This window comes from Eleutherodactylus coqui, chromosome 13, assembly GCF_035609145.1.
Source record: "Eleutherodactylus coqui strain aEleCoq1 chromosome 13, aEleCoq1.hap1, whole genome shotgun sequence".
NCBI classification, from domain to species: Eukaryota; Metazoa; Chordata; class Amphibia; order Anura; family Eleutherodactylidae; genus Eleutherodactylus; species Eleutherodactylus coqui.
Genome location: NC_089849.1, coordinates 19673429 through 19817607, shown reverse-complemented (window position 1 = coordinate 19817607; position 144179 = coordinate 19673429). Strand labels below are relative to the sequence as shown.

Sequence of the window (144179 nt, the reverse complement as noted above, 5' to 3'; positions counted from 1 at the left end):
ACCCGATTCCTGTTGAAGAGGGTCACCTTGGGCCGCCGCTCCCGGCATCAGCCTCTCTGGCGTGGAAGGTCCTGCCGCCTGCTCCTTCTCCGTGTTTCCATGGTCTCGCGCAGCAAAGAAGTCTGTTAGCCTTTTTCTACTCCGACTTCACCTGCTGCTTCCTGGTCATCTCGCTCCCTTTTGGCAGGTAGTCAGTTTGTCTCCTAACGTGCAGTGGTATGTCGTGAATGTGTCGCTTTGAGGTACGGAGCACAGAGCTTTACTGGCGTGCGACTGCTGCCGGACCCCCAGCTCCAGGCTATGTCCAAACTGCAGACTTGCTGCAGTGGAGTTGCCTACGGAAAATTTTCAGTTTTACAGTACAAGAAATGTGGATGGGCTTTCAGGATTTGTCGTCCACACACCGTCACAAGTCCGCAGCATAAATTTTAAATCCACATCATGCAAATTTATGCTGCAGTTATTCACAGTGGATTTAACCCTTACAAATGAGGAGGTGATTTTTACTGCAAATTTCCACACCAAAATGAACTCTGGATATTACATCCCAGGTAGATATTACATCCCAGGTAGACGTCCCCTTGATGCACATTTTCTTTGCATTTGAGCCCTCCATCAGAGTATTACTTTGGGAAGATTTAATGGCGGATTCCTACTAGAGAGGACTTCAGCATGTGCCACAGAATAGGCATGCAGTGTCATATGTCTCCATAAGCTCCAATGTTGCAAAAATATGTACAGTCTACATCGCTTTTCTCCACAACAGCAGAAAAATATGTAACAACCTGACAAATGATGAAAGGACACTCTAGGCCAGTGTTGGCGAACCTATGGCACGTGTGCCAGAGGTGTCACGCAGGGCCCTCCCTACTGGCACACGCCGCCATTGGCCACTCACCACTTGTGAATACCGGTAGGGGCCGCGGCTCCCCTGCCGGCATTCATTCAGCTGCAGTGCTAGCAGTGCAGATCCTGGCGCATACTGTGACGTCAGTGTGGAGCTGGGATCCTCCTCCCCTCCCCCGACGTCTCCTACTACTTGGTTCGGCAAGAGCAGAGGGAGGAGACGTCCGGCAGCACACTGACATCACAGTGTGCACCGCGATCAGTGCCAGCACCAACGCCGTGCAGAGAAGGAGCGGCGCTTCCACGAGGAGGAGGGGATAAGTATATGGGTCTCAGTGAAGGGGGGTGTCACTATTACTACTGGGGGCCGCTGTGGGGTGTCGCTATTACTTCTGGGGGGCGCTGTTAAGGGGGGCTATTACTACTGGGGGCCGCTGTGTGGGTGGGGTCACTATTACCGCTGGGGTATGTTTACATCTGGCAGAAATGGGCAGGGCTGTTTCAAAATAGACCGGGTGTACATTTTGACTGCTTTTTGGATGCGGAAATGCTGCAGAATTTGCCACAGAAATTTCCGCTGAGGACATACTGCAGCATTTCTGCATTCAAAAAGTAGTCAAAATCTGCACGCTGTCTATTTTGAAGCGGCCCTGTCCCTTTTAGAACGACAGGGGTAAAATCATACATCGTGATGAGCTCCGTCCTGTAAGGGCCCTGACATTTTTGCACTTTGCCATAAATATGTGGGTTTTGGGTTGCAGTTTGGGCACTCGGTCTCTAAAAGGTTTGCCATCACTGCTCTAGGCATTCCTTGGGTGAATGGGGGTTTGTGAATATATATGATATACTTCCCCAGCACATATGTTGAATTTACACTGCAAATACAATGTAAACATGGCCTAAATATTCCTCTTTTTACTTTTCTCGGGGTTCCTTCAAATGAGCACATTTGGCTATATGCTCCCCCCAACGCATTTTTTTTGCGCAGCAAATGAGTGTATGTTCTGTGCGTGCCCGCACAAATGCAATGCGTATTTGCGCAGGCACCAATCATTCACACAGGCGGAGGAATCACCCCGCCCTGATTTAAATGGCTAATTAGCCTAAGTAGGTGTCAGTGATCTTGGGCAATTACAGCATTTAGCACATACCCGCGCGTACTGATGTGCATGGTTTACACCTCCAATCAACCTCTACGAGGCGCACAAAATAGAGCAAGTTGTATTTTTTTTTTGCACCCATAAAACACAGGGTGCAAAAATAAGGAGTGCGAATTAACCCATTGAAATCAATGGGTTCTATTCTCCATGTTATGCAAAAACGTGAGCAAACAAGCTCCTCTGAAGAAGCCCTCGGTCTGGGGCGTTGTATATAGCATTATTGCTAATTTCTCTTTGTTACATTAATTTGCTTTTCATGCAGATGAAAGAACTATTGTTCATTACATCAAAGTTTGTTCTGCTTTCCAATTTAGGGTTCTTTTTTTTTTTTTGCAGGCTTCACGTAGAAAACAGCTTGATTGCAGTTTCCTATTGAAGAAATTCTTGGATTTCAGAGCAAGTACTTGTGATTCAGACAAGTGAAATGAAATAATAAATGCTGTGGAAAAAAGTCACCAGCCCCACAGATGTGCACACAAGGTGGTTTTCTAGTTTTAGTAATTTTACCTTTTAGAAACACTATCTGTTTATGTCAGCTGTTAAGCAATTGCATACAAATCTTTAGCAGTCATATATATATAGCTCTTAAAAATTGACGACCTAGCTGATCAGCGAGGGGTTTAATCACTAAAGGCCCAGTTAGACACAACAATTATCGCTCAAAAGATGTCTTTTGAGCGATAATCGTTGTGTCATTTACAGCGCAAGATGATCGCTTAAACGTTGAGCGATTACCTTGCGCTCCAGCTGTTCCCCGCTTCGAGCGCCCAGCTGTTATACAGCCGAGCATTCTGAGCGGAGGAAGCAGAAGACAAGCGGGGTGTCCCTGCTTGTCTTTTGCATCCAGCGCTGTTATACAGCCGAGCGTTCAGTGCCGGGTATGGAGAACAGAGCTGGACTTCTCTGTTCTTCCTACCCAGCCTGTAATCAGGGAACAGGATACAGCTGAAACAATAGTGTCAGCTGTATCCTGATGTGAATCCCTGATAAGGCTCATCGTTTTCTTTCAGCATGCTTAAAGTGTCATGGGGTGCATCAAAAGAGGTCTAGGGGCACATGATGAGAACATTGTTCTTCCTCTTTAAAGTCACTGGTCAGACCACACAAGGAATATGGTGGACAGTTTTGGGCACTGTTCCTCAAGAAGGACATATCAGAGCTTGAGTGGGTACAAAGGCGGGCAACTAAAGTAATAAATGGAATGTGCAGACTACAATACCTGGAAAGGCTATCACAATTGAGATTATTTAGTTTAGAAAAAAGACATCTGAGGGATGACCTAATAACTATGTATAATTATATCAGGGTACAATACAGAGATCTCTCCGATCATCTAGTTATACCCAGGACTGTAACAAGAGGGCGCTCTAATAACTATGTATAGATATATCAGGGGACAATACAGAGATCTCTACCAGGATCTATTCATACCCATGACTGTAACAAAGGGGCACCATCTACTTCTAGAGGAAAGAAGGTTTCTACACAGACATAGAAGGGGATTCTTTACTGTAAGAGCAGTGAGACTGTGGAAGTCTCTGAGGACGTGATGATTACATATTTGATATAAGAGGGGCCTGGACAACTTTCTTGAGCGGCACAATATTATATTTTATAATCATTAATAACTTCAGAAGGGTTGTTGATCCGGGGATTATTCCAATTGCTAGATTAGAGTCAGGAAGGAATTTTTTTCCCCTTAAATGGGGAAAATTGGCTTCTATTTCATTGGATTTTTTTGCATGGGGGACTAATAGGCTGAACTGGATGAACATATGTCTCTTTTTGGCCTTACATACTATGTTACAAACTAGGTATACATGCCTTTACAAAAAAAAGTATTTTTTTAATTTTTAGAAATTCTTACTTTTATTGATGTACGCGCAGTATGCAAATGATTTGCCTTGCCTCAAAGAGGCAGTGCCAAAAGCTCTCCAAGTCAGTGAGTCACTGCTAAACCACTGCTTCTCCTTCCACTATCTGATCCATCTCCCCGTGTCTATATGCCATCACTGGTAGAGCTGAGGCATGCGCCACTCCTGCCGCGACCTATGGCACATGCACCGTGCAATGATGAGGCCGCGATGTATGCACTTTACCGACGCACTGCACATGCACTAGAAGATGCAGAAGGAGTGGAAAATGGCATATGTGCAAGACTTGACTGCTGCGATTTGTTGTATGAACGAATCAACGACTTTTGTGCATACAAATGGTGAGCATTTACACGTAAAGATAATAGTTTGAAATCCTTGTCATTTCCCTCATTAGCTGAAGTAAACACTCTATATGCTGTTTGCTGAGCTGGGAGTGTGTTTATGCGAGGAATCTCTGGCCAGGAGGTTTTTAATTAGTGAGAAGAAAAGCCGTTGTCTTCTGTTGCATGGGTAAACAACTAGTCATCCTGTTTTATCCCCCAACCCCTCAAGTCCTTTGAAAGACTAAACAAATGTCATTTAAACCAAACTAAAAGCGAACAAACTAACAACAATGTTTATGGAGGTGGAAAGTCAGCGATAAACGACAAGTGAACGAATAGTGCGCGATGGTCATGTGTTTACAAGTAACAATTATCACTCGTTTGAACGAATTTTGAGCAATAGTCTTTGCGGGTTTATGGCCTTTATGCTGGGCTCACATGGGCAGATTTATATTGCGGATTCCTCGATCGGCGTATGCGCAGACAATCCACAGTAAAACGCAGGCATTGAAAGGCATGCGTTATTTTGCTGCAGAATCCACGCGGATAGCCTCCATTGATGTCAGTGGAGGCCGTCAGACCCGCAGCCCATACACAATTAACATTGCGTATGGGCTGCGTGTATGAGCATCTTCACTAAGCGACACGGCAGGAAATACAAATAAACACAAAAAAGTACTGCGCAAGACTACCTGCGAGCCTCTGCGGTCATCCGCAGTACAGATTTTTGTTGAGCTCAATGCTTTTATGTACTGATGTAGAACTGCTTACCTGGATCACCTGCACTAGTGTCACATGGTGGTGCGATCGGGGTGGTAAATGCCATATCTATATCTAGACAGAAATGAGGACATTTCTCCAGAATGTCTCAGTATTGCAGCAAAGAGCCTCAAGTATTCCCAACTAAACTTTATCTAAGTATTCTACAAAATTAACCCCCTATTGACCAAATCTGTTTGGGCCTTAATGGGATAAATGTCTGATCTCTGGGGATCCAACCACTGGGATCCCCAACAATCCTGAGAACAGTGCATCCACATGCCCCATGTGAATAATGCGATGGTGTCCTCCACTTCATTCACTTCTATGAGATAGATGGAGATCAACATGCTCAGCAATCTCCTTCTATTCAATAGAAGTAAATGGACGGTGATCATGCATGCGCAACACTTCTCCACGCACATGGGGCATTTGGGAACAGAGTTGTCAGGATTGTTGAGGACTTTCAGTGATGAGATATTCATCCCTTAGTTTATGGATATAGAAGAAATGTCTGGTGGGAAAACACCTTTAGGCTGCATTCCCACGCACGTATATCGGCTCGGCTTTTGGCCGAAGGAGGCGGGACGGTGGCAGGGCTAAGTTCCGAGAATTGGCCCCGCCCTGTTCCACCTCTCCCTATTGCAAATAGTGCAGAGGGGCGGAGAGGAGGCAGAGAGGGGGCGGGAGCTCAGTTCCTGCTCCTGGCTCTTCCAACCCCCCCCCCCCCCCCCCTGCAGATGAGGACGACGTATATCGGCTCGGCGTGAAAAGCGAGCCGATATACGTTCGTGGGAATGCAGCCTTAAAGGGGTTGTGTTGCGCCGAAACGTTTTTTTTTTTTCCATAGGCCCCCCGTTCGGCGCATGACAACCCCAAGGGATGTGTTAAAAAAAAAAAAAATAATACATATTCCCCGCTCTGCGACGTCTTCCTTCTTCCTTCTTCTTCCTTCACCAAGATGGCCGCCAGGATCTTCACCCACGATGCACCGCGGGTCCTTTCCCATGGTGCACCGTGAGCTCTGTGTGGTCCATTGCCGATTCCAGCCTCCTGATTGGCTGGAATCGGCACACGTGACGGGGCGGAGCTACGTGATGATGCATAGAAGGGGGCGGAGCCAGAACGCCGCTCGTGCCTGGACCGAGCAGAAGGGGAGAAGACCGCACAGCGCAAGCGCGTCTAAAAAAGCAAGAAGACATCAGAATTAGACGGCACCATGGCGACGGGGACGCCAGCAACGGAGCAGGTAAGTGAATAACTTCTGTATGGCTCATATTTAATGCACGATGTATATTACAAAGTGCATTAATACGGCCATACAGAAGTGCATAACCCCACTTGCTGCCGCGAGACAACGCCTTTAATTACATTATATCCTTTTTGCCTCTGTGTTTTCAGTTACCATACCTTTTTAATTAACGTGGCTAATTAGGGCCTTCCTTTCTGTGAGAGAAATTGCTTTTTTTTCTGGCACTGCTTACTATGTAATTTATAGAATTTTTTTGAAGCATAATCCTAGAAAAAAGCAAATGTAATCCCTTTTTTTGTTCATTCCTTTATACTATTTATGAGTCACACTAAATAACCTGTTTAATTAATTCTTTAGGATATTACGATCATGTGGATACCTAATTAGTGTAGTTTTTCTTTGTTTCTATGTAATGTACAGTACATGCAAGACAATGTATTTAATGCTAAATAATCACATCTTTTGTAACCTTCTGCAGACTTTTTCTTTATTACATATTTTGAATCCCATTAAGGGTTTACTATTTTATAATGCATTAGCATCCTCCTGTCTGCTGATGCATTATGGTCTGTATCACTATCACGCAGGCTGTTGGTCGGCAACACTTGGGCTCCATTTACACGGGGCAGTTTGATTGCAATAAAAACCAGACCAAAAAGTGCATTGGTGGAACCGTGTGTGTTTTATTATGTTTGTTGTAAAATGTGGCAAAAAACGCACTCAGTTTTGCAAATGCACTTTTTGGTGCGGTTTGTATTGCAACCGAACTGCCCCGTGAGAATGGAGCCATAGTGTAACAACAGGATCGCCATACCTTTCTTGGCTCCCAGGCCTGAGTGCACAAGGGTCCCCCAGTCTATAATCGTAGCAGTCAGAAACCCAATGACTCTGTCAAAGGGTGAAATCCTCTTTGATCATGCCACAGCCATCAACAGGTTAAATGCTTGGAACCACGATGGTAGATCAGGAGGCCGCTCTAAGGATAGAAGCTGTTAATAACAGCCCATTCTTAGAGCAGGACCGCACAGTGACCCGCTCATGCATCATTAGTGCAGCGATGCCTAAAGACCTCACTGCGGACTAAGGACCTGCACTGCCAACCATCAAAATAGAGCAGGTGGTTCTTCAGTTGTTCACATCTTATTTAGGTAATTCTCAATAGCTGGTGATGTGTGTGTTCTTGCTATCGGTGTCTTATGTCATGTTACTCCCTTTCTTGAAGGAAAGGCAATCAGCCTTCATTACCACTTTCATATTATATTCATGAACGAAGGGCCATAAAGCAATTTGTCTCCCCAGTTTATATACCTGTAATTGGAGATTTTTGTTAGACAGTGTCATCATTACAGCTCCTGAGTATCAGTCTGTGGGGATAATGTTCTGAAATCAATTGTCTGTGCCGTTGTGTGAACAGTACTGGGCACATTACGATGTAAATTGTAATTGGAACCAAAGCTGTTTACTTTTTTATTAGACGGCATTTACTTACAGTGCGCTTCCGAAATAAAATATAGATGCCTTGCGATGAATAAGAGGCCTATATACACAAAAGTGAGGTTGTCATTATATACTCTATATGTATGCTGCAACGGGGTTTACAGATGTGACAGTCACTAACCTGTGACGTGCAGCACCCACGGACAGACCGCAGGGTCGACTTATTTCCAACTCCTCGGATCCTGCAATCATGCAAGACAGAGTCCAAATCGCACCCTGCATGCCTCACACGGCCCAACACACCTCGCTGCCACCACTGACTCTTTCTGACAGGTCACCCACCTCAGATTCCATCAGCTGACACAATTAACACACTTCGGGATTGTGGATTGTTAAAGGTTTCAAGGACAACTAAATAAAGGTTAAAGCCTTATTCTAAAAAGGCTCAGCAGTGCTTAGATAAAGAATAGACATCAGGAGATATTTACAGAAGGGTAAGGAGCTACAAATACACACAATATGGAAAGAAAACAGAATAAAATAATTGAAAATTCAATCTGTGAAGTTCTTTCACATAGTCCTGGGCGAGGAGCATGCCGAACAGGGAACAGTCCTGCACTTAGATGCAACTCCTGGGTTGGACCATGGAGGGAAGATCTCCCTTTAGTTTTAAAGTCCCTCGGGGTCCCACCTTCACCATCTTCCTCATGACCTCACCGACGGCTGGCTAAGTAGATGCGCAGATCTTCCAGATGGAAACCCAATTTAACATTTTGGCCATATTTCCCTGGGAGGCGCTCAAATAGGGAAGCTATTGCCGCTATGTTTCATATAATGTATTTACTTGCAAATGGATACCAAACATGATATGCCACAGATAGTTAGCTTTGCAAGTATGTGATTCCTTGAGTCCCAGGGGTCGCACAGCTATAGGAGTGAATGCACGCGTCTGTGGCACACTCACGGTTCTGAAAATATAATTGCCGTTGAGCTGGGACCTTCAAATGTCCCATAATCTCTTGTATTTATTTATTTATTTTGTCCCATCTCAATGGATGAAAATCGCATTCAGCAGTCTGAGGGATTTGTATTGGAGGGGCAGGAGACAACAGGATTTCCTGCAAATGGGTAATTTCATTATCACCACAACAAAGAGCTTCCTTGCTTGACCCAAAAGGAGCAAATTGGATCAAAGGCCCCTCTGTTATAGTTGTGAAAGGCAGTCAAATGAATATTAATGAGCCCTGCACACTCTCAGCAGTTAGGATATATATAGATATCCACAGCATATAGATGTCGGGAGGCGAAGCCCGCTCCATACACGATGGGTATCAGCTGTCTTTGACAACTCAGATCACAACTGATAATCCTTTAAATGCCACACTGAATTCTGATAGCAGCATTTATATATTCAGAACAGCCCCACTGCAATAAAATTGCCAGGTTGCCATCCAGGTGTCATGGCAGCCTGGGGTCTTCTGAAGGCCCGCGGGGCTGCCATGATTGCTTGCCTATTAAAAAATGCCTGTGGCATGTCTTTAATAGGCAGCTTGTAATACAATGTAATGCAGTTCCATTCTATTGCATTATGCTGTATAAGCAAACAAACTATCCCAAGTCTCCTATAGGGACTAGAAAAGAAACGAAGGATAATTAATATAAATACTTTTTAATTATTACAAAAAAAATATTAAAAGTTTAAAAAACGCTCTTTTCCCAGTTGTCTCGCCAGGGGAGGGGGGCCTGACAGCATGGTCTCTTCCTCCTCACAGCAGATTAGCAAATGCTGTGCACCAGCCATGGGGCTTGCGGCATGGGGGTACTTTGTTCCTGCAGGCAGCTGTGTATGCTGCACCTGCAATGTGCAGAGGGTCTCGCAGCACGGACCCCCGTGCTACTCTTTTGTGCTCTGGCACTAATTTAGGCCCTGGCTTGGGTCTAGTCAGGGGCACTTCCTGGAAGTCAAGCTCAGCTGCCCGCACTGCCCAATTGGGGCTTTTTGGTGTTGGAAGGAGGATCTTGTGGCATTCCTGCAGTCCCTGTTTTGCATGCCCAAATTCAGAATTATCATTGGTTCCCGCCTCCTCTTCCTCATACAGCTCTCCCTCAGGTCCTCTGTCTTGCTGTGCTTGGTCTTAGTGATTTACAGTCTTCTTAATCCAGTTGTACTTCTGGGCTCCTCACTTCTCGCAGCAAATACTTTGCTTTTCAGTCCAGCTCTGTACCGGCTAAGCAGTGGCTGGTAGCTAGCTCCCCTCTTCTATTACTCCTCCTGCAGTGCCCATACAGTAGGCCCATACAGAAGTGCTCTGCTGACTACCATACGCAGTCTTTTGGCACCACGTTCCACTCCAGAGCTGAAGGCGCCAGACAGTGCCCAGCCAGAGCCATGCATTTTGCCTGCATTTCCTATAGTAGATTTGGACAGGCTGAGCCGTTGTGCTCTAATTGTCGTCCATCGAGCCAGGCAGCCGGTAAACTGTCTGCAGTTACCCCTCTTGTCCAACCCCTGTCTTCTACCAAACTGGAAAGAGCACGCTTTTATTAACACGTCTTCCTTTTGTTGGCTTGCACCTCTTTGGCGCCAGACTGACGAGATTATTTCTGCAGCCACTGGTCGTAAGAACTCTCAACTACCATAGAACAAATCCAGCCATGCAAGATTTTTGCAGAACAAAAGGCCTTTGTTTTGTTTTTCTCTGATCCAGCTCCAGAACCTTGGATAGCAAGAAATCGTGGCAGGACCAAAACAGAAATCCCTCCTTTAAATCACATCTTTCCTGGTGTCTCCGGCTACAACCCTCCAAGTCCATCTCTACCAAATCTTCGACATGACAGGTGGCCCCCACCCAAACTTTCCAGGTGGGGGAACGACTTTCCCTATTCCTGGAGACATGGCTCATGTCTCAGATGCCTGGGTTCCAGAGGGCATCCCTTCAGGCTATGTCATAGAATTTTCTGCCCGGCCCCAGATCGCTTCTTCAGCTCCAGAATTCCAGTGCCTCTTTCAAAGGCCAACACTTTGGTTCAGGTGATAAATGCACTGCCTTCTCGGGGTTTAATAGTCCCTGTTCCTCCCTTACAACTCTTCAAGGGGTTCTATTCTAATCTCTTCATGATACCCAGGAAGGACAGCACTGTCAGACGTGTTCTGGATTTAAAGGAGTTAAATCAATACATCAACGTTCAACACTTTCGCATGGAGTCCTTGAAGTCCATCATTGGGTCCATAGAACTGGGAGAGTTTCTGTCATCCCTCGACATCTAGGATGCCTATCTTCATACTCCTGTCTGCAGAGTGTTTCTTCCACTTTGCCATAAACTTGGAACACTACCAATTTATGGCCCTCGAGTCTTCATGAAGGTCCTGGCATCAGTGATGGTGCTCTCCCACCCCAGGGGATAGTGGCCATCGCCTATCACGACAACATCTTGGTGAAGACTTTGACGTATTTCGACAGTCTGAAGAGTCTTCACATCACTCTGGATACTCTGTCCCAGTTCAAGTGGATCATCAACCACCCTAAGGCCGCCTGCAGAGGGGCGGAAATTCCGCAGCGAGATTTCCCGCGGAATTTCCGCCCCTGGAAGCTGCCATAGGATTGTGTTAACAAACGCAATCCTATGCAGACGGCCGCGATTTGGCCGCACGAAATCTCACGCGGCAAACAAATCGTGGTGTGCTCTATTTCTGCTCAGCCCCGCACAGAAACGTCACTCACCGGCCACCGGCTCTGCTCTGCGCGTGCATCGGCTGCTCAGCAGCCGGTGCATGAAAGAGTCGGGGCCGCGGAAGCAGGTGAGTGTCACGCTCGGGTCGGGTCCCAGCCGGATCTGACCCGGGCTGTCTGCAGGCGGCCTAAGTCCTCCCTCTCACCATCACAACATGTGGACTTTCTGGGCCTCTCATTTGACACAGCACGTGCCAGGGTCCTACTCCTGCCACATAAATTACATCTTAAGCGGCAGATGCGTTCCCTGCAATCTCAGACTCCCGTGACCATTTGTCACTGCTTTAGAGTACTGGGGTTCATGGTCAGATCCTTCAAAGTGATTCCATTCAACCAGGCCCTCTCCAGTGGGCCATTTACTCTTGGTGGGACAAATTTGTGGACTTGCTCGATCAAGAGATCCGCCTACCTTGATAGCTTCAAGGCTCCCTGGTGGATGAACTCCCCACAGATCCATCTGGAATGCTCCTTTCTGTCTCTACACCGGCAAATACTTACCATGAACGCCAGCCTACATGGCTGGGGGGGAACACTGCAGAAACCCACAACGCAGGGCACTTGGATCATACAAGGGTCTGCCCTTCTGATAAATGTGTTGAAACTTCGGGCCATTCTCCTGTCGCTTTAACACTTCACACCCTAGCTAACTGGTCGTCTAGTTCAGGGCCAATCAGACAACATGATGATGGCTGTCGCGTATATAAACCATTAGGACAGGACCCGTAACTCGGCGGACCTGGCAGAAGCAGTGAAGATGCTGACATAGGTTGAGGGTCATCTTCTAGTGCTTTCAGTGGTCCATATACCGGGAATGGACAATTGGATAGTTGATTTTCTAAGCAGAGAAACAGTCATTCCAGGAGAATGGGATTTGTATCCTGATGTGTTCCAAGCACTTTGTCAGAAATGGGGTCAGCCGGACATTGATCTAATGTTGTCCAGAATCAATTGCAAACTCCCAACCTTCATGTCCAGGTCTCAGGACCCCCAGGCTCTAGCAGTATATGCCCTCTTAATTCCCCGGACTGACTTCTAGTTTCTGTACATTTTCCCTCAAGAAGATCAAGATGGAAGAACGGTGATTCTCATTGCTCCAGACTGGCCTCAACGTACATGGTATGCGGGTCTCTTCGACCTGCTTGTTGACACTCCATGGCGCCTCCCTCTGCGAAAAGATCTTCTTATACAGAAACCCCTCTTCCATCCGAGTTTGTTCATGCTTCTTTTAATGGCGTGGCGGTTGAAGGACCAGGTCAGTAATAGCGGAGGCCTAACGTGGTAAAGGCATCCTTTTCGGGTTACTGCGCACTGTATTAGGTTAGTGGGTGCCTATTAGGCTGTTTGCAATGGTGCTTCCGTTTTTCAAGTGTGTAAGGTTGCTACGTGGGTATCTCTGTACACCTGCTTAAAGCTCTACCAGGTGCTTACCATTGCATCTTCTAACACCTCTCTCGGTTGAAGAGTTTTGCAAACGGCCATAAACTGACTGCATGCGCCGCCCTTATCTTTTCTTCTCCACCTCCAAGGGACTGCTCTGGAACGTCCCATGATCTTCAGCTGTGTGTTCCAATGCAACTGACGGAAAAAAAAAAGATTTTAGTACTTACCGTAAAATCTCTTTTTTTCCTCTTGTTTTTTTGCGGCGGACAGCACTCACCCAGAACGATGGCGACCACCTTGTTGGAGCATTCTTCCCAGAGTTGCACGTGGTTCTAAACTCCGTTGCATTTCTAATGTTTTACTGTTTCATTTATTTTAACCAGTTTCTATCCTACTTGCTGCTCCTATTGCTTGCATACAAACTGTTTAGCTTGGTGCCTTCAGGAGGAGCTAGCACTATTTTGCTTAGTATACTCCAATGAACAAGATAAAAAAGAGATTTTATGGTAAGTACAAAAATATTAATTTCACGAGAACACAGCTGCCTTGTGAAAATGATAGATTGTGACAGTTGTTTGCGCTGACAGATGTGGTCTCTTCGAGGGATGTGTTGCTCGGATAAGAATAAAGTATTTAGGCACTAAATAATGATATTAAGAGAAGTATTATGTTGTATGCATTCATTAACGTGAAGCTCTTCTTTTTCTTTACAGTGCTGGTTTTGCAAAAAAAATGAATAAGGGGTCAATGAATGAATGTTATTATGGAAACCAGCGTACAGCTGACACCCTTCCTCCAGAAAACAGATTACAGCATTTTTCCAAGTCTTCGGACTGTTGTCTGCTGCAACCTGGTGAATCTGTGGAGCAACGTGAAGCAATATGGGCTCTAAGTACTAGGTCATCCACTGAGACTGTGACCTGCTCTCAGTACAGAAGGCAATCATTGGAAAAACTCTTCCTGGACTTAGAATCTGTCCAGCTCTCAAAAGAAGATGAGGACAGCGCCAGTGACCTTTCCGATTCTGAAAGGGTTCCCATTCCACCATCACCACTTTCGCCACCTAAACTCAACCTACGAGCTGAAGAGATCAAGCCTGGATACTTCAGTCAGTATGGAGAACATAAGTGCAAAGATTACGAGTATGCAGATTTCCTTCCCCCACCTTACAATTCCTGGAACCTTCACCAAGTCTCCACGTATGTCAATAAAGAAGGTAAAAATGCACTGCAAAGCACAGCATCAGCCCCATTGGAGAAATATGTTGACCGTCTCCTCCAGCTAGAATGGCTTGAAATGCAAACTATTCAGTCTGAAAAGGCGAAAATGGCAAAGTCTAGACCTCACATGGTTCCTGTAACATGTCGCAATGGAAAATCTCCAGGAAAATATAAACCTTGGCCAAGTCCATCGCCCAGTAAATATATATCTACTTTAGATAATGTCACCAAAACAAGCACTGGACAAGACAAAAATAATCACAAAAAATATACCCACTATGAGCATTGTGGTGCAATGCAAAAAAGTTGCTCAAAAGTCTCTGCAACGGTGCAGATTTCCCCATCAGCACCAAAACAAACACAGGACGTCAGATGTAAGAAAAAATCAGTAACGAACTGTCAGCAGACAAAGGAAGGGTTATTCAGTGACTCTAAGATGCAATGTTCTGGAAATATTAGACCTCAGAGGCAAATGTTTGTTTCAAGTAGTGCAGAAAGCATCCCAAAGCAGACAAAGGCTAGTAAAATAAGAAAAAGTGAACTGTCAGTCAGTCACGCCACAAACAGACATTGTGTATCAGAGCAGAAAAAATAACAGCGAAAAGTCAGCAGCCAGGTATTGTTATATAAAGTAAAAACCGTTAATATATGGCCTTGTCTACCCTGCTTTCTTTATTTCTTTATTAGGGATTCGGGATAGGGCGCAGTTTCAGACGAGCGTATGGTAACATGCCTTACAACCTTATGTCATCAGTATTTCATCACTATTTGTTCAGTATTTGCCTCCATATATTTCATTTTCCACTGGGCGAATACAGATCCAAAAGAATAGCAATACGGAGGCAAATACGCAAAAATAGGTCATGCTGTGTTTTTTTTTTTTTTTTTTAAATGACCATGTAAAATACTGCCATGTGATTATCTGCATAGATTTACAATAGCTTCGTATTGCAGTCCACAAAACACAGACCAAATATGGGGCTAAAATACGCTTGTCTGAAAGTGGCCTAAGCTTCTGTTCACATCTGCTTGTCCGTTGCAAATTCAATCACATTTGATGGGAAAAAATATCGACGTGCAGTGCAGACCTCAGTGGAACCCAACAGTCCTATTTATAAGTCAGTGACTGACAGATCCGGCACTGTGTCATGGTGTCTGTTTATTACAGCTGTGAACAGAGCCCAAGGTCACAAAGAACACCATTGTTCCCCTTCCAAGACTACATTCAAGAACTTTTTTCCAACACTTCTAATTTCTTTATACTATTGCTACTTATGCAATTTTGTATGCAAATTGGAGATGGTATAATGCTGCTGCATTGCCATTTATTGGAAGGTAGCTTCCCTTTAAGTCACTTGTGGCATTGTACCATCTTCTATTTGCATACCAAATTTTCCAGAGGAGCATGGTATGGCCTACAAGTCTCCTTTTGCGTAGTTGGCCATGGATATAGCTGGGGAAGGAGGCAGGTGGGGCATGTGCCCTGGGTGCAGTGATGCTACTGCCATCTTCTGCTTCTCTTTGTAAGATTCTGCTGTACTGACTAGTGAACGGATGGACTTTACATGGATGGATCCAATGGACTTTACATGGATGGCGTAAAGATCCATAATGGTCAGTCTGGCTATTCACACGTGCTGATGGTCCATGTGAAAAAAAAAATCGCAGCATACGTTATTCTAGTCTGATCTCTGGACAAGCGTAGGCCGTGCAACATGAACAGATTCGTGAAATCAGAGCGCACACAGATGTCCAATTTCTGTGTACCCAACACAAGCCAGCCTGTGTGAATAAGCCGTTACTGAAAGGTTTAAAAGGAAAATATACAAATAAAAGGGATACTTTACATTAATTGGAAAAAAAAGGGGAGGGAGACAGCTAATGGAATATTTTTTGAGGGGGGGGAGGGGGGTGACAAACTGAATCTTTGCCCCAGGTGAAAAACAGCTTAACTATGAATCTGGCTTGGCAGTCTTCCCAAGGAAGAACAATACTCTTCCTGATCCTTATGCTATTTTGTAACATTGCTGCTTGTCGAAAGCAATCATTAATTATCTTTCTAAGAGGCTACTTCTACACAGCAGTATTTGTATATTTGTAAGCTAAAACCAAGGATAGAGCCTACAGAGAAGCAGTATAATGAGAAGATTTGCATCTCTTGTGTCTTTTGGACCTGCTCCTGGCTTTATGTTACAAACCCTTTTGCAGAATAATTGTAACAGATTCATAAGCCAAAACCCAGTCGGATATTGACTCGTAAGGAATATAATATTCCAACTGTGGTGATGTGAAAGATTATTGCATCACTTATTTGCTTGCCCTATAAGACACCATACATCCTTGTGTTACTTTCTCCTGTGGTGTCTCCACAAAGAGAATCATTACCCCTCTCCACCCAACTAGAATACTGCCATGTGAAAGTGAGTTTACTCAGCTTTGTTCTTGATAGAACAACCCCAAAATAAATGTCCAAGACAGGACTACAGAGATTATCATTAAAAATGTTCACTGAGAATTACATATGATAAAAGCATTAAAAAAAACAGAACCTGAAGTAAATGCAGCAACAATACAAGGGAAATCCATCACCCAAAGAAAATCATGCTCAGATGAACCCACAATACAAGCTCAGTGTCATGCACATAATAAAGTGTTGCCACGTAACTGAGGGTCTGGAAATCCCTGCGCTCCGACTGACCGAAGCTGAGGGCGAAACAATCGTGTTGGGGGGCAGGGATTTCCAGACCCTCAGTTACGTGGCAACACTTTATTATGTGCATGACATTGAGCTTGTATTGTAGGTTCATATGAGCATGATTTTCTTTGGGAACTCCTGAGGGAAGGATTTCCCTTGTATTGATGCCTCGTTTCCTTCATGTTCTGTTTTTTTTTAATGCTTTTATTACACATGTAATTCTCAATTAACATTTTTTTAATGATCATCTCTGCAGTCCTGTCTTTGATATATATTTTGGGGTTGTTATATCGGTTGATGTGTGGGACTGGCATTTGCGGTGGGACTCTAGTTGTCTTCATATAGGATTCAGCTTTGTTCTTGTTAAACTATCATACAAAGTGCTTTATGCCTAACATTAAAGTGTAAAATAATGTTTTATGTTGTAAAACCAAACGGATCCTCCATGGCACAATATAACAGAGGAACTAATACTCCCCACTCCCCAAGTGTCCCCTGCTGGCGGCTCCGGGTCTACTTGCTGATGTCACACTTTAAGACTGCATTCAGCCTGTGCTGGCCCAAAAACAGGCTGCTGCCGTAGGGTTACGGGGCGTCAACCTGTAAACAAAACAGCACAGCGGAGACCCCCGGCATATAGGAACAGGCGACTTTCAGTTTCTTTGTATCCTGACATCATGGAGCTTATAATATGAGCACTGATGCCAGGATAACAGCGGGTGACGCTGAAGCCTCTTATTGGCTGCACCAGTCACCTTATTTCCTATTACCTCATCTGTCCCTGGAATTACCAGGATGGCTGCAGCGCTAGTTTTCTGGTGGCCGCGGTGGGGTAAGTATATCTCATTTGTCGTTTTACACAGGGAGTCCTATTTAAAAGGGGTTGCCCAGTAACCAGCAAATCCCCTTAAAGGGGTTGTCCCGCGCCGAAACGGGTTTTGTTTTTTTTCAACCCACCCCCCCCCCCCCCCCCCCGTTCGGCGCGAGACAACCCCGATGCAGGGACCTAAGGAAAGCTTACCGGAGCGCTTACCTTAATCCCCGCGCTCCGGTGACTTCTATACTTACCGGTGAAGATGGCAAGATGGCCGCCGGGATCCTCTACCTCCGTGGACCGCAGCTCTTCTGTGCGGTCCATTGCCGATTCCAGCCTCCTGATTGGCTGGAATCGGCACATGACGGGGCGGAGCTACACGGAGCTACACGGAGCCCCATAGAGAACAGGAGAAGACCTGGACTGCGCAAGCGCGGCTAATTTGGCCATCGGAGGCCGAAAATTAGTCGGCACCATGGAGACGAGGACGCCAGCAACGGAGCAGGTAAGTATAAAACTTTTTATAACTTCTGTATGGCTCATAATTAATGCACAATGTACATTACAAAGTGCATTATTATGGCCATACAGAAGTGTATAGACCCACTTGCTGCCGCGGGACAACCCCTTTAAGTGTCTATTCTAGGTCCTACAGTACTTTACACTGAATCTTGTGCAAATTTTTACCCTTACATTTCTGATATGTTGACACCCAGGGAGCGCTCCCACGAGTCTTGCACTATGCTATGGGATTCGTCTAGAGGAAGTACAGAATTATGTAGTGAGCTGTGCCGTTCTATAATCCAAGTAAACCTGAGACACACACAACTCCTGTCAATGGAGCACCAAAGTGGTGTCTGTCTCACTAATGTAAGTGGACGTTCCAACACAGTGCTCAGCAGCTGTGATGGAATCCCACAACGTAGTAAAGACCGCTGTGTGAACGCACCCCTAGGCCACGATCACACGTACATTCACAACACACCACATTCAGCATTGTGGCAAGACACACCACCATTGTGATGAGGTGCGTTAAAAAACTGAGAAAATGTGCAAAAATAGAACAGACAGCGCTCAAAAAATTGTGGCGTTTAAAATGCCATGTTCAAGTGCAGATCTGCGAGCCCCCATTGAAATCAATGGGAGCGTTGTACCGCGATTGGTGCGGCGTTCCGATCATCGCAGCGAAAAGCAGACATTCTACAACAGTACTGTGCTGAAACAGTAGAAGACTAGATACAGCAATGGCTCTACGTGTCTGTGCCTCTCTCTGCAGCTGCTTCCTATCCTTAGACGTCTATGGGCAGCAACTGTAACCTGGCCACTCAGTGAAACTGCGAATCCGTCTCTTCTCTGCCTCTCTCGAGGTACCTTTTACCAGTGAATTGAGAGTAAAGGAACTGTGGGGAGAGGGAGAAGTGTCTGTTAAGTGGAGAAAATAAGGCATTTTTTTTCCTATAACAAGATATATTACAAAGTTTCTTATCTTCACTTATATATTCATTTATGCAAAGCTTACTGAAACATCAGTGACTCTTCAAATCCTGTCAGACCCTATCAGAGACTAATTTTTCTACCAAGAGAATAAGTCAATTCTTCCCCGATTAGCTTAAAAGCTTCTGTCACCCGCTAAATGACGTAGTTACATAAAGTGCATTTATAAAATAGTGCTCTATAATGGTCTGTAGTTCGTCGGCTTGATAGTCTATACATAGTGTTATTTCATCTATGACCACAAGATGTCACTGTAATCCTTGTTAACAACTTAAGGACTGCAGTGACATCATGTTTCTTCCCCACATTCAAAAAATCCTAACTCTTATTAATTTTTTGCGGGACGAGTTGTATTTTTCAATGTTACTATTTAATGTACCATATAATGTATTTCAAAAATGTAAAAAAAACTATTAAAGGGGTTGTCCCGTGAAATCAAGTGGGGTTATACACTTCTGTATGGCCATATTAATGTACTTTGTAATATACATCGTGCATTAAATATGAGCCATACAGAAGTTATTCACTTACCTGCTCCGTTGCTGGCGTCCTCGTCTCCATGGCTCCGACTAATTTCTGCAGCTTCTGGCTTCTTTAGACGCGCTTGCGCTGTCCGGTCTTCTGCTCTGTTGAATGGGGCTGCTCCAGCGTGCTCGCGCCGTAGAACTGGTCTTCTCCGCGTCATCGTAGCTCCGCCTCCGTCACGTGGTGCCGATCAGCCAATTAGGTGGCTGTAATCGGCAGTGGAACGCAAGACATCCACGGTGCACCATGGGAGAAGACCCGCGGTGCACCATGGGAGAAAACCGCGGTGCATCATTGGGAAAGGACCGGCGGCCATCTTTAAAAGAAGAGAAGAAACTGCCCAAACGGGGATGCAGGTAAGCGATTTATTTATTTATTTATTTAAATAACAAAGGGGTTGTTTTTAACAGGGCACAATGTGGGGGTAGGTAGAAAAAAAATGTTTTGATTTCGCCGCGGGACAACCCCTTTAAGTGAAATGAAATGGAAAAAAAGCACATCTTTGGGGGATTTTGTTTCTACGGCAGCAGAAATAATATGATAATTTATTCTATAGGTTGGCACTAGAGATGAGCGAACGTGCTCGGCCGCGCCCCTTTTTCGCCCGAATACCGCGATTTCCGAGTACTTCCGTACTCGGGCGAAAAAATTCGGGGGGCGCCGTGGCGGCACGGGGGGTAGCAGTGGGGAGTGGGGGGGGAGAGGGAGAGAGAGAGGGCTCCCCCCTGTTCCCCGCTGCTACCCCCCGCACCGCCACGCCTCTCCCCGCCCCCCGGCGCCCCCCGAATCTTTTCACCCGAGTACTGAAGTACTCGAAAATGGCGGTACTCGGGTGCGTAAGTACTCGAAACGAGTACGTTCGCTCATCTCTAGTTGGCACGATTACTACAATACCAAATTTATATAGTTTTATTTATTTTTTTTGATGTACATCTTTTAAAAAATATATCTTTGGAAAAAAATAAAACTATTTTCTGCCGCCATCTTCTGACAGCCATTAACTTTTTTGTTTTTCCGTCGACCTAGTTGTGTGTAGGCAGTTTTTTTTTTTTTTTTGAAGGACGTCCCGTAGTTTTGGAGTTTATATGTTTTTGGTTTTTTTTGGCGCTTTTTATTATATTTTTTTCTTGGAGACTGGGTGATCAAAAAAAGTGCAATTCTGACGTGTATTTTTGTTTCTGAGGACATCCGCCATGCGAGCGAAATAATGATAGAACAGACTCTTATGGACGCATTGATTCCAAATATGTTTTTTTTTTAAATCCAGATTCTTTTATTACAATAATGGAAAATGACTTTTTTATTTAAAATTTTATTACCTTTTATGTTTTTAATAACTGATGAATAAAAAATATTTTAAATACTTTTTACATTTTCTTTTAGTTCCCAGAGGGGATGTGAACTTGCGGTGGTTTGATCACTCCTGCAGCTTGGTGTAATACCATAGTATTACATGATACCACCATCTGACAGGCAATCTATCACCACAGGAATGGCATTATAGGCAATCAGCAATGGAAGCCCTGGGGGCTATCAAAAGGCCTTCGGCTGCCATGGCAGCTGAACAGCACCCCGCCATCTCATCTCAAGGACTCCTCAACTCCCATCGGGGCATTTAAATGCCGCTGTCAGAATTGAAGGCAGCATTTAAAAGGTTAACCTCATCGATCAGCTAGAGTGCTGATCAGATCTGTTGCATGCGGGTGTCAGCTGTAAGAAGCAGCCGGCACCCACATTCTATGCAGCTGTATCGACCCCTGATCCTTCTCCATACAAAACCAGAACACTCTGGACGTAACTGTACATCCTGTATTGTTAAAGGGGTTTCATACTAACCCCCTAAATGGCCTGCAGTCCAGCGCAAAAATCCCCGACCCTACTGAAGCTGCAAAAGTTACGTGCCGTTCATTGTACATGTAACCAATTGTTGATTTCACCGGTCACATGCCACCCATGGCAATATCACCGCTGAAGCCAGTCATTGGTTAAGTGGTCACCTGTACAATGAATGGCATGTGACCGCTGCAGCATTATCCTGGATCCAAGTGGACCGAGGCTCTTGTGCTGAATCATATTAGGTGAAAACCCGGATCCAGCACCACATCCCAATACTGATATCCTATATTGAAATAACAATAATAAATTAGATATTAGAAAAAACTTTCTGACAGTGAGGGTGATCAATGAGTGGAACAGGTTGCCACTAGAGATGAGCGAACACGTTCGGCTCCGCCCCTTTTTCGCCCGAACACCGAACTTTGCGAACACTTCAGTGTTCGGGCGAAAAAGTTCGGGGGCCGCCGTGGCAGCGCGGGGGGGTGCGGCGGGGAGTGGGGGGGAGAGGGAGAGAGAGAGGGCTCCCCCCTGTTCCCCGCTACTGCCGCCCGCGCCGCCGCGCATCTCCCCGCCCCCCGGCGGCACCCGGACACTTACGCGCGAACACTGCAGTGTTCGGCAAAGCCGGTGTCCGGGTGCGGATGTGTCCGTAACGGACACGTTCGCTCATCCCTAGTTGCCACAGGAGGCGGTGAGTTATCCTTCAATGGAAGTGTTCAAACAAAGGCTGGACAAATATCTGTCAGGGATGATTTAGTGAATCCTGCACTGAGCAGAGGGTTGGACCCGATTATGTATTTGTGCGTATCTGAGTCCTCTTGCAGGTTTTTTGCACGTGTGATCCGTAAGAGATGGGTGCTACAATTATAAGAAAAAGAGGTGTACGATTATAGAGGCAACAAGAAGTCACATCCAAAAGATTATCGCACACTCAAAATAAAATGGAAAACCTTTATTTAGATAATAAACACATGCACTTATTAAAAACACTTTAAAAATTCAGAGACGTACAGTTCACACTAACCTTCTCACTGGGTTTGTAAGCATTGCCTCTGCCCTGTTTTTACCCGTCCAAGATGGCTGTGGCAATTTTCTAACTACCCAATACACACTGTGTGCTGCCTTCCGTCCAACACTGAACATATGCATTGGCAGTCTAACACCACTAGGATTAGTTGGGCTAAAGATTGCATCGGCCATCTTGGATGCCCAAATAGAGGACCCAGAACTGGCACATAAGAGGGATGGCAAAGAAGAACCATTCCAGAGAATATACTCTTTCCTTGGGCCTTGGACAGAATTTTGTCAGAAAATGGAGAGATGCTTTAAAGGAGTTTTCCAGGCAGAAATACTACTGATGACCTATCGTAATAGTTGAGTCCCAAGCAGCAGACCCCAGCCAGTCAGCTGATAGGGTGCACAATCAATTCCATTGAAATACAAACTGAAATATTTTAGGCTAGAAAAGCTTTTTTTTTTTTAAAGAAAAACCTAAGACTTACAAATAATTTGATGCACTTTTTGACTTCATGGCAGCATTTAGTCTTTTTGGGTACATCTTGACTTGACAATCTTTGCCCACTCTGCCTTGTAAAAGCGCTCAAAATCTATCAGAAGGCATCTCATGTGTAGTGCCCCCTTCAGGTCACTAACAGGATTTAGGTCTGGGCTCTGGCCTGGCCATCCCAAAACTTTGATCTTCTGAAGAAGCCATTCTCTTGGTGATTTGGAGGAATGCTTTGGGCCGTTGAGCTGAAAGATGAAATTCCTCTTCATCTTTTCAGCTGATGCCTGAAGATTTTGTACCAAAATGGACTGATATTTGGAACAGTTCATAATTCCCTCCCCCTTGACTAAACCCCAGTTCCAGCAGCAGAAAAACAGCCCCAAAGAATAATACTGCATCTTCACTGCGAGTCGGGGGTCTTCTGGTGGTGCACAGTACTGGCTTAGTGCCAAACATATTTTTTGGAATTACAGGCAACAAGTCTAACCTTGGTCTCATCAGACAGAACATGTTCTCCCACAGACTTCTGGCAGACTTGGTGAAGGTTTTGACAAAGCATTGTCTGGCTTGGGTGTTTTTGTTAGAAAAAGCTTCCGTCTTGCCCCCCTCCCCCACAGCCCAGATATATGAAGAATACGGGAGATGGTTGTCATATGACTACACAACCAGTACTTCCCAGAAACTCCTGCAGCTCCTTTAACCCCTTGGGTGGCATGCCCGGGAATTTTCCGGGACAAGCTCCACTGCCCATAGCGATATAGGCCGGAAGATTTCTGGGCTATATTACACTATGGGACCTGCAGAGCACATTGCTATAAGCTGTGGCATTGTGCTCAGCCTGCGCAGACCCACACAGAGCAGTGCAGGTCTGTGAAAAAAGCAGGAAGATATTACCGATCTGCCGGCAATCTCCCGCTTCTATTTTCAAACTCCTGCACTGCTTTGTTTACAGGTTGACACGGAGACCATCGGCTTGTCAGAAGCCAGCCAATGGTCTCTGTGGCAGGGTAAGGGCTGGTACTTGGCTATCAGAGGATAGCCGGGCACCAGCTCTTACACAGCAGAGATCGGAGAAAACCTCTATGCGACCACAGCATGTAAAGGGTTGACAGAGGGAGGGAGCTCCCTGTGTCAGAGGATAGCCGGGCACCAGCTCTTACACAGCAGAGAATGGAGAGAACCTCCAATCTCTGCTGTGTTAACCCTTTACATGTCGCGGTCTATGTGACTGCAGCATGTAAAGGGCTGTCACCATCGGACCCCTGGAATGTGATCAGGGCGTCCTGATGGGTCTCTTTGGAAGTCCCTCTAAGAAACAATTTTTTTTTTCTCCCAATCTCACTACAAATTTTTCTACAAATGTTATGCAATAAATTATGTTTACCGAAAAATGATGCCATTAAAAAGTACAACTTTTCCCGCAATAAACAAGCCCTCATACAGCCGGGTCAATGGAAAAATAAAAAAAAGTTATGGCTCTTGGAACGCGACTGCAAAATTTGTTGAAATTAAATGATTGGCCCATTTAAAAAACCTGCCCTGGTGGGTCTGACAGGGTGGTAAGAAACCCGCCACTCAAGGGGTTAATGTTGCTGTTGGCCTCATGGCAGACTCCTGGAATAATTGTCTTCTAGTCTTTTCATCAATGTTTGAGTAAATAATTGTGAAGTCTCAGCAGCACGCCAAATCTCTACACCAGTAGGGAAGACGTATACAGCAGAAAAAAGCTTGAAGCTTGGAGGTGCACGCTTACCAGTGGAACCGGACTCTCAGGGTCCCTTCAAATGCCAGATAAATAGAAAGATGTAAGCAGCACCCTGTGGAACTTTTTCAAGAGATCTTCAAGTAGTCTTCATATGGTAAAAAATCCAATTGACATCTTTATTGTTAAAAGGACTCCATGCATTTGGTGGAGCTTGTAACGTTTCGTCCTTCACAGAGGACTTTTTCAAGCTTATTCAATGGGGCCGGGGAAAGGATTGCACGCGTGCGGGGTGCACACGTGTGCCATGCAAGGCTGCCCATTGAAAACAATGGGAAACACTTGACAATCCTCTTTGATTGCTTCTTTCCTGAAGTGATGCGAGGAGCTTTTGACACAAAACGCCTTGCATCTGCAGGTGAATCACACATTCCCGAGAGTGATATCAAGCTCTCACTGCCCAATATCACGATCGCCCGTGTAAAATTAGCATAAAGTAAACTTGTACTTTTTACTGCCTCATGAGTGCGGTAAGAACAAAACTCAAGAAACAATGGTGCGATTGCACTTTTTTCTCTTTCACCTCACCTGAAAAAAACTTTTTAAAGCTTTTTAATATATTCTATTACTGCAGGATGAAAAATGAGAGAACTTGAAGGGTTAATCTGCACAGATCATTGTGGCGGGAGTGCTATGCGCCTGAAGAAAGTATCACAAGTTAGACTAATCTCCGGAGTTCCCGCCTTCCATCACTTTATGTATCTGTACATTATGTAAATTAATTAAAAAGGGATTAGAATCCATGATTATATCGGAGTTTAAGCTCAGCAAACCTGTTGGACACAACGCTAAAGCCAACGGTATTGTACTTCTACGCAGTACTGTCATTGAGGACAATCTCTGTACAGAGCTGTGGAATATGTTGGCGCTATGTAAACAAAAGCTATAATAAAACTATTCAGGAAGTCATTTAGATCCTGTCAGACCCCGACTCCGTGGAGCTTACATTCTCATCTCCTGCCAGGAGAATAAAATGATTCTTCCCCAATTATCCTAAAAGCATGCGTCGCCCTCTAAATGATGCAGTTACATAAAGTACTTTTGTGAAGTTAGTACTGTGTAATCTTTGTAAAATTCTATGGCTTTGGTGTTCTATTCATCCTGCTATTTCAAACGAGACCACAAGATGTCGCTGTAATCCTTAAGACAACCATCAACGCACTGTAGGTAAGGTGGAACAAATCTCAGCGCTCACAATGAAAACTTTATTCGCTAAACAATCCAAGGTGTCGGCCCCTAACATGGGTCTTTTAAAGTCAAATAATATCAGTACATCATTTGGGATATAAAGGGAACTTAATACCTTCCAATTAACTAATTATTCGTAGAATCACAGAATGGTAGAGTTGCAAGTGTCAATGCCTTGCTCAATGCAGATCATTAAAAAAAATCACAGACAGATATTTGTCCATTCTCTGTTTGAACACTTCCATTGAAGGAGAACTCAACTCCGCCCATGGTAACCTGTTCCACTCGTTGATTACCCTCACTGCCTAATATCTAATCTGTGTCTCCTCCCTTTCAGTTTCATCCCATTGCTTCTAGTCTTTCCTTGTGCAGATGAGAATAGGGCTGATCCCTCTGCAATGTGACAGCCCTTCAGATATTTGTAGAAAGCTCGGCTTTCTTGTTTGCAAGCTAAACATTCCCAGATCCTTTAACCGTTCCTCATAGGACATGATTTGCAGACTTCTCACTATCTTGGTAACTCTTCTCTGAACTTGGTCCAGTTTGTCTATGTCTTTTTTAAAGTGGGGTGCCCAGAACTGGACCCAGTATTCCAGATAAGGTCTGACTAAGGAAGAGTAGAGGGGGATAATGACCTCACGTTATCTAGACTCTATGGTTCTCTTAATATATCCCAGAATTGTGTGTGCCTTTTTTTCCTGCTGCATTACATTGTTGACTCATGTTCAGTCTTTGATCTATTAGTATACCCAAGTCTTTTTCACATGTGCTGCTTAGCCCAATTCCTCCCATTCTGTATGTGCTTTTTTCATTTTTCTTGCTCAGATGTAGGACTTTGCATTTCTCCTTGTTAAATACCATTCTGTTAGTCGCCGCCCACTGTGCAAGCTTTTCTAGATCTTTTTGAATACTCTCTCTCTTCCCTAGTGTTAGATATCCCTCCTAGCTTTGTGTCGTCGGCAAATTTGATCAATTTCCCATCAATTCCCTCCTTCAGATCATTTATAACACTGGGCCCAGGACAGAGCCTTGTGGTACCCCACGTGATACATTCTCCCACTTGGATGTGGAGCCATTTATGACCACTCGTTGAGTACGATCACTCAGCCAGTTGTGAATCCACCTAACAGTTGCCTTGTCAATCCCATATTTGGTCATTTTTTCAATAAGTATGAGATACTTTGTCAAATGCTTTACTAAAGTCAAGATATACTAAATCTACTGCATTTCCCTGATTAACCCAATCGGTGATTCTGTCATAGAAGGAAATTAGATTAGTCTGGCATGACTTGTTTGTTACTAACCCATGCTGGCTCTGGTTAATTACTCTATTTTCTTTCACATGCTGTCAGCTGAATACAATGTAATCAGCCGTTCCCGTACAGAACACAGCGTGCAGTCCCTGTTATCTACTCTCCGGCTGAACGATGGATTTTAAGCTCACCTTAAAATCATTGTTCAGCCAAAGAGTAAATGATGGTAGCATTTACACGCAACGATTATCGCTCATATGCCATCGTTTGAATGCATTTTGAATGATAATCATTGTGTTTGTAATAATTGTGATAATCATAGGATTAAATGTAAGGCTTGACTACAATGGTGTCTGTCTGACTTCTGTTATGCTACGCATGAAACAGTGCAGGTTGCTGCACTATTTAGTCTGGGACTTTACATTTAGTCTCCGAACAGAGCCCCCGAGCGCAGCTGTGATGTGGCCTTACCTGCAAAAATTGTACAGCCATTGGTCAACATAGATGAGGGTAGTTTGACTGCGTGCATTCAGCCTCCCATTGTGGTTTCATTCTGTGTTATATATAGGGGGAAATGTATTCCCATAAGCACAAGTTGCACCTAATGTATGAAGAGGCATATGCCAAATTTTTCTTTTGTTTTGCATGTTTTCTTATGCATGTTTTTTTTTTTTTGCCACTTCTGTTTTTTCCGCTCTGCTCACCATTTTTCTAGAACAGCAGGGCTTACTGAGGACGGACGTGGTGTCCTGCTGCCCAACAGGTTTGCTTAAATTTATGCCATAACCTGCTGTGAATAATAACTCAAATCTACAGCAGGTCATAGCTTAGGCCGGGCTCACACAGGCAGATTCCAATTGTGGAATCAGCGTCCGCATGGAGGATCCGCGGCAAAACGTAGGCATTGAAAAGCATTCCCTTTTTCATTCACACTCACGGATGCGAATTGTGTATTCTGTGACCAAAAAAGTCGCAGCATGGTCTATTTTGCCGCAGACAGCCTCCATTGAAGTCAGTGGAGGCCGTCCGAGCATAACATTGCACTTTTACGTAGTACTGTCATTGAGGACAATCTCTGTACAGAACTGTGGAATATGTTGGCGCTATATAAACAAAAGCTATAATAAAACTATTCAGGAAGTCATTTAGATCCTGTCACATTGCATATGGCTAGCGGGTACCCGCGTCATCGCTAGTCAACAGCGCGGGAATTACAAATATTCAAGGGGAAAAAAACACCTCGCATGATCGACAGCGAGCCGACGTGGTTATCAGCAATTACAGAAAATTCAGGTAGGCAGAGTCGCGGGCCTTAGTTTGTGCCAGATGTGTGTGGTGTGGATGGAATGTGTGTGTGTCCATGTGTAGCATTTATGCTATGCCCATTTTCCCATTAATCGACCCCCTTTTCTGACAATCCACACCCCTTTGTCAAGTTAGCCTCAGAAAGGGGAACATTTACTGCTGATGCTGTGCCAGAATTCTGGTGTAAGTTGTGCCTTTTTTTGCAGTATACCAGTTACCTCTATATATATTTTTTTAATCATTAAAACCAAACAGTGAAACATTTTTCTAATCTGCTTTTATTTTTTCCTTGTATATTTTCTTATTTTAATGCCTGTAGATGACTGTGGGGGGCGCCATCTCGCCTGCACTGCAGAGATATGCTTTACAGCTGCCTGTTTTTTAGATATGATTTACAGCAGCCTCGTGGGCCGGTTAGACAATATGTAACTACTGTGTAAATGTAAAAGAATATATTCGTAATGACAAGTGCCACGAAGGTGAGAACAAAAGGCTATAAAAATACAGAATTGGCACGATAATAAGAAATAACATGAAATAACATAATTCTACTAAGGCCAATCTAATTCCAGTCCTGTGATAACAATCCATTCGTAGGCATTTCTGCTTCACCAGTATCGGTAAACTCCAAACTGCAGTTTTCTTCTTCAATTCATCAAATTTCCAAATAATCATGACCATTGGATAACAAGGCCTCGGTACTGCGACAGAAAGAAGCGTGACACGCATTAAAAAAATTCTAAAAAGACTTCCCCATAAAAGGCCATCACACATTTCATCTCTTGGCAGTACTGAGCGCCAAACTGAAACCGCCATCCGTGAACTCGCTTATCTTTAAGCCATGAATTACGCTAGCTTGTGGCGTCACTGATGGTAAATCTGACGCCTGCTTTTTGCTAAGCTCCATCCACTTTTTCAGTTGTGGTGGCAGGGGTGCAAAAGGCCCAAAAGTTGCCGTTTAATGCATAAGTGGAAGTTGGCAAAACTTTTGTACGGCAGTTTTGTTGAATCTCCCCCATTGTGTCTAAACTTGTCAATGTTGAGGGATCAAAAATCTCATCAACTTGTTGCTGACTGTGTATATATCATGTTAATTAATTGTATTCATGTGAGGTCTTGCCCAAATATAATTTACCTAAGAGCACTAAAGCTAAAAGATAACATAATGCAATGTGCAGGTCCTATCGGATCTCTTCCCTCTTCCCTGCCCTATCCTTGGGTGAACGAAGGCTCGGCTTTCTACATGTTGATACAGTTGCGGCACCCACGGCAAGGGAAGCGCCCTCTTCTCTTATCAACAACTGTCTCTTTCATAGTAATATCACTTATCAAATGATCTTCCAGTTTCCTGGACCTTCTATGAGACATTAAAGAGAGAGAACATGGAATTTGTTAATATTCAGAAATGTCTAGCCCAAAATAGACCCATTGTTTCTCGAAATATCTTGAATTTTCTTACGTAATGGAGAATAGGTAAACACAAAGGGAAATTATGTTTTCCCATTCAGAAGATCTTCAGGCGTTTGCTTGTTTACAGGCTGTCAATCAATTTCTTCGGGTAACTTCTATCAATAAGTCTACACATTCCATTCAGTCTTCCGTATATCAGCCCGTCATCCACCGCTATTGGGCTAATTGTTTAGGGCCTTTCACGGGGCATGTTCATAGGAATGCTCGCTTGCCCGATCATTAAGCCCCTTACCAGCTGCCGGGGCGTGTGTGAGGGTGGGGAACTGTGCTTCCGACAATGAAGAACCCCTGTGGTGAATAAACAATCAAATGTGGGATCTATCATCCCTTGTACATTCTCAATTGGCTTGTGTGATTGCCAGATACATGAGAGCCAATCTCGTTGATTGGTGCTTGTTGCCCAGCTCACATCCTGCTTTGTAAAAGGATCTTAATGCTTTGCCCATACAAAACAGAATTTGCTGTGGAAGGCTAATGCCGGTTGATGAACACTAGGCAGGGCAATAAAAAAAATCTATTATATTTTTGGAATGCACTAAGTGTATCATTTATTAATTTTTTCAGGGGCTTAAAAAAAGTAATTACACCATTATTGTGTGTGTGTGTGTGTGTGTGGGGGGGGGGGGGCTTGTCATCACAGTCACATGGTATAAATGAGATTTCAATTTTTTTTCCAGCAGGTCTGTACGATTACGATAATACATTTTATATATATATTTTTAAATATTTATTACTTTTCAGCAATCATAGAAATCAGCCATATACTTACTGACTAAGGAGTACATATAACTGCATCCTCTCACCATGCAGGTAGCAGACTACCAAACGAGGGAGCTAATTGCACCTGTGCTGGACACCGATGAGACCGCCACTCACACTGCCTCTTAATGTACAGGGGTGTAGCTTCTTGGTGTATACTCCCACACAGAGTGGATACAATGAGGCAGACCTTCTCATAAATGTAGTGCACTGTGCAGACCAGCAACCTATTAGTGACGCCATAATAGTTCGGCGGGTTGCCCTGCACTTCCATCAGTGAACCACATTGGTACTGCCACCTTGGGCTCCCCCTGGAGTTTTAAAGCCACACTGCATGTGAATAATAGATAATAAATGCAAGGCATTAGTTGGATGTTAACCAGGATATATGAGCCCACTAACTGCGTCAAGGTTCCTTGCATGTAGTGAGTCCCTATACTACTATAAATACATCATAGAAAGGGAAATATAAAAACAACCACAGAAAACGGCCATATACTTACTAAGGAGTGCACATAGCTGCCTCCTCTCACCATGCAGGTAGCAGACTACCAAATGAGGGAGCTAATTGCACCTGTGGGGGACACCGATGAGACAGCCACTCACACTGCCTCCTATATAGAGGGGGGTGGCTGCTTGGTGTATCATCCCACACAGAGCGGATACAAAGTGGCAGACCTTCTGATACATGTAGTCCACCATGCAGACCAGCAACCTATTAGTGACGCCATAATAGTTCGGCAGGTTGCCCTGAACTTCAAACAGTGAACCAAGAAGCTGTGTGAGTGGCTGTCTCATCGGTGTCCCTCACAGGTACAATTAGCTCCCTCATTAGGTAGTCTGCTACCTGCATGGTGAGAGGATGCAGCTATCTTCAGTAAGTATATGGCCATTCTCTGTGATTGCTTTTATGTTTTTAGATTTCCCCTTCTGTGATGTATTTATTACTTTTCATAATTAAACCTCTTCTCGTGTCTGTAACATCCGTCACCGAGATGTGAGCGCATTGAAAAAATGCACAGACCTTTTAAGGGGCAATGACCGTTGTAGCAAACTACTAAATAGAGAGACAAACTGGATATTTGTACCAGGTGCTCACACGCCAGGCGGCCCTAATGTCAGGCATGATGTGTTTGTTGCATGATTTATGTTACAAGCAGTCTGCTTGGAATGACCTGGAAATGTTTCTTTTGGTCCTTCATGATTGGTTGAGTGCATCACGTGTCTTCCAAGCATTTTCTTATACAAGTGATGGCAGCCCCACGTTTATAATGTGCCATTAGTAAGCAGTCAATCCAAACGAATAGGAAATCAGCAGTCGGAGCGACGCGGTAGCCACTTGTCTGTTTAACTTTACTGCTGGTCACCTGAGGACTCGGGATCATTCCGTGCAGCGAACTGCGACACTTTCTCACAAGGGAGGCCTTCTACACATCGGCATTGTCATTGCCATTTTGAACAGATATGTTTTTTTCTAATTGGACGGATAGCAGAATTGAGTAAAAACTGAAACTATAGTTTCCCTTTTCTTTAACAGATCAGTTAAACGGACAGTTTCTATTACTTTGCTTCTTTTTTCAGCCTTTTTAGATTCCATTTTCTTTTCTATCGTCTTTCTAACCTTCTGCAAACGCTCCTTTAAAAAACAGATCCATTAAATGGACATCAAAAACTGAACCTAATAGAAACCTTTCCGTTCAGTTCTGTCATCCATTGATGATAATGTAAAAATAAAACATAAGTGTTCTTTCTGTTTGATTTCCATTTTTTCCACAGAAACAATAGGTCAGCAGTTTGTGCTATTACTTCACAGAACGAAGGCAAACTGAATACAGTACCCAATGGAAACAGAAGCGTTGTTTTACTATTTGTCTGCAGGTCAGGTGGAACAGCTAAAAGGAAAATAAAAGTGCAGATTTGAAGGAGTCCTGAACTGATTGCCATTTTTCACTTTTTTTTCGTAACATGAGCTAAACAAAAAATTGCAATTCTGGCATGTTATAAGCCTGCTTTTTTTTTTTGTATTTTTAGGACGTTCACCACATGGGTTGAATAACATATTACTTTTGTAGTGGGGATCGTTATATTTGCAGCAATACCAAATATGTGTACTTTTTATTTATTTATTTTTCTATTTTTTCTTACATAATTGTATTAACAGGATTTTATATATATATTTGTAGATATATTTTTTTAAATACATTTTTAGTCCAAATAGGGAACATGCCCATGCAGTTGCTTGATTCCTTATATAATACACTGCAGTACTTCTTAATTACAGTTTATTATGCATGTCAGAGCCAGGGCATGAATCCGTACAATGTTAGAAAGGCATGGAAGTTAATACGATCGTTTGGTCCTTTAAAGTGAGCTGTACAACTCCCTGTTTAAAGGGAGAGATGTACAAACTCCCCTTACAAGGCTGATGAAGCGAAGCATACTGAGGAGGAGTTTGTGGTCAACAGTGTCGAATGCTGCAGAGAGATCGAGGAGGATCAGTAGGGAGTAATTGCCTCTCGATTTGGCTGTCAGGGGGTCGTTTGATACCCTTGTAAGGGCAGTGTGCACAAAACTTCAGGCGTGCTCTAAAAACGCACCTCTTCAGGGAGGCATACCGCATTCCCTAAACAAACCCCTCTGTATGCCGCCTGATAACATGCTCCCTGACCTACTGACTGCAATCCCTGCTAGCCACCATATACCGCTCCTGCAGTCATACCGATCCTGCAGTCACACGGCTAAATGTCTGACCACTGTCTATGTGTATAACATCCCTCACTCTCCACCTCGCCATACCGTGCACATCTCCAGCCCCTTTACCTTCTGTATCCCCCCATTACTTGTAGTATGTAAGCTCGTTGGAGCAGGACCCTCACCCCTATTGTCTCCATCAGCTGATTACTATGTAACCATGGTTTTTGTATTTTTGTCTTTCTGTATCCCCCCTGTCTATGTAAGCGCTGCGGAATATGTTGGCGCTATACAAATAAAAATTATTATTAGATTATTATTACAACTAACAAGCATTTTTAAGATTGCTGAAAGTGTTAGTTTGTCCGTCAGATGATCCTTGTCCCTTTCACACATCCTGATCGGATAACTGAACGTTCAGATGGACGTTAGTGCTCAGTAATGGGCTGTGAATAAGGGCCTCCAGCCTAAACTGGCCCTGGATGTTGGTGCATGTAGTACCATCTCCGGTTGCTGACCTCTTCTGATAAAAGCTTTGCCTGTCACAGTAGTATGATCAATGTCCTGGAAGCAGAAAGGACAAAAAACAATTATTGAAGCATTTTATGACGGAAAATCCAATGTGGACAAGTTAGTGGTTTCATCTGCACTCGCTGAAGCTGATAACCCAGAAGCAGGTTTGGGATTCCAGAAGAAAGTTCAGTTTTCCCCTCTTCCTCCTGCAGACACATTTTAATGAGTTAGATATTTTTGCCTGTGAATACCTTGGGTTGACAAGTGATTTATTACTTATACGTTTCTCACGGCACATGCATAATGTATGCTGTTATTACGGAGGCTGGATTCACTTAAGTCACTTACTCTCCTGGAGTTTGCCTTCCAGCAACCTAAACCTCTTAGTAAAAAGACACCCACTCCTGGCTTATTAAATAAGTACAGCAAAACCGTACATTGTGTTACACCCTATGTGAGAATTAAGTAAGAATTGTTTAATCGTAACTCCACCCAGAAAAGAAGTCTTGGGATTATATAACTATTCACTTATACGTCGCTCATATATGTATTTCTGCTGTGCATTGTAGATTTATTACTGAATTCATAAGAAATGAACGTATTTTGTTGCATCGCCTTATACTCTATATTCAGCACCTCGCCTATAATGTAGTTCGATAAACTTAACCCTTTCCAATCCACTGTCGGACGTCTAAAGACATTCTGATTGAAGACTGTACAGCTACAATGTGGAAGACATCCGGCAGGGTATTCTTACTGTAGATTACTGGCCGCTCTGTTGTCGGGGGCCTCTCCGGCATGTCACATACTGCAGTACTGGCTCTAGCCAGCAGATGGCGCTATTGTATAACGGCAGAAAGAGAAAGCACCCTAGGAAACCCTGAATCCAAAATTGGATTGCAAAAGGTTAAGCGTTCTTTGGTTAACCAAAATAAGGCCTGAGGGGAAATAAACTATAAATGCAGAGTTCATACGATACTGCAAGGGCACACAAATACATTCTTAAAGGGTTTCTCTACTTTGGATAATCCCTTTTGGTAATAGAACAACTCCAGCTGGATACAAAACGGCAGAACTAGATTTCATCTATGGCAATCACTTTTATAGGTACTGATCCTGTCCTCCACTACTCAGATACCCCCAGGACATACAATAGGACCAAATTATGTTACAACAGGACAGTCGAAAGAACGAATTTATAAAGCACATATCAATAGAAATTGGAAACACAAATGCAAGACTGGAAACTCACCAACAGATGATAGGAACAGAAGGGTGGTGGTAATTGGATGATCAGAAGAAAAAGTGACGCATTTGCACTATGGTGCTAGAGGAGAATGCTACAGATAGCTTGGACGGCCATGACGACAAACAAGGTAGTGTTAGATCGAGTCAAACCAAAAATATCACTAGAGGGCAAAATCGTCAAACCGGCTTTTCTTGGACACGCGATGCACGTGTACTCACTGGAAACAGTACTGATGCTTGGCAAAGTCAGTGTAAAGAGAAGATCAGGATGATAAAGAGCAAGATGGCTAGATACAATCAAGGCCGCCGCAAGCATGTCAATCATAAAACTGAACGAAGACTTGAAAGACAGAAATGTGTGGAGAACGTTGATCCCCAGAGTGACTGAAGGTTGGATGTGCCAAATACTAAAAAAAAGGAAAAAAAGGTTTCCCTGCGCTCCTTCTAACAGGCACCCCAAGGTGACCACTGATAATGTCAAATAAAACGTATTTTATTCTGACAGGTATAACACAAAAACGGGTGCAACGCGCTTCAATGCTCTGCGGCGTCTTTTCAAGCATAAACCAAACTTTGCAATGACATACATATGAAAAACTATATATATATATATATATATATATATATATATATATATATATGTGTCATTGCAAAGTTTGGTTTATGCTTGAAAAGACGCCGCAGAGCATTGAAGCGCGTTGCACCCCTGTTTATGTGTTATGCCTGTCAGAATAAAATAAGTTTTATTTGACATTATTGGAGGTCACTTTTGGGGTGCCTGTTAGAAGTAGTGCAGGGAAACCTTTTTTGCGTTTTTAGTATTTGGCACATCCGACCTTCGGTCACTCTAGGGATCAATGTTGGCTTATCTGTTATTGTGCCACTTTCTTGTAAAGTTGGCATAATTTTCCCAAGCGTCTCTCCTGGTTTCACAGGATAAAGACGGGCGTCAGAGGTCCACCACCTATTGATGTGCAAACCGGGACATTAAGGTGCTAGTGGAGTGTTCTCTATGTGGCACCTCCACTGGGCACCGGGTAAGTCCCCTTTTATTTCTTCTTCCCCATGTGGTTAGCCTTTAATAAGGCATTGTTCAGTTCATATCACGGAGCGCTGTCCACATCATTGTTTGTACGAAGGTCGGATGTGACTGAACATGGATAATCATCAGTTGGATGATGATTGGGTGATGGCAGTCAGATAGAACAAATGGTTGATGGAAACAGAAACAACAGCCTGAAAATGCCTAACACTAACTCTGAGGCTTATTCACACAAGCGTATATCGGCTGCTGTTTTCACAGCCGGCCGATATACAGTACGTTACCATCTGATACATTGGATTCCAATGCATCAGATTACACAAGCACCCGGCCGGCAAATATCTTTGTGCCCGGAATACATAGTCTGCTGCATGGGCTCCTATTGGAGCCAATGACAGCGGCTGGAGAATGGAGGTAGGAGGGAGTTTAGCAGTGTGACTGCTAAACTTTCTCCCCCTTCTCTCCTCCCCTCTGGCTGCAGACAATGGGAGGGGGCTGGTGCTTAGCTCCACCCCCGTCCCGCCCACTCCCATTGCAAACAGTTGGAGGGAAGGGGAGGCAACGGCATTGCCTCTAACATTTGTGTGCCCGTTTACACGTTTTTACAATGCTGGCGGGTGCACATAAAAACGCCTACGCTCGTGGGAAAGAGCCCTGAGTCAGCTTAAGCCTTTACCTAATCTATCCCTGACACTGACCCTAACAACAGACACTACTGTTTGAGTAATCCTCAGATATTCCTAATGGCTACCTTATCTGAAACCCCAAATTTGACAAACAATGAGAGGGCCCTAAACAAAACTAAAGGAGCGGAGCTGAACTAAGAAGCAGAAAAAAGACAAATACAAACGAGGAAAATGCAAACACGACCGTACAAGGCTAACAAGCAAGAATTGGACAAACATAACCATATGTACAGGACTACGCTGGCAAGAACAAGTTAGACTAGAGGAAGGTCCTAGAAGCAAACAAGAAAATCTGGATTTAAAGGCACATGGCTGATATATAATCAGCAACACACTGCAGAAGCCAGGAATATTTAACCCCTTCGTGACCACCAATACACGTTTTTATGGAGTTTACTAATGGGCTTTTAACCTGCATGTACATTTTTATAAGGTGGTGGCTTAGTTGACTACTGACAGCAAGGCTCCCGCTCTAACAGAGACACCCCAGATCCCAGCAGCTTAACCCCTTATATGCCACAGTCAATAGCAACTGCAGCATATCAGTCACACATCAGCAACCCACAGTGCGATGGCAATTTTCCAGTGGGTTCTCATGACAGCCAGAAGTCTGACAGAGGCTTCTATGTCTGCCATGTAACACAGCCTGTTAGACACCCCCACCTCCCACAGAGGTAATAGGTTGTTATTATAGGCTTTTCTGAATGCACTGCACAAGTAATGCAGTGTACTATCTTAGTTATTGAATCATCAGAGGGACTAAAAAGTAGCGTAAAAAAATTTCAATAAAGACTAACTTAAAGAAAAAAATCCAGTTTAAAAAATTTTTACCCACAAAAACTAATTTTAAATGGATAAAATACCTCAAAAAGTATTTTTTAAAAGCAACACATAATAGATATGACAATATTAGTAACGACTCAAACAATGAAAATATTGGGTTATTTATCTCGCATGGTGAACGACGTAAAAATGATTTCCATAAGTAACGCCACAATTTTTATTTTTCAGTCCAAAAGTCAAATTTATCTCAAAATGGTAACAATAAAAAATTACAACTCTTCCTGCAAAAAACAAGCCCCCGCAGAGCTCCAAAACATAAAAGGTTACGGGTCTTAGAAGGCGGCGATGCTGATTCAATTGGTTTTCTTTAAAAATGTTTTTTTTTTATTATGCAAAAGTAGTGAAAGATAAAAGTAATCTATATAAACGTGGTATCGCAGTAATCGGGCTGAGCCGGGCAAGAAAGCTATCAGGTTATGTTTACTGAATAGTGAACACTGTAAAAACTACACCTAAAAACAATGGAGCAATTCCTGGACATTTTTTTCTATCAGCACCCCTTTCCCCCCCCAAAAAAATGTAACAAAAGATGTACATCACATTATACTGTATACAGAGTGCTGCCATTAAAATATACAGTTCATCTAAAATAATAGGCCCTCATATGTCCATGTCAACGAGTTATGGCTATAGTAATGCAATGATAAAGATTTGTGGGCCTTACATAGGCCGGTCACTAAGGGATTAAATAAGGAAAGAAAAGACTGGCGGATGGCCGCAACTCTCCAGAAGAGATGGTGGGACGATAGGGTGTATTCTCCGACTTCTGTTTTATTCAGTATATTAAAAAAACAGCATAGAATACACGGTTCGGGGAGAACCCCTTCTTCTGTCAAGCTGGGTGGGACATCACTTCTGGGGCTAAGGGGTATGGGACCCAAAAGTGATGGCTGTACCAGCTGGAGACAGCGGGAGAAGTGGAGGATTACTAAAAGATTTATGAAAGAGAAGTCAGATAACACATCTTTACCGTCCCACCATTGTTTCTGGAGACTTGCACCTATCCACCAGTTTTTTTCTTTAACTCTACACACATCTGCCATGCCCACCTTTAGTGGGTTCTGGTTGGCAGCACCTCCACAGTTCATCCATTCTTCACAGTCCTTCCTAAGGCTTTTTTAATCTCTAGACTTTTATCTGGGACCAAAGCCTCCAATACACAGAGCGGAAGCCTCTGCGCCAACCTCTGTGTAGTGGCCGGCGCTTGTAACTGCAGTCACAGCTTGCGCTGATTTCAATGAGAGCCGTGCCTGCAGTTACAAGTACCAGCCACCATCCAGAGGTCGCCGACCTTTGTGTATTTGTAGTGCTGACAGCATGTGCCCGCTGAGCTGATTAGTCGGGGCTATGGACTGAGCGATGGACCCCAGCTGATCAACTATTGATGACCTATCTTGAGGATAGGTTCACCTAGCTTCTATCCCTGATGAAGCTAGGTGTATACTAGTGTAATGCGTAAGGTTGGGGGGCTGGGGCCCTTGTAACCTTAAGACCTCCTTCACATAGGCAACAAAGTCGTGCAATTTTGTTGCGTTGCTACAATGCTACAGATCGCATGTATGTGAAGCCCATGCTTTCCTATGAGTTCCTTCACACATTTTTTAATCCCTGGCCGGCCAGAAGATCAAGAGGATGATCAGTACTGGGACCTGGGGAGAAGCTGCGGCAGCGCCCCTGACAGCGCGGGAGAGGTGATGTATACTTTTTTTCTTCTTCAGATACAGCTTATTTTTGGGGTAGGGCTTTTATTTCAAGGCCTCCCCCCCCCCCCCCGAAAATCCTCACATACGACTTTGTAGAGCTAGAAAATTGCAGTATTGCCGCGAGAAGATGCAGCGATATCTCACGGTGCAGCAATGCGCCATCGCTACGATTTTTTACGGCTATGCCATGCCGCCGTGTGATGGAGGCCTAAGGCCTCATGCATACGGCCGGGTCGCATTCCGACCGGAAATTCTCGCAGCAGGATGTGACCCGTGCCCCTGCAGTGACCTCTTGATTACCCGCCGGCGTCTTCTCTCTCTGCTCTGTGATGTGCAGGCTGGCGCACAGCCACACATGCGCAGAGCAGAGCCGGCGCTTCAGCGGTGATGTTTCTGTGCGAGAAATAGAATATGTCGCGATTATGTTATCACACGGATTTCCTGCAATCAAAATCACATCTGCCTGCATAGGATTGTGTTACACATGCAATCCTATGGCAGCGTGCAACGGTGGAAATTCTGCGTGGAATCCCGCTGCAGAATTTCCGTCCGTGGGCATTGGGCCTAAGACAGCAGTGACTCCTCCATGCAGGTTCAAGCATTGGGTCTTTATCATTTCATTTGTTTTGCAGTCATCCGTTTGCTGCAGGATATATGATGCAGATCACTGGTCTTATATATGATTGTGGAGATGTAGCCTGCGATGCACTCAGCACCTTCTATATTGAAAGTATTTGTATGTTTATTATCTTTAGCTGTCTATAGTGCACTCTAGGGACAAGGCTCTGGCCACATGTGTGTTTTTAACCCTTTCTAATCCACTGTCTGACATCTAAAGACATTATGGTTTAAGGCTGTACAGCTCTGATGTTGGTAGACGTCCTTAGGGGTTCTCTTACTGTATATTACCAGCCTCTCTGCTGTCGGAGCCTATCCAACGTGTCACCTCATGCAGTACTGGCTTTAGCCAGCATATAGCGCCATTGTATAACAGCAGAAAAAGAGTAAGCCCCCTAGGAGAACCAGGATACTAATTGGATTGGAAAGGGTTAAATGTTTAGGTTTTTTGTAAGGTGATGTGTTTGTGTATTTTGTTTAATAAAGGGGGAATTATCATTATTTGAGGCCGGCATGTGTTTGCTTGCTTCCTGCTCCCTTTGTGTTTAGATGCTAGTTTCAGCAGGCCACATGTAGATTTGTGCACCGTTAGTTACGTGAGATTGATTCAGGCTGCGCCCACTCGGTTTTTATTGTATGTGTATTTGGGCGCGCATAAGCGAATCATATTTGTGGAATGAATTAATACTTTTCTGCATGTGCATCGGGGTATATTTTGCTGGTTTTTGCACGCGCAAAAAAGTAAGCAGACAAGACCAGAATGTCATAATTCTCCTTACCCGCTGTAATCAACCATAAATAGATCCCATGTGCGGACATGCGCTTATCTGCGATGCTTCTGGGTTTGTGAGGAAATAGCTGAGGTTGGAGACGTGTCTTCTGATGACGACGTTCTTTTCGCTTGGTCGCTGTCTCGCCCATATGGATAGTCACATGCAGGTGACTATCGTGCAGGTGCAGGTCCCTGGTGACCGGGAATTTGTGTGTTTTTCTGTATTTTGAGTTTCTCATTGGGAAATTTGAGATGTCTGGAATCCTCAGAATGATCTGTGATGTTCTTTGGCAGCATCTAGTGCCTTTGGTGATGGCTCTGCCCTCTCGTGAAGACTAGACGGACATCTCTGAGGGATTGCAGGTTGCTACGCAGTGTCCGGGCTGCATTGGGGTGCTAGATGGCATTACATCCGTGTAAAAAAGCCGCCGCACTCAGAACCATGATATTTCAATTATAAGCAGTATTTCTCGGCAGTGCTGTTGGTTCTTGCTGATAGTAACTATCGATTTATAATTGTGGATGTTGGAGCCTATGGAAGGGCTGCGGATGCTCAAATTTTCAAAGCTTCCAGAATGGGTCGGCGACTTATGGCCGGCCAACTGTCAATTGCCGGAATCACGGAACCTTCCCGGCTCTTCAGGTCCAACTCCCCATTCATCATTGTGGTGGATGAGGATTTTGCTGTGACCCTTCATGTTCTGCGTTGCTTTGCTCGCAGAGACATGGACACCAGAAGGCCCATCTTTAATTACCGACTTACACATGCCCTCCGTTCTGTGGAGTGCAGCTTTGGCATTCTCACCAGCAAGTGGAAAGTTTTCCACAGCAAAGTTCAGCTGAAGCCTGACAACATGTCTGCAGTAATGAGAGCCTGCATAGTTTTTTAAGTATTGTGAGCTGGAATGCAGAACCTACGACTCAACCTTTGGAAGTTGTTGATCATTGTAGAACAGCAGCATCTAGTCTTCGAGTCAGGGACATCTTCATGGACTACTTTCTAAACCCTCAGGCAGCAGTTCTGTGGCAGATGGACTATGTTCAAAGAACTAGATGAACTGATCTCTCCAAACAGCATCCTTCTTTTTCTTCAGCCAGCTGTGCTTTAATTTTTTTTCCCATTTAGCTAGTTTTGCACATTTTTAGTTAGGGACTGATTGAACAACGAGGACCCTTGACTTGGGTTGCGAGCTTAAATCATTTTAGAAAGTTTATAGACATTAAAGTGATTTTTACCAGCAGTTTAATTTTCTGATGTTTAACAAGGTGTATAAGTTTGCCAAATTAAGAACTCGTTAGCACTTTGTCCAAAAATAAAACTTATCAATAAAACTGTATAGAAAAAATGCTTTATAATACAAGTATGTGCTGTGGTAAAAAAAAAAAAAAACACCAAAAAGTGCCGGACAAGTTGTGACTGTGCTGTTAACTACCGGCATGCACAGTAGTATGAAAGCAGCATCAGCCATGTGTTGGTGTGTCTATATTGTCAGTAAGGCTGCTTTCACGCAGGCTACAAAATATATATTTTTTTTTTTTAGAAAAAAACTAAAACTAAAAAAATAAATAAATCTCAGCATGCTCTATACTGCCGCAATTTGCGATGTTCTGTAGCCCATGTCTCCCTATGGAGCCTCCTTGTTTGTCGCATCGCATAGCACATACTTGCGATTTTCATGCTATGCAATACATTTTTAACATTAGAAACTCCTATTACTTTCTTGTGATAAAATCGCGAGTAGCAGCAAGGCAAAGCAAGATTTTTTCACAAGAAAAAACATTGCGGAGGCTACAAAACCGCATGTACAAAGCTGCGATATCGCAGCGATCTTGTAGCGGCAATATCGTTGTTGCCCGTGTGAAAGAGGCCTAAGCATATAGTGACTCCTAATGGGGCAATTCTGGGAAATTATGGGTCAAACTGTGGCAGTGGAGGTTCGTCTAGTCCTCCTTACTCTTGGATTGCAAGTATTCCAGGACATTTTTGGTTTAGTTGCAATCCAGGAGTGGGAGTAGCATCTTGTCTCACTGCCTCGATGCAGCAAGGTGTGGCCGGAGGCTGAGGGCTACGACTGCTCCTTGCCAGCGGAGAGGACATGCCAGCACTGACAGCACCAGCCCCTTCATCAATGTCCTCAGCCGGAAAGTTATCAGATATTCTAACAGAAGAAAAAAACAGACTGTAATCAAACAGGATTTTGGAGTGTTTCTTGCATTAGCAAAGTTCAAAATAGGTGACAGAGGTAATTCCAGGAAGTGATTAAACATGGGTATCGTCTGTTCTTCATGGAGCAAACCTGGTGGATGCAAAGCACTAATTAAGCAATTTACAACATTTTGAATGCATTTACATCATGTTTCTATGGTAATTTATAGGACACATGAAGGTCAACGATGGCGCAGTCCACTGTCATTGGCTCATCAAAATGTACATTAATTTTCAACAATGAGCAAACCCTACTAATGGGACATTTTGATAGGGACACAAATGTCACCTTTTTCTATGGCACATAGTGATTAATCAATAAAGCGGATTTTAGAAAGGACAATCAAAACACGGAAAATGAATACATATATGCCAGACACCTATGGGGCCGTGTCTACCACCCTACTGAGAAACAGTAACACCTTGTAGTACTTGTATGTGTAATGACTGTGGATGTGGAACCACTGTGTCAACCTACCGGCTGGGTGATGATCCAGTCCAGCACGGTTGACAGCCGACCCCAGCGTGGGAGGTAAGATACCAGATGTACGAATCCCGTATGCAGATGGAAACTAGGGAAGGTATCTTACCCTGAACTAATAACCAGGAGAGGGAAACCCTTGCCTATAAGAGGAACACTCGTCTCAATAAGGACGACCCCACGGTCTTCCTCTAGGCACTGACTGACCCGGACAGAACAGAAGACCTATAAAACAAACGACAGAACAATACCGGGGCGTACAGGAACAAAGGAGGTACAGACTGACAAGGATAAACAGAGAGGCAGACTCAAGAGGATAACAGACAGCAGGATACATGAATGGAGGACACAGAACACGAGCAGAAAGCAAGGAAACTGCCGGAGCAGCGGCTAAACGTGGAGTTATGGACAGGAATCACACAACAACACCACAGCAGTGACTGAAAGGCCCAGGGCAGATATGTAAAGATAGGACAGGGACTTACCTTTTCCCAAACATATAAAAAAATAAGTGCGGGAAAGATAGGACAAGTCCGATCTCTTCTTGCGCGTAGTTCCTGCGCTCAAGTAACACGACAGTGACAACAAAGCCATTGAAATCAGTGCTCTCATTTCATCCTATTTTGCGGGTGTGATTTTCACACCTGCAAAACGACAAAATCACGGTCGTCTGTTTAAGTCCGCATAAAGAGGTTTCAGCGACATTGCATGGCAAAAGAAAGCAGTGAAAGAATACAGGATTGTTTGCACTGCTGCAGCATGACGTCCCACTTGTCCTCCAAGACCCCCTGGACCACCTCCTGCCAGTAGGTATCTATGAGATGGCCGTCTTTATAGTCCTCGCAGGCAGTATCCCATAACGAAGGCCTCTGTTCCACCATGAGTACCTCCATGTCTACCTCCCTAGGCATTTATCAACCGAATCAGTTACTACCTCTCAAAATAGCTTCCTGCACCATTACGCAGCGTATTACACATCCAGCATTTTGTGCATCCCTATTGACTTCTATTGGGACTTTTGGTGCACAAATGCACAGGAAAATAGAACATGCCACGTGTTTGTTTGTTTTTGCACGACGGAAATCCGAAGGACAATGTGTTCTTTCTTCGGTGTTGCAGGGAGTCGTCTGTCCTGAACTGTGGCCATCTTCTTCCTGCAGTTAGGGCTCAGTCACACGGGTGCATCGGCGCCCGTGTACAGACGCCGATGCGCCCGTGTGACTAAGCTCTTAGGGTGCATTTCGCACACAAAGATTTTCCACGTACAAATACGCCTGTGTTTAGCCGACCTTAGACTCACGAAATGCAATAAGTAGCACTCAGAAGATGTGTGGAACCTGCGCTGTGGGTGCTGGTGGGGGAATTGTGAAACATTTTTGTGCAAATTGTGGCTGAAACCTTGCCACCTTATCAGGGTAATCAATATATTCTAAGTACAGCACCAATCGTGCCCACCCCACTTGCCCCGTTGCCGGCGGTAAGAAGAGACACCACACAGGGATCTGGTATCATTCCTCACACGGGACATGGCTGCCAGCTGTGCCGACGTGCTTTATTACAGATTACATGAGATCTTATACCCTTTGTCCCATCCCCACCAGGGGGTGATGGGCTCATAACCATATATGGGCAGTCCGGATTTCGGCCTGAGACAGTGAAAATTATGTACATGGTTGAACATCTTGATATCTTGTTCCAGCGCTTCTGGGAAATCGGCCAAGTACACGCGGCCTTGTGTCTGGTTCCGTATCTTTTCTGAATTTCCAGAACATCTCTCTCAGCCTTCTAAAGCCTTGGAATATCTGATGTTAAGGCGACAGATTAAGTTTTTTTCTTATTTGGAATTGAATAAAACTTGCATATAGGTATAAAAGTATAAAGAACATATGGCAATATATATATATATCCTCACAAACCCCCCTAAAAAACTTAATATGGAGATCAAGCATCAGACTTTGCACTCTTCCTCGGTCGTCTCTCCCTTGCGTCAGGGTTTCTCCACTGCCCGTAAGTCCCTACTCCTAAAAGGGAGGGACCCCTACCTCACCTCAGAAGGAGGCCATGGATTCCCTGGGCTTATTTCCGGGCATCCATACCCTCTATCTGTACGAGTTAACACCCCGCAGGGTGTGCCCTCGCCGGAACCTAAGGTCTTCTGCACTTTCCCTAGGCAAATGGGAAGTCCACTGACAGTCCATCTTATGAGACCGGGACAGACACAGTACTAGTACATTTCTCCATTCTTCTGGTAACGTACGTGGTTGGCATTATCGGAACTGGCTCTTCATCTTTTTCAAACAAGGGAAACGTTGGTCACATTATCCAGTCCCTTACTCATACTCTTTTTGATCAAAGGGATAATACACAAACAGGAAATTACATACCCCACCTCTTTCTGCTAAAATCATATCCAGGGCCACTCTAGGGCCATGGATGCAGTGGGCCCTAACTGGTCAGCTAACTCTTGCGAAGCATCCCTGGTGTAGTTTACAAACCTCTGCTGATTGTAATAGATATAATTCATCCAATCTACATTATTATTAACAGTGACAATAGCAAATAAGGACTCAAAACCTGCTTTAACCTGATCTCTAGAATTAAATTAATCTTGCACCCCCCTTGGCACTCCTATTGTATCTATGTATACATGTGGGTCAAAGTTACCATGTGGAGCGTCAACTTCTCTCTTAGCACGATGCGGTGTTGGATTCTCACCCTCAGTGTAGGCTTCATATTGCACATTTGATTGTATTAATTTGTTCTGAAACAGGGGGCTAGCGTACAGTAGTCAAAGGTGTGTTAGAGGAATTGTACCACATTATAGCATGTAAAGGATATGCAGGATCATTAGTTTTTTCAGTGCGAAGTGTGGATCCAAGTGGGCTTTCCTTCGAGCTTGACTGCAGTTGGGGTGGTGAGCAACATCTGGTAGGGACATTCAAACAGGGTCTCTCTTTCAAACTTTTTCGCATAGACCCTGTCACCTGGTTTCAGATTGTGACACTCATCTGTAGGACCTGGGAGAAAAGCAGAGACTACAGAATGCATTACTAACAATTCCTTGGGGAGGCCTATGACAACATTAACAAGAAAATCATTCCCCAAACTCAGCTACTGTGGCCTGTATCCTCCTGGAGAAAAAGAAAAAAACTAATGAAAGACACTGAATTCAAGATTTGCCCATTTTCTTCATTGCCTTTTGTATCTACTTTCCCCCTACTCCGCGGATGGTAGGGTGTGTGAAAAACCTGGAATATACCCAAAACAGACATGATGTGTTGCATTATTTCACCTGTGAAGTGTGTACCTTTGTTTGACTCAATCACTTCCGGTACCCCGTATCTGCGGATTACCTCATTCATGAGCTTCTGTGCGGTTACCTGCTTATTTACTTTGGTAACAGAGTAGGTCTCCAACCTGAAAAGAAATCAACAACAAGCACATTTTCATGCTTCCCAACAAGTGGTAGCTGAGTGTAGCCAATTTGCAATCCCTGAAATGGGTAGAGTGGTCTAGGCAAGTGTGATGTGGCAAATTTACTTCTGCCCTGTTGCTTTCGGCAAAGATCATGCAAAACTGGACAAATGATGCAGCAGCTACAGAAAACCAAGGAGCCACCCGTCCTCGTTCACGCGTTGACATCACTGCTGCTTTGAGAGGTGTGTCTTTTTGTGCGTCAGCTGGGCCATCATGGGGCACAGGGACTATGGTGGGCAAGTGCTGTTGACTGTTCACCATATGCCGTCCCTTTTTAGTCCATTTTTCCTTTTCTTAACTGTAAAGTCTTTAGCATATCAAAGTTCAAATTTTTATCAAAGTCCAAGTTTTTATCAAAGTCCAAGTTTTTATCAAAGTCCAAGTTTTTATCAAAGTCCAAAGTTATTGTTAAATTCTTCTTTTCTTCTTTCTTCCACGGCTTGAGGGCCGCTGCCTTTGCTGTGTGGCCTGTGATGGCGTTGCCTCTTGCTTCTCCGGTGTAGGAATTGGTGTGAGCTTTCCACTTTGTCAGGTAGCAGTAGGGTCTCCATGAGGCTCTGCACCGCTGCAACATTATTAATTGGCTGTCCTGCTGAGGTAAAAAACTGTCTGGCCTTCCATGTTGGGCCGTAATCATGAGCTATGCCAAATGCATACCGGGAGTCAGTGTAAATGTTTGCCGTCTTACCTTCCTCCACTCTACACGCCTCCGTGAATGCTTTTAGTTCCGCTTCTTGTACTGCGACATGCGGAGACATTCTGCTTTTAGGACATCTTGTTGTGTAACCACTGCATATCCAGTGTGGAGTCGTCAATCACCCTGGGTACCATCTATAAAAAACAACTCAAAATATGCATTATTAACAAGGGCTTTCAGTAACTTTTTAAAACTTAAATTTTCTTGTTGCATCAATGCTAGACAATCAGGCTGGTATTCTATTTCAAAAAGATCAGAACCTTGTTGCAAAAAATGAAAAAATTTAAAAAAATGGCTTGCAAAAAATTTAAAAATGGCTGACTTTAAAAATGGCTGACTTGCAATACCTAGATCACCTATGCCTTCTCCTCCCCCCCTTTAAACCAGGGTACTCAATTGGAACAAGAGCACCCGGTTTAAAGGTAGTATAACATTGTAAAAAGATTTGATGGAAGCAGATAAGGCCTGTAAGATGTTAGCACCAATAACAGACATGAGTTACATCAGGGCAGAATAATCTACAAAACATCTACTAATATTTGAAATGTGATATCCCTTTAAGTGAATTCATTATTAGTCTGATCCTGCCTGCAATATCTTTATCAAATTTCAGACAGGAGAAAAAAAAACAAAAAAAAAAACAAAACTTTTACTAGCTGCTCAAAATCCTCACCCCTCCCTTGTGGAAGAGGGATGAAACATTATGTACTATTACATCATCTAGCTCCACCCCTTCGATATTGGCACATTGCGTCCGTCTTCCCAGCTCCATTTCAGCGTAACAGTCCACACGTCCACATCTCAACCAAGCAAAGTCCCATGCATGGGGAGGACTTTTATCCCCAGTCAATTATCTGCATCACACATTCCACCACAGCTTGAACACGGGTCACTAACTCTCATCCATCCATGCTCTCAAGTTTGCTCCGTCACCCCCCTTGAAGGTGTAACAGTCCATACAGATGCACGGACAAAAAAAAGTTTGACAAACATACATACATCAGCTGAAAAACATTGAGGTGAGTGCTATAATGTACATGATTCTATTGAGATGAGATTGTGAATGAGCGCTATTTTTGACAAATTATGTGAAAAAGTTTGCTGAGTGACTGAGATATTCTATATTTCTTATCTACTGAAGCTATTATATGCTGTATTAAACGCTGAAGTGTTTTAGAATCTGTGACCCTGAATTTGGAGTGAATTCTGAAAGCCCCCACCCTTTTTTAAAACAAACCGTTATCTCTCCGCGAATATGAAACACAGACTGAATTGTTGTTTTAGCTTAAACTATTGAAAAAACATTTGAACTCATAATTAACACATATGCTGGGACCTTGCAACATTCATTTTCAACCCCTGTATAAGTAAGAATATATGTTTTAGAAATTTCTATATTTCCTGTCTACTAAGACAGTATAATTAATTAAATTCATTTCAATTCATTGTAAGCAAGCCAAGATATTAACCAAGGTTGTTATTGCATTTTCTCTCTCGCTGTTATCTTCTGACCTTGAAAAGCTTACACAGACTCGCAGCTACATGTCAACAAAACTCTTCTCCCCTAAAAGCAAGCTCAGTTAACTATTTGCACATACAGTATATATATATATATACACATATATATCCATATCTATTATCTATCTTGTATTATACACATTTTCATCTCTTTTTGCCAACAAATCACATGCATTGTAACTTTCTTATCGACTTGCCTGCTTCTCATACTTCTCTCCCCTACCTAGCTGCCAATATAACCTTCAATAGACACTCTCCTGACGCCCTCTTGATCACTTACTGTACTTTTCAACATTTCACTTACGGACACTTTCTTAAACAAATAATGTGTACATACAACTTTCTCTGACTGTCTCTCTCTCTCTCCTCCTCCTCCAGCATTTTCTAGCAAACCTTGGTCTTCCAAGGCACCTCTGGGTCCTAAAGACCTCCTCCCAGACACCGTTTTGTAATCTGCCATGCGGGTCGGTGTCACACATTTTCATTAGAGTTTTGTTACATTTTACAGATTCATCCACACGGCGGCAGCCCTTGAGGGGCTCTATCTTCTTTAATAAGGTCTTACGCATATTACAACAACAACAATAATAATAATAACACGCTCCATAGAGTGCATCCTTCTGACCCGAATTGTCAGCCCCTTATATATGGCAAAACAACCGAAGGCATCTTCTTCTTATGGAACCAGTCCCAAAGAGTACATCCCTCTCCTCAGCTAAACCATTAACAACTAACTAAACTAAACCCGAGGGTTCCTTCGTCTATGGGACCTATCTCACAGAGTGCTTCCCTCTCCTTAGCTAAACCATTAACAACTAAACTAACCGAGGGTTCCTCCTTCTGTGAGACCAAATGAAAAGTAAGAGGAAAAAAAATTCTGCAGATACAGCAATCTCCACTATTATTAAAACGTTAAAACTTCAAAGTACAAATAGACTACAGACTAGTTTCTGGGTGACCGATTGGTGCGCATATCACGGTCAGTGGTCCATGACGGCAAACCCGGAGCCCACACGAGTTACCGTGTAGAACTCTTAACCCAACCCGTCCGGTCACAAACCACAGATAGTCAGTCCCGCTGCAAGACTCTCAGCGTAAAACACAACATAAATATATGTTTGTCTTACCTGGAGTTCTGTGAGTTGATCAGGCTCGGTTTGCAGCAGGACGGCTTCTCTGCGGCGTGGATCCGGGTGGAATGCGTTGCAGGCTCTGGCTTTACCGCCCCAGTTGGTTGCGCCATTTATCAGGGTAATCAATATATTCTAAGTACAGCACCAATCGGGCCCACCCCACTTGCCCCGTTGCCGGCGGTAAGAAGAGACACCACACAGGGATCTGGTATCATTCCTCACACGGGACATGGCTGCCAGCTGTGCCGACGTGCTTTATTACAGATTACATGAGATCTTATACCCTTTGTCCCATCCCCACTAGGGGGTGATGGGCTCATAACCATATATGGGCAGTCCGGATTTCGGCCTGAGACAGTGAAAATTATGTACATGGTTGAACATCTTGATATCTTGTTCCAGCGCTTCTGGGAAATCGGCCAAGTACACGCGGCCTTGTGTCTGGTTCCGTATCTTTTCTGAATTTCTAGAACATCTCTCTCAGCCTTCTAAAGCCTTGGAATATCTGATGTTAAGGCGACAGATTAAGTTTTTTTCTTATTTGGAATTGAATAAAACTTGCATATAGGTATAAAAGTATAAAGAACATATGGCAATATATATATATATATATCCTCACAACCTCATCAACCTTAGGATTGTGTCATTGCCTGCCAAGGACTAGAGGCCGTCTCCTCTTTGTGCTTAAAGTCCAGACAATGGTTAAATGTATTCCGGAGAACATAGTAGGTTGTGCAAACATCCACTTCTTCTGAAGCTGCGGAATTGACCTCATCCAGTATTGTACTGTTTGCCTGGAACAAGTTCAAGACTCTCCTTTCCAGAGAAACTGAATTGCTCAAACACAGGAATTGTTTTAGGGGTCATAGAAAGGGAACGGAAGGGAAAATAAACACCAGACCCCCTTATGTCATGGGCATCCCCCTGTAGTGATATCAGTCACTAACAGCTGATCAGGGTCTAATAGGACCCTGCAGCTCTTCTGTGACAGAGGGCACCCAGCTGTCATGTAATCGGCAGAACTAACACTTTCACTTTTTAGTACATATCTTTAATTGAGTGCTATGTAGCCTGAAAAGAAGGCAGAAGCTGTTCTCCCTTCTCCTCTGGGTCCTCAGCTCTGTCTAACAGCATGGGAGCTGACCTGCTCCTGCTTGATTGCAGGTGCAGAGGCTTTAACCCTGCACCATACTTCTGCTATTGGCCGGGATTTAAGCCCAGGACCAAGTTTCACATATTTATCGCATTTGGTCCTTAAGGGGTTCGTTTCAATTGGACTGCCGAACACTTGAGCTCCACTGTCTTCAGCAGTTCCGTTGATGTAAATAGAGCAGCGGCATGATCTGTGACCTCCGGGACCCACTATCACATGACCAGTGAGGTTCCCATCACTTGGACCCCCAGTGATCAGATAGTTATCCCCTGTCCTGTGGATGCAGTACTTTCAGGACAGATGAACACGGGCTTCCCACCTTCTACTGTGATAACAGCTGTTGCGCTCTCTCGTGAGACCCCCACAATACCCACCCTGATTCGTGTCTGTGAGAGTTTGACAGTGACTGGATACTAATGTCTCCTTCACCTGTTGGGTAACCTGGTTTGACATCCGTGGGTATGACTGTGTGTGTTGGTTTCTCCCTCCGGGCGTGTTGTGCTTTCAGAGATTATCTTATGTGACTCAGAATAAAAGTGTGAACAAAACAAAGGAAAATTGTTTCCAAAGAATAATCCTTTTTCTTACACATGACTAAACTTTTTCACTTTACGTATTACAGAAGCCCCCAGGGCTCTAAACCATCTTCTAAGGACCTATTGAGATGGATGTACAAATGTAGCAATCGTTAACATGACCAACACATTGTCATACTTCGATTTACAACATTGTAGCACATTGTAGCAAAGTTCTCACAACATGTTAAATGTCAATGTAATCCACTCCATCTGTACTATTGGGCCGTATGTTGCCCACAGAGATCCATAACTGCCAATAAGACTTCACAAAGGGCTAGCTAAACATCGGAGACGTGCGGTGGTCACATGCTCTCCAGTGTTTTATGCACCTGATTTTTATGGCCACAGACGTGTGGGTAAGCCCTGAGGGCTTCTTCACACGACTGTGTTTACGCAGGCATTTGCACACATAAAGTCAGCGCTCCCAAAACACAGAGAATAGAACCCATTGTTTGTAATGTGATAGCTCTCATGAGCGCATCTTGTCAGCACAGAAAAAAGTAGGACCTGCTCTATTTTCTGCATTCTGTGAAGCAAAGACCCCATAAATGTCTATAGGAAGTGTGCAATCTGCAAGCAAAAGCGTGAAACACCATGAAAAAAACACAGAGGAAAGAATAAATCTGGAGCGTAATAGGCTAATTAGCCTTTTAATCCATGGAAAGGGTGCGTTGCATCATCAATCCTCGGTCATGTGCAAATGTGTTGCACTGTGGCGAGTGTTTTTGCACTTGTGTGAAGAAGCCCTGATTCTGTATTAGATCCTGCTACATGGAGAAAGTGAACTGTGACTTTTGTGGAGGTCATTATATTATACTAAGGGCAGAGACACGAGAGCTTTGCAAAATATGCTCAATCTTGCACAACTTGTTTGTGGAGAGAACGAGTGTATTTTGCGCACATGCCTGCACACAGTACTGTACCGACTTGCACAGGCACTGCTGTCGAGGCTCAAACTCAGAAGCTCCTGTGATCCAAGCAGCAGCTCTCCCTGCTGACCTATCTAGCCTTCTGGACAGCTCCTCTGCTGAACCTTAGCCCCTTTCCTATGTTCCTAATCCAGTCCCTGTTTTGGCTGCACCCTGTTTGCTAATTGGAGATACTATAAAAGCCTGGCCATTCCTCCATTTCCTTGTGAGATTATTGTGATCCCAGCCAGTAGTCAAAGTCTTTCACCTGCTACTCCTACCTGTGTACTGACCTCTGGCTTCCCTGACTACGCTACCTGCCTGCTCCTCTGTACCACGAACTGATACCTACCTGTGTACCCACTTCTGGCTTCCCTGACTACACTACCCGCCGCCTGCTCCTCTGTACCACAAACTGATACCTACCTGTGTACCCACATCTGGCTTCCCTGACTACGCCAAACACCTGCTCCTCTGTACCATGATCTGATATTTATGTTCTTTTACCTGTGAAATTGCACGTGGCTCGAGTGCACGTTTGCTCACCTCCCATAGACTTCTATGGGGCTTTAGGTGCTTAAATGTGCACTAAAATAGAGCATGCTGCGTTTTTAGCTTCCATTCTCTGCGCATTGCACGCACAGATTATGTGCACATAAATACGCCCGCGTGAAACCATCCGTAGCCTCTAGATTGTCCTATCTACTGACAGCAAGCAGAAATCTTAAAGAGATTTTCTCTTATAAACTAATGGAATATCGCTAGGTTATTCATCGCTTTATGATTGTTGGGGGGAGGGGGGGTCTGGGGGGGGGGGGGTCTTCTCTTCATCCCCCACTTTCCCTGAAAGTAATGCAGATTCAGTGCTGCGGACCCAATCATTTTATTATCTAGCAGCCCTAGATGGAGCATCTCTCTCCGACAACTATACGCCCTAATGGGTTATATGGACAATCCCTTTAATACAAGGAGGGTGGGACTAGCTTCAAGACCTGGGATGTGCTGAGGTGGGTAACATTTCCTAAATTCTACATGCTGCTGTTAAAGGGGTTCTCCAGACCTTTTTCTATTGGTAACCTATTCTCAGGTTAGATCATCAGTACTTGACAGGTAGGTGTCCCTCCGCTCAGAATCCCTACTGATCAGCTGATTCGCAGGCCGCTATCAAATAGAAGGCACATAGCAGCAACTAAGGGCCAATCAAGCCCCCTGGTGTCTTGTAAATCCTATTATAGGCAAGGAGGAAAATAGATGCAAAGCCCAGCCAGGGTCCGGATCATGATCCAAACGAATATCCAGATATCAAGCTTGATGAAGACCCATTGGACGGGTCGAAACGTCGCTGGTTATCATTTTAAATGGAGGAATAAAGAATTTATTTTTAACTCATCTCAATGCTGCCTGGACTACACATTTTGATCTGGAGATTCGCAGGCCGCTGTCAGTGTGGACAGTGTTGGGAGCAGACAGCGCTGTCTATATTGCTGTGGGCCGGTTGGTACTGCAGACATTCAATTGGAGCTGTACCTGTAGTACCAAACTGGACCAATCTTGTCAGCGCTATCTGCTTCCAGCGTTGCCAACACTGACAGTGGCCCTGCGATCAGCTGATCGGTGAGGATCCCAAGCGGTGGACCCCTGCCGATCAATTATTCATGACCTATCCTGAGGACAAGCCATCAATGGTAAAAGTCTGGACTATCCCTTTAATACACATACCCTTCTCAAGTACAGTATGTGATGTGGGCATTGATATCTTTTGTAGCTGGTGATAATATATTGCCGTGACTCATCACACCGCTGTCCTTTTCATGCATGATAGGAATGTCTGTTATTATAGTCCGCGGCCACCGCTCCCAAACCCTATGTGAAAGTCCTCGCTACATCGGAGCATTGTGTTTCAGATGCCTCTATGGAAAAGCATAATCTACTTTGTGCAGGAAAGAAATAGATAAACTGATCCATACGAACTTGTGGATGCCAAAAGGGTCACCCTTTCGCCATCCATTGGGGCATGGAGCCTTTTGAATGCATTCAAATTCTGCTGCGTGAACACAGCTTTCGGCTGAGCATGCATATTATACAGCTGCGTCTCTGGCTGACCAGTATCTCTCCTGACCCCCCATACATATGCGGCCACGGCCAAGTGCGCATGCCTTCTAAATGCAGAGAGAGAATAAGCCGCTGCTAGACAGCTCTGGCAGCAACTTATCTCCTTGAGAAGAGGAGCTTCAGGCATATAGAGTTCAACTCAGTCTGACCCTTCACTCTCCTGACATCTGCTGTTGGTGGAGAGTCAGGAGGCCACCATACATATTTCGGTCTCTTCTATTGGGTGGATTTGGCTGATATACAACTAAGGTATGAAGCCAGTTTAGGTTCAGCATAATAGCTGTTAGATGGGCAATCATTAAACCCTTCCCACTCCAAGGCGTAAGTTTAGGTCCTGGCAGCGGGGTACTTCCCGCAACAGGGCGTAAACTTACGTCCTGGGGATAGCGCGAGATCACATGATCTCGCGCTATCCCGCAGCGGGAGGCCGGTTGTCAGTCATAGCCGGCCTCCTGCTGCAACAGTGGGGGTGCATCAGAGATGCGCCCCCCGCTGTTAACCCCTTCCCTGCCGCGAACTATGTAGATCGCGGCATGGGAGGGGTTCACAGAGTAAGCGCGCTCCCTCTGTGACGTCACCGGGCTCTCGCGATATAATCACAGAGAGCCCGGCTGTTTGTCATGGCAACGGGATGCCAGACACTGGCGTCCTGTATTGCCATAGCCTGTGATCGCTGTATAAGCGATAAGGCATGGCAGGGCAGTAGCCCTGCCATGCTTTATCACAGCGATCATCAGTGCTATACTATTAGTGCCCAGAGGGACACGAATGGTGTAAAAAAAAAGGAAATAAAAATGAATAAAAAAGAAAAATGTAAAGAAAAAAAAGGAAAAAAAACCTTTTTTTATGCTGTTTCTCATATTGGCATCAAAAAGGTAAAAATTAAAACCCCACATATTTGGTATTGTCGTGTCCGTAACGACGTGTACAATAAGCTGCACATGCTTTTGACTGTGCACGGAAAAATGTGTTTTAAAAAAACGCTAAAAAACTGAGGCAAAATGCTAATTTTTAGCATTTTGCCTCACTAAAAACGCAATAAAAGTGATCAAAAAAGCCGTATGTAGCCCAAAATGATACCAATAAAAACTACAGGTCGTCGTGCAAAAAATAAGCCCTCATAGAGCTCCGTACATAGAAAAATAAAAAAGTTACAGGACTTTGAATGCAGCGATTTAGAGAAAAAAAAGATTTCCAAACAAAGAGTTTTTATTGCAGAAAAACCTAAAAAAAAATATAAGAATTTTGGTATCATTGTAACCGTACTGACCCGCAGAAAAAATGTATTGTGTCATTTATGCTGCATGATTAATGCTGTAAAAAAAAATCTCGGGCAGAATTGATGCGTTTTCTCTTCCTACGATCATAAAAAAAATTAATAAAAGTTTTACAATATAGTCTATGTACCCAAAAATGGCACCGATAAAAACTACAGTTCGCCACGCAAAAAACAAGCCCCTATACGGCCGCATCAACGAAAAAATAAAAAAGTTATGACTTTTGAAAAATGGAGAAGAAAATCCGCCAAAAATCGTTGCGTCCCTAAGCCCAAAATAGGCCGTGTCATTAAGGGGTTAAAGGGGTTTTGTCAGCAACAGCCCTTTTTTAACTGCACCCTGCATCCCCGTACATTCTAACCTGTGCAAAGAAAACAGTTAAAAAAACAAATTAGACTTACCTAATTCCGTAGTATTTGTTCCCTCCTTTGTTTACCTGGCATGTGAGAGGTCATCTCCAATCGGCACCTGTGCGCTGACGCTTCTGTCCTTGTTCCTGCCAGCGCCTATCTCACAGCGCTGACATACTTCCTGGTCTTGCAGCGATGTGAGGAGCGCGATGTAGCCCCACCCACAGCGCGCAGCCCAGGAAGGGGGATGTTTGCGCACTCGCTGTCGACTCTCTGAGGACGTCAGGGGTTAGATGCGGCGTGTCACTTGTGACATGTCGCCCACTGATCCGGGCAGCAGTTCTTGGCGTCAGGCAGTGGTCTAAGCAGTGGAACTTGGCCAGCTTCTGCACTGCGATAGAAAGGCTGCAGGAGGAACATTGGAAGAGCAGCAGGTTCCTAGTGAATGGCCTAGTAAGGCACAGGTGAGTGTAATTTCTTTTATTTTGCTGACAGAACCCCATTAAAGGGATTGTCCGAATTATGAAAATGCAGCCTGAGGGGTCCCCCACGGTGTAAAATAATAAAAAAGCTTATGCTCAATGCTCCTCCAGTCTCCACTGTGTTGTTGTTTACAGGCTGCAGTCAGCCTGTTACGTCCCGTGAACCTGACGCTGCAGCCAATGACAACGCTCAGAAATAACCGCTAAGAACAGTCATTGGCTGCAGCAACTTGTTTATTGACGACTCCGGCTGACTGCAGTCTCTAAAGATGACATCAGCAGGGAAATTAGAGCCAGTGGTGGGGGACGGAGGGGAAAAGGTGAGTATCAGCAATTTTGTTATTTTACACCATGGGGGACCCCTTAGGCTGCGCTCTCATATCTTGAACAACCCCTTTAGTTTGATTACCTGACACCCATACATATCAGCGCTAGCCCTAAATCCTACCAGCCTCCATACCAGTGGTCTGCTATGCCTCTACGGTGGGCAGAGGTCTAACTTGTAACTCCTGAGCTCCACTACAAAATCCATAACAGGACCCTAACCTACTGTGTGCCATTTATCATACTGGTCTCATCTTATATGGCAAAGGAGTTTTGCAGACCCCCACAGACTCCAGGGTCCGTGGGCAACTGCTTCCTCCAGACCACCACAGTTACCCCTGATGGTAGGTAAGTCAATGCTGTAAAGCCTTATGAATATCACCATGAAGAAATATTGTAGCAGTCAATGAGGGAGGACCTGATCAACTAAGGTCACAAGCCTCCAGCCATTAGGGACAGTTTTGCTGTACATAAAAGGCATCAAGTGTTGGGTTATAAAAGTCCAATGGAAGGTGGGCACCATGGGCCATAGCACTATTTACATAAGCATGCAGTAATGTCACATTCATTGTAGTCAGTCAATTATCAGCTCCTCCTGGAAATACAGGGATACATTAAGGAACTCTGTGCTACAAATCCCCTTGTCAATAGGGTGCGTCCCTACATACTGTGACACTGGCAGCACTAATTTAGCTGTGTCAGCATGTGTCAGGGACGCACCCTATTGACAACAGGATTGGTGACTCCTTGTTTTCAATAAAAAGGGGTTCCTGTGGATAGAAACCGCTCTTACTTCTCTTCCCCACCAAATGGTCAGAGGAGGATGTTAAGAATAGTTGTGACTAGTCTAGCAATACACCAATATTAGACATCGCTATGGGCTGGAGGCGGTCCGCTTCTTTCTGCCGACTACCAAGTGGGATAGCGATTTATATTTTATTTTACAACTTTTGAATTATAATTATTTTACCGTTAATGATAATTTTTTTCTTCAGACGCAGGGGACTGCTATGGGAACGGCCGGCGCGCCTTCATATTTAATTCTGTTTTTTTGGCTTCTGGGAGGGGGAGAGCTTTCATGGCGAGGCCACACAAGCCACAGACCATGTATCATGTTGATTGTGTCATATAGATGATTTATTGTTGATTCGGCAAGTCCCTGAGGATGACTTGACGAGGTTTATGTCTTACATTAACCAGAATGATCTGAACATTCACCCTTTCCAATCCACTGTCAGGCGTCTGAAGACATTCTAATTAAAGGCTATATAGCTCTGATGTCGGAAGACGTCCGGCAGGGTATTCTTACGGTATATTACTGGCCACTCTGTTGTTGGGGGGCCTCTCCAGCATGTTCCATACCGCAGTACTGGCTCTAGCCGGCAGATGGCGCCATAGTATAATGGTAGAAAGAGAAAGCCCCCTAGAAAACCCTGAATCCCAAATTGGATTGCAAAGGGTTAAATTGACATATAGATACAACAGATCATGTATCAATATTTTGGACATTGTGATTGAGAAAGCTTTTGACAATATGCTGTGGACTGATGTCTTGCGTATCTATTGTATCTATATGTCAATTTAAGGTTCAGATCATCCTGGTTAATGTAAGACGTGACATACCCAGATTGAAAAACGCATTCCCCTCTAATGCACCTCGTAGGGGATGTTAGCCATGCGGTGACTGCAGTGCTTGTAAAACTATATTACGTTCCACCTCTATTGAATCGGCCGATGGTGGCAGGAAATGTGAGATTTTACAATATATGCCTTGTAGCACCCAGAATGTCATTTACTAAACTACATGTCCGTGCTCAAAAATGTATATTGGGCTCATATCTCGCGAGCCGAGAATCCGCACACATGGGATATTCTGGCAGCGCCACAATGTGATGACCCCTCGTTATTAAAAACTATTCCAAAACATGTTTCATGATCCCAAGAACTTTTTTTCCCCATGGAATTGAGGTCATGGGTTGTGGCATCAGGGGGGAGAGGTCAGGAAAACCCCTGCTCAGAAGGAAGGCAGGTAGATTGTCAGACTTGGAGCCGCGGTCTCCGTTAGATTTAATTAAGTGTTCAACTTTGCCCCTTTTCTATAGTCCCCTATGTCCCTCCTTCCCATTCTTTTATGGACTAATCAATGGCGTAACTATAGGGGATGCAGTTGCACCCAGGCCAGGATCCTTAGGGGGCCCATAAGGCCTCTCTTCTCCATATAGGGAGCCCAGCACTATGAGTAAAGCATAAAGCTTCATGTTACGCCTCTGGTACTAATGTTAGGTTTCTTTACAGTTTATGGCTCTTTCATGTTTTATGTCCTTCCCTTTGTGCTGTTACATATATGAGAAGTGGAGCGGAGATTCCTCCAAGTACTGAACTCCTACCACACATTCGTGGAAGCACTTATATGCAAATTGGGTACCTAGAGAGGAAATAAACTGGCGATAATCAGCAATATTGGTCATTGTCATTTGACATTATATATATATTTGCATTCAGTGCTTCTTATGGACTTTGTGTCCGCATATCTTTCATCTCACTTATTGTTTTGTTACATCTTCCTGGATTAATTTCCGGTTATTCACTTTTTTAAATGTATTTTTATATTATTATTGATATGGGTTATATTGTTATCAGATATATTTTGATGAATTGGCAATAATTTAACAAATATGCGCTGGATGGTGACTGTTTATGCGATCATTGTCCGGCCTCAAAATTCGCTCACCACACGTGTGACTTTGTTGGTCCGCGCCCGCTCCGACCGCCATGCGGGGTATTGCTTATACTTTCGCTAGTGAATTCCCGCACATGTGCCGCCTCGTCTTCAGCACCAGTTTCCTGTCACATGAGCATTCGGAGGGTAATAGCAGGAGGCGTGGGAGCGTATGTCTATCACCCCTTAAGAAAGGAAATGAGTGCACATCGGGGCGTCTCATGGCTCCATCGGTGGTACTTCCAGCGTGTGGTCTTGACACGTCTTGCACTTAGCTTACTTTACGTTTATTTGTAGTCCTTGAGACTCATATATTTCTCTATTAGGGCCGCTTCACACAACCGTACCTGCAAATACCCTCGCCGCAGCTTACTAGCGCATGAGTGAGGTTTGAAGAGGACCACAAGCAGTGAACTTCTATGGCACTTTGGCTCTGCAAGACGCAGGAAAATGGAGCGGGGCACGCAAAACACACATATGAAGAAACAAACACTGAAATGAATGGGTTCTATTCTTTGTGTTTAACGCGCAGAGTTTGTATGCGCAAATACCTGCACAAACACAGCCGTGTGATGCCGCCCCAAGGGCTTTGACAGACGATCGCATGCGCAATTACACTCACTGCTGCGGAGCACATCTGCACATGAATAGGCCCAAAGTCTTTTCATTTAAAGTTCACATTCCGCGCTAAGATACGGAAAGGCCATTCTTTTCTTGTGCGTAGGAATATCGCCTGAGACACACGCTTGTGAGAACGAAACCATTGCAATCAATGGCTTCCCTTCGTCATGTTTTGCTGATGTGATTTTCACTCCCGCAAAAAGTTTCACGAACACGTTTGCCGGCCGAAGCCCTCATACTGGGATTTGTTACGCACTTTAATTTCCCATTCAGTGGATCCTTGGTTTTATTTTAATCTTCTCAAGCCTGTGATACGTATTGTATGGGTTTTCTTAATAAATCGTTTTTTTGTCTTTGTACTCCTTTTTTTCCTTCTTCTGTTGACAGTCAAGCAAATTGTAGCCGAATACAAAGCCTGATCTCCAACTAACGTGTCCGAACGCACAACTCGCCGTTCCTTAACACGGATGGGCGATAACAGCAGACAACCGGTTCCAGCGCCATTGTGTCTAAAAGAAACAAAGGTGAGACTCCGGCGGACAAAGGAGCGCAAAAATTGTATCACTGAGCAGCAGAAAAACATCCCCTGGTCAGATGGATCCAGATTTCTGTTCCCCCGTGCTGATGGGAGGTCAGAATTTGACACAAGCAGCATGAATCGATGACCCCTTCCTGTCAGCTGGTCGGAACAGGTCAGCACCTCCGTCTAATATGCAGCAACTACAAGAAGCTTCCTGTCCGCAGGGGCCGATATACCTGCAGCATCAACTAGTCGAATCTATGCCACAACAAAATGCTTCAGTTGTGAAGGCCAAAGAAGGTCCAAAGTGCTACTAAATGGGGTCTCTAATTAAGTGGCCATTCAGTGTATACTTGCTATGGATCTGTACACCAGACCATATTATGGTCGCCCGTTAGGGACATGTTATAGCTGCAACACCTGGATTCTGTACCATTCCTTGATGACCTAAATTCTGTCCCTAATAAGGTGCCATTTCCTGTAGAAGACATTGTGATTCAATTACTGCGATTATTTTTTTCAGGCAAGTCAGAGATAATGATTAATTTATGGAGAGAGAAGAAAATCGGATAAAACATCAACATTTATAATTTATGGTGGCGTTGATCGCAGGTGCACGGCTTGTATAATTACAGGACACTCACCAAACACTTTGCCTGAGGCTTGTATTAAACAAGGTGTAATGTTTTTATGAGGCTGCAGAAAGCTCAGAAAGCTCCATCCCAGCCATAATTACAGGTTTTACTTGCTATTAACCACGATTTATGAGCAAGGATTTGCAGCGACCGCAAGAAACGATCCTGCTGAATAATCTCACCCCCTAGTGGAATCCATTACACCACAATTTGCTGCAGTTCTGAAGAGCGAAAGAGGTCCAACGTGCGACCAGGTCGGGTCTCTAATGAAGCGGCCATGCATACATTCTGTAGATCGGTGCACCGCATGTTAGGCTCCATGTTGCAGCACCCACATCCTGGACTGTTCCTTGATGACCGAAGTTCTGGTGAGTGAAACCAAAATGTGATCTACACTATGTTGACTGAAATATTGGGACACACATAGGAGGTGATGAAATACTGATTTTATTCCCATTTTTCAGTACTGTGTTGGACTGCCTTTGGTCTCAATGACCGCAGTAACCCTACTAGACTGTTTTCCACCATATTCCCATAGATGTGTGGAGGGATTTGACACCATTCCTCGAGGAGAACTTCAGATAGTCATATTTGTGATGATGGGCGCATTTGGTGTGCATGGATGCAGCATTCTAATTTGTTCCAAAGTTGCTCGATGGAATTTAGATCCGAATTTTGGGCGGCCAATGGAGTTTGCAGACATTGTACTCCTCAAACCAAGCCTCAACTCTTCGTGCCGTATGACATAATGCTCAGTCATGTTGGTAAAGACATGAACATGTACCAAATGGGTAGGTAATGCAACATTGTCCACTATGTCTTTGTACCCATTGGAGTTGAGGGTGGACTTCATTATAACCAATGGCCCTAGTCCTTCCCAGCAGAAATCCCCCACACATACACACCATAACAGAACTTCCTCCAAACTTCACTGTTGGGACGATGCAGTCTCTAGAAAGCGCTCTCCAGGCAACTGCTACACCCAAGTGCAGCCATCTGATCAGAAGATGGTGTCTGGTGATCCATCTGTCCATAACACTTGCTGCCACTCATTTCAAGTCCAAGAATGATGCTCCAAGCCCCATCGCAGGCGCCGCTGTGCATTCACTGCGGTGATGTTGTGGGCAGCCCCTCGTCCATGGTAACCTTTCACATGCCGGCTCCTACAGAGGGTTCTGGTGCTAATAGACGACCCAAAGGCCTGTGAGACCTCCTGAGCGAGGGCAGACGATGTGTGTGATGTCTTCACAGCTCATACAAGGCTTCATTGTCCACGTTTTGTCAGTTTACGAGGTCTCCTAAACGTGGTGGCACCACACACACCGGATGGTCTCTATCTCCCAATAACATGGCCAACAGTGGACTTTGGAGGACCCAAAAGCACTGCAATGTACCGTACTATTTGGTTGATGACATCCCACCTGGGCGACAACCCCCCTCCGCCAGACCCTGTTGTCGGCTCTACACGTGGTGACATCCCACCGCTAGACCCCATTGTTGGCTCTACACCTGGTGAAATCCCATCGCCAGACCCCGTTGTTGGCTCTACACCTGGTGACATCCCACTGTCAGACTCTGTTGTCAGCTGTACACCTTGTGACATCCCACCATCAGACTCCGTTGCTACCTCTACACCTGGTGACATCCCCCCCACCAGACCCCGTTGTTAGCTTTACCCCTAGTGACATCCCACCACCAGACCCCGTTGTTGGCTCTACACCTGGTGACATCCCACCGGCAGACTCCGTTGTCAGCTCTACACCTGGTGACATCCCACCATCAGACCCCGTTGCTACCTCTACACCTGGTGACATCCCCCCCACCTGCTGACATCCCACCGCCAGACCCCGTTGTTGGCTCTACACCTGGTGACATCCCATTGCCAGACCCCGTTGTTGGCTCTACACCTGGTGACATCCCACTGCCAGACTCCGTTGTCAGCTCTACACCTGGTGACATCACAGCTGCAGACCTTGTGGTCAGCTCTACACCTGGTGACATCCCACCACCAGACCCCGCTGTCAGCTCTACACCTGGTGACATCACACATGCAGACCTTGTGGTCAGCTCTACCCCTGGTGACATCCCACCACCAGACCCTGCTGTCAGCTCTACACCTGGTGACATCCCACCACCAGACCCCGTTGTTAGCTTTACACCTGGTGACCTCTTACTGCCAGACCCCATTGTTGGCTCTACACCTGGTGACATCCCACGGTCAAACCTCCTTGTCAGCTCTACACCTGGTGATATCCCCCCACCAGACCCCGTTGTCGGCTCTACACCTGGTGACATCCCACCACCAGACCCCCCTGTCAGCTCTACATCTGGTGACATCCCACCACCAGACCCCCCTGTTAGCTCTACATCTGGTGACATCCCACCACCAGACCCCCCTGTCAGCTCTACACCTGGTGACATTCCACCAACAGACCCCATTGTCGGCTCTACACCTGGTGACATCCCACCGTCAGACCTCCTTGTCAGCTCTACACCTGGTGATATCCCCTCCACTAGACCCCGCTGTCAGCTCTACACCTGGTGATATCCCCCCACTAGACCCCGTTATCAGCTCTACACCCGGGGGCATCTGATGGTTTCTGTACTGCGATCTCCTGTGTGAACCTTTGCTTTATACCTAATTCTCACACATCACCTGACAGAGCAGGACTGGTGGTGGTGGGGTCTGATACTTTTGTCAACAGTGTATCTTCCAATCAGTGGCAGGCGGTGGCTCAGGCGCGGGGCCGATATGTTGCACTTTATACATTGCTTTGGGCAGTAAAAGACCACTAGGACATGCTGATGTCCGCCTGCTTTGAAGCACATGAGTAACCTGCTCATTCCTGCTGCGTTCACACATTACTATGCAAATCAATGCAGAGAAAAGGAGGAGCTGCAGACTGAAAGCAAACAGTCAGCAGGAGGAAACAACTAGAAAGTTGGTGCTTTATTCAGGTTGCTACTTACAGTAAGGCCGGCTTCACACGCGCAAAACGAAGAGAACAGAGCCCATAGGCTTCAATGGGTTCATTCACATTTCTGTATTTTGCGCATGCATTTCATTCACACTAAAAAAATATAAAACATGTTGTATTTTTCTATTTGTGCACCTAAAGCCCCATAGAAGTCAATGCAATACGTAAGGAGATGCGTGAAACACTGCATCATTACGCTGAAAAACGAGCACATCTGGAACTATTTGGCCCTTTCAACCAGTACGTTTATTTGCCGCACACAAATGAGCATACCCTGCAAGAAGAGGAGGTACGGTAAAATACGCCGATACGAGCGCAAAAACGCCTCGTCCATAGAGCAAAAACATTGTGCTGAGGAGCCTGCAGTTGTTCTCACGCTTGTGTGAAGCCGGCTTAATTCAATTTTCTCTAATGGGTGGATATTGTTATTACTCGTCTTCACACAACCGCGTGTGCAGACTTAATACAGAGAGTAGAAGCCATTAATTCCTATAGGTTCGATCTCGTAAGCAGATTTTGCGCGTGTATGCAAATGAAAAAGTAGGACCTGATCTGTTAGGCTGCGTTTCGTGCAGCAAAAGTCCCATAGAAGTCTATGGGAGGTATAAAAATACGCAAGGGGAAGGGTGTGACACAGCGAAAAACGCAGGGAAAAGAAGACAACTGGACGTCATTAGGCTTTAGATAGCCATTAAATCCGCGGAAAGGGTGTGACGCTCATGCGTGTGAACTGGCCGTGCATGCGCAAAAAGTACAGTACTCTGCGCAGACCTGCGTGCCACATACAGGTTATGTTCTTTCTCAAACCTCGTTCATGCACACATATGCTGCGCTGCGGCGAGTGGTTTTACACAGACGCTCGTGTGAAGCCGCCCTGACATTACTATTGGTTAATGGGGTTAGTTTTGCTGTTTTTAAGTCAATCCTGCTATTAAGATTCATCATCCATCCACTGGAAAACAGGCAAATATTAGATCGAGAGGGTCCAACCAGTTGGGCCCCAGTAATTGCCAAACAGGGGCCCACCAATCCTTCCTGCCTCCACACCAGCCGCTGCAGTGAGAAGAGTTGTATGAAGCCGTGGTGCAGCTTGTACTCTGCAGCCGCCCAAACCTACATTCCCACTGGAGAATAACTTGTCATATAAGCCCCCCCCCCCCATCTATTAGGGCTTAAACAGATGAATATGTCTGCGTATGAAACTCACGCCTGCAAAACGTGATGAAGTGAACCAACTGATATCAGTGAGTTTGTTTGCACGAGAAATAATAGAATCTGCCCTATTTTTCTGCATGTTACGCAGAAAGCTGCCATAGAAGTCAATGGCAGGTTAAAAAAATCAAGTGGAAGTCTGTGACCCGGCGGACAACCCTTGTTCATACGCAAATATGCTCTGTTGCGGTATGTATATTTGCGCATACGTTCGTCTGTTGAAGCAGAAAGAAGTCCCATGACGAGCGTAATGGCAGCCATACACATGAAGTCAGCTAATTTAGCTGTCAGCTACATCTCATGTTGATCTTTCTTTACCCCAGCAGCAAACATCCGGGTACAACTGGCCTGCCGTCATATGTGTCAACCTGTGGGGCAATCCTGCCACCGTTTGTAGGTCTAACGAACATGTAGGCCTCTTTCACACGCATGTATTTGGGATCTGTATTAATGCGGTTTCACACCAGCGTATGCGTAAATACACTCGCCTCAGCCCAATGTGTCTGTGCAGTAAGCCAGGTTGGATGAGGTAGATTTGCGCGCGTCTGCGCGTAGTACTGCCGTACACATCTGTGACACTCCCCTTCCGGGGCTTAAAAGGCTATTTAGCTTAATGAAGCCCAGATGTGTTCCTTTTTTAACGGAATTGCGCAGCGTATTGAGCATTTGTGAACCCCCTCGCCTTCTATGGGGCCCTTGATGCACAAACACACAGACGATAAAGCATTACCTTTTTTGCGCCCCTACTTAATGTCCGCGCAAAACACGCTCATGAGAACGAACCCATTGACACCAACGGGTTCTATTCTATGCACAAATATGGTGTGTGAAGAAGCCCGAAGGCAGCAGAAATCAACGGGAGCGTCTTGCATTTTTTTTCTTGCGCACGTGAAAAATACTGTGAATGTGCGCGCAAGGAAAAATGCAAGAGGAATCACATATGCAGTAAGGGCGACTTCACACGAGCGCATGTGCAAAAACATGTACGGCTGCCTGTTTACACGGGCCAATAGTTGCTTGGTTTTGAAGTGAGCCAAAAACCAAGCGATTCTGACAAGTGAGTGAATTGTCGCTAAGTGCCTTGTCGGTGGCTGCTTGGACATGGGACGGCTATTGCCCAAAATTGTTGTTTCCGGTGATGATTTGAGCAATAATCGCCCCATGTAAAGGTACCTGTACTGGAACCAGTAGTGTTTCTGTTCCTCTCTATCTCTGTCCAGCTGTTCCCTCCTCCCCTTTCCTGTCCATAGACTTCTGTATACAGCATGTAACCTGATCCCTCAGTGAGCTGAAGTAGCAGTGGCTGACAAGTGGAGAAAGGCATTTCACTAATAAGCTACATTACATTTTGTATCGTTGCCTCTGCTATTGATTTATGAAAACAATTAGATCCGGCAGTGAATCTTTAAGAAAACATTTTAAGGAAGAACCTAAGGATTATCATAAACCTTTATCTGCTGTGCAATTTATTGTTTCCTGTTATCAGTCATTTCAAGCTAGAGGACGACTCTAGCGTTCCAGGACAGGATGATTGACAGGAATGTTAGAGGAGTCCCCGGGCCACAAGCACTACTTTGTCCTACATACAATCTTTGAAGATTTCACGGCTCGTCTTCCCTTGAAGCCTTGTTTCCAGGTGTGAATACAGTGCTGCAAAATTACCAGGTGGCGGAGCTGCCCGAGGCAAGTGTGAACAGCCACTAACAGAAGCTGTAGAGCAAATGTAATGCCTATCAACAGTCCTGGGTCACAGGGGGGCGTTTCTTGCAAAACAGCGCCACACCTGTTTATAGGCCGTCTCTGGTATTGCAGCTAATTTGTATAAGGACAGGGCTGCAATACCACATATAACCTGTGGACAGATATTGTACTGCTTTTGAAAGGTAACAGCCATGTTTTTCTAATCTTGGACAACCACTTTAACCCCTTCCTGCCCCAGTATGTAAATCTACACCCTGGCTGGGAAGCAGTTCCTGCAAATGGTCATACATTTATGTCCTATGGACAGCATGGGCTCGGAAGCTGAGTCCGCGACATCGACAGCCACCTGTAGCTGACAGCTAGCCTCCTGCTGCGACGGCAGGGATCAATGAGAATACCAATCCCTACTTTTAACCCTGTACATACCGTGATCACGTAAACGGTTCACAGAGGGAGGGAAGTACTGCAATGTATTAGAAGTGCTATCGTAGGATTGCAGGTTCAAGTCCCTTACAGGGACATAAAAAAGTTTTTTTATAAATCAAATAAAAAAACAAAACATGTTTGGTATTGTTGCATCCGTAGCGACTAGAGATGAGCGAGCGTACTCGGAAAAGCACTACTCGCTCGAGTAATTTGCTTTATCCGAGTATCGCTGTGCTCGTCCCTGAAGATTCGGGTGCCGGCACGCAGCGGGGAGCTGCAGGGGAGAGCGGGGAGGAACGGAGGGGAGATCTTTCTCTCCCTCTCTCCCGCCCGCTCTCCCCTGCTCCCCGCTGCGACTCACCTGTCAGCCGCAGCGGCACCCGAATCTTCAGGGACGAGCACAGCGATACTCGGATAAAGCACATTACTCGAGCGAGTAGTGCTTATCCGAGTATGCTCGCTCATCTCTAGTAGTGACCTTTACAATAAACTGAATGCCCTTTCTATGCTGCACAGCAAAAGCTATAAAAAAAGCAGAACAACTGAGCCAAAATGCTGTTTTCTGTTCATTTCGCCCCCACAAAAAAAAGCATTAAACGTGATTTAAAAAGCTGTATGTAAGGGCTTATTCACACGAGCGTGTATCGGCCATCCGATATACGTTTCCATCTGAGAAGTCCCCCCTTCCCTCCTGCTCTCTGTCTCTCTGCTCCCCTCTGAGCGGTTTGCAATAATAGTGGGCGGGACTGGGGCAGAGCTAAACTTTCGCCCCTTGTACATAGCCAGCAATGGGAGTGGGTGGGACAAAGCGGACTCCTCCCCATCCCCGCCCCTTCTCATTGCAAACGCTGTACTGGAGGAGAGAGCCGGTGAAGTGAAGGGGGGGGGGGAACTGCTTCGGTGGAAGCGCATATTGGCCGGCCGCGAAAACCTGACCGATATACGCTTGTGTAAATAAGCCCAAAATGGTACTACTAAAAACTATAGCTAATCATGCAAAAAGCAAACTCTCGCAGAGCTCCGTGCATGCAAAAATAAGAGTTTTTATTGTTCAAAAGTGGAAAAATCTGAAAAAAATATACATGTATATATGTCATTGTGGTGTAGTGATTGACGCAGAAAAAAAATTCTGTCATTTAGGGTGCATTCAGACGATATACGGCGTCTCTCTCTGCAGGGGGAGGAGGCTGGAAAAGCCGGGAGCAGTGCTCTGAGCTCCCACCCCCTCTCCACCCCTCGCCACCCCCCTGCACTATTTTCAATGAGGAGAGGCAGGATGGGGGCGGAGCTAATTCTCGGAGCTTAGCCCCGCTCCTGTCCCGCCTCCTCTCATTGCAAATAGTGCAGACGGGCGGAGAGGGGGTAGAGAGGAGGCAGCCTCCTCCCCCTGCAGAGACAGACGCCGTATATCGGCCGGCGTAAATATCCGGCCGATATACGGTCGTCTGAATGCATACGAGTGACGCAAAAGAAAATAAAAGAAAAAAAGTAGAAAAAAATGGCAGAGTCGGTGTGTTTTTCTCTGTGTCCTCCAAAAAAATGAATAAAAGGGTACTTGTGGGCTCTCAGTCACCACTGCTTTAATAGTCCCATTTGACGCTATCTTGCAGGCTGTTGGCGCGTTTAATATATTTATGTTTTGGAGAAATAAAAATGAGTTTAAGAAATAAATAAATAGTGGTTTTTAACGTATAAGTATTTGTGAAATGAAGTCAAAAAATGGTGACAGATAACCCACAAGCAGCAATAAAAGTACATTATATACCCAAACAACCAATAACAGCCGCAGCTTGTGAGGAGCAGGTCCTCAGACGGCCGACAGAAAAACAAAGAACTTATGGGCTTTTGAAAAGTGGAGACAAAAATTCCCCCAAAAAGTCGCCGCACCCTTATGTCCAAAATAGGCTGCGTCACTAAGGGGTTAAGCTGTATTCTTCTCACTGGAACGGCAGGAATCTCCGGGTATTCAGCGCCGCCGCGTCCAGACGGCAAGTTTTCAAAAACAATTAAAGAAAAAAGCCGTCCCAACAAGTTTTGGCAAGGCAGGAGTTAAAGGGCCATTACCCTAGATGGGAGCTGTCCTCCTACCGCCGGGAAGGTGTGTCAGGTTGTCGCTGAGCAGGTATCACCCACCTCTTGTTGTCTGAGGGGGACCCTGATGTAGGTGGGACGAAGGAGGGTGCACAAGCTGGTCTGACGAGTGTCTATGAGGAGCTCCGGCGTCCAGGAACTCCCAGTCATCCCAACAAGGTGCTGCAAGGAACACTGACATGAGGACTCTGTACCCACTGCTGGTCCTGCTGCTGCTGGTGGTGAGTAACTCAATGCCCCCCTTATGGGTACTGGATCAGCTGTGGGGAAGCTACATCTCCCTGGGGGCTGTAGGGTCTCCTCCGCCGGACCGCCACACGAACATAGGCGATCCATGTAGATTGGGAGTCTTGGGTTTATGTAATGGGAAGAGTTAGCTTCGGTCGCATCAGTTTTAGTGTCTTTACCGGAACGATGCGGATTTGTCGGGAATCGTCAGTATTTTGTATCAGTAATGGAAGCCAAAACCAGCAGTGGAGCTCGAAGAGAAGTGGAATCGCTGCGCAAATTCTGTAGCGTTTACGGTATAAGGTGAGCGAATGAGGACTGAAAAATCTTCAGATATCGCAGATTTTTTTTTCTGCCGCAGAAAGCATGAAATTTCAAAAAACAGGACAGTTTGTAGATCTGTAGCCCGTCTGTTGTGGAAACTGCGCAAATCTGCTGCCGATTTTCTTCATAGAGATCAATGGGAAACATAAAATCTGCACCAAAATTTGTAGTTTTGTTGCGGATTTTGAAGCATTTCTGTTGCGGAAGCGCACTGAATCTGCTTAAGAATCTGCGATTTGGGTTTTTTTAAAATAAAGTTTGTGAGTGAGCGCAGTGCAGGAACGATCAGATCCCAAAAACACACTGCGCAGCAGAACAATCGCACATAAAACGCAGGGACATATGTGGACTGCATAACAAAAACCGCAGCAAATTCCACAAAGATCATTACCTCCATTGTGCCGCAGGAATTGCGCAGCTCAGCCGCCCTGTGGGAAGGCAGCATTAGGGCTTAAACGCACAATTGTGTTTGCGGAGCTTTTTGTGGCCGTGAAAATAAAGAAGTAACTAAACTAGCGTGATTCTCGTGCAACAAAAATATAAGACGCCCCATCTTTCGGCTTTTGTTTTTCCCGCACGCAATAGTGCGGAGTTTAAACAATTAAAAAAAAAGACTTTTTACTGGTTCACGCGCAAATCTGCTCTGTTGTGGTGAGAGTATTCGCAAACAAGCTCGTGTGTTTAACCCTTAGAAGAAGAGCTTATTCACACGGGCGTATGCAATTACAGTCCATGAGAAATGCACCGTTTTCACTGCAGATGTCGTATCGCGTGCATTTTTTTTTTGTTTTTTTTACATCGTATTGCATCCGTATTTACTGCATTTTTCACACACGCAAAAAAAAAAAAAAAACACTAAATTGCTCTCACATTTTCCCACCATCTCCTGGCAACATATGCGAAAAACCCGGTGGATACGCATGTGACTTTGTACTTGCATGATCCCATAGACTTTAATGGGTGATTTCCGTCTGTAAATACGGACAAAAATAAGATCCGCTGCAATATTTTTTATGGAAACAATAGATTAGCGGGGGAAAAAAACGCTGAAGGTACCAGCGCAAATCAATGGTGTCGCGTGTAGTCCGCATTAAAGAATACGGATGCAATACGGGCAGAAAATACGCCTGAGTGAAGCGGCGCGAACAGCATAATGGGAAGATTTTCTCTTTTTCCGAGCTTTGCACTGGCTCAGGCTGACGGATCCTGCCGTGTGGAGGAGGACTGATGTGGTTCAGCTGAGAAGCCGAATGATCAGACGTTACATTCGTATCTTCATGAAAAATATCTAATTTACGGCCTGTTTAAAGGGGTCGTCACATGACTACAACCCCTGATCAAGGCCGGCCCCCTAGCCGTCAGCACGAGTATCGCCGGAGCGGCTTGGGGGCTACTGGCATCTGACACCAGACTGCCATCTGCGTGGATGATGCACACCGACAGGCATTGGTTTATATGCGTCTGTCTCCATGTGACAGTTTATCTTGCAGCGACGCTCCGAGATACAAATGTGGCAGCATTATTTCCTATGGGCTAGCTGACGGTTGCATCGCTCACATGTACGGGCGAGGACCAACAACCCTGCGATTATCAAGTGCAGTGACATCCCGGCCCCGGCTAGTCCAGCCCCAATGACCGGCCTAAAGAATCACTCAGATCGCTGGATTTTCCCATCTAATGTGGATTCACTCTAAAACTGATCCACGGAAAACTTGTCACGAAACTTTATGCTCCGGGGTCACGGGGAGAATTTCCATACAGGGAGGCTTCAATCATAAGAAGGCCGGAGGCTCCAATAAAGGGGACGTTCAGCTTATTTATAAAAAATGTTGCACCTGTATGCAGACTGCAGGTCACCACTTGGCCACTAGGGACTCACTTTAACCAAATGTTATGTTCCTTATTTCCTTCCTCAGCGTGTGCTGCCATGGGACGTTTGTAAGGTCCTTATTTATGATGGTTACATTTGTCTAGTGCTCCTATAGAAGTCTACGGGGCCTCCACTATTCCACTACAGATAGATAGAAAACCTTATACATGCAAAAATGTGCCTCTTCCATTAGTAGAAGACACACCTTAGAAGGAAACACAATGCAGGCAAAACCTTATGGTAAATAATAAGCTTAAGACGCACATGTCATAAGTTCAATGTTTAAGTAAGGGGAGGGGTCGACTAACGCATTTTTAACTTGGCTTATACTATTGTGAGCAGTGGATTCGGCCGCTCATACAGCTCCGCTTGTACTTGTGTGTCAGTCAACAGATTTCAATTTGGCAAGGGCTCGGCGTGTGCTCACCTCAGAGCGCCATTACATCAGAGCTGTCTCGCATCTTGTTGTCCTTAAAGGGCTTTCCTGTATAAAAATGTACCTCCATCCACAGAATTAGGCCTAAGGGAGCTGGAAATGTCTGATCGCTGGGGTATGCCTACTGGGACCCCTCGTGATCCTGAAACCAGCGCACTCAAATGTCCCAAATGAATGGAGCGGTCGTGCACATGCTCAACTACCACTTCATTCACTTCTATGGGACCCGCAGAGATAGAAGCCCTTGGCAATCTCTCTCCGTCCCATAGATAGCAGCGAATGGAGCATTGGTCATGAATGTGCAACGCTGCTGTGTTTATATAGGGCATTAAGGCACGCCGCAGTCACAGGTACGTAAAAACACTCGCCACACTGTAGCATATCTGCGCATGAACAAGGTTTGAAGAGGTATATAACCTGTGTTGTGTCTGCGCATAGTACTGTATTTTTTTGCGCATGCAAGGCCAGTTCACGCGCGAACGTTACGCACAATTTCCGTGGATTTCATGTCTATTTAATTAAGTCAAGATGTGTCCTCTTCCCCGCATGTTGCACAGTATTTCATCCTTCTTCTTGCGGATTTTCGCACCTCATCTAGACTTCTATGGGACTTTTGCTGTACAAAGCCAAGGAAAATAGAGCAGGCACTACTTTTTCCCGTGCGCGCAAAACACACTTATAAGAACGAATCCAATGAGTTCTATTCTCCGTGTTTAGCATGCACAGATATTGTGTGTGCAAATACCTGCAAAAACACGGTCGTGTGAAGAAGCCCTCATTCCCAGGATTGCTTTGGGTCTCAGCTATTGGACCCCCAGTGATCAGACCTTTATCACCTTTCCTGTGAATAGGGAGTAAATATCTTTAATGGGAAACCCTTTAAAAGGAACACTCCAGTAAAACCACGATTGACATCTCATATGTATTTTGCACTCATTTCCATGTAGTGCAGCCTCTTGTCTGATACTTATCAGGCACTATCTGATCTTGATATTTAGATTTCTTCCTGCTTTCTCTTCCTCATAGCATCACATGACCAGCTAGAGCCAGCATCATCTCTGCCTGCTTGGAGGACAGTATAATTCATAATCCTCTATATTCATCTAAATAGGCTGAAGGCCATAAGTGAAAATGTAGTATTTGGAATAAACTTTGTTCAGCTTTTATTACTTAGACATTTGTTAGGAGGAAGTATAACCAATATGACTGTCATTATGGCTCTTACCAATTGGCTTCGTTATGCGCCGATACATCCCTTCTCTGATATCCTGTTTCCCCGAAAATAAGCCCTATCCTGATTTTTTGGGGGGAGGCTTAAAATATAAGCCCTACTTAAAAAATAAGCCCTATCTGCTTTACATTTTAAAAAAAGCAATACATTACATAAAAGGCTCAGTCCAACCACACAAGCTGCAATTATACTTGACGAGTCCTTGTCTTTCTAGTACCATCCAGAAATACGTGCTTGTCGGCGCAAGAAGAACCGGTTCCCTCTGGAGTAAGAGGATGAGTCCGGTCGTATACCTCAAATATCAAGAAGTCTACGAGGATTAAAAGGGTCACGTGATGCATAATGCAGGATAATCTGCTGCCCGAGGCACTAATGATCTACTACAGAAGAATGTCCATTAAGGCCAAGCTCCACCCCAAAGCCCATTACTGAGGCTCAGCCACTGCTGCATTAGCTGCCTGTAATTTCTAGCATTGGTGATAGGGGTATTATGGCAACATGCAGGGAATGTTTGTTGGACTTGTACTTCTACTCAGCAGCCAATCTGAGCATACAGAGCTGCAGTGTAAAGCATGAGGGATAGCTAGGGCAACAACCTAAGGGCTTATGTCCACGGGCGTACGCGTAAAACGCGTACGGAGCCCTCTCGCTCTGCCAGCAGAGACCACATACTGGCCAGGTATGCATTACCTGATGTCACGGACATTCACATTATGCCTTTTTTTTAAATTCCCTCTCTCTGTTCAGAGTGGGGATGTGTTTCGAAATGCTGCCTTCTCGCAATGCCTGGTTAGAGGCAGCATTTTGATACGGAGCCCCATGGAAGAGCTCCGTAACATACGCAGAGAAATAGTGCGTACTGCGACTTATTTCTCTCCCGTATATAAATGCCGTATCGACACGCTGGAAGAATTAAAGTCCATTGACTTTCATTGCCTCCGTTCATCGCGTATCACGCGTGTGTCTCAAACATAGTAAAAACTCACACGGTTCCACCAATGCACTTTTTGGTGCAGTTTTTATTACAACCAAACTGCTCCGGGTAATGGTGCCTAAGCCTTTCATAAATTTGCGTGAATGCATGTGTGAGGGCGGCTTTAAAATAGAGCGACTCCTACAAAGCTATAAATGAGTGCAGAATTTTGGACCTATTTAGATTAAAGGGCCACTCCAGTGAAAACACATATTTCCAGCCCTGCCCCATCACTTGATTGCCTGCCACACTCTGCAGGCCTCATTTGTGTATTGCCTTCATTTCCCTGCAGTGCAGCTCCCTGTCTGGTGCTTATCAGTCGCCATCTTGAGGCTGAGATTTTTCACTTTCATTTTCACATCAATCCCATGATGCATCAGGCATCATTATGGGAGGCTATACCACTTGTGTTTGCAAGGGGGACAGTTTAATTATCATTACCTTCTACATTCACCTAAATAAGCTTCAGAGCATAAATATACAGTCGGGAGGATGAGCTATGATCTCCTCTATTATATCTGTGTGACGGGAGCTATGTAATCATCAGCAATAACTGTGATAGAAGTGTCTATGCACCCCTGTAAGCAGTTTCTGTAGTAGATCCATGTAACTACATCACACAAACTGAGAAACTCTAGTTTCCGACATCACAACCCCAAGTAGATCTGAGCTGCTCAGAATTGAGATCACATGACTATCAGAGAAGAAAGAGGCCAGGAGTTACAGGTGGAAAGCAATAACCATCCAAGGTAACACCAGCCCACTTATATATACTGGGCGGACATTCCCTTTAAGACCCATTTACATGAAGAAATGATTGTGCATATCTGAATGATTACGACTTGGTGTTCCTAATGCTAATAGGAAAGCAATAAAAATAGGTAAAAAGTCATCTTGTGTGCTCTGTAGTCGGTCCGCACATTTTGGGCTTATTTACACAAGAGTATATCAGCCGGCGTTGCCATGGCCAGCCAATATACGCTACCATCTGATGCATTGGACTCCAATGCATCAGAGCACACAGGCGTATTCCTGTGGCCTAAAAGCATCCAGCTTGGCGCTTTTATACGGGGCAGGATGAATAGTCCTGGAACTATCTTCTTAGCGTGACTATGGCCGCTGCCATAGACTTCTATGGGAGCCAATGACAGCGGCCAGAGAAGGGAGGTGGAAGGGATTTCAGCAGCATGACTGCAAAACTCCCTCCCCCTTCTCCTCTCTGCCACTTGCCGCTGTTTGTAATGGGAGGCGTCAGGGGTGGAGCTTAGCTCCGCCGGCTGCCTCCCATTGCTGGCTGCAGGGAAGGGGCAGGAGCTTAGCTCCGCCCCCTCCCATTGCAAACAGCCAGCGGGGAGGAGAGAGGAAGTGAGCTGGGAAAAGGGAGACAGCTTAGCAGAGCTAAGCTGCCTACCCCCTCCCGACGGCATATACGTTGGGCTCATGCATCACATGGTAGCGTATATCGCCTGGCCGTGAAAACGCCGGCTGATATACGCTCGTGTGAATAAGCCTGTAGTAGGTGGAAACCACAAATATCAGTATTCAGTCAGTTTTTACAGGTGAAGGCAGACAGAACTCTGATCCCGGCCATTTAACAACATCTGAGAAGCTGCCGGTGTTCACTGAGAGCAATGGACACCCAATGATAATTGTTTTTATATAGCGCCAACATATTTCACAGTGCTGAATCATTGATACTAATGGGGCTGGGTGATAATATGTGCCGACCCCTGTTTGTTCCATATTATGATCCCATATAGGCAGGGCTCTCGGGTTGAGATCTGGGGATTTAGAGGCTGAGTCATCACTTTGAACTAGAAAGATGTCTCCAGCTTCAAAGTATAGAAATACAAAATGTATTGGGTTATGTTGTTTTCTATCTTTGTCATCACTTTGAACTCTTTGTCATGTTCCTCATCTGTTCCTGGACACTTTTTGCAGTGCGGCTGGGAGCATTATCCTGCTCATAGAGGGCACTGCCACTGGGGAATCCCGCTGCCATGGAGCGGCTACTTGTCTGTACAGGGTTAGGTAGGTGGCACATGTCACATCCATGCCAGAACCCACGTACCCAGCAGAACATTGCCCATCACAATGCCTCTGCCCATTTATCTTCTTCCCCAAGTGCATACCGGTGACATCTCTTCTCTAGGTAAGGGACGCACCCGGGTGGCCGCATGATGTAAAATATGATTCACCAGACCAGGCCACCTTCCTCCATGGTCCATGTTCCAGTTCTGATCAACACATACACATTGTAGGCTATGGACACATTGGAGGTTTTGGTTATGGACAGGAGTCAATATGACCAGTATGACCGGTATGTGACTATGTTCCCCCATATACAGCGAGCTGCAATGTGTCATTCTATGATAGCCGGCAGGAACTTTATCAGTAACTTGCACTACAGTAGCTCTTCTGTAGGAACTTGACCAGCAGCCTTCACTCCCCATAAACATCACCAGTTCACTGGTTGTGACCACTTCTTGGTAGGTACTAACTAGAGATGAGCGAACACCAAAATGTTCGGGTGTTCGTTATTCAGAACGAACTTCCCGTGATGCTCGAGGGTTCGTTTCGAACAACGAACCCCATTGAAGTCAATGGGCGACCAGAACATTTTTGTATTTCGCCGATGCTCGCTAAGGTTTTCATGTGTGAAAATCTGGGCAATTCAAGAAAGTGATGGGAATGACACAGTGACGGATAGGGCAGGCGAGGGGCTACATGTTGGGCTGCATCTCAAGTTCACAGGTCCCACTATTAAGCCACAATACCGGCAAGAGTGGGCCCCCCCCCCCCCAACAACTTTTACTTCTGAAAAGCCCTCATTAGCATGGCATACCTTTGCTAAGCACCACACTACCTCCAACAAAGCACAATCACTGCCTGCATGACACTCCGCTGACACTTCTCCTGGGTTACATGCTGCCCAACCGCCCCCCCTCCCCCCACAGCGCACACCAAAGTGTCCCTGGGCAGCCTTCAGCTGCCCTCATGCCACACCACGCTCATGTCTATTTAGAATTGCGTCTGCCATGACGAGGGACCGCAGGCACACACTGCAGAGGTTGGCACGGCTAGGCAGCGACCCTCTTTAAAAGTGGCGGAGCGATAGCCCACAATGCTGTACAGAAGCAATGAGAAATAGAATCCTGTGCCACCGCCATCAGGAGCTGCACACGTGGGCATAGCAATGGGGAACCTATGTGCCACACACTATTCATTCTGTCAAGGTGTCTGCATGCCCCAGTCAGACCGGGCTTTTTAATTCATAGACACAGGCAGGTACAACTCCCTATTGTGAAGTCCCTGTCGACCCACAGCATGGGTGGCTCCCTGGAACCCACCGGCGGTACACAGAAATATCCCATTGCATTGCCCAACACAGCTGAGGTAGTAATGTCGTGCTTAATGCAGGTGGGCTTCGGCCCACACTGCATGCCCCAGTCTGACTGGGGTTCTTTATAAGTGTACAGATGTAGTAAAAAGTCCGTGTGCACCTACAGCATGGGTGGGTGCCAGGAAGCCACCGGCGGTACATAGAAATATCCCATTGCATTGCCCAACACAGCTGAGGTAGTAATGTTGTGCTTAACCCTTTCCAATCCAATTTGTATATGGTTTTACTAGGGGGCTTACTCTTTTTCTGCTGTTATACAACGGCGCTATATGCTGGCTAAAGCCAGTACTGCATGAGCTGACACGTAGGATAGGCTCCGACAGCAGAGAGGCTGGCAATATACAGTAAGAGAACCCCGACGGACGTCTACCAACAACGGAGCTGTACAGCCTTAAACCCTAATGTCTTCACAGGTCACACAGTGGACTGGAAAGGGTTAATGCAGGTGGGTTTCGGCCCACACTGCATGCCCCAGTCAGACTGGGGTTCCTTACAAGTGGACACATGTAGGTTAAACTCCCTGTGGACCCACTGCCTGGGTGGGTGCCAGGAAGCCACCGGCGGTACATAGAAATATCCCATTGCATTGCCCAACACAGCTGAGGTAGTAATGTCGTGCGTAATACAGGTGGGCTTCGGCCCACACTGCATGCCCCAGTCAGACTGGGGTTCTTTACAAGTGGACACATGTAGGTTAAACTCCCTGTGGACCCACTGCCTGGGTGGGTGCCAGGAAGCCACCGGCGGTACATAGAAATATCCCATTGCATTGCCCAACACAGCTGAGGTAGTAATGTCGTGCGTAATACAGGTGGGCTTCGGCCCACACTGCATGGCCCAGTCAGACGGGTTCTTTAGAAGTGTACAGATGTATTAAAAACTCCGTGTGCCCCTACAGCATGGGTGGCTCCCTGGAACCCACCGGCGGTACACAAAAATATCCCATTGCATTGCCCAACACAGCTGAGGTAACGTCAACTGTAATGCAGGTGGGCTAAAAATTAATTTGATTACACTGTAGGCGAGGGCCCACAAAAATTGCTGTATCAACAGTACTAATGTACATCCCAAAAATTGGCCATGGCCAGCCAAGAGGGCAGGTGAAACCCATTAATCGCTTTGGTTAATGTGGCTTAAGTGGTAACTAGGCCTGGAGGCAGCCCAGTGTAACGAAAAATTGGTTCAAGTTAAAGTTCCAATGCTTTTAAGCGCATTGAAACTTATAAAAATTGTTCTGAAAAATTATTTGACTGAGCCTTGTGGCCCTAAGAAAAATTGCCCGTTCAGCGTGATTACGTGAGGTTTCAGGAGGAGGAGCAGGAGGAGGAGGAGGAGGAATATTAGACACAGATTGATGAAGCAGAAATGTCCCCGTTTTGGATGGTGAGAGAGAACGTAGCTTCCATCCGCGGGTGCAGCCTACGTATTGCTTACGTATCGCTGCTGTCTGCTGGTGGAGAACAGAAGTCTGGGGAAATCCAGGCTTTGTTCATCTTGATGAGTGTTAGCCTGTCGGCACTGTCGGTTGACAGGCGGGTACGCTTATCTGTGATGATTCCCCCAGCCGCACTAAACACCCTCTCCGACAAGACGCTAGCCGCAGGACAAGCAAGCACCTCCAGGGCATACAGCGCTAGTTCAGGCCACATGTCCAGCTTCGACACCCAGTAGTTGTAGGGGGCAGAGGCGTCACCAAGGATGGCCGTGCGATCCGCTACGTACTCCCTCACCATCCTTTTACAGTGCTCCCGCCGACTCAGCCGTGACTGGGGAGCGGTGACACAGTCTTGGTGGGGAGCCATAAAGCTGGCCAGGCCCTTAAAGACTGTTGCACTACCTGGGATGTACATGCTGCTCGATCTACGCACATCCCCTGCTACCTTGCCCTCGGTACTGCGCCTTCTGCCACTAGCGCTGTCGGCTGGGAATTTTACCATCAGCTTGTCCGCAAGGGTCCTGTGGTATAGCAACACTCTCGAACCCCTTTCCTCTTCGGGAATCAGAGTGGGCAGGTTCTCCTTATACCGTGGATCGAGCAGTGTGTACACCCAGTAATCCGTCGTGGCCAGAATGCGTGCAACGCGAGGGTCACGAGAAAGGCATCCTAACATGAAGTCAGCCATGTGTGCCAGGGTACCTGTACGCAACACATGGCTGTCTTCACTAGGAAGATCACTATCAGGATCCTCCTCCTCCTCCTCCTCCTCAGGCCATACACGCTGAAAGGATGACAGGCAATCAGCCGGTGTACCGTCAGCAGCGGCCCAAGCTGTCTCTTCCCCCTCCTCCTCATCCTCCTCATGCTCCTCCTCCTCCTCCTGTACGCGCTGAGAAATAGACAGGAGGGTGCCCTGACTATCCAGCGGCATACTGTCTTCCCCCGCCCCCGTTTCCGAGCGCAAAGCAGCTGCCTTTATGGTTTGCAGGGAATTTCTCAAGATGCATAGCAGAGGAATGGTGACGTTAATGATTGTAGCATCGCCGCTCACCACCTGGGTAGACTCCTCAAAATTACCAAGGACATGGCAGATGTCTGCCAACCAGGCCCACTCTTCTGAAAGGAATTGAGGAGGCTGACTCCCACTGCGCCGCCCATGTTGGAGTTGGTATTCGACTATAGCTCTACGTTGTTCATAGAGCCTGGCCAACATGTGGAGCGTAGAGTTCCACCGTGTGGGCACGTCGCACAGCAGTCGGTGCACTGGCAGCTTAAAGTGATGTTGCAGGGTGCGCAGGGTGGCAGCGTCCGTGTGGGACTTGCGGAAATGTGCGCAGAGCCGGCGCGCCTTTACGAGCAGGTCTGACAAGCGTGGGTAGCTTTTCAGAAAGCGCTGAACCACCAAATTAAAGACATGGGCCAGGCATGGCACGTGCGTGAGGCTGCCGAGCTGCAGAGCCGCCACCAGGTTACGGCCGTTGTCACACACGACCATGCCCGGTTAGAGGCTCAGCGGCGCAAGCCAGCAGTCGGTCTGCTGTGTCAGACCCTGCAGCAGTTCGTGGGCCGTGTGCCTCTTATCTCCTAAGCTGAGTAGTTTCAGCACGGCCTGCTGACGCTTGCCCACCGCTGTGCTGCCACACCGCGCGACACCGACTGCTGGCGACATGCTGCTGCTAACACATCTTGATTGCGAGACAGAGGAGGAGGAGGAGGAGGAGGGTGCTTTAGTGGAGGAAGCATACACCTCCGCAGATACCAGCACCGAGCTGGGGCCCGCAATTCTGGGGGTGGGTAGGACGTGAGCGGTCCCAGGCTCTGACTCTGTCCCAGCCTCCACTAAATTCACCCAATGTGCCGTCAGGGAGATGTAGTGGCCCTGCCCGCCTGTGCTTGTCCACGTGTCCGTAGTTAAGTGGACCGTGGCAGTAACCGCGTTGGTGAGGGCGCGCACAATGTTGCGGGAGACGTGGTCGTGCAGGGCTGCGACGGCACATCGGGAAAAGTAGTGGCGACTGGGAACTGAGTAGCGCGGGGCCGCCGCCTCCATGATACTTTTGAAGGACTCAGTTTCCACAACCCTATACGGCAGCATCTCAAGGCTGATGAATTTTGCTATGCGGACGGTTAACGTTTGAGCGTGCGGGTGCGTGGCGGCGTACTTGCGCTTGCGCTCGAACACTTGCGCAAGCGACGGCTGAACGGTGCGCTGAACTACACTGCTGGATGGGGCCGAGGACAGCGGAGATGAGGGTGTGGGTGCAGGCCATGAGGCGGTAGTGCCTGTGTCCTGAGAGGGGGGTTGCATCTCAGTGGCAGGTTGGGGCACAGGGGGAGAGGCAGGGGTGCAAACCGGAGGCGGTGAACGGCCTTCGTCCCACCTTGCGGGGTGCTTGGCCATCATATGTCTGCGCATGGTGGTGGTGGTGAGGCTGTTGGTGTTGGCTCCCCGGCTGAGCTTTGCGCGACAAAGGTTGCACACCACTGTTCGTCGGTCGTCAGGCGTCTCTGTGAAAAACTGCCAGACCTTAGAGCACCTCGGCCTCCGCAGGGTGGCATGGCGCGAGGGGGCGCTTTGGGAAACACTTGGTGGATTATTCGGTCTGGCCCTGCCTCTACCCCTGGCCACTGCACTGCCTCTTGCAACCTGCCCTGCTGATGCCCTTGACTCCCCCTCTGAAGACCTGTCCTCCTGAGTAAGCGTTGCACACCAGGTGGGGTCAGTCACCTCATCGTCCTGCTGCTCTTCCTCCGAATCCTCTGTGCGCTGCTCCCTGGGACTTACTGCCCTTACTACTACCTCACTGCAAGACAACTGTGTCTGATCGTCATCGTCCTCCTCACCCACAGAAAGTTGTTGAGACAGTTGGCGGAAGTCCCCAGCCTCTTCCCCCGGACCCCGGGAACTTTCGAATGGTTGGGCATCAGTGACGATAAACTCCTCTGGTGGGAGAGGAACCGCTGCTGCCCAATCTAAGCAGGGGCCCGAGAACAGTTCCTGGGAGTGTTCCCGCTCCTGAGCAGGTGTCATTGTAGTGGAGTGAGGAGGCTGGGAGGAAGGAGGAGCAGCAGACAGAGGATTCGGATTGGCAGCAGTGGACGGCGCAGAACTGCGGGTAGACGATAGGTTGCTCGAAGCACTTTCTGCCATCCAGGACAGGACCTGCTCACACTGCTCATTTTCTAATAACCGTCTCCCGCGTGGACCCATTAATTGGGCGATGAATGTGGGGACGCCAGAAACGTGCCTCTCTCCTAATCGCGCAGCAGTCGGCTGCGACACACCGGGATCAGGAGCTCGGGCTGTGCCCACACCCTGACTTGGCCCTCCGCGTCCTCGGCCGCGTCCACGTCCTCTAGGCCTACCCCTACCCCTCAGCATGCTGTATTACCAGTGATTTGATTTCACAGGCAGGAAATAAATTGGCGCAAGACTGCAGGCCAAATATAATTTTTGCCCTTTTTGGAAAACGAAAGGCCCCACTGCCTCTAGTGAATGAATTATCTAAGTTTAATAACTGTGCTGTGTCCCTGCTTATGTGTCACAGAACGTGAGGGTAGCAGAGTTATTATAACTCTTGGAGAGCAGGTATTTTTTTCCCAATTAAGGAAAGCAAATGGCGAAGCCAGCAGTAAAGCGTAGCTGGGTGCGTCTGATTTAGCAATGTTGTTCAAGCAGCTCACACGTCTCCACCGCCCTTAGGACGGACAGAGGCTGGACAAATAGATTTGTTTTCAGTTTTTTTCCACCAAAAGGCAGCACTGCGTATATTCAATGAACATGAGAAGTTTAATAACTGTGCTGTGTCCCTGCTTATGTGTCACAGAACGTGAGGGTAGCAGAGTTATTATAACTCTTGGAGAGCAGGTATTTTTTTCCCAATTAAGGAAAGCAAATGGCGAAGCCAGCAGTAAAGCGTAGCTGGGTGCGTCTGATTTAGCAATGTTGTTCAAGCAGCTCACACGTGTCCACCGCCCGTAAGGACGGACAGAGGCTGGACAAATAGATTTGTTTTCAGTTTTTTTCCACCAAAAGGCAGCACTGCGTATATTCTATGAATAATAACTGTGTTGTGGCCCTGCCTATACAATTCTTTCCCTGCAGTATCAATGGAGGGTGGAATGCTCTGCAGAGGCGATTTTGAGAAGCAAAAAAAAATGCAGCACAGCTAACAGCAGCCTGGACAGTACTGCACACGGATAAATATGGCCCTAGAAAGGACCGTTGAGGTTCTTGAAGGCTACACTCACTCCTAACACTCTCCCTGCCTATGCAGCACTTCTGTCCCTAATGCCAGGTGCAACGGTCTGCAGAGGCGATTTTGAGAAAAAAAAATTTGCCACTGCTAACAGCAGCCAACACACAGCTATCAGTGGCCCTAATAAGGACCTTTGGGGGGTCTTGAAGCCTACACTAACTACCAATTCTTTCCCTACAGCAGCTCCGGTACAAACAGCACTGTCCCTCATCTAACTCACACCGCATCTGAGGCGAACCGCGGGAGGGGCCGACTTTTATGTTCGGGTGACACCTGATCTCCCCAGCCACTCACAGCAGGGGGGTGGTATAGGGCTTGAACGTCACAGGGGGAAGTTGTAATGCCTTCCCTGTCTTTCAATTGGCCAGAAAAGCGCGCTAACGTCTCAGGGAAGGAAGTGAAAGTAACCAGAACACCGCATGGTGTTCGTTACGAATAACGAACATCCCGAACACCCTAATATCCGGACGAATATCAAGCTCGGACGAACGCGTTCGCTCATCTCTAGTACTAACCAATGCATACCAAGAATACCCCACAAGACTATTCTGATTGTTACACTTGACCATTTATCCAGCTTCCAACACTTCCATCACATCAGCTTCAAGAATGGACTGTTCACTAGTGGCCATAGATAGAGTGGATATACGAAGTAGACACCCCCTGTTAAAGTGCTGTGTTCCAACTAAGATGAATCATATCAGATGTATTTCCACCTTCCGTTTGTCTCGTTATCTGTTCAATGCCATTAGAAAAGCAAACTGAAATCACTTAGGGTGAAAACAGGAAAAAAAAACTAAAATGATGTGGTTGCATAAATATACACACCCTCATACTAATATTTATTGATGCACCCTTTGACTTTATGACAGCATTCAGTCTTTTTGGGTTGTTGTCTATCAGCGGGGCACATCTTGACTTGGCAATCTTTTCCCACTCTTCCTTGCAGAAGCACCCCAAATCTCTCAGTTTGTGAGAACATCTCGTATGTGTAGCGCCCTCATCAGGTCACCCTCAGATCTTCAATAGGATTCAGGTCAGGGCTCTGGCTGGGCCAATCCAAAACGTTGATCTTCTTCTGGTGAAGCCATTCTCTTGGCGATTTGGCGGTCTGCTTTGGATCGTTGTTGTGCTGAAAGGGGAAATTCCTTTTCCTCTTTTTAGCCGAGGCCTGAAGGTTTTGTTTCACAATGGACCCATCAGACAGAACACGTTCTCCTCAGACATCTGGCAGACTTGATGGAGGTTTTGACAGAACATGGTCTAGCTTGGATGTTCTTCCTTGTTAAAAAAGGCTTCTGTCTTGCCCCACTCCCCCACAGCCTAGACTGATAAGGAATACGGGAGATGGTTGTCACATGACTACACAACCAGTACTTGCCAGAAACTCCTGCAGCTCCTTTAATGTTGCTTTGGCTTCTTGGCAGTCTCCAGGGCCAATTGTCTTCTGGTCTTTTCATAATTTTTGAGGGACGTCCAGTTCTTGGTGATGTCACTGTTGTACCAAATGTAACCCCCTTTTTGCTGACATCTTCACCGTGCCCCATGGTACATGTAATGCCTTGGAGATGTTTTGGTCGTCTTCTCCTGACTGACACCTTCCAACAATCAGGCTCCTTTCATGTCTTGTAAGATCTTTATGGACCAACTAAGGAAGTGTCAGGAAAATCCTGGAAGAGCTGAACTTGATCTGAAGGAATCAGAATCCCTGTAAGTAATGGCAGCGGAGTGCGGACTGCTATTTATCAGGAGCTGAAATGTGATTGGCTAATGCTGAACACAACCAGATCCCCAAATATAGGAGGGTGTGAATACTTATGCAATCACATTATTTTAGTTTTGTTATTTTTATTTTTCCACCCTAAAAGGTTTCCGTTTATTTCCCAATGGCATTACCCAGATAACGGGTCACATGAAGGGGGAAATGAATCTGAAACAAAAACCCGGCATTTTAACAAGGGTGTGCAGACTTTTTATATCCGCTGTAGATATGAGACGAAGAGAGCTGTCCCTGTATATCCCCATCTATTACCAGAGTCCTGTGTATTTTCTATGCAGGTAACCTTTCACTTTGGTGTTACTATGAGTTGATCAGCACATTCCCGGCTGTCGCCTGGTTGACAGTGATGTCGCTGCTTTGCCTGCCCTTAGGATATAAGCACAGCTCGAATAATCCTTGGTATGTGCAATGTGGGACAGCCAGCCGGTGGTCACAGTCCTCAAACAGCTAATAATCTGAATACTCTGCAAACTGTGGCTCTCCAGGTGTTTCAGGAACCACCATTGTCAGGCATGCTGGGAGTTGTAGTTTTGCAGTTGCTGGAGAGCCGCTGGTTGGAGATCACTGTGTGATGTGATAACACTATTATTATTTAGTATCTGAAGTTTAGGGAATGAAGGATTCGACAGGAATGAGAGAAGGGATATATAGACAGGAGCGTGGAAGCCATGTGATAAACAGATCCAGTCGTGAGGAGATGACACCTTGCCATGGAGTCTGGTTACAGGTATGCGATTACCTGCCAGGAATAATAAACTGAAGTACAGATTGTGTGCGCCGCACTCCTGACCAAAGTAACTGATGTGGTGGGAAAACCGCTGTATCTACTGTACATGCTGAAATACAGGGGTGGATCTGCGGAGAGCTTCAGATAGTGATGCGGGCAAGATGGTCGTGTTGGGTGGGCATAGATACAGTGTTCTAGTTCATCCCAAGGATACTCGATGGGATAAGGTCTGGACTTTGGTTGCAGACTTTCTACTCCTCAACACTGTGTGCTGTATGACATGGTGCTTTCTCGTGTTGGTAGAGATACAGAGCTGTACTAAAGTATTGCCACAGGGTGGGTGATGCCACATTGTCCAGAATGTCTCTGTACCCATTGGCATTGAGGATGGACTTCACTATAACCAATGGCCCTAATGCTTCCCAGCAGAAACACCCAACACCATAACAGAACCTCCTCCAAACTTCACTGTTGGGACAATGCAGTCATGTAGAAGCTGCTCTCCAGGCGACCATCACACCCAAGTGCCGTCATCCGATGGAAAGATGGTGTACGGTGATACATCTGTCTGCAACACTTTCTTCCACTCGTTTACAGTCCAAGAACGACGCTCCAATCCCCATTGCAGGCGCCGCTGTGCAGTCTCTGCTGTGATGTTGTGGACAGCCGCTTGTCCATGGTAACCCTTCGCATGCCGTTCCTTATGGAAGCATCTGATGCTAATGGATGTTCCAATGGCCTGTGAGACCTCCTGAGCGAGGGCAGACGATGTGCGTGATGTGTTCACAGCTCATACAAGGCTTTGTTGTCCACATTCTTTCAGTTTACGGGGTCTCCCTGAACATGGCTGCACCGCACACAAAAGATGGCTTCCATCTCCCAATAACATGGCCAACAGTGGACTCTGGAAGACCCAAAAGCACTGCGATGTCCCGTACTGATTGATTGGTGACATCCCACCACCAGACCCGTTGTCAGCTCTACACCTGGTGACATCCCACCACCAGACCCTGTTGTCAGCTCTACACCTGGTGACATTCCCCCACCAGACCCTGTTGTCAGCTCTACACCTGGTGACATTCCCCCACCAGACCCTGTTGTCAGCTGTACACCTGGTGACATCCCACCACCAGACCCTGTTGTCAGCTCTACAGCTGGTGACATCCCACCACCAGACCTCGTTGTCAGCTGTACACCTGGTGACATCCCACCACCAGACCCTGTTGTCAGCTCTACAGCTGGTGACATCCCACCACCAGACCTCGTTGTCAGCTCTACACCTGGTGACATCCCCCCACCAGACTCCGTTGTCAGCTGTACACCTGGTGACATCACACCACCAGAATCCATTGTCAGCTCTACACCTGGTGACATCCCACCACCAGACCCCATTTTCAGCTCTACACCTGGTGACATCACACCACCAGACCCCATTGCCAGCTGTACACCTGGTGACATCCCACCACCAGACCCCATTTTCAGCTCTATACCTGGTGTCATCCCACCACCAAACCCTGTTGTCAGCTCTACACCTGGTGACATCCCCCCACCAAACCCCATTGTTAGCTCTACACCTGGTGACATCACACCACCAGACCCCGTTGTCAGCTCTACCCCTGATGACATCCCACCACCAGACCCCATGGTCAGCTCTACACCAGGTGACATCCCATCACCAGACCCCATGGTCAGCTCTACACTAAGTGACATCCCCTCACTAAACCCCGTTGTCAGCTCTACACCTGGAGGAATCTGGTGGCTTCTGTATTGGGATCTCCTGTGCGATCCTCTCCTGTATACCTAATGCTCACACACCACCGGACCGCACAGGACTGGTGGGGGGCCAATACTTTTGTAAGCTATGTATACAACAATAATGAATTAGCTCTTCCCATGTGGACAGGTCAGTAGTGCAGATCATTTTTCAGCCTCTGTTCCCGTAATTCAATGAGTTCAGTGCTAATATTCTGTATGTATTGGGAACCGTTTTTAGGGACTATTCCTCATTATTCCTAGATGCGTTTCTCTAGTTTTGACCCTGTATCGTTTGCAGATGAGTTTACAATCTCTCTGCTGTTTACTGATCTTTACCCTCCTGTTGGATTTATAGGTAAAGTGATGGATTTCATGGTTTATAAAGTCAAGTTGATGAAATGTTTATGTGACGGTGAATGTGGGGTTTTGGCACTGGTCTCTTCTGTATTCAGTTGTAGTCTACATGTTTGTGCTGGACCCTGTTTGGTTTTGCCCATCCATATGTAAATATTGGCACTCAAGTCGGCTTTAGTCTCAGAAACGGTTATTATGTTGCAGTGCTGTAGCTTCTCGTTTATTGACATGGGCAGAGTTCCACAGTTACCTTTCTTGTTAGACAATGTATTAAATCATCCATATATTAACTTGTATCATATTTCTTCTGCAACCCTACCTCAACCCGGCATGATGGCCACAGTGTTACCATTAGGAGACATTCTCTTCCTGCAGAATCCTCTCCTGACTTCTAAGTTTGATGTTGGGCAATTGCTATGTAACTGTTCCCACAGCTGATCCATTAAGGTGGGTCAGCTGACCACACTGTTCAGGCTAGCCTCGCTTTGGAGAGGAGTGTCTTATTGGCTAGCTTCACTTTAAATATTTCTAGTAATACATTGCAGTGTGATGGCAGTAGCAACATGAGTTTATACCTTATTCCGTGTTTAGTTTTTCTACCTTATTCTAGTCTAATTTGTTCTTGTCAGTTTGGTCTGGTTCCTTTCGTTTAGTCCAGTCTTGTTTCCTAGCCTATGGTTTATCTATTCATGCCTTGTTTGTATGTACCTAGCCTCGCTTCATTATTCGGCTTTCTTGTTTGGCTTTTATCCTAGTGCCTTCTTGTTTTCAGAGACAGTATTTCAGTTAGGTTCACCAGTATCGATGAGTGAGGGCTACTTAGGGACAGTGGTGTCTGATGTTAGGGTCAGGGTCTAGGAGACACATAAGAGAAAACTAACATTGCCTCAATACCAAAACTGTAACGGCTAGCCACCCACAATGTGCCACTTATATAGCAAGGAGGCTTTGATCCCTCTAAGACACTGAGGCCTAAGAGCAATTGCTAACTCCGCATGCACTATAGTTATAATGAGAGCTGATGGCACCATAGCACTAGAAGGGATACCAGTTTAAGGTCGACCTGTACTTTCAGGTGACTTTCTAGAATCTACTACATCACTCGCTATGAGCTGCAGCAGCATCGGTATGAGTTTATTTGCTTCTATTTCCCTCTTTCCCCTCTCCTTTCCATAGGTCTTTATGGGTAGCATAGGACATCACACCTGCCCCACTTTCTGTCATTTGTCCCTGTCACAAGAGAGGATCTGGTGGGCAGCACTTTACAAAGACTTTTTCAGCACAAAATCATCATATTAGGTAAAGTGATTTGTGCTTTTGCTACCACATTGGTTATTACATAAGGACAAGTTTGTTCAAAGTGCTGTGACTATTTAAAGGGTAACTCCCCCTCAAATACATTACTTGGTGTTTTTGTTTTACTGTAGATAGTTTTCTTTATTATTTACCTTGGCATCCGTCAGAGTCTAGTTGTGCCCTCATGACATCCCCTGTGCTCGCTGAACTACTCTTTGTCACAGGAGTGAGAGAAGTGGTCACGGTCCCGCCCCTCGTACAGGATAACTAACTAGTGATTGGTTGCTCAGTATAGGCAGCTTTGTAGCAGGGGCCAGGACTAACAACCTAACTCTCTCTCATGGAGCTATCTTCTGGGATAACTGTAGATATAGGCCGGCTTCACATGGGCATAGGTGTATTTATGTGCGCATTGATGCTGCGTATTTGTACGATGTGCGTTGTTTTTTTTCCGCATGTGTGCGTATTTTATAGTATTTTTCCACACGCAAAAAAACACGGAAGCATGCTCCCATTGATTTCAATGGGCAATTGTATATGTGACAGTTTTATGTGCAGTATGCATGAAAATAGGACATGCAGTGATATTTTTCGTGAAACCAAAATGAGCACCCATAAAATGCACATATGGCCGAGCCCCTTGAAATCAATGGGTTCTATTCACTGCGTATTGCGTATGCAAATTGTGCACACGTACTGTAATACACAGTGCAAATGCGTTTGCGTGAATAAGTGCATAGAGTCCTTTTAGAGTCCTGTTAACTTTGCCAGTTTAGAAGTTGCAAATCTAGATATTGTGAGGGATTATTGTTGGCCGATGTGTAAAAGGATTTATTTGCACGTTTGACACCAGATTTTCTTGCAGGAATGTAATTACATTATTTTAAAAATTTTCACTTTGGAAATTCTTTTGGTTTTAAAAAAATGGTACCGTTTTGTGTATGCAACACCTATACAGAGCTATGTGTCTCCATACTTACAGACTGTAAACAACCCCGTAGTCCTTCAGCTATATGTTCATTTCTTATATCTGCTCCCACTTCTACTTGTTGTAACTTATCAAGAAGAGGGGGCAGAGGAAATGAATTACATATGACGGCTAGGTCAGACTACACCGGGTTTGTTGTAGTCTGTTTCCATAGAGACACACAGGTCAGAATAGGGTGATTATTATTTAATCAAACTTTTTTTTTCAGTTAGATCATTTTTATTGAAGTTGTAATTTTGCATACAATTACCCCTCAGGCCTTCCTCACACAGGCATTTGCAGAAACACAGCGTTTTTCAACGCTGCGTTACTACAGATTCAGCCCGGTTTCAGCATGCCAGCATTATGGCTGCGTTTTCAGCACAGTCAAGGATGCTGAAAAAAATCAGTACTCACCTAGCAGGTGCTGTCAGGGTCCCGGCCGCTGATCTCTGGCGCTGCTCCAGGCTTCCCCTTCACTGACAGATCATCTATTACTGTAAGCGAGGGTTTAGAACCCCGCCTCCGGTAATAGATTGCTGCGATTGGCTGAATTGGCTGAGTGACAGCCTTCTCAGCCAACCACAGCCAGCACTGGATGCACCAATCACAGCCATTCAATGAATGTCATTGAATGGCTGTGATTGGTGAGTCCAGTGCTGGCTGTGATTGGCTGAGATGGCTGTCATTCAGCCGATTCAGCCAATTAGAGCAATCTCTTGCTAGGAGGTGGGGAATTCAATCTCCCTCAGTAGCAATAGATGCTTTGCCGGCTTGACAAGTGCCATTAGCCGGCCCAAATCTCCAAAAACACCGACAAAGACCCCGGCTGCACCTGCAAGGTGAGTATTCTTTTTTTTGCAGATAGTGTAGCTAGGGATGCCTTTTTTTTGCGCTGCCAAAAACGTGATACCAAGTTGTATCACATTTTCAGCAGCGCGGAAACCGCTGCCCATTCATTTCAATGGGCGATGCAGGGCAAAAACGGCCAAAAACAGAACATGCATCATTGTTGAAGCACAGTGTTAGAAACGCTGCACATAGACGCTTGTGTGAGCAGCCACAATGAAATGAATGGCAGCGTTGTACAGCATGTAGTGCTGCGCTGAAAAAGCAGTGAGGGAGCCTTAATTACTACAGATTCATACATGCATAAACATAATATACACAACACATTCCATCACTTCATTACCACCCAACAATACAATTAATCATACGGTAGTTGTATTAAGCAGATCGTAATCTCCCCAACAACAATAAAAAATATTTAGACACATACATAAAAAAGAGAAAAAAACCTCCCTCTTCCCACCTTCTCACCCCTCTCCCTCCTCCCCAAATCCCATCAGCTTCTCTACGATGACCCAATACAACCAGCAGTCCATGTGAACGATCCATTATATATATCAGACCATCCTCGCGTGAATTCCGCAGTAGCGAGGTTCTATCAAAGCTAATGGCTCTCTGCCTGAAAAAAATCGCGGCATGTTCTATCTTACTGCGGATTTACGCCGCAGGAGGGCTCCATTGGTATCAAGGAATGGAGACCGCGGAAAAACGCCATCACTCGCTGACACTTTTTTGTTTTGAATCGCAGTACTCCTGCAGGGTAAATCCGCGGGCGTTCTCCGCATCACTCGTGGGCATGAGCCCTTTATTGGGAACTGCTGTAAAGAGTAAGGCTGCCTGTCCACGGGCGTTGCGGTATCGCGCATCGGATCTCCACCGCGGGAGCCGCCGCCCGGGAGCAGGAGCCGGCAGACGGATCTCCGCTGTCAGCCTTTCTGACAGATAGGCTGATCGCGGCAAATCGCAGCATGCTGTGATTTGCCGGCCGTGAGCGGAGAATCTCAATGATTTTCCGCTCGTGGACAGGGGAAAGTGCTTTCCATAGCAAAGCAATTGAGAGCTTTCACTGCGTTCCCTGCGGTCGCATTATCGCCACGGGGAACACAATGAAAACCCGCCCGTGGACAGGCAGCCTAAAAAAGCATCTGTCTATACAAATAAGATATTACCCCTTCGTAGCTCCAGAACACCCAAGGAAAGAGTGTTGGACTGTAAATACTAATACAGACCGGCCGCAGCAACAAACGCCTGCTGTAACTGAAGGAGCTGGAAAATAACTGTGGGGAACATCATAAAGCTCTCTAAATTGGTCAAAACCATAAAAAAGACCCCCAGAATGTACCTGTTTCAAAGAGATTATCTCTCTTTTCTCCCATGATGAAAATCCCTAAAAAGCCTAAAACCTAAAAAACTGTAGTAGTTTAGGGTTCCTGCAGAGGAGGGGGGGGGGGGGGGGGATATAGTAAATCCTTCTAGTTGTAAAATCTGTTTAAACTTATTCCATAACTTAATCATTGACTGATATAATCTCATTTTTCCTCCTTTTATCCCTCTCTCACATATTGTTATGGGGGCTACAATGTGTCATGTTAGAAACTAATAATCAAACTTTACATGTATCGGAGCAATGAAAAATGGGGAAAGTTGCCAAAATCTACACAGCCAATAGGGGGCTTGTCCCATGAAATCAAGTTAACCCCTAATGATAAGGGATATATTGTTAGTCAGTCGGGTCTGCCCACTGGGACATCCCACCCCTCCTTACGGATCCCAAGTACTAAAGTCCACAGTGTCCTGCAATGGTGGTCGCACATGCCAACGGCCGCAGCACTCATTTCAGTAGAGCTGCTGGTGATAACCAAGCTCAGTCACTTGGCTGTTTCCGACAGTCCCCTTAAAGTGCATAGACTCATGCGTGTTCATGGGACAACCCCTTTAATGGTAGCATGAGGCTATTTTTGTACTTTGTATATTTTAGGATTCCTTTCTGCTGTGTCTAAAGTTGTATAGATTTACCCCTCCAAGGCACCGGAGTGTAGATGGAAGAGCGTTGCCATACTTGTGCAGTGCTAGTCCCAGGCATCTTTCCAGTGTTCTTCACTGATGTGGATTGCGGTAGCTCTGCATTCCCATCCTAGCCCAACCCCACTTCATACATAAACATATATCTAGGGAAGTCATCGTATTTCTGCTGATTTATAACTGAAGTCCAATTTCCAAGAAAGGTGGGACCAGCGAGGGTTACACCCAATAATTATCTATATGTTTATGTTTCAATTGGCGTCACTACCCATCCAATATTAGATGCTGGATATGAGTATAATGTAGGGTTGTTTCGTGTAATGCTGTGGAGAGTATTCCAAGAATGGTGTGATTGTGAAAAGATATCCAGCGGAAGTTGTCAACTAAAGGGGTCAGAGGAGGATGTCAGGAATCATTCTGACCAACAGGAGCTGCACAGTCAAGCATCATTATTAAGAGGTGGAACTCCAGCAGGCCAAAGGGGCACAAAAATGGTATCAGTGAGCAGTTGAAAAACATCACCTGGTCAGATGGATACAGATTTCTGTTGCCCCGTGCTGATGGGAGGTCAGAATTTGGCACAAGCAGCATGAATCGATGACCCCTTTCTGTCAGCTGGTCAGAACATGTCAGCACCTACATCTAATTTGCGTCAATCACAAGAAGCTTCCTGTCCGCAGGGGCCGATATAACTGCAGAATGGTTTCATCACCTATTAGATTCTACGTCACGATGACTTGCTGCAGCTCTGAAGATCAAAGGAGTCCAACGCGCTCCTAGATGGGGGTCTAATAAAGTGGCCATTCGGGGTAGAAGACATTGTGATAGAAAGGCATAGATTAATTAAGGTAGAGATACGGACTAACGCCTGGCGTCGTTCATCACGGGTGCACAATTTCTTTAATTACAAGACATTGAAGAAACACTTTGCCCGAAGGTCACATACAACAAGCTGTAATGCTTTCTATACTGTATGAGGCTGAAGTAAGCTCCTCCCAGCCCAAATAACAGGTTTTACTTGCTATTACCATAATTAACTAATAAGGATGGGTCTTGACATGTTTACATGTGACACTTACAAAGACAAGAGATGGCGGAGCCCGTGGGGCCCTCAAGCAAGTCATCATCTTGAGCATTGAACTGGATAATCTGCCCAAATTATCCCAAATTTCAGACAATTTTCTAAGTGGTTGCATCCTCTTATATCTAGTCCATTATCTCCAGTAGGGGGCAGATGTAACAAAAGAAAAAAGTTAAGAAGGAAAGTTGCCAGTAGCGACCGATCAGTTTGCTGTATTCAAGGGATGGAGTATGTCAGCTATGGGCGACTTCTCCACTTTTCTCTTGCACTACTTTTGATAAAAGATTACGAATTACAGGCCTCACTAATGCAGCTCCTCGATACCATATTAGCTATTTGTTGACAAGGGAGTATACAATATATACCATAGAGGAGATCTGGCGGCTGCTGTGGGCCCCTGGAAAGAAGGGCCCAGATATTTTTGGCTGCATGCTTTCAAGTAAAGGAATTGCAAGAACCTATCATGAGATATCCCTTTAATTCCCTATTATGGAAAGGCTATCAGCTTTTATCCCCTTCAGTATCCCCATGGGTATCCACTGCTGGGACTCCCACCAGTCCCGAGAATGGTAGTCTCATGCCCCGTTTTCCTCCTCAATGCACCCACTTAGTGAGGGGAAGCTTGAGGGAAGCCGCGCCTGACCACACTTGCTGCCCCTCAATTCAACTCTATGGAACTGCCCAAGAGAGTCGGGCCATTGTACTTGGCTGTCCCTAGCAGTCCCATCAGAATGAATGGAGTTGCAGCACACGAGCTCGGCCACCGCTTAAAAAATGCAATCTCCTCTTCACTGGACACAAGAGGAAAGGGGGACACAAGAACCCTATTCTGGTGGTCCATGGGGGTCTCAGCTGTGGATAGGAGATTCTAGGAATACTTTTTTAATCCTTTACTATGAAAAGAAGATAAAGGCAAACAAGTACCAAGTTGCTGCTGATGGTTAGGGTTGCGCTATTGTTAACCAGCACCAGAGGAGGGCCCCATTATGATGTTTTGGTCTGTTACAGCTATGCATGCCCCTGCTATCGGTGCTGGAAGACCATCCCAAAGGCTCTTTCACATGAGCGTTTATTGGCTGCGTTTTCACAGCCGCTCAATATACACTCCCCATCTAATGCATTGGAAACCAATGCATTAGTTCAGATGGGCGTATTCCCGATGCGCAAAAACGGCCAGCCGGCAAATATAGCGCATAGGGTGTGTATTCCTGCTGGCTGGGAAAGATAGATCTGGAATTATCTTTTCTGGCTGAAATACGGCCTAGCCCAGAGAACTCATACTATATCGGCACTTTCACAAATGGCCGATATACGCTACCCATCTGATGCATTGGTTTACAGATACTGATATAGAGGTGTTGGGGGGAGGTCAGCTGGTAGAAGATGGGAAAACGAGAAGGTTGGTTTATTGAGAGTGTAAGGGAGGACATAGTATTAGAGACAGCAAACAGAGATCCGTCATGGGGCCTGTTCTTTGGAGCTGGGGAGGGAGTGAAAGGTGTCGAAAGTTTGTTTGGGGTTCTGGGATAATGAGGAGACAAGCGAGCTGAAATAAACTTGTTTGGCATGGTGAAGGGCGAGGTTGGAGGTTTTGAGCATAAATTTGAAGTGGAAGAAGTCTGCGGGCAGATTTGATTTTCCCTACAGCCGTTCAGCATACCTGGAGCACCGCCAGATGAAGAGCGTTTGGGGCGTGAGCCAAGGTTGCCATAGTCTGCAGTGGACGGCTCGAGTCACATGGACTGCAGCTTCATCCAGGGCACGTCTGAGGGTGGTGGAGTAGCATCCGACAACCAGATTGGGGCATGAGAGGAGAGAAATAGGGGAAAGGGAGGACTGTTAAGGCCCATTTAGATACAACGATTCTCGCTCAGAAGTTGCTCAAAATACAAGACAATCGTTGTGTGCATTTACACAGCAAGATGATGGCTCAAAATGTGCCATGGCAGTTTGAGTGACAGTTTTGAGCGTTCACTTTGCATAAGTATGTAAATGATGGCTCATGCTGTATGCAGAAGACAAGTGGGACTGCTGTCTCCTGCATACAGCCGTTGTCTTCTTGGAGCGCTCAGCTAGGATACTTCTGAGCGCTCTGAGCGAGCTATGCAGAACAAAGCTGGAGCGCTGTCCTCTGCATACTCCTGCTGTGCTCACAGAGCACACAGCTGGTATACAGCTGAGCGCTCCGAGCGGGGTATACAGAAGACAGCTGGAGCGCTGTGTTCTGCATACTCCTGCTGAGTTCACGGAGCGCACAGCTGGTATTCAGCTGAGCGCTCTGAGCGGAGCATGCAGAACACAGCTGGCGTGCTGTCTTCTTCTTATTCCAGCTGTGTTCTCTGAGCGGGGTACCAGCTGAAACAATAGCATGAGCAGTGTCCCACTGAGAACTCACAACGCGGCACTAATAAGGCTCATTGTTCTCTTTCAGCTTGCTGAAAGACAACGATGAACGGCCGTGCATTTAGACCCAACGATTCTCACTCAAAAGACCACTTTGAGCGATTTTTGAGTGAGAATTGTTGGGTCTAAATGGGCCTTAAAGGAGATGTCTCGAGGAAGCAGTGAATTTTTTTTTTGCCCAGTCCCCCTAATTAAACATACATTACTAATTACCCCTGTAAATTACTTTCCTAGCTGGTTTCTACTTACCGTTCCAGCGTTTCAGCAACTTATAAAACTTTTTCCCAAGATGGCCGCCAGCTCTTTTCGCATCGCTTGCTGTAGCCCGACGTGCGCGCTCCCGAGACGCTACCAGCTGTGTCTCCATGGCAACCAGACGCCCCGCAGCCGCCGACCGGACCCCTGGAGTGAACACGGCCGACCAGTCACCCACCGCCAGGCAGAAGGTAACCGGCGCAGCCCCCCCCCCCATCACAGCGGCAGCCCCCCCGGCCCAGCGACAGCCCCCCCCCGCCCCAGCGCTAGTTCCCCCATCACAGCGGCAGCCCCGCCGGCCCAGCGACAGCCCCCCCGGCCAAGCGCTAGTTCCCCCGGCGCAGCGACAGCCCCCCCCATCACAGCGGCAGCCCCCCGGCCTAGCGCTAGTTCCCCGATCACAGCGGCAGCCCCCCCGGCCCAGCGACAGCCCCCCCCGGCCCAGCGCTAGTTCCCCCATCACAGCGGCAGCCCCGCCGGCCCAGCGACAGCCCCCCCCGGCCGAGCGCTAGTTCCCCCGGCGCAGCGACAGCCCCCCCCATCACAGCGGCAGCCCCCCCGGCCTAGCGCTAGTTCCCCCATCACAGCGGCAGCCCCCCCCGGCCCAGCGCTAGTTCCCCCGGCGCAGCGACAGCCCCCCCCCCGGCGCAGCGGCAGCCCCCCCGGCCCATCACTTACCAGGACAGCTGGACGGCGGGACAGCTGGGCGGCTTCTCCGGACAGCTCGGCAGCTCTGCACCTTCCTCTAACAGAGGATGGTACAGAATGGCCGCTCCAGCGCGCTCCCGAGCAGTGACAGCTCGTCTGCGCATGCGCAGAAGAGCTGTAGCGGGGAGCACACTGAAGCGGCTCGTGCTGAATGGAGAAGACCGGACTGCGCAAGCGCGTCTAAAAAAGCAAGCTGCCGGCGAATTTAGACGGAACCATGGAGACGGGGACGCTAGCAACGGAGCAGGTAAGTGAATAACTTCTGTATGGCTCATAATTAATGCACGATGTATATTACAAAGTGCATTAATATGGCCATACAGAAGTATATAACCCCACTTTGTTTCGCGAGACAACCCCTTTAAGGTCTTGGTGAACCTTTGGATGTGGACGATTTGGAGGTTCCTGGAGGTGCGATAGGTGGGAGGGTCTGGGGAGATGCTGGGTTGCCTGATGGAGAGGAGAGGAGTTTGTGATCTGAGAGTGGGAGGGGGGAGTTTGTGAAGTAGGAGGCAGATCAGATATAGGAGATAATAATCAGATCAGTAGGGGTCCAACTGTTGCAACGCATACCAAGAAACAGGTCCCAAAGGTCCCCACATGAATAAAGCAGTGTTCGAGCATGTGCACCTCCTCTTTAATGAAACCTACAGAAAAAAAGTTGTGGGATGTTCTACCGGACGTTGTATTATGGAGCTTGAGGAGGGAATAGAGAAAGGTGGGGAATACTCATCATTAGTCAGGAAAGACGTCTTATACCTGCTGAAGGTTGAATTACAGTCTTGTGTTCGCCCTGCAGCTGGTACAGCCACCACCTCTGTCGGCATGGGATGGCACTCGGTAGGACGCGGGATGGATCTATGCGGAGGCCACATTGTCTTTGCAAATAAAGAAACTACCCGACTGGGTATCCCAGCGATATTGGTTCCTATGCTGGAGGCTATCTACACATGGGCGAGTGCGATATCACGCTCATGAATGTGCGATTTACCTGTGGATGCAAGAACACCCTGCATCGCATCTGTGGCATTCCGATGCTCTCGAACGAGTTTCACGCATGATAGAGGATCGGAAGTGTTTCCCATTGCTTTGAATGGGGAAACCTCCAATCGCAGAGCATGCGAGAGCAACGTGATGCATTAAAGGTCCCATTGAAATCAATGGGCGATGCGTTCCGAGGAACACGAAGAGATAGGACAAGCATCTCAAAAGGAGTAAGTTTCAGACTTGCGCATTCCACAATGTACAAATCTTGCGTGACTTTCATGGCCATGAATAGAGGCAGAGCGGGATGGGGATTGTTCCGGCCCACCCACCTCCATTCACAGCAAGCGGGCAGTTCATCATAAATTAGCGCCTACCTGTTCACACGGGCCGATCCGTCACTCAGTTTTCTTCATGCGTCTCGTACCTCGTTCAGTGGGCGCATGCATTTACACTGAACGGTGGTCTGTCAGATTCCTGCTGGATACAGGAATCCAAATGATCTATCAGCTTGTGTATAAGAGCCCGTACCTGGGTGTTCACCTGTGTAATGCATTGAAGAAGGCTGAATGGCGAAGCGCCCGGCGGCCATGTTTCTCCTTCCTTCCATGCTGTTTTGTACATGATTTAAAGCCTTTTTTTTCCCTCCATAGATTCTGCTACTTTTTGGTTGCTATTGATGCTTTAACCTCCATCCTCATTCCCGGGGGTACGTCACTGGTTGTCTATCATGGATGCACGCCATAACAAGCGCTAGATCCTTAGTACTGTATAGAATCACCTAAAGCACCCCGTCCGTAGGTGTCCTGAGTGCTGATAGCACCGATGGGCCACCTGCCGGACCAGCACCATGGTGGGCTCAGTGGGAACATCACTCAGGAGGACGGTTCTTGTCGCCCACATGATTGTGGCTTTGCCCTTGGTGGATAATAAAGGAGAAGTCTCGGGATGTAGAAGCTGGACACCGTCCCGTACTGGCGGGAGACGCCGGGGAGTAGAGCGCTGCTGATAAGAGGCTGACGGGAGGATCTGCGCCTCCTTCTCACATTTTTCTGATTCCATTCATTTTAAAGCCACAGATGTAGCGAAGCTTCTTATATGGGTAAGACTGCGGTTGGGCAGCGGTAAAGCACCGTGTCCGCCGTGTCTATGGTACGGGCATCTGGCAGCAAAATACATTGCTGGCATCGTGGTTGACTGATCACATGATGGGTGCTGCAGTTAGTAATCGGAGGATACATTTACACGGGCGATTGTATCGTACAAGTTTTGTGTGTTGCGAGATGTACAAAACGCGCACGAAAATACAACCTCCTATGTGCAATGCTTCTATTTACACATGCGACTTTTATTTATTGTCCCTCACAGCGATGTTTCGAAATGAAGACTTGAAGCTTGTCCTATCTTTCTGCAATCCTTCAGAAAACCCGCCGGTTATTTCTTAGAGCTCCTGCACACTTGCGTTTTTCTTGCGCATTTTTTTCATGCGATATCGCTGCGTTTTTTGTTTTTTTTCACACCAATGTCAATGGGACTTTCTAACGTTAAAAATGCATTGCACAAAAATCGCAAAGCGCAAACTTGTAATTTTTGTGCGATGCGTTTCTAAAATTAGAAAGTCCCATTGACATTTGCTTAAAAAAACGCAGCGATATCGTGTGAAAAAAACGCGCAAAAGAACCACAAGTGTGCAGGAGCCCTTATGGTGCTCTCAGTGATGGCTGCAAAAACATGGTGACAGATTCCCTTTAAAGTTCCGTATTACAGCCACAACACCTAATGAACATAACTAAGATCACCACCGGGTACTATCTGGGTGTAAGTACTATAGTAGCAGGTCTAGCAGCTGCTATGGGGGCCCACAACTAATATTCGCACTTTCAGACAGCTGGAAGGTACAGTTGTATTACTGTAACATCACTATATTTCCTGTGCTGTGACATCACTGTGTGTTTATCACTGTGCTGTGACATCGTTATGCATTATTCCTGTGCTGTGACATCACTAATTTTTTTTGGCTTGTACCATCACTATTTTGTCTCTCCTGTGCATCACTATTATTACTTTTCTGTGACATCACTGTATATCTGTGCTGTGACATCACTGTGCATTAAGCCTGCGCTGCGACATCAGTATGTAGCATATTCATGCATTATCCCTGTGCTGTGACATCACGTATCTCTGTCCTGTGATGTCACTGTGCATTATCCTTGTTTTTTGACATCACTGTGTTTATTATGCCTATACTATGACATCACTGAGTAGATTGTTTACTGTGGAATCATTCTATTATATATATATATATATATACACAGAGGCGTAACTGTATATATAATCCTTACACATCACTTTGTGCATTACAGAAAACCCATGACACAATGTGGAGAATAGGCACATTAAAAAAGCTTTTAAAGGGCTTCTACCGGAATCCGGAATTTCAAGTTATCCCCTGAATTCGCCCCTATTACAGCCTAGGCCTGGATAACACGCCTATATAATGACTAGATAACATCACCTTACCATGACTGCTAATGCCGCATATGATCATGACATAATCCCACCCTTCTGGGTCCGGATGACATCACTATGCAGTGACTAGATAATACCGCCACACTGTGAGTGAATCATTGAAAAAGTTATGACACTACAAAAATTATCACCATACTGTAAGTGAATATCACCACCCCACCAGAGGATAGGGAATAACCGGCTGCTCATGGGGGTCCTCCTGCTAAAACCCCTGCCAATCTCAAGAATGGGACTTCTGTGCCCCACTCTCCTGTCACTGCGGGGGTCGTCGTTCTAGAGATCGGCGGGGGTCTCAGTGGTGAGACCCCCACCGATCAGCAACTTATCCAGTGGATCGGGGCTAATTTGCTATTCTGATGCAGTTAATGTTCTCCAATTGCTCTTGTAGTTGGTTGTGGAGGAGGGGGCTCCGTGCTGTGTTGCCCCGTGGGTATAATGTGGGGTCCACCTTAGTGGGGGGACGGACATGTTGCGTGGTGATTAGCAGGGTATTCCTAGTGCAGACATTTATGGCAAGTCCACGAGCCACAGGCCAGGTAACTTCAGTGACGTTGGCCGGTAATCTTACGTACGGTATACTTCTGCCATAAATATCCTGCAGCTCCTCAGGAAATAAGGAACTCTTAGGGCTCCTTCATACTGGCGAGAACATCGTGCGATTTTTGTGCAAACGCATGATTATGAAACCAATGGTTTTCAATAGTTTCATTCTTATTTGCAATGTTTTCACTCCTGCGATGCTGCGTGAAAAGAAATCTCAGCATCTCCTCCTTTCTGTTTGCGATATCGCCCATTGCTTTCAATGGGGACGGTGGCAGCAGCGTCGGCCCCATTGAAAACAGTAGGAGAACATTGCGACCTCCTGCTGCGGCTGTGACAGCAGCGGCGGGGATGGATGGAACCCCCGCAGGGATGGGAGGCTCTTTCATGTGAAAAAGCCCGGCATCCAGGGGTTTTCAGAGGGATCGTGAGGGCGATGTCTGCCGGTAATCATGGCTGGATATCGCTCTCGCCATGTGCAGCAGCTCTTGGGCCGCCTCACACGAGCATATGGGAATTGCGTTTTACGTGCACGATGTATGCGCATATAATACGCTGTACATCACGGCAATTCAAGTACATTGATTTTGGCTGTTACACGCACACTTGTGTTTTTTCATTGTGTATAAAGAATAACGCAGCACGTTCTATTTTGCTGTGTATTCGGGCTGAAACAGACGAACGTGTTTGTGCGCATAAAATCACACCCGCAAAACGGGCCGAATAGAACCCATTGACTTTAATGGGTTTGTTCTCATGGGCGTGTTTCTTGCACGCATTTACTGAGCGTGTGAAAAGATAGTTCTTGCTCTGTCTTGTCGCGTGTTAGGCATTGTTCACGGGGCGTTGATTTCACGCAGATTAGGCATGTGAAGAAAACCGCGTCTATTAGAACCAAAGGTTTCCTATAGAAACGTTCAGGTAAAGGAATTTTAGACGCACAAAAAAAGATAGGACATGCATGGCTACAATACACGTATGTAAGGTCCATACTGCGTGAAATGATAGGACCTGACCTATCTTTGGTGCGAGCTGCATAGAAGTCTCCATAGACTCCTATGAGAGCATGAGTTTAGTTGTGTCTGACTCTTGGAAAAGAAGATTAAAAAGTCATTTGGAGGATTTCTGCCGACCGAGGGAATTCCATACAGCAGTGCCGCTAAACACTGAAGCACATTTTAAATGTCCCGCTGTAGACTCCTGTTAGTCCCCACGGAGATGAGGGGAAGCATCAAGGGTTCAGTTCATCTCTTTGGGGGTTCCCTTAATCCCCGTGGGGACTAATAGGAGTTTACAGCAGAACATTTAATATGTGTTTCTGGGCAGCAAGTTTTTAATGTCTCACTGTAAGCAGCAGGAAATTCCTACAGTCCCGCTGCTGGGCAATTCCCTAGCAGTAGGGGGCTTACTCCACCTCTCTCCCTAGCGTTGGGTTCCCCAAGAGATTTTCCCATAGTGGGGAGAGAGGTGGGCGGGGTTAGAGGGCTTCATCGAGGGCAGGGCTAGAGGGATCCGCCTTCTAGCCCCACCCCTCTCAACTTGATATGGGTGAATACCTGGTAGAAGCCGTTCAGCCCTGCCCCCCTTTCTCTGCACTATGGGAATATCCCTCGGGGGATCTATTTAGCCCCGCCCCTTCTCTCTGCACTATGGGAATATCCCTCAGGGGATCTATTTAGCCCCGCCCCTTTTCTCTTCGTACTATGGGGATATCCCTCTGGAAAGAGAGAAAATCACAAGTGGCAGCAATCTTTTTGCGAGACAAAGCTGCGCTGATGCAAAGAAATGTCATGAGCAAAATTTGGATACTGACGCAATTTTCTCGTAGCGATATCGCAATCGCCCATGTGGAATATCACCGTGGGGAACACAATGAAAACCTGCCCGTGGACAGGCAGCCTTAAAGTTCCAGAAAACCCCTTTAATGTGAGCCTGTCACCAGATTCCTGTTGCCCAAACCACGGGCAGCATGAACCCAGGACAGTTATGCCTATTTGGCCCATGTATGTTTTATTCTCTAATGCTGCTGCAATTCAGAAAAAAACACACTTAGAAACTTCACTCGGATCTGAGCTGGAACAGAGTGCTGGGTCAAAGAGGCGGGCCATGCCATGCCAAGGTCTCCCCACCCGGGTAAAGACTGACAGCCCTCCCCTATACACAAGCAGGGAGAGGAGCTGTGACTTTTGGTATTGTGGGGAGAGCTCGGCATGGCCATCGGTGATCCGGGGATTATTCCGATTGCCAGATTGGAGGCAGGAAGGAATTTTTTAATTGGGGAAAATTGCCTTCTACCTTATTGGGTTCTTATTTTTTGCCTTCCTCTGGATCAACATTGGGGGTAATAGGCTGAACTGCAAGGACTAAGGGCTTTTTTTGTCCTTAAGGGTGCCTACCCACTTGCGATTTTTTTTTTCCTGCGATGTTTTGCGTTTTTTCTCAAGAGCAATTAGTATAGAATGTGTTCTTGTCCATCTGGGGTTTTTTTCCGTTTCGTGGGGTTTTTTCACATAGGAACTGTCAGTTGCATATGTGTCCTTATTTTTTCTCTTCATGCACCCATGATTATCAATGGAGGGCTGCAAAAAACGAGCAAAAAAGCCGTGAAAAACACGCAAAAATGCCGCGAAAAACGCGCGAAAACGCCGCGTTTTTCACGCGCGAAAATCGGCAACACAAGTGGGTAGGCGCCCTTAGGCTGCATTCCCATGAACGTATATCGGCTCGGTTTTCACGCCGAGCTGATATACGTCGTCCTCATCTGCAGGAGGGAGGGGGGGGAGGATGGAAGAGCCAGGAGCAGGAACTGAGCTCCCGCCCCCTCTCTGCCTCCTCTCCGGCCCTCTGCACTATTTGCAATGAAAGGAGGCGGGATGGGGGTGGGGCTAAGTTGGGTTTTAGAATTAGCCCCGTCCCTGTTCCACCTCTCCCCGTTGCGAATAGTGCAGAGGGGCGGAGAGGAGGCAGAGAGGGGGCGGGAGCTCAGGTCCTGCTCCTGGCTCTTCCATCCTCCCCCAACCCCATGCACACGAGGACAACGTATATCGGCTCGGCGTGAAAACCGAGCCGATATACGTTTGTGGGAATGCAGCCTAAATACTATTACCTGATGTCTTAAAGGAGCCCGCTGAAAGACTAGCTAAAGTCAGGGCTGGTAACGCAGGTCCGTTAACGAGGTCCAGGCTATAGGCAATAGCGAAGTTCAAAAAACAGAGCCGAGATCAGGGAGCACAGAGGTCAGGATAGTTAGGAATCAGGCAAGGGTCAAAACCAGAAGGTACCCAAACGAGGGCTTTGTCACAAATGACAGTATGTGATCAAATTGCTTAGGCATCCACCCTCGGGAGTGTATGCCTAATGTAGCAATTGCAGAAATGGAATTAGAGGGGGACAGATTAAAAGAGAGTGTGCTGGCCCTTTAAGGAAGAGGACAGGAGCACGCACGAGCCATACAGGTAGACACCAGGGATGCAAAGGCGGATAGAGCACGGCGTGCAGGATAGCAGTGCCCATTGACAAGTCAAGCAGGCAATGCGCCATGACAAGGTTATTCCAGACGAGTTGCTTTAATTAGTGATTTATTATCAGGTAATCACCTCCCTGGGAGAGCGGCCAAAGAGAGCGGTCCAGAGACGCATGAAACGGGTATGTAGCTAGATGTAAACAAGTAACATACATTGCTGGGCGCATATAGTGATATGGACCATGCTGGTATAACCTGGGTATGTTCTGTATATAATTATATATGTACAGCTGATATAGCTTATACATCTCCTGTATATAGTGATATGGAGCATGCTGCTATAACCTGGGTATGTTCTGTATATAATTATATATGTACAGCTGATATAGCTTATACATCTCCTGTATATAGTGATATGGAGCATACTGGTATAACCTGGGTATGTTCTGTATATAATTATATATGTACAGCTGATATAGCTTATACATCTCCTGTATATAGTGATATGGAGCATGCTGCTATAACTGTATATAATTATATATGTACAGCTGATATAGCTTATACATCTCCTGTATATAGTGATATGGAGCATACTGGTATAACCTGGGTATGTTCTGTATATAATTATATATGTACAGCTGATATAGCTTATACATCTCCTGTATATAGTGATATGGAGCATGCTGCTATAACCTGGGTATGTTCTGTATATAATTATATATGTACAGCTGATATAGCTTATACATCTCCTGTATATAGTGATTTAGAGCATACTGGTATAACCTGGGTATCTCCTGTATATAATATATGTACAGCTGGTGTATGTTACAGGTACAGATGAGTGCAGTCTGTATGGTTTAGGTATGGGTACAGGTACAGATGAGTGCAGGCTGTATGGTTTAGGTATGGGTACAGGTACAGATGAGTGCAGGCTGTATGGTTTAGGTATGGGTACAGGTACAGATGAGTGCAGGCTGTATGGTTTAGGTATGGGTACAGGTACAGATGAGTGCAGGCTGTATGGTTTAGGTATGGGTATGGGTACAGATGAGTGCAGGCTGTATGGTTTAGGTATGGGTATGGGTACAGATGATGACACCCTGTAGTCTTTGGCCATATACCTTAACAATACCCGATGATGGTCAGTAGTCTGAACTTATGACCTGCAAGTAAAAGCACCATCTAGTGTTTTCTTTCCCGGTGACTTTTCAGAATAAGCTGTGTGTACATGAGAAATATCACTATATCTGGCCGTTATATGGCTTGTATTCCACATTTATCACCGGTTTTCCCTTCTGCAGTCTCATCTCTAATTCTCAGTTGTCCCTGAGCTGCTGTGAGGTTTCTATAGACTGCACAATGTGAGCCGTGCCTGCAGTTAGAAGTGCTGGCCACTACATAGGAGGTCGGTGCAGAGGCTTCCGCTCCAACTTCTGTTATTGTGGTGCTGACAGCTTGCGCCCGCACAGCTGATCGGTCAGGGTCCTGAGCAGCAGACCTCGTTCGATCAACTATTGATGACTAGAGATGAGCGAGCGTACTCGGATAAGCACTACTCGCTCGAGTAATTGGCTTTATCCGAGTATCGCTGTGCTCGGGTCTAAAGATTCGGGTGCCGGCACGTAGCGGGGAGCTGCAGGGGAGAGCGGGGAGGAACGGAGGTAAGATCTTTCTCTCCTTCTCTCCCGCCCGCTCTCCCCTGCTCCCCGCTGCGACTCACCTGTCAGCCGCAGCGGCACCCGAATCTTTAGACCCGAGCACAGCGATACTCGGATAAAGCCAATTACTCGAGCGAGTAGTGCTTATCCGAGTACGCTCGCTCATCTCTATTGATGACCTATCCTAATGGTAGGTCCTCAATAGCATTTTTGACCAGAAAACCCCCTTTAACTCTTTATAGCACACACCAAGAAATAGTGGTAGCATGGAGAACACTAGAGAAGTACTGAGCAGTGCAGGTGTGATTTCAGTAGCTGTGAATCAGTTAGCAGTAACTGTCGCAGTGTTTGCGTGACTCCCCCCCCCCCTTCCTTTCCTCTCTATAGACGTCTATGGGCAGGATAAGATATCACCCTCCTTCACTTCCTGTTATCTGTCTCAGTGTCTGTTTATAAAGATGGATTTCACTTAAAGGGGTTGTCTCGCGCCGAAACGTTTTTTTTTTTTTTTCCATAGGCCCCCGTTCGGCGCAAGACAACCCCACAGGATGTGTTAAAAAGAAAAAAAAAATATTACTTACCCGAATCCCCGCTCTGCGACTTCTTCCTTCTTCTTCCTTCACCAAGATGGCCGCCGGGATCTTCACCCACGATGCACCGCGGGTCTTCTCCCATGGTGCACCGTGGGCTCTGTGCGGTCCATTGCCGATTCCAGCCGCCTGATTGGCTGGAATCGGCACACGTGACGGGGCGTAGCTACGAGGACCAGCTCTCCGGCACGAGCGGCCCCATTCACCAGGAAGAAGACCGCACAGCGCAAGCGCGTCTAAAAAAGCAAGAAGACATCAGAATTAGACGGATCCATGGCGACGGGGACGCTAGCAACGGAGCAGGTAAGTGAATAACTTCTGTATGGCTCATATTTAATGCACGATGTACATTACAAAGGGCATTAATATGGCCATACAGAAGTACTTAACCCCACTTGATTTCGCGGGACAACCAGGCAGCGGACATCAAATTAGAAGGAAGGGAGATCCCTAGTGGCCCACACTCCTGGGGTGCATTTAGAGAGATGCTTTACAGCTTCATGGGCCATTCACATAGTGGACCGGAGGGGACCCATTGACTTGTATGGGAGACTGTTCTAGACATGATCTGCGGGGGTCATTTTGCAGGGAAGGGAGTAGATGGTCACAGCTGATCACCTATTATGAATGGTGGATCTTGTGTTATCTACAGGTAGGTGTCGCCTCTCAGTGTCATCCCACATGTGATGTTAGTGAGATTACGGCTGCACAGCCTTGTCTTGACACTTTCTGAAGGATTCCTACTGCATGAGGTGTGAATGGCCGCCCGGTACAGGTCTGTATTTACTATAGATGTGACAGAGTAATTCACACTGGTCATTCTTTCTATACAGCATGGAGAAACATCAGACAGCCTCCGTCCACTCCGTCGCTTCAAGAGAAGATGGGTCCTGACGACCATAGTCCTGGAAGAGAACGACGCAGGACCCTTCCCAAAACATGCTGGAAATGTAAGAAGTAGCTGAGTTGACATTGTCCTGTAACTTTGGGTCACATGGAAGGGGTATGCAGTATATATGTAAATGCTATCATGCTGTCAGGTGTGTCTGTGTATTCAAGTTTAAGGCCTCATGTCCACGGGATAATTTTTATTTAAAATCCGCAGCGTTTCTCCAGCACGCGGATCCGCTCCCCATAGGGATGCATTGGACACCCGCAGGTAGTTAAATACCAAATAAATAAAAATGTCATTTTACCCGTCAGGCACGGATCCGCGTGCGGGGAAAAAAAATGGACATGCTCCATTTTCGTGCGGGTCTCCCGCAGGCTTCTATTGAAGCCTATGGAAGCCGTCCGGATCTGCAGAACACCCGGACCAGAATTAAACTCACCTGCTCTGGACGATGCGGATCTTCCTTCCTTCGCGGACGGATCTTCTTTCTTCAGACCGGCGGATGTACCCGAGAGCACAGTGTAATGAGCGGGTGGGGTCGGGAGCGCAGTGTGATGAGCAGAGCTTGTTGCCGGGAGCAGTGCTGTGGTGCATTTTTACCGAGGCTGCAGGGTTAGGGTTAGGGATTACTTTGCCTTTTAGCCCTACAGTTTTGCATGTAAATGCTTCCAAACAGGGAAGCATTAACAGCTAATACAGTAAGACTAACATGAACACCAATTCCTAAGCCTAATCCTACAGCCCCGGCAAAAAGCTATCCAGACGCTGGTGCTAGGACCTTCTTCAATGTAGCCAATCGGGAGCTAGGGGTGTGACAGGGGAGTTCCTGCTTTGATGCTAAGCTCTTGCCCCTTGTCGGCAGCCAGCAATGGAAGGTAAAGGGAAAGACAGCTCAGACGGTAGCGTATATCAACCGACTGTGAAAACAGCAGCCAATATACGGCTGGAGATGGAACAATATCTCTGCAGAGCCACCTATTAAAGGCAATATTCGTACAAGTCAATGTTAGACTCTTTATACAAGCCTTGTAACAATGACTGGGAATTGAAAGCCAAACCAGAATCCATACACAGATAGCTGTTTTGGGGTGTTTGCCCCTCATCAGTGAGCAGTAGGTCTCTGGCTTGGCTAAGGAGGGGCCTGTGACCTGGGTTGGGAATAGGTGGCGCTGTAGAGGTATTGTTCCATCTTCCTTATTTTAGTATTCCCCAGAGGAGCATGCACGGCCTTATTAGTCTCCTCACACCTTCTTAAGGAGAGATGCTACCCTTACTGATGTGTCACATGGGAGTATTTGCGTGCGCAAAATGTGCGCCTGTAATACGCAGAAAATAGAACCAATTGATTTCAATGGGTTCGCTCACATGCTCTTATTTTGCATACGCATTCCTGCGCAGCAAAAGGACACATATTAATTAAACTCCAAGTAATTGACATTTCAGTGGCTGAGGGCATCGCCGCGGGTTTTATTTGTGTGCAAATGTGCAGTAAAAACCGAACTTGCACGCACGAATACGCAACGCCCATTCAGCAGAAATGCATCGTAAATGTGCACATAAATACACATAGTCCATGTGAGGCAGGCCTTGGGGACGATGATCATAGCAATGCTTGTGTACCGTCTGCATCCGTCTCTGTGAAGCTCCTGTAGCGGACGGTCAGTAGCGTTGGTCGTGTAGAAGGACCCCAACCATCTCTTCACCTGTTTGTTCTGTGTTTGCAGCTCTTCAATGACCGATCGAATAACTACAGCATCACGTATCTCATCAGCGGCCCCGGGGTGGATGAGCCCCCAGAAGTCGGCTTGTTCCATATCAACGAGCGCACGGGCGCCGTCTACGTGAACCGCCCCATCGACAGGGAGAAGACACCGCTGTTTGTTGTGAGTATGAGAACCCCGGCCCCTCGGATGTCCCACAACACCGCGGCGGGGGTCAGCAGGCAATGGGGCATTCTCTCTGGGAACAGGCGTGTTGTGGGAGACGGGTGACAGGCGTGTGGATTTAGTCACGTGTCCAGTAGTCATTGCAGGTGTATCCACTCATCTTAGGCCCCCTGCACACGGGCGGAAATTCCCACGGAATTTCCACCCTTGGAAGCTGCCATAGGATTGCGTTAGCAAACGCAATCCTAGGCAGACGGCCGCGGTTTGTCCGCGCGAAGTCATTAATTGTCATTCGGAGGATTTTCCTCGGATCGTTGCGTTCCATCTCGTCAGCGTGTTTTTTTAACGTTCACGCAGCAGCGCTCCGTGTGAATGGCTTTAAATACAACAATCAGGACTCGATTGTGGTAAATATTAATTCACGCGTATATACGCTGCGTACGGGTGAGCGTACAAACGCATACGGGCGTGCAAAGGAGACTCAGGTGGAGGGCCCACTATAGGGATCAGCACGGCGACACGACCGCCAGCGGTGTGTTCACATGTAGCGGAAATGCGGCAGATTTTCTGTGCGGAACGTCTGCATAGAAAATCCGCCCCGTTTACAGCGGTCTCACAGATGCGCGTCCGCATTGCGCAGAAAATAGAATCCATCGTTTTTAATGCTCTATTTCTATGCGCAAATGTACACGAGAATAGAAGATGTTGCGTATTTTTTTTCCCAACTGAAATGTGAGGGAACCCACTGAAATCAATGGGTCCTGTTGTCAGCGGTTTGCGCAATTTGAGTTTGTACGCGTGAAAGTGTGAGCAACATCGCCCGTATTAAGGAGCTCTCAATATGAAAATCCGTGGCAGCAATCTGTGTTTAGCGCACGGATTTCTGATGTGGTTCGCCATTGTAATCAGATTTCTCTGATGCCGATTTCATACCCTAAAGACTCCCTCAGACGGCCGTTCTGTACGCAGCGCTGTCACTGCATGGATTTTTGCGCTTTTAGTGCATTTTTGGTCCTTCTTGTGGTTTTCCCCCTCGCATATTGACTGCGCCCTTCACACACAAACGCCATGAGGGCTCCTCAAGCACACTGCAGACGACAGAACACATTCATTTCAATGGGTTTCCTCACATTGAGCGTTTTTGCGGACGCATTTCAGTCGGGCAAAAAAAAATACCCAACATGCTCTATTTTTGCCTGTTGATGGCGCACATGAGGCTCAATAGGAGTCTCTGTGATGGCATGCGCTAATACGCTCGCTGGCACGTTTTCGCTCATAAACCGGGTTTTTTCTTTTCTTTGACTATTCAAACTCCTCACTATTGCGCGCGAGTTTAAAAAAAACAGAAAATAAAAAAGCGGTCAGCGAGGTCGCGCTCCAGATTTTCTCGCACATAGTATTAATGTGCGAGAATCCCGATGGAGAAAATGAAACCATGGAAATTATGCGCTAGCACCGGGGACTAATTACACTGCTGAGTCTGTTCACAACCGCTGCGGGTGACTCCTGCGCCAATGTGAGAGGGCCGGACAGCGTATTAATGTGCGGGAAAAACGGACACAAATACTAAGGTGATGTGAAGGAGCCCGAATACAGATGAGTCCGTGAGAAGCCTTACTGTTAAGGTCCTTGTTACAGTTTGAGGCGCCTTCACACGACCGTAAGCTTTTTACGTTCGCTCGTACGCACCGTATTACCCCATGAATGGAGATTTGCCGCAAGTGAGTCCCGATCTTTATTCGCATGTTTCAGCCATTCAGCGTATAGGCAAAAAAAATGCAGAAGGGATGAAAACCAGCGATCGCTGTAAAATCCTCGGAATGACCAGTAATGGTAAATCACGGTGGGTTGTCTTCTTTTCCCAGCGTTGGATGCAGCTCAACTCCCCGCCCCCCCTCTTTCCTTTTTTTCTGCTTCCACAGAAGTCTATGGGAGTCTGCTGCATATCATGTCAAACGATACGGCAAGACCTATCTCTGTACGCGGCGTATAAGACCGCTGACCGTAAAAGTGTGGCGTAGGCGCTATGTTTATCCCGACATGATTATTTTACGTACAAAAAAAATAAAAATCGGTTGTTAAAATGAACCCATTGAATCCCAACGCTTCACATTTTTGCTGTTTTTCAGGGATTTTATTATTTTTTTTTAATGCGGCGAAATACCTGCGTAAATACGGTTGTCTGAATAAGTCCTGAGGGCTTCAACACGCGGGCGCAGGCACAGATACGGTCGCTGCAACGGAGCGCATTTGTTCAGGAACCAGTGAAAAGCCTTTTATTTCTTAACTGTTCAAACTCCGCACTTCTGCGTGCGAGAAAAAACGAAAGTTAGGGCGCGACCTTTCTTTTTTCACACGTGGTAATATTGCGCAAGAATCAAGTAGTGAAAACGAAACCTCTGAAGTCAATGGTTTTGTTTCGCCACTTTTTGCGGCCGTGATTTTCTGAAGGCTATTAGGCTAACGAGGTATAGGTGTGTTCTTTTCTCTGCATTTTGCGCAGTTTTTCACGCTTCCCCTTGTGTATCTGTGCGCCTTCCATAAACGTCTATGGGACATTTGCTGCGCAAAACGCGGAAAAGTAGACCAGGTCTTACTTTTTTTTCCGTGTGTGTGAAATACGCTCCCAAAACGCGCCCGTAAGAACAAACACATTGACATCATCGGGTTCTGTTCTGCTGGCGCTCCTTCATACCGGCGTTTTCTTGCGCACGTAAAATTGACGCATTTCAGCCCAGACAACGGACTCCTCATTAACCGCTGCGTTCGATGTTCTACCTACAGCTTCGCTTTGACGCCGCAGAGGCGGGGACGGGCTCCATTGTGGACCGCGAGCTGCTTATTAATATAGAGATACAGGATCTCAATGACAACGCCCCCGTATTTACTAATGACACGTATGAGACTACCCTAAAAGAAACCGCCGATCTGGGTAAGTTACAGCAAGGTGTCTTCATTGTCTTTCTTTTGATCCCAGGCTCCAGCTATACTGATTTCTCCTAAAATCCGTTTCCTCTCCGCACTGATGTCGCCATTCGGCTCGCTCCTGTTAGCTACCGCCATTCTTTCCTCTGGCGCTGCAGACATAGATGGAAGCAAGCATGTCTCTTCACACTGAGAGCATTTAGATGGCGGTGGTGGAGTTCTCACACTCTGATTGGCTTCCAGGGAGAACTACCATGTTTCCCTGAAAATAAGACATAGCATGATTTTCCAGAATTTTTGAGGATGCAAAATGATTTTTCAGGCTTTTTGAGGATGCTTGAAATATAAGCCCTACCCCAAAATTAAGCCCTGCTAATAGTTAATTAAAAAAGTCAATTTAAATAGTGTCCAGGCAGCTATACATGTAAAAAAGTTAAACCTTTTTGAACAAAAATTAAGCCACTGTCTTATTTTCGGGGAAACACGGTAAAAGAAGGATGATTAATGAGTGCCTAGCGGAGATATGGGAAGGACTACACATAGTTACTGCCCTAAAGATGGCCGTACACGTTACATTGTAGCAGGCTGACGGTTGATGCGGCCAGGCACACTTTAGTCTGTACTGGCTGTCAGACCATACGAGTTCAACGACAGCGGATGACGGCCGACGATCATTCTGGGAACCTTGTTTCAAAGACCGAGCTAGCTTCCGATAGATGATAGTTTAGAGTGTCCGACTTCATTCCAGACTTTGTCCTTATCTGAAATAATCGTTCATTGTTAGATTTCACAAATGGCCATGTTGGTTGGTAGAGTCCAATTTCATCAACTTTAGCTTAATGTGGGCTCTTAAAGGGGTTCTCCAGGCAGTGGCAGCTTTTAGTGCCAGGCTACACTGGGGTCAGAGCGGAAGCCGTGACCCCGGACTGCAGCATAAAATCACGTGACAAGTTTTCCGTGAATCACTTTCAGTGTGAATCCACATTAGATGTGAAAATCCGGCGATCTGAGTGATTCCAACAAGGCCGGGTCATCGGTGCTGGACTAGCCGGGGCCGGGATGTCACTGCCGACCGCGTGGGGTTCTCGTGTAATGGTGTGGAGAGTATACAGAGAATGGAGTGATCCAGGAAAAACATCCAGTTAAGGGGATTTTGATGATGGTAACAACTCCTCACCAAAAGGGGTCAGAGGAGGATGTCAGGAATAGTTCTGATGAGCAGGTGCTGCACAGTGAAGCAAAATGCAGCCAAACACAACACCGGTGCTTGAATGAACGTGTCCAAACATACAACTTCCTTAGATGAGCTTTAACGGCAGACAACCAGTTCCAGCACCGCTATGTCTAAAAGAAGCAGAAAGACAAAACTTGTATCGCTGAGCAGCAGAAAAGCATCTCCTGGTCAGATGGATCCAGATGTCTGTTGCCCCATGCTGATGGGAGGTCAGAATTTGGCACAAGCAGCATGAACCGATGACCCCTTCCTGTCACTCTAGTGAAGATGCAGTAGTGGTGTGGCGATGGTTGCTTGGTACATGCTAGCTCCCTGATTCCTCTGGATGGATGCAATGATGAACCGCTGCTGTTATGGAGGCCAGCAGATATCCAACTCACTCCTAGATGGGGGTCTCCAATAAAGTGGCCATTCAGCTGAAGGTATTTTTGTGAAATTTACCAATTTTCTTTCTGCTTTATTACAGATAAACCATTTTTTAAACTGACGGCAACAGATTCTGACAAGGAGGAAACCATAAATTCTACAGTGACCTATTATATGATCAATGAGATCCCCAAGATTCCTAATGTGGAATTCCGTATTGATCCCGACCATGGACTAATTTATGGGAAAGGCTGCCTGGATTATCAGGTTTGTTGCCCTCTTCACTTTAACAGTGCTTTTATTGGCTATCTGGGTGTATTCATGGTTGTCCTCTGTTGTGCACCCTCTTCTGCCATGCACCCTCTTCTGCCATGCACCCTCTTCTGCCATGCACCCTCCTCTGCCGTGGACCCTCCTCTGCCGTGGACCCTCCCCATCCTCCTTACCTTCCTCATGTGGTACAGTATATTCCCATCTCCCATACTAATCACTTTCTGATTGGCAGAGGCCCAACTGCCAAAACCCCAACTGCTTATCAGAAGGGAAGCAGGTGGCGGTATTGTATATGGTACGGCGGTGACAGACAGAGGTGGAGTCAGCAGAACTTTTTCTGAAATCAAAATAAACTTTACTGATTAAACGTGCCGGTTGGTATCACTCCATAGGAGGGCACGAGGTTGGCTGTTCATTGACATCAACACGAGAGTGCCACTACACAGAGGTCACCGCGGAGGCTTCCGCACCAACCTCTGTATTTGCGGCGCTGACAGCATGCACCCGCTCAGCTGATCAGTCAGGGTCCTGAGCGACGGACTCCAGCCGATCAACTATTGATGACCTATCCTGAGGATAGCTCATCAGTAGTATTTTCCTGGAAAACCCCTTTAAGCAGCTTACTGATTCTACTTCACGTGCAGTCATATGCTAGCACAGGAGCTATAAACATGGCGGCACCATCTCTGTATAATGCAGTCCTCTTTGGGGAGGTACTACCCCAGTCCTTATCTGTGCAATTATCATTGTCCATATAGTGTGCACATGCTTAGTCGCCGGAGACCAGCCTCACATGTCTGGCACCTTTGTCTTTATCCCTGCTAGGGTCCATGGCGCTGTTCTAGTTACTTGTGGGGAATGAGACTACCTCTTCTTCTACCTGGCTTGACAAGTTCGACCCTGGTCATTGGGCCCTTTTGGCGCTCTTCTTTGCATGTGATGAGCGGCTGTCGGCTGCGGCATGTGCGGGGCAACCCCTTATCTCTGCACAGCAGCGCACCCAGCTACCGCTGTGCTGGAAACTACCACAGCCCCATCCACTTTCTCCAAACAAGCAATGTGAACGATGTGCTGCTGACCTTCAGTATCCAGTTTATTCTCTGACATTTGTCATTTAGGCTGCTGGCATCATCCGACTGATTGTCGGCGCTCGTGACAATGGGAAGGAACCCATGGTGAGCACAACTACCGTCACTGTCCGCCTACAGGATGGGAATAATAACATGCCCGTGTTCACCCCTGACAAAGTGAGTATTACTAAGCCATGAATTATGTACTAAATACTGATATTTGATATATTGTTATTTCGCATCATGGAACCGCTAGAAGCTTAAAGGGAACCCGTCACGCCATCTGATCTGCATTCAGCAAGTTATAGACCAGGAGGTGGCGAGCAGATTGATATATAACATGTGGGAAAGATTCAGTAGAACGTCTGCTTTATTCATTTAAATCCCTGCTTAAGAGTCCGATGGACCTCCTACCAGGGTGGCTTGACAAAGACCCCAAGGGGGTCGAAACGTCGCGTTGATGGAGGAATAAAAGCTGCACTTTTGAAATAGATACGCCTGGAACGCTGTCATTTCTTCCTGATGTATTGACCTCCTACCAGTGATAGATAGCCACATCAGCAGGCAGTCCTACCAGGAAGGCTGTCATTATCTGTTAGGACCGCCCACTGGACTCCTAAGCTCAGAATGAGCAAAGATTTAAATGACTGAAAGACCAGTTTGACTAAATCTTTTCCCACATGTTACATATCAATCTGCTCAGCTCCTCCTGCTCTAACACAGCCTGTAGATTGGAAGGCATTTTCAATGTGACAGGTTCCCTTTAAGAGCTTTATGACGTCTAATTTATTTTTGAATGCAGTATAAGTCCACATGTAGTGAGCGCCTCCTGGTGGCACCTGAAGGCAGACAGATTTGTATCATTTAAAGAGTACCTGCATTTTTACAATATGTTTATAGAGACGTGTCAAAAGTCTTGTTCATTGGTCTCATAGCCTGAGAGCAACTCAGCATCTTGGTTCACCCAGCGCTGCATTGATTGGCTGAGCAGCGGTCGAAGAACCAATCACAGCCATTGCTTCCTGGAGGCAGGATTTATGAATCCCGTAACCAGAAAGTGATATTGTATGAGCACGTCTGAACCGCGGAGAGCGTCAGGAAGGACCTGGACCGAGCCTGCTTGCTAACTATAATAAGACCTCCACCAAAAATAAGACGTAGTGCCTATTTTGGGGGTCAAAAAATTAATATAAGACAGGGTCTTATTTTTGGGGAAACATGGTAGATATGGAAGATAGATTATCAATAGTTAATTGTCAGGGGTCCACTGTTCATGATCCCAACTGATGAGCTGATAGAATAGGCCGTAGTGCTTGGGTGAGCGCCGTGGCCGCCTCGCAGGCGTGTGATGTCACATTCATTGGTCATATAGTCTGAGAGCAGCTCAGGGAAGGAGCTGCAATACCAGGCACAGCCACTGTACAGTGCTGTGCCCAGTATGGACTGAATGCGGCTGTCACTTCAATCAGTTGATCAGCGAGGTTCCTAAGCATGTGACCCATGAAGATAGGTTATCAATATTTTAGCCCTGGAGAACCCCTTTCACACATTTGTCGCAGTGACACGGTTACTATGCAATGCCACAGTCATTTGCAACCAAAATAGTAGCCTTCTTCTTACCCTAAGGATTCCTGGGAGATTTAAAGCAGGGGTGTATAAGACCTGTCAATCTAGTTGATCTGGACTGGGAGCCGCCCCTATGACTCTTCTCTCTGGCTGCTATTTAAAGTATATATTTTTTTTACTGAAACGCCTCAGCATTTCAGGGTACAGATCTCTACAATACGGCATGCGGTGCCTCTTTAGGTTTTAGGCTACGTGTGATACAATTCCTGACGGGCTCCCTTTACAAAGATACCTGAAAGTCAGTGAGGTTTTTGTTTCCTTCCACTTTTTTCCTTGCCTGAATTGACTGGGAGTGCACTAGAGAAGAAGCCGGGATGATGAAGGGACAGATCTATTATACCCTGTAGGACAGATTTCTGGTATACAAAAGTTACAACTTTGGCCTACTTGGCCCAGTGTTAGGTGGCCATGTGGCCCGTCACATTTGTTGTGATGCAAGCCAGAAAGTAAAATGTAGATGAGAAAGTTTGAGAGATTTGTGCTACATTTGGTGTACTTGGGACTAACAGCCAGATAATCAAACCTCTGCCTGTTACGGTATGAACAGATGAGGGCTTGCAACAAAACGTGCCCCATTTTCAGTCCTTCATAATCCATTTGATTATAGCAATGGGGGTTGTTTATAAATCCCGGCGCACCCTTATTTTGGCATAAATGGACCTCACAGAACTAATTTAGAGGGGTATTCTGGGCTTTTTTCCAACTCTCTTTTGGATAGGTCATCAGTAGTTGATGGATGGGGGTCCGCTGCTCGGAATCAATCAGTTGACCATCGGGTCCGCTATCAGTGCAGCAGGCCAGACATTGTCATCAGCAGTCAGCACAGGAAGGTACAGATGGGACAGGGGGCAGGAAGTGGAATAGTAGCGCGGCGCTCCCCTTGAAGTCGGTGCTCCCACTTCCTGTGCTGACTGCTACTGACTATGTTCAGCCCGCTGCACTGGTAGCTGGCCGGACAATCAGCTGATGGACAGGAATCCCCAGTGGCAGACCCCTGCCGATCAGCTACTGACGACCCAGGTTGAAAAAAGCTCAGAATACCCCTCTAAGGTGCACTCGTACAAGAACCATTTGCTCCAGTTCTCACCTTCGTTACACCTTTTACGTTAGTTTCAATTTCTGAAGTTGAAAGTGGGCGTGGCTTCCGTATTGTCACTGTTTCACATTTACTATTTACGCCTTTCGAGAGAATTTACAAATTTTGTGACAACTTTAACCCTCATCATTACAACTAACATGAGGTTTTCTGAACATATTGGAGCAGAATCCACCAAAAGGGGCAACAAAAATGTAACCAGCACAACTGCGCCAAATTTCCAAAAAGACGTGACAGTTTGAAAAATAATGTACAAGTAACGCTGGCTGATTGAGATTGTCGGAAAACACAATAAATCACTCTAAAAAAAGCCCTGCTAATAAATACCCCCCCCATGTCTCTTTTTAGACCACGCCTACTTTTCTTATCACTTTTCAAATTCAGCAAGCGACAAGTTGCAAATTATAGTGTTAATGTAGTACAAGTCATGTGATTTTTAACAAAATGTTTCTGCCAAAAACTGCTAGAAACTGTTTAGGCTGTGCTCCATCTATACCGGAAGCTCCGTTTGAGCCTCTGCCATAGATTCAGTATGAAATCCTGAAGGAAATAGTTTATAGCCATGTTAATCTGTCCATGGAAAGTAGATAGACCCCATTATAATGGAGTCCATCCAGATCCGTTCAGGTCCGGCAAATGTTGGATTCGGCACTCCCCGTTTTGCTCCTTGGATGGAGCTGAATGACAGAGAGAATATAGCGCTGCCCTGTACCCAGCCTTAGTAAATTAATATTCGGCCTCTGTTATTACATAGAAGTATAAGATGTTCTCGGCCCTTTAAGTGTCTGATCTTTCTTTTCAGTATGAACTATCTTTACATGAGGGAGAAGTCAAGAATAACACCTTGCGGTTAAAAGTAGAAGACAAAGATGCGCCGAGGACTCCGGGCTGGAGAGCCAAGTACACGATAATATCTGGAAATGAGAAAGACAATTACAACTTGGTGACGGATCCAGAAACCAATGAAGGAGTCCTTAATATTGTAAAGGTGAGGATCTACAGAACTCGCTACACCAAATCGCCACTTTATTAGAAACCCCCATGTAGTAGTGTGGGGGACTCCTTTGGTCTTCAGAACTGCAGAAATTCATTGTGCCATAGATTTCACTAGGTGATTAAATCGTTCTGCAGGAATATCGGCCCCTGTGGACAGGAAGCTTCTTGTAGTTACCACAGATTAGACAGAGGTGCTGACATGTTGTGACCAGCTGACAGGAAGGGTGTTACAATCGTGTGGGCAAACTAAGCACGGGGCCCACACGATCCAAAAGGGATGGAACACACGGGGTTTTCACATGATTTTCAGGCAACTGATCCTGTTCTACACAGGGCGTGTCAGTTGTCCTACCTGAGCGGGGACACTGCCCCAATAAGGGCAGCCCAACGGTCTTCGGATCTCGGCCCTAGCTGATCCTAGGAGCCACACACCAGAACAGGACGCATTCACATACCACATGACAGAGACTGAACAACAGGACACACAGAGCCAGAATACACAGCATACAACAGCCACAATGCAAACACTAATAGCAGATGATAAGCTGAATATAAATGCAAGATGTTAGTTCGTACATTGGCCAATGAAGTTAAGCTGCAAGCCCCAGCATGGCCCCTCGTATCTTGCAGTCCCTACACTAGCAAGACACATCTACTAGAGGGCCCTAGAGGCCAACCTAGCGCAGACATAGCAAACAAACTCAGCAGACCAAACTGACACAAAATAAACATACAAACGGACATGAACCGCAAGGCACAGATCACACAGCAAGCTACAACAAAACACAGATAGCAGGGCACACAACAAGCTTCGACAGACAAGGGTTCATGATTGCTCACCCTAGGGGCCATACAGAGACTGACCAGGAGCTGGGTTTATATGTGAGCACAGACCCAGGAGATTGGCTAGCAGGAAGTACCACACCCAGCCAGCTCAATCATTAACCCTGAGAGTGCTGTGCTGCTGGAAACACAGTAGTACAACATGTCTCAGCAGCACATGTAACAAAGGGGTCATCGATTCATGCTGCTTGCGCCAAATTCTGACCTCCCATCCGTACGGTGCGACAGAAATCTGAATCCATCTGACCAGGAGATGTTTCTCCGCTGCTCAGTGATACATTTTTTGCGCTCTTTTGCCCGCTGGAGTCTAATCTTGCCTGTGCAGCACCTGTTTCTCAGAACAATTCCTGACATCCTCCTCTTATCCCTTTCCACAAGTTCTTTCCGTCCACAGGATCCCCTTTCGCTGGATGTTTTTTCTCGATCACGCTATTCTCGTTATACTTTTCACACCATTACATGAGAAACCCCACGCGGTCGGCAGTGACATCCCGGCCCCGGCTAGTCTAGCACTGAAGACCCGGCCTTGGTGGAAGTCGCTCAGATCGCTGGATTTTCCCATCTGATGTGGATTCACACTGAAACTGATCCAAAGAAAACTTGTCACATTTTATGCCGCACTCCGGGGTCACGGGGAGAATTTCCATACAGGGATGATCCAATTGTGAAAGCGCCGGTGTTCCTAATAAAGTGGCCCTTCACTGTACATTTGGTAGATTTGTAGTGAGCTAGTATGTCTGGAGATTTGACAACTTTTCATCATAACATTTTTTCAGCCACTGGATTTCGAAGGAGATCCCACGAAAACAGTCGTCGTAGCGGTGGAGAATGAAGAAGCGCTCTACTCCTGTGTAAATAACAAACTCGTGATGGACAAAACGACAGCAAAGAGCACCGCTACCCTCCGCATCAGTGTGATCGACACAAACGATGCTCCAGTGTTCTCACCTTCAACGAGGATCATCAGAGAAAAAGAAGGTGTGAAGCCGGGGACCGTCCTGGGAAAGTGTAACGCAACCGATACGGATATAGTGCCAAATAAAATCAGGTAAAGGCAGGCTTATTGACAGTCTACCAGTGATATCTAAATAGATAGATAGGAGATTATGATAGATGGAGAGCACTGGAGTAACTATAGGGGATGCGGTTGCACCCGGGCCCAGGACCCTTAGGGGGCCCATAAGGCCTCTCTTCTCCATATAGGGAGCCCAGTACTATGAATAAAGCATTATAGTTGGGGGGCCTGTTACAGATTTTGCATTGGGGCCCAGGAGCTTCAGGTTACGCTTCTGATAGAGAGATATGAGATATGATAGATGGAATGAGGACAAAGGTATGTAAGTGGGGCTGGTCCTCAGTGAGGCTTCTCAGCTATTACTAACACTCGGGGTGCCAGTAATGTATCACTAGGTGACTACTATGATCAGTAAATGCAGTAATGTTTTTTGACTGTCAGGTATAAAGTAGCTGAAGACCCCGCCGGCTGGGTGACCGTGGATGAGAATACTGGAGTTCTTACAACAATTCAGGAGCTGGACAGAGAATCTCCTTATGTTAACCGGACGGTCTACAAAGTGGTTGTCCACGCTATAGATGACGGTAAGAACACCGTGTGGGAGGAGCTGCATTTTCTTTGTTGTTTTACATGGATCGCGTTATACGTTACTAGAGCTTCCCTTACATGGGGCGACCGTCGTGGACACCTGACAGCCATCCCAGACACTGTCGCTCCCTGCTTTTATACATGGGGATGTCACTGGCCTGAGATCTCTTCCAGCCGCCTCCATTAACAGTAGACAAGCCGTCACTCAAAGATGAGCGGCTACTGTTTACACGGCCGACAGTCGCTTGGTTTTTAGGTGGGATTTCTCGCTTAGTGCCCTGTCGGCGGCTGCTCATACAGCACAACTTTGTAATTCTTCTGTTTCACCTCCGCACGGTGCGGCAGTGTACATAACACGCCTTCGCATGGTGCGGCAGTGTACATAACACGCCTTCACGTGGTGCGGCAGTGTACATAACTCGCCTCCGCACGGTGCGGCAGTGTACATAACTCGCCTCCGCACGGTGCGGCAGTGTACATAACACGCCTTCGCGTGGTGCGGCAGTGTACATAACACGCCTTCGCGTGGTGCGGCAGTGTACATAACACGCCTTCGCGTGGTGCGGCAGTGTACATAACACGCCTTCGCGTGGTGCGGCAGTGTACATAACACGCCTTCGCGTGGTGCGGCAGTGTACATAACACGCCTTCGCGTGGGGCGGCAGTGTACATAACACGCCTTCGCGTGGGGCGGCAGTGTACATAACACGCCTTCGCGTGGTGCGGCAGTGTACATAACACGCCTTCGCGTGGTGCGGCAGTGTACATAACTCGCCCCCGCACGGTGTGGCAGTGTACATAACTCGCCTTCGCGTGGTGCGGCAGTGTACATAACACGCCTTCACGTGGTGCGGCAGTGTACATAACACGCCTTCGCGTGGTGCGGCAGTGTACATAACATGCCTTCGCGTGGTGCGGCAGTGTACATAACTCGCCTTCGCGTGGTGCGGCAGTGTACATAACTCGCCTTCGCGTGGTGCGGCAGTGTACATAACTCGCCTCCGCACGGTGCGGCAGTGTACATAACTCGCCTCCGCACGGTGCGGCAGTGTACATAACTCGCCTCCGCACGGTGCCGCAGTGTACATAACTCGCCTTCGCGTGGTGCGGCAGTGTACATAACACGCCTTCGCGTGGTGCGGCAGTGTACATAACACGCCTTCGCGTGGTGCGGCAGTGTACATAACACGCCTTCGCGTGGTGCGGCAGTGTACATAACTCGCCTCCGCACGGTGCGGCAGTGTACATAACACGCCTTCGCGTGGTGCGGCAGTGTACATAACACGCCTTCGCGTGGTGCGGCAGTGTACATAACACGCCTTCGCGTGGGGCGGCAGTGTACATAACACGCCTTCGCGTGGGGCGGCAGTGTACATAACACGCCTTCGCGTGGTGCGGCAGTGTACATAACACGCCTTCGCGTGGTGCGGCAGTGTACATAACTCGCCCCCGCACGGTGTGGCAGTGTACATAACTCGCCTTCGCGTGGTGCGGCAGTGTACATAACACGCCTTCGCGTGGTGCGGCAGTGTACATAACACGCCTTCGCGTGGTGCGGCAGTGTACATAACATGCCTTCGCGTGGTGCGGCAGTGTACATAACTCGCCTTCGCGTGGTGCGGCAGTGTACATAACTCGCCTCCGCACGGTGCGGCAGTGTACATAACTCGCCTCCGCACGGTGCGGCAGTGTACATAACTCGCCTCCGCACGGTGCCGCAGTGTACATAACTCGCCTTCGCGTGGTGCGGCAGTGTACATAACACGCCTTCGCGTGGTGCGGCAGTGTACATAACACGCCTTCGCGTGGTGCGGCAGTGTACATAACACGCCTTCGCGTGGTGCGGCAGTGTACATAACATGCCTTCGCGTGGTGCGGCAGTGTACATAACTCGCCTCCGCACGGTGCGGCAGTGTACATAACTCGCCTCCGCACGGTGCGGCAGTGTACATAACTCGCCTCCGCACGGTGCGGCAGTGTACATAACTCGCCTCCGCACGGTGCCGCAGTGTACATAACTCGCCTCCGCACGGTGCGGCAGTGTACATAACTTGCCTCTGCACGGTGCGGCAGTGTACATAACTCGCCTCCGCACGGTGCGGCAGTGTACATAACTCGCCTCCGCACGGTGCGGCAGTGTACATAACTCGCCTCTGCACGGTGCGGCAGTGTACATAACTCGCCTCCGCACGGTGCGGCAGTGTACATAACTCGCCTCCGCACGGTGCGGCAGTGTACATAACTCGCCTCCGCACGGTGCGGCAGTGTACATAACTCGCCTCCGCACGGTGCGGCAGTGTACATAACACGCCTCCGCACGGTGCGGCAGTGTACATAACTTGCCTCCGCACGGTGCGGCAGTGTACATAACTCGCCTCCTAGAACCGCAGGTCTGACTTGTTCTCCAGCAGCCTTGGCAGGGCTTCCACACAGATGAAAGAGTGACGTCCGACCTTCAATAGACAACTGGCAATTGCAATAATATTTGCATTATTGTAAATACGCATTATGCAGATATGCAGAGTATTAATAGGTATTTGTACCCTGCAGAATCCCGGTGTCAGCGGCCTTACAGATCCCTCTCACTGGGACATACTTACTAAGTGTTTCATACACCAGTTGACGTATAATGAACAACTTGTACTGTCTAAATAAAGGCTTTGCATGAGATCAGAAAGAAGTATTTTAATTTTTTCCATAAACAGCCCCACCTATATTGCACTTCAGCCTCATTTATTTGAATGCTGCAATACTGGATCCGGCCCATGAACAAGAGTGGCGCTGTTTGAGAACAAAAAAAAAACACTTTTCTAGCTTGTTACACGTGATGCTTTTATCTCTACATCAACTGCCCTTTATTCCCACCGTAGGGGAGCCTGCAGCTACCGGGACGGGTACCGTTCTCATCTACTTGTCCGATATCAATGACAATGCTCCACGGTTGGTCAGTCCGTACATCCAAAGATGTGAGCAGCAGAACATGATGCCACTTGTAGTTGAGGCTGCAGACAAAGATCTGGATCCTTATGCCGGCCCATTCAAGTTTGAAGTTCCAGCAGAACGTTCCAGAAGTGTGGAGAAAAACTGGAATGTCCGACAAAGATCTGGTAAGTCCAGTCCTTAGCTGCATGTCTCTATAGGGGTGGATTTAGGGGGTTTTGTTCGGAATATCAACAGTTGAGACCCCCGCTCCATAATCCTGAGGATGGGGGTGTCTGGTGCTGATTGGCAGTGTAGACAGTGGGCACCATGTCTGGTCACTCATCACTGAGGTCTATGGAAGATACAGAAACAGGCCAGTGAGCCCGGCCAGTTGTTTCCATGAAAGTACGGGCAGAGGAATGGGAGAGTGGTGAGGGTCCCAGTGATTGGACCCCCATCAAACACACTTTTATGACATTTCCATTGAGTAGACCACCATCTAATAGTGCGTTGGACCACCTTTCACCTTCAGAATTGCAGCAGTTCATCCTACTATCCAGTCACAGGTATCAGAGGACCCAGGATGTGCCAAGAATACAACCCCCACACCATTACTCCACCAACTTGACAGGAAGGGGTCATCGATTCATGCTGCTTGCACCAAATTCTGATCTCCCATCAGCACGGTGTAACAGAAATCTGGATCCATCTGACCAGGAGATGTTTTTTCACTGCTCAGTGATACAAAATTTTTTCTCTTTTTTGCACGCTGGCATAGCACATTTCTGTTTCCCTTAGACACAATGGTGCTGTAACTGGTCGTCTGCTGGTATAGCCCATCCTTGCTAAAGAGCAACCAGTTGTGCATTTAAACATGTTAGTTGGAGCTCCAGTGTTGTATCTGACTACAATTTACTTGACTGTGAAGATTCTGTTTCTCAGAACAATTCTTGACATCCTCCTTTGACCCCTTTTGGTAACGAGCTGCTTACATCCACAAGATCCCCTTCGACTGGATGTTTTTTCTCCATCATGCCATTCTCGATGTACTCTCCACTAGCATTGAGTGATTATTGAAATAATTGGGTTGGGAGTGACTGACCCGATTGTGAATCAGGACTCTCGAAGCCGACTTCGATTAAAATCAATAGGAGTACAAATCGTGTTCTCTAATCCTTGGAAACAGTGGTGGTGATGGCAGCGGCCCAGTGGTTAGCTCTGCTGCCCTGCACCGGTGGGGTCCCCGGCTCTAAGCCACATCAAGGTCTGATTCAAACCTAGAACTCCAGCCCTGCAGGGCCGCAGCACCAAGCCAACACACCCGCCCCCTCGGCTCCAAGCAGAACGCAGTGAAATCCTGGCCATCTTTCCCAAAAAGAAAAAAAAATTCATGGGAACGTGTTCTTGGCTAAATGTTCTGAAATGCATGCGTTGTTTGCCACGTTTGGCCCACTATTAACCGTAAGTCCGTGAAACGTTACATTTTCTTCCAATTTTTAGAGTAAAAACCTGTGAGTTCCATAGATGACCACAGGGCGGGGCTCTAATAAGGAGGCCAGTCACTATATATCCCCGGTTGTACTCATGATCCAAGTAGTCCGACTATAACCCTTTAATTTGCACTACTAGGATTATTATGGTCAGAAAACCCATTTCTGCACAATTTGTATGGTGGTCTCTGTTTTATTTTTTGCAGACAGAGCTGTGGAAATCTTAATGCTTCAAAACCTCAAAAAGGGGAACTACACCATCCCCCTGCAGATCTATGACCGGCAGGGAACGTCCAGCCGCCAAGTCCTGAATGTCCGGGTGTGCAGTTGTCCGGATGGAGAGAACTGCGAGAGGTTGGAGCCCGCTGCACATCAGCTGGGCGGTGGGGGAATCGGGGCCATAATTGGGGCTCTGCTCTTCTTCCTATGTAAGTATAGGACTGCAACACTTATGTACTTACTTTATTTCTTGCTACCTCGTATATAGCACCAACATATACTGCAGCGCTCCTAGTCTAATTCCCTGGCCACACAACCACTGGGACCAATTTCATAGGGAGCCAAATAAAGCGACCCTCCGGCCCTAGAGAAATAAAGATGGCCGCACCGCTTGTCTGACTTCCTGGTGCATACTGTGTATCATTAATTATAGTCTAAGACAATACACCTGCTTTGATCGACCAGCATTGACCAATCAGAGCAGCATGTAGGGTCTTAGACTACCGATGGATACTAATACACAGCATACATCAGGTAGTCAGAGAAGCGCTGCGGCCATCTTTGTTTCTCCAGGACCGGAGGGTCACTTTAATCCATCACTATGTTTATGGAGCGTGGGAGAACATACAGACTCCCGACCCAGTTTGTCCTTTGTAGGATTCGAACCCAGGACCCCGGTGAGGGCTGCAGTTTTCTCCTTCGCGCTTCTCATATGCTAATCCTGTTCTGCTTTCCGGTACAGTGGCGTTAGGTCTGCTTGTGTGCTTCCTTTGTGGCCCCGACGGAAAGAAACATCCTAAAATGCCTGGAACTGAGGAGGGCAATCAGACCTTGATCCAATATAATGAGGAGGGGGGAAGCGTTCTATCTCAGGTAAGTCTTATTAGATAGATGCACCCACTCCACCAGCACTAGGGGGCAGTGTTCAAGCGTCCAATGTAAGAGGTTCATTTACATGGAGCAACCTACTCCAGTAGACGAGGAGTGATCAACGAGATCAGTGCTGGTCTGCCAAGCCATTAGTTGGGGCGATTGAGACTCTGTAATCGGGCAAACGATCATTAATATGGCTGTTCATCCCCACAGGGTTGTCATTGGTTGGCTGCATATCTATCTGGTGACTTGAGACCGTGCTGTCAAACTACTACTCAAAGTACAATGACCTCTGTACTTCCCTGGTAAAGCCCTGTGTTAGTGAAGTGCGTGCTCTGATTGACTGTCTAGTAGCGCCTCTCTGCAGTACAGTGCAGTACTACATGTTCTGTACTGCTCTTTAGGGGCATGTTCACATGGATGAAATTTGCGGGTGAGATCTGCATTAACCCTTTCCAATCCAATTTTGGATTCAGGGTTTCCTAAAAGGCTTTCTCTTTTTGCTGTTATACAACAGTGCCATCTGTGTGCACCAGAGAGGCTCCAACAGCGGAGCGTCTGGCAATAGACGGTAAGAATACCCTGTTGGACGTCTTCTGACATTGGAGCTGTACAAGCTTCAATCCGAATGTAGGAAGACGTCAGACAGTGGATTGGAAAGAGTTAAAAGGATTGTACCAGAGAATATTTAGCACATGTCCATACTGATGCCGTCCAGCGAGCTCCAGGCCTACGATGGCTCAGCATGTAGAGCAGGGACTGGAGTAGAGAGGTAGCCAATCTGTAGGTCGCTGGGTCGGTGGACAGCTTGGCGTACGATCATCCTCAGTGTTTTGCCAGATTGGAGTCGGGAAGGAATACTTTCCCTTAGGCCGGTGGCACATGAACGGATTTGCATTGTGAAATCTGCAGTCGGCGTCCGCACTGTGGATCTACACCAAATACCATTCGGAGTCTGTAATGTAAAAACACTTTTTCCTACACACTTGCGGAATCGAATTGCGATTTTCGCGAGTGGATGAAAAATCACAGCATGCTCTATTTTCATGTGGATTCCATTGAAGTCAATGGAAGCCGTCCGACCCGCGGCTCATCTGCAATTGACATTGCGGATCGGTCACGGTTACCCCCCTCAATGCCTAGTGACGGTATAGAAAAAATAAAAATCTGTACTGCGCATGTCCGATGGTGAGCCGTCGCGACCATCCGCAAAACAGATTTAAACATTTCCGTGAGGACGCTGGCCGCGTCGGAACCGGATTTAGCTGTGGGTTTCCGCATGTGGAATCCGACCTGTTCTTATACCGGCGGGCCTAAAATGGGGAAGTTGGTTTCTGGATCCGCATTGAGGGGGTAATAGGCTGAACTGGATGGACATGGGGCTTTCTTCAGCCTTACATACTATGTTACTATGTTCTGTATCAGGGGGGTCTCACCAGGAAACTATTCCCTGCAGCATTAACAAACTATGTGCGTAAAAGTACAATTGTAAACGGCGTCTAGTACTGTAAGCCCTACCGAGGGGTAGAGGAAGCCGATAGCGGGGGGTAGAGGAAGCCACATCATCTCCGCCACAAGAATAACTGAAATATTAAATAAATGACTAGACCCAACTCAAGGACCATTTAAGGAGAGAAACCTGCGAGGAAGGTGCGATAGTGAGCGAACGCCTCCGGCAACAAGTGAGGAGAGTTATACAAGTTAGAACCGGCATAAAGCACTGCATAGAGATTGTATTTAATGTATATGAGAGCTTCAGGTATGTCCCTACTGTGAATCTGATGCTGCGGTCTTCATCCCACAGTATGCCATGCCTCTCTGCAGGGTGGGATACCAGCAAGAAGTTGGGAGTGGGGGTAGGCCATTCTAGTAAATCTAAAGATCAAGAGTTCCTAGAAACACCAGGAGGTCGCCAAAGGGCTTAAACACAGCAGATTTACCCCATTTATAGGTTCGTAGCTGAAATGGATACCCTCAACGATACTAACCCTCCTTTTTTGCAGTGCTGTAAGTAGGGCTTTCAAGGCTCTGCGCAGTGCCAAAGTTTCATTATAAAAGTGTATGTCCAAATAATGTCCCGAGGACGTGCAGAATCAGATTTAGGCCTGAAAGATTGATGTATCCATGTCTAATTCAATCGGTCAGCCAGGGGGTCTCTGGAGGAGGTTGCTGAAGGCTTCCAACTAGGGTGCTGTGATGTCCTTGCTGAGACCTCGAATGTGAAGGTCATTCCATGGATGGTGGTTCTCCAGGTCATCCAGATGGGGGATCTGAAGCGCTTGCTCCTCTATAGCTTGTCTGTGGGAGTCCAGTGAATCCAAAATGTTTTCCTGTGTTTCCTCCACCGCTGCTATTCTCTGCCCCATGTGCTGCAGATCATGTCGTAAAGCTTCCATCTCTGAAGAAGTCCATCTTTGTGGGCAAGGCCCTTATACGAGCCTTCCTGTCCCATTCAGCGTCTACTGCAGAGCTCAATGAGGAATTAGTGGCAGGAGCTACAGGACGACTATGCTGGCACGATATTGGTACAGGGCACCGAGAGGGTCACAAAGGAAGCACACGGGCAGACATACCTGCACCCTTTCTTTGCCCCATTGGTGGATTCTCAGTCCCTGGGCAGTCCACTGTAGTGGTAGGATAGCAGGGAGCGCTTCACACGCGACCTACTCCGCCATTGGCAAGCCACGCTTCCACCATAGTGTACCATCAAGACTAGATGCCAACTTCCCTCGATTACCAGATGTATCATTAGCTACAGCCTCTTCTGTCACTATAAGTATAGTGCGGTGCAGTACAGGATGTCTGCACCATTATAATACTTCTTGAGACCCTCATTTGTATAAATGTGTATATGTCCCATTCATCCTCTCTTCATCCTGTTCCACCAGGCCTCCCCGGCGGTTCTCGTGGCTAATGGAAATGGAAATACAGAATATGCGGCAAAGGTAACAGAAATGTTGTAAACATCCTATGCGTTGGGCCTCAATCACAGGCTGTACGGTGACACAGATTGCCATACCATGCTCCGACACATAACTGCGTACATACCGCATCCGATGGAGCGTGCCATCGGATCTGTGACAGACAAATCTCAATATATCTCTGAGTTACAGAAACGGCCCCACACTTTTCTATGGGAGCCCAATTGTACAAAACCGAGCCGTGCACACATGTAGCAAACTTTAACTTGACAATTACCGGATTAAATGCAAAATTGCCGCAAACTTTACCTTGACTTTTTCAAAGTCTTTTATTGTGTTTGGTGACGATTTAAAGTTTGCTGCCACAGTGTATCTAATACATTTAAGGGATTCTGCTAATTTGCACATCTCCTCCCAGAATGGGGCGCCCGGAACGAACAGCTAATTGACCCAGCGCTCGGCACCCCTGACAATCGGCTGATTTTGCTGGGGTAAGCTTCAGTTGCTGGTAGCGCAGCTTGAGTCTCAGATAAGGCAGGAGATGGCTGTGATGGAGTACAATACGTCTAAAGAGTATATAGCAGATCAGCCTCACCCAGACTGTAGGAACATATACTGTATATCACCTATACTATAGGCAGTGTACTGATATCCATAAAGTAGGTGTACTGTATACCACCCATACTGTAGGTACGTATACTGTATAGCATTTTTCAAATAAGTACTCTAATAATATATTGCAGGATCGCGAAGCAGTTGGATCCAGACGGCAATCCAGTACATTTCCAAGGAATCAGTATCCATCTTGGGATGTAAGTGTTTAGCCTACTGCCATATCTCCTGAAATTTTGAACTGGAAAGAGGGACAATTTTTTTTTTAATAGTAGGCCATGTCCTTTTATGCTAAGCCATGCCCTTTTTGGCCCCTTACAGTAAGAGTGCTCGTTAGTGACCCCTCCTCACAGTAATCGTAATAATGCCCATTAGTGACTCTCTCATTTTAACTGTGCCCCTCAGTGACCCCCTCACAGTAATGGTGCCCCTCAGTGACCCCCTCACAGTAATGGTGCCCCTCAGTGACCCCCTCACAGTAATGGTGCCCCTCAGTGACCCCCTCACAGTAATGGTGCCCCTCAGTGACCCCCTCACAGTAATGGTGCCCCTCAGTGACCCCCTCACAGTAATGGTGCCCCTCAGTGACCCCCTCACAGTAATGGTGCCCCTCAGTGACCCCCTCACAGTAATGGTGCCCCTCAGTGACCCCCTCACAGTAATAGTGCCCCTCAATGATCCTATCAAGGTAATAGTGCCTTTTACTAACCATCTCACAATAATAGTGCCCCTCAGTGACCCCCTCACAGTCCCAAGTGTTACGATCATGTGGGCAAACTAAGCACGGGGCCCACACAATCGTACCCAAAGAGGGAAGGATGCATGCACACAGGTTGCACTAGGGTCACACAGGTTTCAAGCAACTGACCCTGTGCTACCGGGAGGTTGACCTGGCCCTACCTAAGCGGGGACATTGCCCCAATAAGGGAAGCTCAGCGGTCTTCGGCTCTGGGCCCTAGCTGATCCTAGGAGCCACGCACCAGAACAGGATGCATTCACATGCCACATGACAGGGACTGAACAACAGGACACACAGAGCCCGAATACACAGCATACAGCAGCCAAAATGCAACCACTAGTAACAGATAGGAAGCTGAACATTAATACCGGGTATTAGTTGACATTTTGTACAAAACGTGAAAGCTAGAGGGCCAAACTTCACGGCTCCTGGCTATACCGCTAGTCCCTACACTAACCAGGAGTCCAGCGGTACCGGACACAGATCACACAGAACGCTGCAACAGGACAGGACACAGATAGCAGGTCACACAGCAAGCTAACACAAAACTGACAGAATATAAACGAACAAACTGACATGAACCAGCAAGACACAGATCACACAGCAAGCTTCAACAGACAAGGATTCATGACTGCTCACCATGAACACCAGACAAAGACTAACCAGGAGCTGGGTTTATATGTGAGCACAGACACAGGAGATTGGCTAGCAGAAAGTACCACACCCAGCCAGCACAATTAATTAACCCTGTGAGGGCTGTGCTGCTTTGAAGCTTAGAACTACAGATCCCAGCAACACACCTAATATCAAGTTACCTGACTCCCCCATTCCCCTCTCCTGTCACCTACAACCCAGGACGTTGGAACCATCCCTGAAAGCCAAGCGTGTCCCACCGAATCCTGGATAGTTGGAAGCAACGGTATTGATATGTTGCTACTTAACAAGTCATAAACTGCAATAACAAATTTCACGCTTTTTTTTTGCAGGAGGAGGCAGTTGAGCGACCTCATATAACGCGGACACAGTCCTTGAAGCCGGTGAGTGTATACTGCCATTAGTAAATAACTGGCTTGTGGATTTTGCTATGTCTTCCAAATAATATGATTATCGTTATGTCCGCCTGGTGCACAAAGGTGCCGCTCCACAGGTAGGACGCAAATGTGTCCATATAAAACTGCAAACACACACAAAGAGTACTTGCATGGACGAATTGCATCTCTCCAGGAGGAAGAATGGACAACTGTCCCTAACTGATCAGGCAAAGAGGGGCACCCCTGCCTGAAAGCGGAGTCATCCCTTTCATAGTAATAGTGCCCCTCTGAGTCTTCACATTGCTAGAATATCTATAAATAATAGATACCATTTCTGTACAATGATAGTACAGATACAGATTACAGTCCAGTTACCTCCAGTGATAGTGATTACAGTGCAGTAACTTCCAGTGATAGTGATTACAGTGCAGTTACATCCGGTGATCACAAGTAGTGTCTTCTCAGATTGGTACCATCTGTTTTAATTTAACTTCTCTATCTGGGCCCAGACCGCTATGAAGACTTCTTCTAGCCATGACTTGTCTCCCCATCCTGCCGCTACTTCCCCCCCCTTCCATAGTACTAGAGCCCTCTCTGTAGCCCCCACAAACTAATAATGCCCCCTCTGTGGCCCTGTAAGTTATCCCTCTATATTCCAGAAAGTTATTATGATTACATTTATTATTTGCACAAACCCAATCCATCCACTACTGATAACCTATCCAGGGGAAGGTCAGGGTTCCTAGTGGCCGACCCCGTTCATCCACTACTGAAAACCTATCCAGGGGAAGGTCGGGGTCCCGAGTGGCGGACCCCGTTCATCCACTACTGATAACCTATCCAGGGGATAGGTCAGGGTTCCAAGAGGCGGACCCCATCCATCCATTACTGATAACCTATTGAGACGATAGATTATCAGTTAAAAAAGACCCTAACACCCCATTTAATAGGGCCTACCTGGACTCACTGCCAAGCCCCCGCTACTGAACCACAGTCATTAGTAGCGACCGATAACTATCTTCTTTACTTACCCCTCACAAAGCATTGAGCTGCGGCACAGCGTACATTATACACTGCACCGCTACCCTCCAGCTCTAAGCAAGCGGAACAGCAGGATGAGTCCCAAATCCCGAACAGTTCTGCTACTTAACAAGCCATAGACCACAATGATAGCAGATATCATGCTTTATTCTTGCAGCCAACAGCCCGGCGAGCTCCTGCAGCGCGGACACAGTCCTGGAACCCGGTGAGTGTATACTGCCATTCGTTGAGAACTGGCTTGTGGCGTACACTACATCTTCCAAATGATACAATATACTCCTGCTCAGGTACCTGCTTGCAGTATTTTGTTTGTTCGAGCAGCAGTTTTTGCTCCAGAGCTGCTGTTCCTGTTATTTGGGATAGAAAGCTACAGCAGTCAGCCATTGTAGAGACTGTGGAGAGCGGTCTTTAGTCATCCCGTCACAGAGGATGCAGATAAGTATACACCAAATGACCACTTTATTAGAGACCCCCATCTAGTAGCGCGTTGGATCTTCTTTGACCTTCAGAACCGAAGCAATTCTATGTCTACTGGATCCCCTTTTTGTGGAATCTTTCCTCGCTCACACCGTTCTCTGTATACTCTGCATACCATTACATTAGGAACCCCATGCAGTCGGCAGTGACATCCCGACCCTGGTTAGTCTAGCCTCGGTGACCGGGCCTTGTTCGAAGTCACTAAGATCGCTGGATTTTCCCATCCAATGAGGATTCACGCTGAAACTGATCCACAGAAACCTTGTCACGTGATTGTATGCTGCACTCCGGGGTCACGGGGAGAATCTCCTTACAGGGAAGATCCAATTGTTAGAGGGCCGGGGCTCTAATGAAGGGGCCATTCAGTGTATATGGCCCAGAGCTGCATTCACTGTTCTGCTGGCTGCTAATTTAAACCGTTGACTAAGTAAATCAGGTTAATTTTATGCTGTTTGTATTAACAGGGCGGCGCTGGAAGTATAAGACCTGCCTCTAGGCACTCAGGGCAAAGTCACACCTTGTCACAGGTAAGCCGTCCTGCAATGCTTGGGGGACAGGTGGATATTAATGGGAGACTGACTGACTAATTATATATGTGTATGTATGTATGTATGTGTATATATATATATATGGATTTCTTTGGGCGATGGGAGGTGGAGTCAGGCTATTCTCTATACAGAGCCGACGTCCAACCGCCAGTATATGAGAAGTGATGCTGCTGCTGGACAGAGGTTACTGGCGCACGGCTCGGGAGTGAGAAGGGCAGGTGGGAGGTGGACTTTGCTCTTTCTTCCTGGATGAGTGGACAGCACTCAAAATCAAAGACTGTCCCAACGAATCCAATACGGTTTTTTTGCGCACACGCATTGTGTGAGAGGCACCGTTGAAAATAATGTAAAGATTATTACTGTGTATTACACATGCAAGACCCGCGAGCGTAATACGTGGTGGTAAACACTGGTGTGAAAGAGCCCTTACTATTGTATGACATTGCAGCGTGTGCCTGCAGTTTCCTGGTTCACCACTAGATGTCCTTAAAATAAAAGAAATGAGCATCACAACTAATAAAGCAGCGGACTGACCTGCGTGCATCACAGTACAATAATAATTGGGCTAGGCGCAGGTAGGGGGTCTTCACCTCCTCTACAATCAGGGTACATTTATTCATCTTACGTTTTTGCATTTGTTTTAATTATAGAATAGCAAATACATGAAGACCGAATCCCTAAGGAGGAGACCTGAGAACATGTTTGTAGAGAGAATCGGAGACATGCTCAATGAGGTGCGTGAAGGTCTTCACCGGATTCTCATCATCCCTGTTCCCGTCTGGTATTCATGCTGGTATATATGGTGCATGTTATACACCAATGCGCTGGGACCATCAGAGCAAGAAATAGTAATGTAGCCACTAGAGATGAGCGAGTAGCGCCTTAGTCGAGTATCTGCCCGCTCGTGTCTAAAGATTCGGGTGCCGGCGGTGGGCGGGGAGCGGCGGGGGAGAGTGGGGAGGAACGGAGGGGAGATCCCAGGGAGAGCTCCTCCCTGCTCACCGCCGCAACTCACCTGTCACCCGCGCCGGCAGACGAATCTTTAGACACGAGCGGGGAGATACTCGACTAAGGCACTACTCGCTCGAGTAGTTAGCCTTAGCGAGTATGCTTGCTCATCTCTAGTAGCAACTAATAAGGGGATCCCAAGCAGAGTATTGGAGTGTAGAAGAACCCCCCCCTATCCCATGAATGAGGGTCCTGAAAGTTGTGCGTGAATTGCAGAGGAGCATATACGCCGCTGCCCCATTCATTACAATGGAACCCCAAAGATTGCCAAATGCTTGAACACTGCTGCTTCCAGCATTGATGTAAACGGAGCAGCGGTGCTCATGTGTATTGGTGCCCTTTGGGACGTCTACTTTTTGGATCCGTGTGGGTCCCAGCAGTCACACTCCCGCTGATCCATTATCCTGTGTGGGTAACCACGGAGGGACTGCAGGACATTTGCGGGTGTGTTCACACAGATGATTTTTCAAGCACAAGTTCTGTCTGATAGGGATATGGATGGAACTCGCACGTGAAAATGACGCAATCTCAATATATTTATTCACATCGATGCTGTGAAATCAAAAAATTGCAGCTTGTCCTATTTCTGTTCAAGAATGGCCCATCATGCCCCACGGGCGCAAAAGAAAAAATTGCAACGCGCTCGCGCGTGAACGTGAGCTCTATGCAACTACAATGCAATCGCATAAAACATTGCGTGTTTACTAGTGCAACACTCGACTGAAATCTCACTCATCCATGTAAATGCACCCTTAGGCCCCCTTCACACGAGCATATGTGCATTTGAGCACGCTTTATGTGCACCGAGAGAGGCTTCTTACAACACATATCGGTGTATGTTACCGCATGTTTTGCACCCGCAGGACATGTTCATTGAGCGTGGCAAACAAAGAAGCACCAATTGAAATGGCTAATTAATCTAACGAGGTCCAGATGTGTTCTTTTGCCCATGGAATTATGCCGCGTATTGCGCATCTCCTTGCGTATTATGCGCGCATTTATGCATCCCCTATTGACTTATATGGGGACTTTTGGTGCACATATGCACTGAAGTGTGTGCACAAAATATGGAAATGTGAAGAAACCCATTAAAATCAATGGGCTCTATTCTCTGAGTATTGTGCTCGCAAATACGTCCGTGTAAATCTGGCCTTAGTCATATTGCAAGGCCGGTTAGAGGGTCGGACACTGACTACAGGTATAGAAAAGCTATCTTCCAATAGGAGACATTTTTCCATCTGGTGTTTGCATAGCTTTTTCCCAGGGACCATTGTGCCAACTTGGGGGTCTCCACAAGGAGAAACAAACTTCCCCAGGCTTACTATGGTGGTAAAACCCATTTAGCTGCTAGTGGAGTCCTTCAAGATGCACATTGATGGGCAGTTCTAATCTATCCATGGTGACTAGAGATGAGCGAACGTACTCGGATAAGCACTACTCGTCCGAGTAATGTGCTTTATCCGAGTACCTCCCCGCTCGTCCTGAAAGATTCGGGGCGCTCTGCTGCTGACAGGTGAGTCGCAGCGGGGAGCGGGGCAGAGCGGGCGGGAGAGAAGGAGAGAAAGATCTCCCCTCCGTTCCTCCCCGCTCTCCCCTGCAGCTCCCCGCTCCGCAGCGCGTCCCGAATCTTTCAGGACGAGCGGGGAGGTACTCGGATAAAGCATATTACTCGGACGAGTAGTGCTTATCCGAGTACGTTCGCTCATCTCTAATGGTGACCATGGGTCTCTAAATCTAGTATGTGAGGACTTCTTCTCCTGCGCGGAGACCAAGCCTTAACAACACGGCTCCAGTGCTGCAATATACTATGAGCCGGGGACAGAGGTTGTGCAATAATGGAGCTGCCCTTTAAGAGTTGTCCATTCCGCCTGCCTCCATACCAGTGATGGATCTCTATTACATTCAGGTCTCTGTTGTTCTACTTGGAAACTTCTAATGTCCAAAATGCCCTTTTCAAACCATCACCTTGAGGATGTGACTTGTCGCTGACATCGCTCCTCGCCGCGCCGTCACACTGTGCAGGACGCTGGTGCTCATCATCAGCCGGGGGGTACGGATCGGAAAGGCTGCAAGTTGTGAAAAGTTAATCTACTATAATAAGCAGTTTAGCGCCTCTCGGATTATTATAGCAGCAAGAACGCGATTTGATGGATCCTGACAGTAACTTTCTCCGGTACGCGGCAGTTTTTTCCTAACTCAGCGCTTAATTATAACTTCCGCAGCCCGTAGATCGCTCCTTGGTGTCGAGCCAAGTCGCGTGTGGTTTATATAAACCCAACACCCTTCCTGTAATGAATCTGTTTATATCATTACACCTATCGGCACGCCCTCGGTAACAATAGGCAAACCTAATAACATGGCAAATTAGCAGAAACCTCAAGTGCCAAGTGCGAGAGCAGTGAGTCACGGCTAATGGATCCCGTCCAAGCCGGAGGAACGCACGCGTCATACAGCTGCTGTCTGTAATCCTCCCATCACAGGCATTGTCAGGCTATTATAACAGGACGCACGCAGGTCTCGCAGCAAAGCACGTGCATGTATGCGGTGCAGCGGTGCGTCGATACTTAGTCCATTCAACTGCGGGCGCACAATCGCTGACGCCCGCTCTGCAAAATGAAACGGGTTCAGGGTAGACATAGAAACTGGAATTTGATGAAGTTGTGAATTTCTTCTAGTTTTGGGGCACCATCAGAAATGTTACTTTCCGTTTAGATTGAGAATACGGAAATAAGAATTCCAACCAGAAATGGCGCTGCCCACGTACAAGAAAGTCTACACTGATATTTGTGGAGCCTATAGACCCCAATAATAGTTATCTACAGGATTAGAAACACATGGCTGCTTTCTTTCAGAAACAGTGCCACCCCTGTTCACAGGCTGTTTGTGGTATTGCAGCTTGGCCCTATTCACTTCAATGATGCTGAGCTGCAACAACAGACACAACCTATGGACAGATGTGGCGCCGATTCTGGAAGAAGGCAGGCATATACTTCTAATCTTGTACAACTCCTTCCCGCCCCCCGATCTACATGGATGTCATGGGAGGGAAGTGGTTTGTGCAAAGTGCCGTATATGTAGGCAAGTAGATGTCACAGGCTCAGGAGCTGAACCCGCGCCATCCGCTGGCTGTAACTGGCAGCCAGGATCCCGCTGCAACAGTGGGAATCGGAGAGAACTCTGATCCTTGCAGTTAATTCCATACAGGCTGCAATCAATGTTGCTTGTGGCATGTAAGTGGTTAACATAGGGAGTGAGTTCTCTATGATTTCATCAGCTCTCCACCATCCAATAGCAGAAGGCCGATGTCTATTATCTGATTGATCATAGGATCACAGGTTCAAGTCCCCAACAGGAACTTATGGGAAAAAAAGTAAACTATGGGAAAAAAAGGCCCCCCATCCCGTGTTTAGCAGGATACCCCTTTAATGACTGTTGGTTGACTCAGTCTACTGTCTCTGCCTGCATTACCCCTTAAAGGGCTTCTTTGGGCTCTATTCAAGTGATAACCCATCCTCTGGATAGGCCATCAGTAGGTATTGGGTGACGCCTGAGCAGTGGAGCTGTGCAGTGCAGCGGGCTGGACGTTGTCATCAGCGGTCATGGGAGGAGGTAAGGGTGCCAACTTCACTCCCATTGAAATCAATGTGAGTGCTGCGCTGCTCTTCCTGCTACTGTTACTGACATCCTGTCTTGGGCAGGAAATGGAATAGCAGCCACAACATTGATTTCAATGGGAGTGAAGCCGGCACCCCCTAATTCCTACCCTGTCCGCTGATGTCCAGCCCGCTGTACTGGACAGCCGACCAGATGATTAGTTGATGGACAGGAGTCCTGAGCAGCAGACCCCCATCCACCAACTACTGTTGGCCTATGCAGAAGATAGGTAATCAGTTGAAAAGAGGCCCGACAACCCCTTTAAGGGAGTTCTTCACTTTGGACTATTCTCACCTGTTAAAAGGGTCCCATGACAACAAATTGGTCACTAAGTGTCTTTGGGCTGGGACCTTAAGGGATCGGTTGTGATTTGGAGGTAAATCTGGTGTTCAACTTCCCCATAGCACCCCCGCAGGGGAAATGAAGCATTACACAAAGTCCATTCGCATCAATGGGTTATCTGTGTAATGCAGGACAGGACAGTCCTCCAGAGAATGAGACTCTCTTTATAACCGCTGACCACTCTGACCAAGAGGTGAGGATCCCGAACAGAGGACCCCTCTATTGATTCTCTAGTACAGTGAAATGGGAACTGTACAACCCCTTATTAACCATTTTACCTCTTCTGCTTACCAGAGACTTCACAGCTTCAGCGAGGATGATAATATAAGCACCTACAGGCCCCGAACATACGCCTACGAGGGAGAGCTGGAGCCGATTGACGCAATAGACTTCCCCATCCCAGACAACAGCAAAATGGACTTTAGCTTCTTGGACGACTTCGACCCAAAGTTTTCCAGACTGGAAGAGATCTGCAAGAAGTAAGACGGCGCGGCGGGGACGGTCTGCTGGTGCACTGAGCAATTCTGGGGAACGTATCTGAAAAGGAACGCACAAAGGCTTATTTAATGAGCGGTTTAGGGGAATTATCGCTTGGCTGCAGACGCTTTAGTATATGCTGTGTATTGTACAAGGATGATGAGGGGATGAATGGGCAGATGAGACAGTCCCCGGTCACTAAGTGATCGACCACTGAGATCGTCTGCTGAGAACATCTCCGGACAGGCTGCTGGGATGATTGCATAGGCAGGAGCTATGGAGATACAATGCGGCGGCTCATTTCTGGACAAGGTAGACTGATTACTTAACTAGTGCAGATGACTGGAAGATGTCTGATGAGGAGCCCCTGGAATGAACCTCCAGACAGACCGCCGCCGCTCATCACCGCTCAAATAGCTTACGTCTACTTCAAGAACTGGTAAGGGAGACAAGCAGGACTCTGCTGAACTCAGGGAGGCCAGACATGTGAGGAGTCATGGGTAACGGGGCTATTCATCCGGACTCTGTCGCAGAATGGCTATGATATATATATATATATATATATATGTAGGGCTTGCAATGTAGCAGAGCTGCAGCGGTCATTTAAAGAGGACTGCTTGGCTCTCCTGACACGTCTGTGCTAGTAAATACAGTATATACGTTCCCCACGCTGGAGCATCTCTTCTCAGTGCTTTGCATTGTGCTGTGCCTCTGTTATTCCTCCTGGAAATAATTGTGTTCTGACCAATTCTGCAACATTCTTTTCGAGTTTCAATTTCAAGCCATTTGAAAAATCTCTACTTGCTTTCAGCAAAGAAAACATTCTTCTTTATATCCAGAGGCATAAAGGGGTCGTCCCGCAGGACATTCAACCACTTTAAGACCAGATAGATTCATTTTTTATTTTGTTTTTTGTGTCTGACTTCCAAGAGCCGTAACTTTTTTCATTTTCCCATTGACGTGGCTCTACGAGGGCTCGTTGTTTTTGTTTTTTGCCGGATGAGTTGTATTTTTCAGTAGTACCATTTATAATGTACGGAAAAAATGTTTCAAAATTAAGTGGGGGGGGGGGGGGGTGTTTAAAAAATGCCTTTGTGCTATTTTTGGTGGGTTTAGTTTTTACAGCATTCCCAACGCAGGGAAGATGCCGTATGAACGTTCTGCGGGTTCCGTACGATTACGGTGATATTACATTTATACAGTATTTAGAATATGCTTTCCCTTGACGTAGTCTGAGACTTGTAACGGTTTTATTTTTTTGTTGCTTGTGCCGCGTGAGGCTCTTTTTTGCAGGGTGAGCTGTAGTTTTTATTAGTACCATTTTGGGAAACATACATCCCTTTGATCACTTTTTATTCTCCTTTTTTGGATGCCAGGGTATGAAAAAATTGCAATCCTGGCATTCCATGTTTTCTTCTTTTTTTTTTTATACAGCTTTCACAATGTAGGATGAATATTGTGATATCTTAGTAGTTCAGACTTCTACGCACACTGCAGTTTTAGATGTGTTAGGTTTTTTTAATTGTTTAGAATTTTTATGCCACCTTTTTTTTTAACTTTTAATATTTTTTTACTGTTGAAAAAAAACTTTATCAAACTGTTTTTTACACTTTAAATAGTCCCCACAGGGGACTTAAACTTGCGATCACGTGATTGCTCTTACTATATACTGTAATACTTCAGTATTGCATTATAGTGATTTTTAAAAAAAATGTTTCCTATCCTGGTCCCTGTGTTTTTTTTATTTTTTTTATTTTTTTTAAATATTCCATCAGAAAACCCCTTTTATAACCCATCCTATGTCTTGTCACAGAGGAGATACACTGTACAGCTGTGTTAATAGCACGTGTTCAGGGCAGCTTTGGACATGGAAAAAGAATATTTTCAATGACTGATAGCAAGCAGAGATTTTGAAAATGGTAGATAATTGGAACACATAATGTATTAGAAAGTTGCAGACTTCAATGATTTAAGGGTGTTTGGCAAAACTGCTGACAGCTCTTATGTAGGGATCGGGGAGCAGTTCTAAAGTACAGAGGGTCTGGAAAGTCTTCAGTGGGCCGACAATCAGGCAAAAGCAAGCGTTCTTACGAATGTTCTTGCCTATTGTCGGTCAGTCTAAAAGGAGCTTTAGACTGCAGCCCTTCAGTCATGCTGATAGGCACAGTTGTCAGACCCCCAACTACCGGTATCTGATATCCTTCCAAGTACAAACCAAATTCATCTCTTCTATATTTCCCAAGCCCGGAGAAAAAGTTTTTGGCTGTGAAGTTCGGGGATCCCAGTGCCCAACACATCTTCCTGGGAGCGTTGGTAACTGCAGGACCTCTGACTGTATAGTTTTATAACTTTCTCTATTTTTGCCGCTTTGTACAAACTGAATCCGATACTTTGCGTTGTGTCACATTCATGTTTTGGTTATTGCTTTTTTGTTGTTAATAAAGATACAACTTTGATACGAGGTGCGACTCCTCGCCTGTCTTATCATATATGGTACCTTGTGTGCATACAGACAGAAATAGAAGACTTAGTGAAATGAACCCATCGCCATCGGGTATAGTTAATCCAAATTCCATCTTTTGTT

At 46.5% G+C, this 144179-nt stretch overlaps 2 protein-coding genes across 5 annotated transcripts in view; both read left to right on the top strand.

Moving 5' to 3' along the window:
* Positions 1 to 14618, top strand: part of FAM217B (family with sequence similarity 217 member B) — a 21368-nt gene extending 6750 nt beyond the window's left edge. For 2 of the 3 annotated variants that reach the window (XM_066586224.1, XM_066586225.1), the window contains exons 2-3: positions 2343 to 2486; positions 13479 to 14618. In XM_066586224.1, the coding sequence (XP_066442321.1) occupies positions 2443 to 2486; positions 13479 to 14580 (1146 nt within the window). In that variant the 5' untranslated portion in view covers positions 2343 to 2442 and the 3' untranslated portion in view covers positions 14581 to 14618. The remainder of the gene's footprint in view (positions 1 to 2342; positions 2487 to 13478) is intronic. The other variant, XM_066586227.1, reaches the window with a different exon arrangement.
* Positions 14619 to 70244: 55626 nt separating this feature from the next.
* On the top strand, positions 70245 to 142660 carry CDH26 (cadherin 26). 2 transcript variants are annotated; one of them, XM_066587685.1, is made up of 20 exons: positions 70245 to 70529; positions 106309 to 106365; positions 109265 to 109381; positions 111048 to 111206; positions 113994 to 114141; positions 115835 to 116001; positions 117126 to 117254; positions 120602 to 120787; positions 122415 to 122686; positions 123095 to 123237; positions 126112 to 126348; positions 127860 to 128081; positions 128615 to 128745; positions 131634 to 131690; positions 132410 to 132478; positions 134004 to 134054; positions 135247 to 135294; positions 136031 to 136093; positions 136765 to 136848; positions 141413 to 142660. In XM_066587685.1, the coding sequence occupies exons 1-20, from the start codon at positions 70488 to 70490 to the stop codon at positions 141599 to 141601; spliced, it is 2571 nt and encodes an 856-aa protein (XP_066443782.1). In that variant the 5' UTR covers positions 70245 to 70487; the 3' UTR covers positions 141602 to 142660. The 2 variants fall into 2 exon arrangements, with proteins under 2 accessions (XP_066443782.1, XP_066443783.1); XM_066587686.1 differs by lacking the exon at positions 106309 to 106365 and having other exon boundaries at positions 70248 to 70529.
* Positions 142661 to 144179: the final 1519 nt, after the last annotated feature.

Coding starts and splice junctions, on each gene's coding strand:
- CDH26 (XM_066587685.1), top strand. CDS start 70,488: ATGAGGACTCTGTACCCACTGCTGGTCCTGCTGCTGCTGGTG. Junction 106,366..109,264: donor TCCAGAGACGCATGAAACGG/GTATGTAGCTAG, acceptor CTTTCTATACAG/CATGGAGAAACATCAGACAG. Junction 135,295..136,030: donor GGACACAGTCCTGGAACCCG/GTGAGTGTATAC, acceptor TTGTATTAACAG/GGCGGCGCTGGAAGTATAAG.